Raw genomic sequence first — 121,663 nt, forward strand, 5'->3', positions numbered from 1 at the left:
ATTTGTTTTAATATTATACTTAAAGACCTTAAAATGTTTCGACCCTGTGAAAATAGGCAGGAAAATTTGACAAATGAAGAGGACAGTGTTTGTGCCGGCTTATGGAGACCGTGGGTGCACAAAAAAGACAATAATATTTGTGGTGAAAACAATAAGAGTGATCTGGACAGTGATTTAGACTCATATAGTTCTGATGGTTCATTTTCTTGTGTTGAGGAAGCAGAGGAAAAAGCCAGGGAAGTAAAAGCTATAGGGGAAAATCACGGGGTTTTAAAACGTAATTGTTTAAGTACAGACGCCAAACAAATTTCTTTAAATGTCTATAACAATCTAAGGAATGATCCTTAGATCACAAATGATTGTAGTGCTTTGCAAAAAACAGCGTTTTTAACAGGGGTTTCATATAGTACAATATGCTATTTTGTAAAAAAAGGGATTAAAGACAGAAAAAAAGGAAAGATGCAGGACAATCAAAGGGACTTGACATGGACATTGCCAAATTGCTAAGGGAAGTTATGTATTCTAAATACAAAAACAACGAGGTTCCAACTATAGAGATGGTTAAGGACACCTTATCGGCAAGGGACAAACATTTCACAGTCTCAACCTTACGGAGATACCTAATAAAACTTGGATTTAAATTTAAGATGGTTAACAAAAGGGCTGCTGTAATGAAAAGTACTCGAATTGTCAGGTGGCGTATAGAATATTTGGAAAATATTAAAAAATTTCGGGAGGAAGAAAGATCCATATATTGTTTAGATGAAACCTGGTCGTAAAGCATATGTTGACCTGAATTCAACTCAATTGTTACTTAAACCAGGAGATTTAGTACTAATCACGAATGAAGATCGTCATAAACTAGATCCTTGGTATGATGGCCCTTCGACCATCATAGCTGTACAAGGTCCAAATTGTGTTATAAAGGATAATAAAGGCAAAGAGTCTATAATTCATAAAAATAGGCTTAAGAAATATGTAAACCAAATGTAAAATATAATTTCATTGTAATAATTTTAAGATTAGATTTAAGTTATTGAGCATAAGCAGTGAAAAAAAAGTGAAACAAGTATAAAAGCAAACACAGTGTATTTTGGCATTTTTCTACAAAAGTGATTTGTGCGCGGAAATAGTTCAAATGCGAAAAGCTTTAAAATAATTTTGAAAGGCAGTATAGTTAAACAATAATAATTATTATTAACATGTATAGCATTAATTATTTTAAATAATATAATATTGTAAAATATAAACTGGTATCTAGGTAGCTATTAGGGTAAGCAATTTTATGTTTTTTTTTAAATTTTATTTTGTTTATATAGAGTACAGGTATACACTTTTGTCTTTAGATAATGCCCTTCACAAGTGGCCATAGTGAAGGTCATTCTCTAGGAAAGGGAGGTGTAAAGGATCAATAACCTTCAAAATATTTTATAAGCAAATTATATTATATTCTAGTTATAGGAAATGGTGCAATCTAAATAATATCTGGTATTGTTACCATGGGTACATTAACCTTAAATAGCTTAGTAAGCATTAGGTATTATTCCATATATTATAATATACCAGTCCAATGACATTATGTATTTTGCTGAATAATTAATTAGGAGGTGAATTAAACAATATATGTAATATAATGTGGTATTAATAAAATGTGATTGATAGCAGCAACAAGGGACGTCTTATTTTACATACACATGACATGGAAAAAAAGGGTTGGACTGATAGTTCTAACAAATGTGTCCTAAAAGATGTTCCACCGAACAGAGGATCTCGGATGATCATTATTCATTGTGGTTCAAAAGAAGGTTGGGTGAAAGATGGACTGAAATTGTGTGGCAAAAAATAGAAGAGTGCAATGTGGACTATCATAGAAACATTCATGCAGATATATTTGAAACCTGGTTTGAGGAAACATTAATTCCAAATTTAAAGGAAAACAGTGTCATTGTTATGGATAATGCATCATGCCATTCAAGGCTTTCTGAGAAAATCCCAAACACATCTTCACATAAATTGGAAATTGAGACATTTTTATTAAAACATGATCTCTATTTTCATGAATCTTATACAAAGAAACAATTATTGGAAGTTGTAAATACCAAATCATGGGAAAAGCAGTATGTAGTAGATAACATAGCTAAAAAGTATGGTCATACTGTCCTCAGGCTTCCTCCATATTATTGCGTATTTAATCTATCGAGTTGACTTGGGGACAACTAAAAAGGAGAATTCGCAGGAAAAATAAGCATCCAAAATTTGATAAAAAAGTTATAAATTTGATTAAGGAGGAAGTTATGAATTTAGGAGAGGAAGAGTGGAGAAAGTCTGAGGAAAAAATTATAAGATATGAAGAGGAATATCGTAATTTGCATCAGATTATTTTGAATGGAGGCGACCGTTTCATTATAAATTGGGATAATGATGAATCTGATGCAGAAATTGAAGATCTGTGGCTAAACTAGTTATTGTTGCATATGGTAAGAAAACCCTTTTTTTATTAATTAAACAAGTTTAATTTTTTTTACAGCTTACTGCCTCTGTTTGTCCTTCAGCGATACAATAAAGACTGCTTCTTCCTGCATTCTGTGGGAAAAAGTCCATTTTTTGCCATATTAAAGAAACCCTTTTTTTATTAATTAAACAAGTTTAAATTTTTTTTACAGTTTTTTGTCCATGATTTGTCTTATAGAGACATTATAAAACCAGTTTAATTTTTTTTTTACAGTTACTGCCACACTTGTTCTGTCTCAGAGAGGCAAGACTACTTTTTTCATAATTCACTGGAAGAAAAAAGCCTATTTTACATCTGAGTTGTAATTATTTAAAAAAAAAATTGTAAATTTATTATTAATTTAATTTAAAAATTATTTCTGCTACTCGTGTACACTTTTTAAATCTGTTTTAGTATCCAAATGCTTTATTGCGACTGTGCGAGATGAAGTTGGAATCCTAGCGGCAACAAAGAAACTGGTTCCTTCCTTAATAGAAGAAACTGCTAAAGAAAAAAAGGAAAAATTGAGTTTAGAAAACTGTATTAACTCTTTGGGCCAGATTCAAATGAGTAATTTTAAGATTTTGTATAAGAATTTTAGTTTTTAGTATAAGCATTTTTGTTAATTTTCATCTAATCTCTCCTATTATGCACAATAACTATATATGAGGCAAACAAATTAATAAATATTACATTCAGGATGCAAAGTGTGTTTTTTTATAAGTAAAACTTGTGTCTTTTACACACATAAAATATAGACAGCTAGATGATTTTTAATGTAAAAGTTTATTTTAAAAAATATACTTCCACTTTTCTGACTACATAATTACATTTTTTAAAAAGAAGTTGGTACTAAATATAGAGAAGAGGGTTTTCATGAGTATAGTATTATAATAATATATCATAATATGTTAAAAAAAAACAATAATAAAGAACATTGAATGTGGCATCCCAAATCCTCGTTAAAAATAACCACCAAATAAAAATAAATCTCAATACCCAAAAAAAGGAAATTATAAAATTTGAAGATAAACCAAAACATTTTACCCTTTTGTGTCAAAAAGTAAATCTTTAAAGCCTTAATCCACAGAATAAATGGGTCTAAGTAATTCGTACCACCTATTCTCTCATCACTTGTTATAAACATCCCACTGATGGCGCTAAAAACTAAACTTATTAAATTAAAATTTTTAGACTCATTTTACGTGCTTAAATCTTATATTTAAATAAAATATTATCTTGCTATCAACTTTCCTGAATTTCTAACTTAATAAAACTAAACCGAAAAATCCCCAATAATAAAGTTTTAAATACAAATAAATTTTAAGGCCAGATCTGTGCAACTTTTCACGCTTGACTGTCTGTGATTGAGGTCAGACGTCTAACAAAATAGTACGTGGGCGCATGTAGTCAAATTTTAGGAATCAAATGTATAAATTCTTTAAAAAATGCTTAAAACATTTATTTATTTTATAGAATGATTAAATATCGCTTAGAAGATTCCTTTATGACTCTTTCCACATAAAATTTTGCGATTTAAACATGCATGTCATGTGACAATTCAAGCAACACCGGCACACGTACTATTCGCGGCACATCAAAGATTCTAATAGATCTCTGAACTGAACTATACCTTTTCATTTTGCTGAAAATAAAAAGGATGAACTCGTCAAGTTACCCATAGAAATATTTTGGAAGGAAGTTAGTGAAGCAACGGATTTTGATAAAAAACCTGTATTTAGTAATTTAAGTATTGTCGCTAAATTAATATTGTCTCTGCCGCATTCAAATGCAGAAGCTGAAAGGATTTTTTCTATAGTAACAGATGTGAAAAATAAGAAAAGAAACCTTTTATCCGATGATACCTTAAATGCTGTAACAGTCTTTCGAAGCTCCATGCAATCAAAAAATAATGATTGTACAAATTTACAAGTTACTAAAGCACATTTGAATTTACATAATCAAAGTTTGTACTCTTTTAAAACTAAAAAATAAAATAAAATTTTTCCAGAATTATATTTGTTTGTTTAATGTCCATTTTCACCAAAATTTTTAAGGAGGATTTAAGCCTTTAATTTAATTTAAGTGTTTTAACACTTAACGCTTTTTTAAGCCTTCCTTAAATGTCGGTAAATAAAAATGGCCAGACTACAGACTCTATGGCCGGCTAGTCCCAAAATTCCAAACCCCCTCCCTCTTTTCTGTCTGTATTTTATACCGTTTTCCAATTGCTTGCACTGACTGCACTCAGTATATCTCCATTTTTTAATGCCTTCAATAAAAGAAAAGGATAACAATAAAAATTGCACTCAGTGCAGCCGGTGCAAGCGAATGGAAAATGCTTTAGAATTCGTGGGAAAAAAAGGGAATTTTCGTCAGTCCTTATGGGAAATATTATTTCATAGAGTTGGCAACACTGATGGACACAGATTTTTTAAACTCTGCTAAAAATAAATTCTAACCTAAAAACGTTCAAAATTTGTTTGGGATCTCCTTGTGGTAATGACAGTAATGTGACTCTCTTTGACTTTATTTTAAAATTTTATTTATAAAATGCAAAAATTATTCCTAAGTTTGTTGTTATATTTATCATGTACATCTCGGACAATCTGCGCGTCAAAACTCAACGTTCCCAGAGTACTACTACCAATTTTTAATGACTTCCAAACAAAGTTTGTTTTGGAAGCCACGGAGGGAGGTTGCTACAAATGGTAATCGTTCTTTTTGCGCCATAACGTAAAAACAACTTATAATCAAACAATTTCAGGACTACCACAAGGTCAGACATCATCCAACTGACCCTCTTATCTGAAAACGAAGAGCTGCAATGCTCCTCTAAGGTCATTGTCAGTACAGTAACCAAAGAAGCTGCCAGAAACATTGCAGTGGTACTAGCAGAAGATGTTCACACAAAACAAAATCTAAGATGTGATGTTATTGTGGATGTAATTCATTCTTTGGCAGTAACTACTACGACTAAGGAGCTTTTCATGGAAGAAGCTCCTGAGAATTTTGAGGTTAAGGCATATGATGACCAAGGAAATGAATTTTCTACTCTGGAACTGATTGAATTTGATTGGAATATCATTCCTTTAGGGCCTAATAAGGAGTCTGTGATAAGATATATCACTTATAGGGATTCCCCATATGAAATACCACCTGGTATTCAGCCCCTTGAAGATGAAAACAAAAAGGGATACTCTATATTACTTGAGGGGGTTAAAAGTGGATCAGCTAAGGTATAGTATATATGGCAGTTTAAGTTTTAGTTTATTTATTTTCATTTCATTTATTATAAGTACATTTTATGTGTTTCTTTTTTTTCTTCATTCTGTATTTCAGAGGTAAGACAATTAGATATTTGTTTCACAAAAAAGTAGTACAGGAAGGAAAAAGTCCATTTTGAAGTGGAGTCAATATAATATTAAAAGGTTAGTAGGGGAAGTGTTTTCTCCACAAATAAAATGCAAATCCTCTAATTTCAGGAGTGATGCATTTCCGCAAGTGTTCTTGTAATCATCAGACTTAAGTTACTTAACACATACAAAGATTTCACAAACTAATAAAGTTATTGTTTAGAATTTGTGTATGATATGTAGATTTTTGAATATGTATACTCAAGTCTGATGTTGGCAACAACACTTGCAGAAATGCGTCACTCCTGAAATTAGAGAATTAGCATTTTATTTGTGGAGAAAAGACTTTCCCTACTAACTTTTCAATAAAGTAGTACATGTTTACGAAAGTGAAAAATTCTATCTTTAAAAAAACTGAGATGAGATTCAGTGAGTTCATATTTCTGTAGACCTCAGTACTAATGTTCAATGTGGATATTTTATTTGATATTCTGGATTAAATCGAACCAGAGCACAATACATATGTTTATTTATATGTCAATAATAAACATTTAAAATACAATTTTCATGTTGACCTCCACTTGACTGTTTGTATATTGGATTGTAAAAAGTAACTCTCCATCTTAGCTTACAGAAGACTTAACTACAAGGGGCACTTTACTTAACCTTAACTTTAGAAATGTGGCTAACTTCAATATTTCCTTTCATCACACAACAAAATTTAAAAACTGCTTTCCCTACCATGAGGTGGAATTTCTCAGTGCAAATGTCTTCCAATTAGTGAAGTCATTAGAAAATCTTAAGATAAGAGTCTCAATAAGTAACTCATATGAGAATAATGATGCAGAGATTTAATATAATAACCTACGAAACTTTTATTGCTTTTTGATACCAAATCATTTATACCCTTAATATTCGGATGAGCAAGTCAATGACATACCATCTTTTGATTTTGATAAATCAATTTGTCTGAGCAATTTAACTCTGTCAACGCAGGATGTTTATGAGGTTTTACTTCCTCTAAGAATAAGCTCTGCGCTGGACCAGATGGGATTCCGGCATTCTTTCTAAAGAAATGTGTTTGTGTTCTTACGAAACCAATACTGTTCATTTTTAACAAATCTCTACTGGTTCTTATCCCACTCTCTGGAAGAGAAGTTTTCTAAAACCCTTTTTTAAATCTGGTAGTAGAAATGAAAAATTTCTAATTATCGGCCTATGTGTAACCAATCTGAGTTGCCAAAGCTGCTTGACTGCCTGGAGTTTTAAATCTTTATTTAATCCTGAGCAATTTGGATTTATAAAAGGCAGATCTACTGATGGGTGTGTACTTTGGTGCTGTATGTTAACTACCTCTACCGCTGCTTGGAGAACGGACTTCAGGTTGACTCAATATATACAGATTTTTCCAAGGCTTTTGATAGGGTAAAACCATGGGGTGCTCTTGCAGAAGCTTAGGGCTTTAGGTATTGTGGGCCTCTTCTTCAGTGGATCTCGGGATTCATCAGAGGTAGAACCCAGATTGTTAATCTTGGAGGTACATGTTCCTCTGAAATTTTGGTGCCATCTGGGGTGCCACAGGGCTCTCACTCAGGCCCTGTTTTCTTTCGCCTCTTTTTGATTGATTTAGTTTGGAAACTTGAAAATTGTCGTGTGCTAATGTTTGCTGATGATGTGAAGCTATTTAGGTCTATCACATTCCTTTCCGATGCTGTGCTCCTGCAAAAAGACCTTAATTTGTTCTTTGATTGGTGCCACTTGAATAGAATGTCCCTTAATATCAATAAGTGCCATAAGATTACTTTTTCTAAGCAAAGAAATCCTATTGTTTTTCTTTATAAAATAAATAATGTAGCAATTGGTGTCAAAACAGAGGTTTCTGACTTAGGAATATTTATTGACTCCAGGTTGTCTTTTAAAAGTCACATCAATCAGGTGACTGGTAGGGCAATGAAAATGCTGGGTTTTATCCAACGGTCTACAACTGATTTGTCTTTATTTACTTTTAGATTACTTTATTGCTCTCTTGTTAGGCCCATCTTGGAGTATGGCTCAATTGTGTGGTCCCCGTCATATAACTGCTACATTGAGCAGATTGAAAAAACTCAAAATAAATTTTTAAGGGTGGCTGCTTTTAGATGTGGTTACAGGAGACAGGAGTATTCCTATCAGTGGGTCAGGGATAAACTGAACTTACCCACATTAGAGTCACGAAGAACATTACTCGACTTATGTTTTACGCATAAGGTTTTAAATGCTACTATAGATTGTCCCGAGTTATTGTCTCTTTTTAAACTTAGGGTGCCTTCCAGATTGAATAGACAATCAGAAATATTTTCAGTCCCATTCCACCATACCAATTATGGTATTAATGAGCCAATTACACAAATGGCTCGAAGTGCTAATGGTCTGTCAGGACAGATAAACTTTTCTCTAGGATTACTACTAGGATGACTCTAGGATTACATCTTTTAAGGGGTAGTTAAAGAATATTATTTCATAGGGTCTTTAATTAATTAACTCATCTGCACCTTTCATTAATTTATAGATAGTTTTGTATCTGAATATATATGTTAGTATGGGTATACTATGTAACACTTTTGTAAATGGATTCTGTAAATAAATAAAAATAAATAAATAAATTAACAGTATCATGAGGAATGACTCTTAATAATAATTGCTTGATAATTTTCAATGCTTTGTTTATCTATGACTTTAAATATTGGAGTTATAATAAAGTTTTTAAGTATATCAGGGTAGATGGCCTGTTTTAAGAATTAGATTTATGATAAATATGTAAAAAAGGCTCTAGTAAAGGTCTGTGGTTATCTTTAATGATTGAAGGAGAAATTCCGTCATTCTTATATGAGTCTCTGTTTTAAAAATTTTATTTGCAGAAGCAACTTATTAACAGTGACTTTTGAAAAACTTGTCCAATCACATAGGACATATTTATCAAACATGTAATTGAACCAAAGGGGGGAGAAAGTAAACTCAAAGTCCGAGTCTCATAAATCAAGTGTCTATTAAAGGTTACGCGTTTCGCCGTTCTTCGTTATCTAAATACAAAAGCTACACACTGACTCACACTAATATAAAATAAAATAAATTTACACCATCGTGCATCGTTATTAACTAAACCCCCCCCCCCCCTCCCCCTTCCCCTTTGCTTCATATATTTAAGTCTCTTTGAGAATAATGGATGATTATTTTGAAACATGTAACTATTGAGACTTATTTGGTAGCCAAAACTTGCCAATATTACAGTTATGATCAAGAAACAATCATTCAATTTATAGTTGAATATTTTGGTTTTCTCCCATTTCCCATGTTTTTTCACATCTTTTAATTTTTTTATAGTACATTTTTATAATAATTATAATTTGCTCTTTTAATCAGCTTAGTAAGATCTTCTGTATTGCTTAATTGTCCTAAGATTTGCAAATGTAAAAGATTTCTTAAAAAGCTTTTCTCAATTTATTTTAATTTTTAATAGAATTCATAATTTCTGGTGTAATTGATAGCTTTTTCTTATGTTTAATAGTTACTGTTTTTATAACGGTGGCATTTTTAATCATGGTTGTTATATTTTTTATACATTTATTTATGTAAAAATTCAGATTGTTCGATCTCAAAATATTATTACAATTAGTTATTGAGGTTTTTGGGTTATTGATTTTATTTGGGAATTGTAGGCTCAACAAAAGCGGGAAGTGGTCTGTTCAGCTAGTGTTATTCTAATAATTTGGTGGAATAATTGAATCAGTGCAAGAATTAAGTTTTTTAATAGAATGGAATAATATACTACATAAAAAGCAGATTTTGAAAATATAAATTATATTTTCAAAGCATTCATAATTAATATTAGAATGAATGTTTAACCGATTACTGAATGAGTATTGAGATATGTAAAACAATAAGATTAAGTTAAAGTTTTGAGACTTGGTGCTCTGATTTGTTATTGGAATCTAAGAAGGTATTTTTATTTGCTTATTTGTAAATATGTTTATTTATTTTATGGGTAAATAAAAATATGGTAAACTATGATTGCAAATGATTGTAATGTTATTTCTGGCTAATAAATTTATTATTATTATTATGATTAAATATTGAGAAACTTGTAATATCTATGTAATTTTGTTGGCACCATGTATTTTGTCAGTTGGCAAGTCACTAAAGAACTTGTGGATGTCAGAAAATGTATCAGATCATTGGCAAATATAATGAAATCTGCAATGGAGATTCAAGATTATTTATAAATACACTGAAAAGCAAAGGCCAAAGGTGAATCTTGTAGCAGGCCCTGCAGAAGAAGCAAGTTTTTATGTTGTTTCAACACAGTTCAAAATAAATATGATAAATGAGAAGATATTGATATCACTGGCAAGAAATAGGTTGCGGATCTACAAAAATCTTTCGAAAAATTAATCTAAAATGCCTTTTTTGACACAGTGTTTTAACAGTTTAGAAATAAAATAATTACTTTTTTTTTTGTTTCGCCTATGCTTGGCAGTGTCGGCCAACATTTCTGGTCGTTTACGCCTGACACCAGTTTTCTCATATCCTATCAGTCTACTAAATCCGCTAGTTTTACAACCTCTTAACCAAAGGCAGTTTTTTGTAATTTGCTTTTTTGCATATGATTAAGGAGTTATCAACGGTCTCAAAATCTTTTTATGTCCCAAAGGTTACATGTTTTGCTTAAAATAAAGCATCATCAGACCTTATATACTAGTAGTATCTCTAACGAGATGACCTGCTTTGTACTGACATAAAAATATTTTGAGACCGAGACTTTTATTTTGTCTCTACTTACGTAGGTCTCTTTGAGATAATGGACGAGTTCTTTCAATCATAAGAGGTATGTATTACCGTCTTGGCGACCACTTTGCAGATTTTCTGTTAATGTATTGTATGTATCCATCTTTCAATTTTCTTCGAAGTGTAGTTACTGTTGCTTTATGACATGTGGAATTCCAAGCAAAATCTTCTGTATCTTGCCATCTAAGTTCCCTGATTACTAGATCTTATTTAGGATTCCTGTAAACCTAACATAAAACTACATTTTTTTTGTTTTGGCAAATTGAAGAACAATTACTCTTCAATTCAACTTTCTTTCTACAGGCTCACGGAGGGTTTCTTCATTGACTTCCGTTCTCTTGCCACTATAAATATTCAGCTAATAACCGTAGCCTTGTAAACTAATCACAACTTGCTCATTTTTTAAATTCTTGTTTTACTGGCTCCGTTTTATTGGTGTATATTGTTTGATGGTTTAAATTTCGCCAATGTCGATACTCTGAAATGTTGAGTCATTTCTTGCCTGAGGAAAGTTTTTTTTTATAGTTTTTTATTTGTGAAATGGGCTATATAAAGAAAGAGACCTCTTAGAAAAACGTCAAAAAGCAATCTAATTCAGTACTGTCATGATATAGATCACACTGAATAATAGGTTTTACTTCAGAAAATATAGTGTCTCCTAGGAGTAAAATTTTTATAATTAGTAGACGACATGTATATATATTCTTATCACGCAGCTGTTGGTTTTCCCTATAAATGTTTTCACCTTCTACAGAATTTCCCATGTTATTGTCCTCGTCATTAGAAAAATCACTATTTCTCTTCTGACCCAGATATAAATAATTTCGATCGAAAGAAAATTTCGATCTTGCTGTCGCCACTTCTATATGGTTTGGAATCCTCACTCTTGACTTCATCTTACTTCGGTACATTATATTTTCATCAGTATTCACCCTGTGCTTTTCTACTACTTATGCTGTAAAAAAATTGAAGGTAAAGAATTAGTAGACTACTAATTTCTCACATATAATATATCACATATAAATACCTGTTGAGACAAATATAACATAGGGACAAAACACCCAAAAAAAATTATTGTGGTCTATTTATGTAAATACAAATACAATACTAAAATGTGCACTTGCTAGATTACATGTTATATTGGTCCCTGTTGCCAAGCCATACTTACAAGAATTGGCATACGAAATTTGCTCTTCTGACAATTGTAAAACTAGAGTTGAAAAATTAAAGAGAATCCTAAAGAACAGGATCTGATGGAACAAATAGAGAAATTACATGAAATAATAAAAGATAAAGGTAATGAGATAATTAGAATCAAATGTAATAGTCAAATTTTAGATACTTAGGCTAATAATATGCTGCAAAAATCAAAGATGAATTAGCGCATGAAACATCTGAGGATTTTTAATTTTCATTGAAGAATGAAAGAATCAAAAATCTATGTATGATATTGAAAGACTAAAAACAAATCTCGATAATCTAGAAAATGCATGTAAGAAACATCATACCTCAGTAAATGATCAAATCGGAAATTAACAAAATATGTAGAAAGTTCTGAAAGAGACACTAATTCTGTATTTGTCTCTACTGAAGTTATTCTTAGATACTCTAAAAAGTAGATTCAATAAACTTAATGCCATTGAAAAGAATAATGAAATGCAAAGTATGTTAAGTACCCTCTCTTCCAAAAACATAGGAAACTAAAAATAGTCCACCCACATCAGTCTTACTTGCAATCGCCACACAAATAGGGACATCTAAAATAAAATTGGAGTTGCAAAAAATCTTCCAACCACTGCAAATGTCAAGACGGCTTCTGAAATTGATACAAGGGAATGTGAAGAAGAAGGACAATGGACTGAAGTGTGCAGAAGACAGAATTCGAAGAATAAAGTATAGGAAATGGTAAAGTTTGTACGCCCAAAACCACTAACAAGCAAAAACGAACATTGGTTAAAGCTGTCCTATCTCTTTGTCTCCGGGTCCGTCCTCAAACATTGAAAGTCGAGATATTTTAAAATACTTAGACCTTGATATAAGCTGTGGTTGTGAGAAAATTATATCAGTTAATAAGACAGTGCAAAGCTCATTTAGACTTGATATACTATCTGGACAAAAAAAAAAGATTATATGCCTGTAAGTTTGTGGCCCAAAGGTATACTGGTTAATAATTTTATACAACTTCAGCGCCGAAAATTCGCAGAATCGCACATCTCAAACAAAAAAAAGGTGCAAACAATATTAAAATAACATAAGCTTAATAGGCTTCATATAAATTTGCAATTAAAAAGAAAAAGTAATGAGTTATGGATGGGATATTATTAGAATGAGTTATTTAGACGTCAGTAACAAAATATCTTTGCAGCAGTTACGTTATGTACTTTCAACTTGTCTTTTTTTTATTCTATATTCTATAATTCAATATATATAATTCTTATAAATACAAATTTATCTACAAGGCCAGAATGATACGAAATTTGGGAACATTTAACGAAATCTAACTGAAATTGAAATATTTGTTTCCAAAAACTTTTGAGGACACGCAGAAATAATTTAAAAACCTGAACTGTAATACAAGATAAAAAGCTAATTGAATAAAAGAATTGACCGTACTATGTTGCAAAACATTTGTGTTGTATTGGAAAAGCAGAGCTACAAGGGTTAATACAAAGATTACTCATATCCTTTATAGTCATTTATTTTGACATACATCAATTTTCATTCTTTTTTGCGCATTTTAATACCATTCTTTTTTAGATAACTGTGAAACTCCCCTATCCAGAATATAAACATGTCGAAACGAGTGAGGTCCAACTAATGATAGTGGCCAATTTGTTACTTACACCTGCAGAAGTGTATGTAATGCCAGGAGAGACTGTACCATTTAAAATATTTTATGTAATATATACTTGCCCTGTATCAACATTTTAATTATTTATATTACTTCTAGATTAACGATGGAAGATTAGAAGAAATTACAATTCCAAATAGTCAATACTATTTAGAAGCTGAAGACACGGCAATAGCCTCATCTTTTAAAAAGTCGAGTAACGTCACAGCTTTAAAAGAAGGAAAGACAAGAATTGTACTAAGAGACAGAAATGTGGATAAAAATGATCCTTTACTGAAACTCCCCGCGGCAACTTTCCACGTTGTCCAGCCTGAATATATCGTTCTGAATGTTCTGCCCCATAAAAATTGGGCCATTTTAGTTGGCCAGCATCATGACATTGTCGCGGAGGTCTACGATGGCTCAGATCATAAGCTTTATTTAGGAGATGCCGTTAAAGTACACCTGGAGGTGACTCCAGAATTTTATACGGGTAAACAGACCGTTAATGGAAGTTGGTTGACTGGTTATGGCGTAAGATCTGGAATAGCGACTGTACAAGCCGTCCTCAAAACTAGCGCCGATGGTTTGAATGAGTTCAAGCCGCCGATAGCTGCCAAAGCGGAACTGATGATTTATCCAGCGATAACTATTGAGCCTTCGGATATTATTTTACCCTGGGATCCGGTTACTAGACCTAAATATGATATTGACTTGGTAGCTAAGGGTGGAGATGGAAGGTTTTTGTGGTCTAGCAGTGATAATTCAATTGGTAAGATAATATTGATGTTTTCATATTTTTTCTTTATTTGAATAGTAGTGTTATGAATATTACGTTTTAAAAAAGTTTGCAAACATTTCAAACAATTAATTAGTAGAATAGAGCATGTATGAATTCTCTAGAAACCAAAGTGGCTTTATATACCAAGATGTAATTAATAAAGCGGCAAATCCAATGAAGAATGGCTGAAGAAAGTTTAAACACTAAGTAAAATATACAATAGAATACAAGGGATCAGACCTTTATCACTATTAAGATTGGTTTTTTGAGTTTCGAATATTTCTTAACTTTCGTATGCATTTAATTTTCGACTGTTATTAACTGACTTAAGTAATTTTAAGTTGTCTCTTCCTACAAAATGGCTAGTATTTAAAGCATGTTCAACCAAACTTGACTTTTGAACCCTACCATATTTCACATAAGCTAGATGTTCTTTAAATTTGACATTAATTGATTTTTTTGTTTTCTTTCTGTATTTCTTAACACAATTGTTAAGTATTAATATCATAGCTTCTTGACTTCATCAATCTTCATTTTATTTCTCGGTTTTCTAAAAGATTTTCCAACTTCTTCAAACTTTGTTAGACCGTTCAATTGAATTCAACAACCATTTATTCAACATACCTATAAAAAAAACCTAACACAGACCGATATAACCGTTGTTATAACCGATAGTCGCTATAGAAACACCATTATTCAAAAATAGTTTTTTATTTTAGTACAAGAGAGCGTAAACTACGTTTATACATAGTGTTTCAGGAGGAATGGTGGATATTTTGGTATTGTCAAAATCGCTCTTATCGTGCGGGTGTATCGGATTATCAACGACAAACTTTTGTAGTAACGTTTCATTTCAATTTGCGCAACAACGTTTTTTAACTACAACGCGTCAGATAAACGAAACAGATATATGCAGCGTTAATGTCTCAAAAGAAGATAAAATGATAAATGTTAGTGGTTCTAAAACAATTACTTTCATAACAAACATGCCTGTCTCGTTTCGATTGACGGATGACATTATTTGTCACAAGATAATTTAAATTTCAAATTATGGAAAAGAAAAAGCCTTTTTGTGGATTTCTAAATCCTCAAGCCAAAAAAATGATACTTAATGTTATTAATTACTTCGAGAACGAAAAAGAAAATAAAGGGTTGCCTAAGAATGTACAAGAAGAAGTAGCTAAAACGCTTGGAATTAGTTTAAGAATGGTGCAAAAGGTTGTATATGAAAACAAGAACAATCTTATTCCCAAGAAGGAAAAAAGTGTAAAAGGAAGAAGCCGAAGACTGAAGATTTAAGTGAATGTGTAAAAATGGAAGTAAGGGATAGGATTTATGAACTATATAGGCTAAAAACAAATATAACGCTGCCATTTCTGAGGGATGTTTTAAAGCAACGCGGCACTTTGGAAATTGGACTTTCTGCTTTATCAAAATTAATTAAAAGCATAGGTTTTCGCTATAAAAAAGTCTGCAATAGAAGATATTTGTGTGAACTACCAAATATTGTGAGCCAACGAATAGGATTTTTAAGACAATATACACAAAATGAAAAATCAAAGTTAAGGAAAGTAGTATTCTTAGATGAAACTTGGATATTTTCAAACGGGAGCTTGCAAAATCGCTGAAAAGACCAAAAATATATGCTGTTGACGAAATAGTACGTGAATATGGTCATGAAGTTTTAAGATTGCCACCATACCATTGTCAGTTTAATGCCATTGAGCTTATATGGGCAGGGTCAAAATCTTATTATGAGAAGCATGTGGGACGTGGGTGCTGGGCTTAGATCTGACCAGGTTGAAGCTGTTTGGAATGAGGCATTGAATCACATCACAAAGGAGTATTGGCGGAAATCAGTGGATCACACAGAAAACATTATTAGAACCTGGTGGAAGAGAGAAAAAGTACTCGAAATCCAAGTTGAACCATTGATCATTGCTCCATTTGAAGAAGATTCGGAAAATGACGAAGAGTTTTCCGACTCTGTTAGTGATAATGATAGTTATAATTAGTTTCTTTTTTTAGTCAAATAGGTTACTTCATTTTTACACATTCACTTAAATCTTCAGTCTTCGGCTTCTTCCTTTTACACTTTGTTTCCTGCTTGGAAATAAGATTGTTCTTGTTTTCATATACAACCTTTTGCACCATTCTTAAACTAATTCCAAGCGCTTTAGCTACTTCTTCTTGTACATTCTAAGCAATCCCTTATTTTCTTTTTCGTTATTAAAATAATTAGTTTTCTTTTTGCATTTCGTTTATTATTTAGGTATGATTAAAAAGTACAAAAAATTTTTTTAAACAAAGCTAAGTAAATAAATTGATGAATGCGCTGGGAGATAGAGATGCCCGGCGCATTCTCCATTTTTTTAATAGTTAGTTTCAATCTTTTTTTGCCTTGTAATGTGTAAATGAATAAATATTCATAAGAAAACGACATTTTAAAGAACTGTCGTAGCTCGCCTCGTATTTATCTTTTTAAACAAAGTTAAATAAATGAATTGGTGGATGCGCTGTGAGATAGAAATGCCCGCCGCATTCACCAGTTTTTTTTTTTAGTTATTTTTTATCTTTTTTTGACTTTTAACTGATATAAAAGAAAAGATAACTCTTTTAAAATGATAATCATTTTAAAAGTGAGATTGTAACATGAACTTGCCTTTAAACAAAGAAAGTAGTTTTCTGGTCTCTGACTGCACTGTATCACACACAATACAAATTAATTGTTTGTCATTATACCAAAATGTATAGTTTCCCAATAATTATTACAAAAAAACACAATCACACATAAACAAAGAAGAAGACAAGATCAAATAATCGTTAAAAATTAGACGCTGTACCCTGAAATCGACAAATTAGTATGTTATGCACATACATAGGGTCATGCTAAATCGTATACTAATTTCTCAAAAATTTAGGTAACAACCATTTTTAAATGAAATATGTACAATTTTAATGAAAGGCTAGGGAGGCATTTTTGCTCTCATAAAAAAATATAAAATGCTTAGATTTAGATATTATTGCGTAAAGAAAAATTGTTATTGAGAATTCCGTCTATTTCGGACAATTTTTCAAAAAAGAAAAGTAAATATTATGTCTGGCAACTTAGCAGAATATCGGGGATTCTAGGCATATACCGATGAGGCGTATACCCAACGGGCTATATACTTATGGGCTTTTTCACGTCATGAAAGGAAATAACCAACGTATGTTTTACATGTCGAATCTCGGATACGTAGTATTCCGCAGATATTTTTACGGCGTTAAAGGCATCGTCAGTTAATAATTATGATCTAAGGTGTATACGCGGCTGTAATATGTCACATGACGGCGTTCAATGTCGTTCAACGGCGTCTTGTGTTACATTAAATAGTTACACAAATAACAATCTAATTCTTTCTGAAATAACAGATTTGAAATGATCCACGTCAAGTCATGCCGAACAGATCAACATCCATCCTTAGCTGAACATCATTGAACCAATTGCATGCTCTATATATGGGCTCTTTCTTGGGCAAATTGGTGCCATGTGTCAAGATAAAATACACTGTGTCTTCTTGTTTGGATGTAGGGACTAGCAAAATTCAAAGCTGATAGTAGATCTAAAGCATCAATTTGGTTGTTACATATTTTAAATAAAAACATCAAAATTCCCACAAACAGCAGATTGCCGAAGAGACAGTGCATCAAACCTTGAAAGCAATAACTTCTCACTGAAACTCCTCTCAGGGTATACACCATCCAACTTAAAACTAATGTATGTATTTGTAAAATTTTCGTTGAACTGATTCCAACATGTGAATATGCACTGCATAATTAAAAAACCATACTAGAGAGTATGCCTCTCTAGGGCTGATTTCACTAATGAGTTAAACAAAATTGTCCTGCTTGTATTAGAAAATAGTTCTTTTGATCTTATAATGAAGCCTAGGGCCTTTAAGGAAGATCTTATGATGGTATCTATATGACTATTTAAGTAAGTCTTTTATCAACACAGACCCCCAGGTCACAATTTGGAAGTGTGATATCATTTATTACGTAACCGAAGTCAATCTCATCGTTGAGCAAGGAAATTTACATCTTATTACATTTCTGAAGATTAAGTGGCTGTCTGTTAATTTCTCACCATTCATAAACCCTATCAAGATCAGCCTGAAGCTGCATACAGTCATGACGACTCTTAACAAGATGAAGAATCTTCATGACATCCGCAAACAGTAGAAACTCACTGCCGATATTCGTGGAAATGTCATTAATAAAGATCAAAAACAAAAATGGAGCAAGATTGCTACCCTGCGGCACCACTTAGGCAATTTAATGAAATGATCTAAACTCATTAAAGTCCACAAATTGAGGTCTATCTACTAGGAAATGGAAAGTTTATTAGATGTTCATTAAAACCTATTTTATAAGGCTTTTTCGAAAGAATTCCACGGTCCAATCTATCGAAGGCCTTAGCAAAATCTGTGCAGATTACATCAAGTTGGTATATGCAGTTTTAGTCTCATATGCGTTCCGCAGAAATGATGTTAGATTAGTGACTGTTGATGTACACTGAAAAAAACCATGCTGACTAGGTAAAATAAGATGTTTAATTTGATGAAACAGGTTGCTATCAATGCGTGTCTCAAAGACTTTAGAAAAGTTCGACAAAATAGAGATTGGACGATAGTTCTCCACCATATTTCATATAATTTTATTTTCATATTATTAATTTTTGCTTGTTTCAAGCATTGGGAAAAGTGTTTGTATGTAGTGACAAATTAAAAAGTAAACCCAGAGGTTCAGCGAAAGCAGAAGCACCATCACGTAGGAGAAAGGAAGAAACGCTGTGAAGCCCTGCAGCCTTTATTTTTTAATTTTTTTAAGGATGATAATATATTCACATTTAATTCATAGATATGAATATTTTGAGAAGCAGATTATACATACTTGGCTAAAATCAGCAGATAGAGTGGAGCTGTTAAAGACGCTATCGAATAAATTTACAAAAGCATTTACAATTTGCAGGGGAGAATTATTATTGTAGTTCAAAATATTGGGGATTCTAGATGTGTTTCTTGCTTGTATAAATTTCCAAAAATGGGATCATGATGTATAGAATTTTCGGTATTTACCATATAAACCCTATACTCTACATCAATATAGATAGGACTTTATTGATGCTCGCAAGGCCTTATAAGCATTATACTCAGCTCATGGTTTAGTTCTTTTTCATCTACTATATGTCTCCTTCAGAGCTGCGACAATTTGGGCAGTATACCAGCTGGGATAGTGATACTTATTTTTTCTATGTCTATAACGAGGAACTACTCTGTCAAAGACATCATTGAAACTGAAAACTGCTCCATTAACATCATCAAATTCATAAAGAAAATTCTACTGAACCTTAGAGATAAGCTGATATAGCATGGGAAAGTTAGCCCCTCTAAAATTATAGTTAAAACTTTAAGGGTTTGGTTTAAAGTTATAATTCTTATTGGCTTCTGCTCTAAATGATATAGCAATAGAGGGATATTAACCATCCTATGGGACAAGTGAGACATATCAACAGTGCATGAGAGATTAGCAAGTATTAGACCAAGGATATTACTCTGTATATTACCAATATATTAAATTACAGATATTATAATTATAATATATATTGATATTAAAATCACCCATGATTTAAACTTTCTGGTTTTGTATACAGTTAAGAACAGAGATATAGTCAAACAAGAACCCGTAACCTTCAATTGGAGAATTAGGTGGCACATAAATAGCAAATATAAAAATAAATTTAGAGTGCCCAGCAGTATCTTGCAGCAAACAACATCCGCCTGTGGAATCTGATTCTCCAGGTCTATGAGATCAACTTTGATTGAAGATAGATCATTCAGCACACCAAGCATTCCAAGTTCATGTCCTTACGATATACAGTGTAATCACCCGAGAACAACTCGCTGTCGTAGACCCCATCCTGTAGCCAAGTTTCAGATGCTGCAACCACATCATACTCGCCTTCACATACAGATTATAAAAAACATGAGTTTTACTGTTAAGACATCGAAGATTCTGATACAATACAGAAAGCTTCCTGTTACACAAATTACTCAGTTTAAATGCTGCCCATAACCAGATATAATTTTTGAAGCGCTGTTGCTATAAACAATTTTCAGGTATATTTTTGATCTTCTTGGAACATTTTATCAAGTGGAAACAACATCAGCAGAAGTGCATATCACCTTAATGGGTCTACACTTATTATCAGCTTTTTTGCCTAAAAGCATTAGTGCTCCCAGCATCAAGGGATTGATTGGCACAGCAACTACAGACCACACCACTTAACATTGTTGATATTCTCTACAGATTCTAAGTAAACAGTGAAAAATCATAAAATTCCAATCCAATAGCACTAGTCCCTGCTTGTAGTAGTGTTGATAGACTTGCTTGACTTAAATGTGGCGAGTTCTTTTCAAGCTAAGCCATAGGCTTAGTTAGGAGGGCATTATGACTCTTAAGAAGATCATTTTTATTTTCCACTTCCCTAAGCAGTTTTTTTTAGATAATTATGTTATCTCCACCTGAAATGCTGAAAGAGATTAATATATTGGTTGCTGGGCAATGCATAATCTTAGTTAGTTTCCTATCTTTTTTGGCAACACACTTCGATTCACATACATAGCAAGTCATAATATTAGATTGACTCATGATATTGACCCAATAAAATCGTAAGTGAATACAGAGTGAATGAACTTTAAAATGGCTGTAGAGAAATAATTGTACTAAAAATTGTTCAAATACAACTCATATGAAGAACTACAAAATACCATTCGAAAATAGGCCCAGGAACTTAGCAGAAACACCTGCATACCATATTTATCTGGGCAATCGGATCAACAATGGAAAAGAATTTTAGCGCAATATACACTTTAATCGTCCATCAAGTTTCTTTTGTGAATATTAAAGAGCACAAATGCACAATTTGTTAATCAGCACGTCCATTAGAACTGCCGACTTTCAAAATTTCCAATGATGACACTCAGGCATTAAAATTAACTATGAGCGTATGAAAAGCACAAAATATGGAGAGCAAAATATACGTGTTCTTTACTTTACAATAAATAACCAATAAAAAAATGTTAGTTTATAATAATTTTTATTTAACAACTTACAATACAAATAAATGAAAATTGGCTGTTAATAGTTCAGCGGATTGGTTCGAAAATCCCACCGCCAACTTCATTACACTCAACTCAAGGAATAACTTCGAGTGTAGTTCTTTGGAAGGCATCATGTCATTTCTTAATGCGGGCAGTACAATGCATAATCTTAAGGTTTAACTCGTCTGACGTATTTACTTTTTCTTGAGAAAATTTTCAGCTATCATCACAATTCAACATATATGGGAGTAAGGTCAGACGACCTTGGTGGCCAACTGATAAGATCACCGCGGCCAATTCAACGTCCCGCGAAACTTTGATTCAGGTATTGTGTCACTTGGCGGGTGTAATGTACGGGAGGTCTGTCGTACTGAAAAATCATATTCATTCGTGAATTCAAAGGAATATTGAATGACCTCTATTGACATATTGTTCTGTAGAAATCTGTCAACAATTTCTTACCACGCATTTACGGAGAATAGATGTTGGAAATTCGATTCAGCAGCGGCAATTGGATTTTCATCAGACCACCGATGCCAGTGATAAAGGTTTATGATGAAAGGTCTAGGCAAGTGGTTACGTTTTTTTTCTCGCTTCTTTCTACAACTCCGTGTATTATCAGTTTGTATTTTTTTGATAATCATTCCCGTTGATGTAATTTTGTCTTTAAGCTGATGACCTCTTCTTGAAGATTTTTATTAACTGCCCTAAGCTCATTAACTTCACTTTGGAGCTCCTGTTTCAGATTGCGAATTTCCTCACTCTCACTTAATTCTTCTTTAGTTTGTATAATTTCTTTTGTTATTGCTTGATTGGAGGCGATTAATGATTTCACTTTGCGAGCGGTTCCATTTATTAAAACAAAAAATATTAAATAATTTACGAACTTGCTTAAATCAGTTTGGTATATAGTATGCCAATTTGGAGCAGAAATTCCCACTGAGAAAAGAAAAATTTTAAAATCGGCTGATAAGATTGTAGCCTTTAATGTTATTGTTTATGTCTATTCTAGAGGCCAAACGCTTCTGCGCTGTATTTCATTACACTTCTTATTTAATGGAAAATATGAAATTACAGTAGATATACATATGAATCTTGATATTATCGGGTTCAAATCTTGGCTAATTTAGATCACTTTTTATAACTAAATTACTCATGGAGCACAATTTTCGATGTTGTATTTGTAAAGGTGACCCAATACGAATTAAAAGTTAAAACATGGTTGCATCCTGGTAATTGGAGTACGAAACTCTTATCTAGCTTAAAAAAAACATATTTTAACAGAAAATGATTTCTTAAGCCATAATCATATTTAGGAGCATTAAAATTTCAGAGATTCAATAAATTCGTAGCATCAATCAATTTGCACAGAAACAAAATATCTTGCTGCCTTCATCGTAATGCTAATGAGGGGATTTCCAATAAACTTTGACTGTATACATACCTCTATAGTTTTGTACATTATCTCTATTACCTAATTTAAAAATAGGATATTGCAGACATTGTTCCAAAAGGAGAAAAAAACTCCTTCTTAGAGAACCATAATACCTCAATAAATATGGAGGTATTTTATCAGGTCCATATGAAGCAAAAAGGTCAACAGCTGTTTGCCCATTGGAGGCAGTATCTTTATTTAATTGCATAGTTTCAGGAGTTCACCAAGAAATCTCTTCATATTTGCTATGTGCTTCTAGAAGAGCTCTGGTTGTTTTTTAAGTTCGGACTCCATTTTGTTAATATAGATAAATATAACAACTTTAATAAAGAATTATATGGTATTGTACCCAAAGGTGTATTATTAATAATCCTATCATCATAACCATTGACCCTAACAATTGTTTCTTTCTTTTTTGTTAAATCTGATCTTACTTAGAGGAAATGAAACTTAATAATGTACTAAGAAATGCATATTATGTTGAAAACAATGCTTTGAGTCACTAGTTGTGTATCCAAAAGTAATTGTTTCTCTTCTATAAATTTAAAATAACTAACCTATTATTATTTTTGATAACAAGAGTATTTAAGAATGGAAGTTTGTTATTTGTGTTTTTTTTTCACCCCAGAATTTTAAATGGCAATGGGGAGCAATTGGCACATCGTTTTAAAAGGCGTGTAATTTTATTTTCAGTGCTATCCTATTTTGTTGCTTTTTATCTAGAGACCAATTGAATGACCTCCAAGATGCCCGGATTTAGTACTTTTAGACTTCTTTCATTGGGTACATCTTAAATCCATTGTTTATAAAACACAGCCTGGTGATGTTGCTGATCTTAACAGACAATTTGCAGCAGAATGCCAGTCAATTCCCGGTTTTCTGAAATGTCAGGCAGGAGCTCGAAAACAAGCTTTATTATTGTTTATAGAGAAATGAATACCATTTTAAGATAGTAAAATAATAAATTAAAAGAAAATTAATTCCTTAAACTACAATAAATAAACTACTTCTCTTCCTATTATTCAACGATTTTAAGAGTGTAATCTACTTTTCTAATTATTTGTATTACAGGGAGATCTAATGCCATAGTCATTTCGTAAAGCCGAGGAAGGACGTGGTGATTGCGGTAGGATCGATGATTAATTTGGTTTATACCGCGTGACATAATATCACGTATACAGGGTGTTACTTAAAGGTATGTCATAATTTAAAAGGGACATTCCTGGACCGATTTTAAGTCAAAAAGTTCATATAAACATGGGCCCTAAAATGATTAGTTTTTAAGATACAGGGTGTTAAAGTTTTATTGATTTAAGTTGATAATTAAGATAAAATCATAATTTTTTTCGTAAGTCAATGGCATAGTATTTTTTTTGTAAAATTGTATTAAAAATTCATCATAGCTACGCCACTGGTTGCTAAAAAAAAGTAAGTGAACATCTAAAAAATGTGTTTTTATGCCATAATATCCTGTGCCAAAATTCAGTTCAATCTTTTTAAACCGTATTTGAAAAATTTATTAAAAACGAAAAAAAAAAATAAAACTTTAACTTGCTTAGTTTTTGAGATCCTGTATCTCAAAAACTAAGCAAGTTAAAGTTTTATTTTTTTTTAAGCATTTTAGGACCCATGTTTATATGAAGTTTTCGACTTAAAATCGGTCCAGGAATGTCCCTTTTAAATTTTGACATACCTTTAAGTAACACCCTGTATATGTAACCTTATTTGTCAAATAAGAATGAAACATAATATATTTTATTTTTAAAATAAAATAGCATTCAATATGTTGTTCTTTACTGTACATTTATTAAATTAAGAGTATGCAGCAGCATTTTAAAAGGTGTTCTCCTGTTGCAAAGTAGTATAGCTCTCAGGCAAAAGTTTTGCAATGTTTATCGTGTCTTACGTTGGTCTATACGTAGAAAACTAAACACGGTTTCACAGCAGTCGAAATAAGGGACAATTATTGATTTGTAGATTGTAAGTCTTATAAATAACGAACAAAAATCTTTTTTTTTGTTGCTATTTTTCGTTTTACATATTCATAGTGCACTGACAGATTTAACTCAGGATCTAGAATTTCTTTTAAATACTTGACAGGTTCAACATGCTCTATTATCGTTTGATTCATAAGATTTTTGTATTAAACTGATTTTTGCTCATTAGGTATTGTTAGCCAATCAGGACATGTCCGCACACATTCGAACGGTTTCTTTGAAGTCTCTGCGGTGATGATGCGCAACCACCACAACCGACAATCGGCCAAATTCATGATCCTACCCCCCACCCGGTTGGAAATCGTCGAGTTCGTCATGGAAGCGGAAATCGGTTCCCCCGTTTATCTCCACATCGCCCTATACGCCGAAGACTCGCATCCAGATGGAACCACCACCTTGGTACCGTTCACAAGCTGTCAAGAACTACCATTCCAAGTACGTCAATCAGACGTCAAGTTTAAACAAAATAAGACGGCCGTGTTGCCACCAGTTGGGATCTCGTGTGGCAACATCGCGATGATCGGATTGAACGTCGGTACAACTAAGGTGACCGTGACGTACTTTCAAGATGGTAAAGCATTGGAGGATTCAGTGACGGTGAGCGCGTATCGACCGTTGCAGCTCTTGCAGCCGAGGAAGGACGTGGTGATTGCGGTAGGATCGATGATTAATTTGGTTTATACCGGAGGGCCAAGGCCTTTGGTCGGAAGGAATAGCGAACATCAAAAAGTAGTGGTAAGTTAATTATTTTATTAGGCAAATTTCGGATATTTCGGAATAAGAAATCGGTAATTTGACATGAATTCGGAAAAGCTGGTAATTTTGCGACTACATTTTATAAAGAATGGATGGCGTACTATTTCATTCTTCAGTCTTTTTATAATATATGAACGCTTCAAATAAGTATTGTCCATATTATATTAAGAAGTAATAAATCATTGTAAAAATGCTGACTAAAATATTCATCTCTATTATAAGGAATATTCTCCCTGAATTTAATTTGAAAAAGCCGAGATGATTTGGTGAAAGTCTTAAACAATAGCTTATGAATATTTTATATTGGTATAAGAGTTTGCTAAGATTCAAGGAAAAATCCTGGAAAACGTGTACAATATCAATCAATAAAATCAATAAAAAAATATATCAAGACAAAATTAATCACCAATGAAAGAATGTCGATGTTTTCGGAAGGGATTGGAGAGTCTTAGGTAACATAAAATGATGAGCAGAAGCAGAATGGGAAAGGGAAACCTATTTAACATTTTTCTTTAGAATTGAATTCCAAAACTATGTGGTTATTTTAATTTCAATAACGAAAAGGACCATATGGAAGTTTATTGGATAAATCTATCAGAGCAGGAGATATTAGAGAACAACATGAACAGAAGTGGTCTTCATAGATATGGCAAGGATTAAAAAACAGCGTCGTGAATTTTCAGCAGTTTATTTCAGTTTAATTACGTCATTCTCGTTTAAGAAATCATTCTCGTTATCGTTGAAGAAATAATTGGATAAATCTTATACAACATGGATTTATTATCTTATGAGGAACCAAAAACTAAAAAGGTATTCTTGTTGAAATAAATAAACTTTGCTAGAAACGTAGATAATGAGAACAATAGAAGAAATTTTTTAAATGCTGACGGCCGCAGCTCTTCTGCGGCATTCAACGCCACTTGCACTAAAAATGTGAACATTCCGTCGCATTCTCTTAAGGGTTTTATTTAATATGAACTGTCTGACCAAAAATATTCAAATAAATAAATATCGAAATGATTAATATGCTTTCTAGAACGCCTCCCGAATAGAGAAAAAATATAACATTTCAAGCTCACACTGGTGGCTCCAAAGGAGCATTTTTCTTTAAAGGTAGTGTCATCCAAACTGCCCTCGCTGAAGAATTCGCATTCGGGTAGAACTAACCATGGACCCTCATTCACTCCTTGATTTTTCTGTCTGGATTGGCCGAGGACAAATCAATAATATTTTGACGTATCTTGGCACTTGGGGTTTTCCAAATTGTAAACGGAGCTTACCACATCAAATCATAGAATTAAATAATTTAAGATAGGAACCCTTAGATTATGTCATGGAAACAAACCCAAAGATTTGGTTTAGGGTTCTGGTTGCAAGAAAGTTAAACCTTGTTATACCTTAATATTTAATCTCTACGTTCAAAGGTACATGTATTTGAAGCATTTCTTAAAACTAATCCTGGGCTAGAATCATATGTCTTAATGAGTAATCCGATTTAAAAATTTTGTAGGGCGGCTAGGACGCCTGGGGGAGGGGGGAGGTGCGTCTATTTGCCATGAATTACAAAGCCTATTGTTGTTGCACCTACGGGAGTCGTGTGTGAGTTGGACTTCGATGCTGCTAGGATTAGTTTCTCACATTTTTACCATTTTTTCTCCATCTGGTAACTTTGACAATTTCCTTGAGACAAGTTGGAGGATTGTTTGAACAGTTTAAAGCACGGCGCCCACTGAATCGGAATCGACCGTCTCGGCACGGTGGGTAGGTACAATCGGCCGGATTTGCTTCACCTGTATTTAAATGAGGCCGCGCGCACTGAATCGGTTCGGTACGTTCGGTCGGTCGGTTTTCTCCGGCGACGATCTCATATTGTGGGGAGGGCAACTTTTGCCGATTGCACCGAAAGCCTGCGACTATTTTAGCATTTTTTCGCAAAGAGTGAGGAACTGTTTCAAAGAATTTTAAAAACCGTTGATATGATAAATATGTCAAACGAAATTTTAATCGAAGCTGTTCGCAGTTTTAGAATATTGTATGATAAACAAAACACATATTATCATGATAATTTAAGGAAAGAAAACGCTTGGGAGGAGGTATCCAAATTAACTGGATGTTCTGGTAACTGTCATTTATCATATCTTAAATCGGTGTTTTCGTTACTTACTGTTTATTAAGTTGGCATCATCAGGAGATTTTAAAACTCAGTTTTAATTATCTGAGGATGCCAACTTGGTCGGCGAAATGTGCGAGTGTGAAAGTTCTCGTTTTGGTGTTAAGTGGTGTACAACTCTTGCTTTGAATATAATTTATATTTTTCACAAATACACAAAAAACACGTTGGAATGTTATGTTATCATTTATTTTATTTGACTCTATACAGGGTGTCCCACAACGAATGCCGGCTATCTATATCTCGTAAAGTAGAGTTCAGAAATTTTTAAAATTTGACAGTATACCAACGTTGAGGCGCAGCTCTCTTAATGATACAACCATCCTCTTTAAAAAAATCCAAAATCTCCTACGCTTTTCTACCGCTTCTACTTCAGCATAGGTTACTGCAATTATAACATCCTCTTCAGAATCTGAAGAACTGCTAATTTTTTTTTAAAAACGCTTAAACGGGAGCTTAATCACAATACTTCTATATGCTCGAATAGTCGAACCACTTTTAAACGTCGTCGTGTCTTCGTTCTGCCGATTGTATGAGCGCTAGTTACCGACTGAACGGACCGAACGTGCCGAACCGACCGAGCCGATCCGATTCAGTGGGCGCTCTCCTTAACTATTACTGATTATCATCGGAGATTTTAATGTAAATTTTCTCAATTGGTGTCCACTAGGGGTAAGAATTCCCTAGATAATGTCTTTACAAGTATTCCCGAGTGTCTCTTTATCAGACCACTTGGGAATTTTCTTTAAATTCAACTAGGGCCGCCTTCAGGATGGGTGAAGCTGTACGTATTAGCGTAGACAATAAATGGGGATTATATGTATAGTTTTGATGATGTTAATATTCTTTCTGCATACCCTTATTAAGGTTGAGCTATACTACCTTGTTTCTTTTGAGTTGAAATGCAAATTCTTTTACCACAGCCAGCTCGGAGGCATTAAAGTGGTTTGACGATTCTTGGAGAGAATAATTGAGGAATAAATTTTGTCTTTTAAACCAGAAATATTGCTACCTAGTGTCTCCTGAAACTGTGCGAAATCAGCGCACTAATGCAGTAACATTGAATTGAAAAATAAAATAAGCTAGTATGTCTCCTTAAGGTTTGTGGAATAATAATATTTGACTGGTAATTGTGATCCTGGTTTTTTTTATGCTAAATGTGACTTATACTATTAGTAATTGATTTTAAGAAAAATAATCCAAGTAGGAACCTATTTCAATATCAATACACGCTTCATTACAACTAAAAAAAAATTGATTCTCGTTCCCTAACAAAATTGATTGATAACTGAGTTGAGCTGAATAACGATTTAAATTATTAATTAAAAATTTAAATTAATTTTTTGTTCTAGTAGCCCTAATCTAAATTTTATTCACTACTCCGAAAAATTGTTCGTTTTGAATATTAATAATAATTATCTATTTACCGATATATGTATGATAAATAAAATACGAAATATGTTCCAGACATAATTCTTTTATAATATTATGCGCTGGTATAAATAGCAACTAGGGCCATATTTTATTAGAGTATTTTTTCGTGCCTATATATCTTATTATCCAGTAATATATATTAAACCCAAATAAAGAACCATTAAAATAAATACATTTTAATTGATTACTGTGATTAAATGCTTGGTACAAGAAGTTTTACTACTATAACTTAGAAAGCCTAAAAAAGAGATTTTTCTGTTTAGTCTACTGTTTTATATACATGCTGGGCCAACTCAGTTTTGGGTGCGGAAACCAATGTGCTATTTAACAATTGAAAATCTATGCCACAAGTTAAAAAGAGAACGGTAGCTTATTTTCAGTTTAAGCAGACACAGTCATAAAGGGCATTTTCCCCGGTTGTCTTACAGTTGCAATAGGCATACCCATATGTACATAAAAAAAGTTCTTAAATGGATCCCAAGAATTATTGCCCAATTTTTTAGTCTCAATTTTTGTTTTTGAGACCTTACCGAAGACTCAAACAGAAGATTACTTTGACCAAAATTCATTGCCTTATAATAGGCAACATGGTTTTAGACATCAATAAATTAAAAACACTTGAGGGAAAAAGTAGTCACTAGACCTATGTGACAAGATCCTGGATGGTTTTGAGTGTAGTTTTCACTCTCAGGCAACATTTTACGATTTGTCAAAAGCCTTTGATTGCATTGGGTATAGTATACTTTTTAAAAATCTTGTCTATTATAGATTTGACTATTAATTTACTCCAATCCTACCTATCAAACAGCAGACAATATTTTAATTTTGAGGGTGGCAAGTTCTAAAGTTTGCTGATGACACATGGGGTCGTACGGAGCTCTGTTCCTTCATCATTAAAACAGTTTTAATCTTCTCCTGAAGAATGCCACATAGCTGTGTTAGAGGAGCACGTGCCGAAAAAAAAATGAGTTTTGGTCGGTGGAACACTGTTGTGGTTTTATACTACTATTATTAAGTTATTTATATTCTAAATATTGATATTTTATTGGCTAAAATAAAATGAGATTATCTGCAAAGTCTACACAGTTAACAGGCAGAAACAACTATTGGTGTGTCGAGATTTTTGATTAAAGACATGACCTCAGATGTTTATCCTTAGGGCACTTTTTTTTTTTAATTAATTTATTAGTGTCTTTGATGTATAAACAGAACATAAGTGCAAGACTAGTACTAGACTCAGTACTACAAATTAGCAATCTCATATAACAACAGTTGATGTAAAATGAATACATTAAAGGCATATAGAAAAATTATTATTCTATCCCAACTGTTGAAGCTTTAAGTTTGTAGGTTTTTTTTTCTAATAATAATAATACAGATTAGTAGCCCTGGGCGCTGATGGTGCATTCTGATAATAGTTTTTTAAGCAGAATGCAACACAAGACATGACATAACTAAGTGTACATTTGGAAGAATAATAAGGTTGCTTGACAAACTTAAGCAACATTAAAATGTCGTATGAACTGAAGTGACTTACAAGTGAAGAGTTATAAAACATGCCTTTACTACTGAAAATCATGGCAAAAGTCTGATTTATATCTGCGTTATAGCCGGGAAATGTTAGAATAATAATAATTTTAAATAATATTCTGGAGCTTAGATTTCATGCATTTGTCGTTAGCGAAAGATTAGTAATATATTTATTTACTACAGATGCAATATTATAAGAAAATGATCGCTTAAAAATTTCTTTTCGATATCGTGGAATATCTAAACGCCGTCTATTTCTAACATTAGCCTGATAATGAATATCAGCTCTAAATACCACCCTATCCAAAAGATATTGTGGGCACCTTATCTTAAGAATATTGTAGCAAAATACCACATAATGTAACTCTCTCCTCGATGACATACTATTAAGCCACTCAAGATCTTCTAACTTGTGCGACACTCCATATGGCCTGCGAATACCAAAACATGTAAACCTTATACATGTATTTTGCAACTTTTGTATGCGCTTTTTATCTCTGTTGTCTAAACAAGGGCGATACACAGCATCACAAAAGTCAAAATGAGAAAGAATGAGAGAGTCGCACAGCATTCGCTTAGTATCTACATTCAACTCATGGCGCTGCGGATTTAAAGTTTTCAACATTGAATAGGCTTTCTGCAATTTTGATGTCACATGATATGAGAATCTTAATCCTATATCAATGTACAAACCGAGACTTTTGCAAATATCTTCAAATACGATAGGCTCGTTATTAATTTGTATCTTTAAATTTTCCAATAGGTCCCGCCTTAAATTTTGTTTGGTAAACAACATCGCAACAGATTTCTTAGGGTTTAACTTTAAGCCATGTTTTACAGATAAATTATATAGACTTGACAAGTCTTCATTTAAACAGTCATCAGCATTGCCCGGATTTGACGTATCAAAAGACAACATTAACTGAGTATCATCAGCATAACTATGATGTTTAATATACTTTAAACATTTAAACAAAACGCCCGTATAAATTAAAAAAAGAAGAGGACCAAGAACACTGCCCTGTGAAACTCCCATAACTACAGCCATGTCTTCCGAAAAATTGTTATTTAAAAAAACTCTTTGCTTTCGATGTGTGATAAAGCTTTCCACGAGTTTCATTGCAGCATTAGAAAATCCTGCAAAACCAAGTATCGTACAATAAAAGTTCGTAATTAAGCATATTGAAAGCTTTGCTATAATCTAGCATCACTAGTACAACGGATTCGTTTTCATCTAAAGATCGAATAATATTATCCGTCACATCGCATAGAGCAGTTATAAAAATATGTTTTTATTAAAGTTAATTTATTTTTATCTGTTGCGCCATTTGACGGAAAATAGCAATCTGTAAGGTCTCACAATCGGAAATATATAATTAAAAATCAAAGGAAAATTATTCACTAATTTCTCACTTATGCTTGCCACTGAGACATTCGATATGCCGAACATCTCGATCCTCTCTTTTTTCAATTTTAAGTCAATCAAATGTTATGATATAGTCAATGATTTATTATTGGAAATAAATATATTGATTCAACCCAAGACTTGAGTTAGGCAGACGTGTAATAAACAGTATGAGTCCACGATGTGGTAATCCAAAAGATGGAGAGAATCATTTTGAGTAAAATCCTACAAGTTTTACCAACATAGATCTATTGAATAAATATAACTCTTTACATATCTACCCTAATCTTTATCCAAATTATTATACCATAGGCTGTTGATTCCTTTCTTCTATATACTTGAGCTGCCCGTTACTCCCGCTACCGGCCGGTATTTTCGATAGTCGGCAAGGTTTTACCGGATTAGTTACTTAATTTGAGTACTAGTGAAGTATACATTCAAATGCTTCGAATGCATGAAAATGGTTCCCTTTTAAGTGCTTGTCCACTCCTCTCACGTCTGGTTCCTCGTTCATTTTTAGGAGGGAAATGAGGAATTTTGGTGTTAGCGAGCAGACATATTTTTAGATATAGGGGTCATTTAAAATTTACTTAGAGAAGTGAGATTAATATAAGTATTTAAATAATTACTGCAAGTAATGCTAATGCAATTACTGAACATCAAGTGATTCATATTTCTTATCCGGTATAACTGCAGTTCTCGGAGAACCATCCTGTATAATTTTACAATATAGTCCATTATTCTATCCTGTATATATTTCCATTTTCTTAGGTAAGCGAAGACGAAACCATCGCAACCGGCCAAGACGTAACCCAATTCCACTCCATCCAAGGTGAAGACTTCACAGTCATCCAAGTCCTCTGCCGAAAACTGGGGGAAACCGACATGAAACTAATGATCTCAAACACCCCGAGTTCGACGGGCTGCCAGGGCCAAAAGAGCACCGTCACCACCCGAGTGATCTGCGGTAAACCGCGGAAAATCACTTTGCAACCCGAACTGGAAATCTCCGACAGTCACAATTGTCCAATGGATCTCAGTTCCGGTAACGTCGTAGTACAGAGCACCAAAGTTATCGATATCGACGTGACCGTATGGGACGATTGCGGCAATCGCTTTTTAAACTTTTCTAGTTTGAACTTGGAGTGGCGAGTGACTCCGTTCGAATCCGGTATAGTACTTAGTAAAGACGGGATTTTTGCGAAAAATATCTCGTTGGGGACGGTACCGGTGGCTGATAGAAGCTATCAGTCGTTTATGCCGCATATAGATGTCGGGCCTTTAGAAATTAACGTCACCGTGCAGGGGTACAACAAGGCGATTTTGAGTAAAAACTCTGTGAAGGCTGAATGGCCGGAGTTTTTGTCTCCCGAGGACAAGGACACCGAATTACAGCCGATTAAAGCCTCGCTGTCATTGTATTTGGTACGTAATATTGATAATTTATTAGACTATTAAAAAAATATTTAAAATAATCAGAAGCTGGATGTGCAATGGGACCCACTCGTGTATTTTTTCGAGGTTTCTAGAGAAAAGAGGACATTCATTAAATAATATTTTTGATATTTTGTGGTAAAAGATTTTGAAGAGGAATTAAGAAATTTGGTTTAAAAAAACCTAATATAATTAATTCTAGTTAAATATGTTTGGTGTAATTAAGAGCATCAACAGACCTAAAAATGAAGGGTTATTTTTCATATTTCCATCTCTACAAAACAAAAATCGATTGACTTCTCCTCAATTATCTTTTGACAAATAAAAAAAAGTAATTGCACATTGTAAAACAATAGCAAGTTAACTCCTTTTTAATAGAACACCTTGTGAAAAATTTGTCCAAAAAGAAAGGTGTTTTTATTCCGATTTAAAATATATATCGGGTATCAATTTGCAAACTTTGCAACCCCTAATAACTCTTTCACACGTCAATTTTATTTGTAAAGCGCATACTTTAAAAACCCTTGGAATCACCCTGGTAGATGTCAACCTTAGATGCTTCGCGTGTCAAAGTTGTAGAAACAGTTACAAAATATCAGTTTTTTTTTCTCAAATTCCAATAAGCGGCAACTTCCAGGGTAGCCTTCCCCTGCTTCCTCGCTACGCTCATCGGTGGCAGCGTTTCTAATCTTATTTGGAGATAGGCAAAGGAAGCTTGAAGATGTAGGTCAAACAGTAATCTAATAAAATTGCGATATAATTAGTGTAAATAGTTAATTTGCGTTAATTCGGTATCTTCTCATTGAAATTCCACAAAAAAAGCCTTGCTATTTTATAAACAATACTAAAAATACGTTGTTTTATAACATGGTAAGTAAATTTAAAAGATATAGCGTAAACAGGAATCTTGTTGTTAATTCGCTTTTGCTTGTTGAGCTATTCAGTGATAACTTTTATTAGGTGCCTAAACTGTGATAATGGTTTATTTTCTTCAAGAAAAAACAAAGAAATCAAAATCGTGAAATCCATCACCGATATGTAATGGAAAAAAAGCAATACAAAATAAACTCACGAGTAACAAATGAAGGAACTGAAATTAAGGTTTTGAGATTATTTGATGCAGAGCCCACCTGCTCCTTGCGGACAGTATCAGAATAGATAGGATTATTACACGACACAATAAGGAAGGCACTAAAAATGCATAAACTCAATCCATACAAAAATCAGATACTTCAAGAACTCCTATAACGCTGATTTTGATAACAGAATAGTTTTATGAAATCGTGATTCGTCAAGTAAACGCCATCCCTAATATTATATCAAATAACTGTTTCCTCTTTGAATGTTAATTTTTTCTAAATGGATATGTTAACAAACAATTGTCGATATTGAAGAGACAAAACTCCGAATATTTTTCGAGAAGGATATGCACAGTATCCTCAGGAAGTTAATGTTTGGGTTGGTATTCTTAGAAATGCTATTATTGGTGCTTGTTTTATTGAAGGAAACCTGACAGGTGATCTGTACCTTAATATGCTTGAAGAGACTATTGATCCTCTTATTACCTGTGAGCTAGAAACTCAAATTGGTACAAATGGTAATTCAGTTTTACAGGAGGATTTGTTATTCCAGCAGGACCGGAGCCCCACCTCATTATTTTCTTCTGGTCCTACATTGGTTAAACCATAGCCTGCCAGATAGATGGATCGGCAGAAGGGGACCAATTGAATTGACTCTAAGATTGCCGGATTTAACACCCTTATACTTGTTTCTTTGGGGGCATCTTAAATCAATTAAATCAACTATAGAATTTTGCGAAAACAACAAATTCAGCGCATCGAAAAAATTTAAGCTTTCCCTTCCGTATAGAAGATATATAATAAAATATTTATAAAATTATTCAAAACATGAAAACTAATGCTTGTGGCACAGATAAAATCACGTCATCTATGTTAAAATATTGCAGTACATTTATTGATCCTTGCATAACTAATATTATTAACAGTTGCATAGAATAAAATTATTTTCCTCAAAGTTGGAAATCTGGAATAGGAATACCTTTACCAAGATCAAAAAAACCAGAGACCTTTAATGATTTAATATAATAATTATAGCAATTTTACCTGCCATTTTGAAAATAATGGAGAAAATTTTACACAACCAGATGTACTCATATTTAAATGATAATGGTATGATCTCAGAATTGCAAAACGGGTTTTGTAAGGGGTATTCCGCATCCTCCGCCTTGGCTGTGGTAACTGATAATATAATTAAGGCATTGAATCATGGACTTAAAGGTATTGTTATACTATTAGATTACTCCAAGGCGTTTGACACTATAAATCATCGACTCTTGTTAGCAAAGCTAAGATATTACGGTTTTGACGTCGACGCACTGTCACTCATTGCATCGTATTTCTCTCACAGGTCACAAAAAGTGTTTGTTAATGGTGTGTACTCGGAGTCTAGTGCCATACTATCAGGAGTACCTCAGGGCTCTATTCTTGGTCCTCTTTTCTTTATTATTACACGTCTGAACTTATAAGCTCTCTTCATGTCGGAAGTTACAAGCTTTTGCTGAGGATATCCAGATGTACTATCACTTCTCTTCAAAAGACTTTCTTACTTAAACAACCTAAAAGATGTCTCTAAAAAATACGGTCTTCAACTTAATCCATCAAAATCAAAACTCATGCTGTTTGGCAAAAGAAATCAAAAAGAATACTTAAAAAATAATATTAAAATTAAAATAGATGACCAAATATTACCATTTTGTTATTCTGCTCGTAATCAGGGTGTTATACTTGATTGTCAGCTTAATTTTTCCGATCATGTTATGCAACTTCTACATATATCGCTTAAACAACTATATTCCAACAGAAACCTTTTAAGTACGAAGTTAATGGCAATGTTATGTGAAACGATTGTACTTTCCCACTTTAACTATGCTGATTTTATTTATCGTCCTTGTCTTCGTCAAGCGGAACAATATCGTATTCAAAAGGTGCAGAATACATGTATTCGTCTAATTTTTATTTTAAGAAAATCAGATCACGTATCACATAAAAGTAATGAGTTGAACTGATTAAATATGTCAAACCGTAGAACTCAATATTTGGGTATTTTTATGCATGGTTTAATTACTAAATCAAAATTCATATGTAAATCTCTAAAGAATAAATTTAAAACCAATTTGAGCGTCCATGATATAAATACCAGAAATAAATTTAAATATATTATTCCTCGACATAATACAAGAACATACAAGACATCTTTTTCTTATAATGCAATAGAAACATGTAATTCCTTGCCAAACAATGATTTACTACTTCATAATTTAACTAAGTTTAAGTCAGGATTTAGGTTGTAAAGGGTGTCCCAATAAGAGCGCACGTTTTAATTGGTAGATAAAAGTCATAATTTATTTTAAACTGAGTGTTATTTATATTTTAACGTAAAGCTAATACACTGCAATTAAACGTGAAAAATAATATCTGGCAAATGGCCGCCTCGACTTTCGTGACAGACTTTTATTCGTTTTGAGACATTTTCAATTACATTTTCACATAATTGCGTCCCAATTTCGCTAATAATACGTCTAATTTCGTTTTTCAACTATGGAATTGTTGTTGGGTTATTAGCGTATACGAGGGATTTTAAAAAACCCCAAAGAAAAAAGTCACAAGGCGTTAAATCGCACGATCTTGCGGGCCAGTTCTGGTCTCCATTCCGTGAAATGTCACGACCGGGAAATTTTCTTTGCAACAATTCAATTGCTTTACGTGTAGTGTGACATGCCGCACCATCCTGTTGGTACCACATACCGCCTGTATCCATACCATCCAATTGAGGCCATAAAAACTCAGTGAGCATATTAAGATAGCGTTCGCTGTTCACGGTAACTGCATTTTTAGCCTTGTCCTCTAAGAAGTACGGTCCAATTACTCGACCTGTCCATAGTCCGCACCAAACAGTGACTCTTAATGAATGCATTTTCTTCTCATGAATGACTCTAGGATTTTCTTCGCCCCAAATTCGGCAATTTTGTTTATTAACAAAGCCATTAAGGTGAAGCGGTGCCTCATCGGTAAACAAAATTTTTTTCGAAAAATCGACATCCATTTGTTGTTTTTGCAATACCCAAGAAGAAAATGTACGGCGCGTCGCATGGTCCACTGGCTTTAATTCTTGGGTCAATTGAATCTTATAGGCATGTAAATGAAGATCTTTTGTTAGAATTCGGTGGGTAGTGCTCTTCGAAATGTGCAACTGCTGTGCACGATGACGGATAGATGTTCCCGAATTCTCGCCAACACTTTCACGCACTGCGGCAATATTTTCAACAGAACGGCTAGTACGGTGACGCACTGGTGTTTTTACATCCACGACAGAACCATTTTGTTCAAATTTATCAATTAGTCTTGGGACGGTCGTGTGATTTGGTGCATCGTGTCGACTAAAAATGCCCCGCAATTTACGAACTGTTTCCGCAAAACATTCTCCATGTTTGTAGTGTGTTTTAATAATAATAATTCATCGTTCGACCGTATATCATTCCATGGCTACTAATCTCAAACTGTTTACATTATTCTTTTCAGTTTTTTTTTGACATACTGCGATAAAAAAAGAATGCTGCGCAATTCAAAACGTGCGTTCCTATTGGGACACCCTTTATTTGTTTAGACAACAGTTGAGCTCCTATTTTTTAACTCATTAGGATGGTGTGCTCCAGAGGTAACATGATGATAACATGATGCATATAAAGTTATTTGTTTGTGTACAGTCTTGTTTTGCTGCAGGTGGTAAGTTTTATTTCTCCCCCGCGTTGGGTATAATAAAGGGTATAAGTATTCTTTTTTAGTGGGAACAATTATTTCTTTATAATATGTCATCATATGTATGATTACCTAAATTTATTTATTACTTCACGACATCAGACCAATTAGCATACTCCTCACTCTTTCGAAAATATTTGAAAAAATTTTAGATAAGAAGCTCCAAGATTTTCTCGATGCGACGAAGATTCTGCCCAGGAATCAGACGGGTTATAAAAGGGATCACAATTGTAACACTCTGTTAGCAATTATCTTACTGGCAGGGAACAAGCGGTGGAAAATGTGGGGGTTATGTCATTTTTTTTGAAAATAACAAAAGGCGTGGCTCAAGGTTCTGTTTTGGCACCGAGATTATTTTTAATTTACACCTTTAAGTTTCCATCTACACTAACATCGTGCTTACATCACAGCTTCGCCGATGATACACAAGGGTACTTATCATTTAATTGGAGGGAAAGCGAGCAGGTCGTCGCAGCTATTAACTATGACCTTAGCAGAATCGCAGATTTCTCAAATAAACATTGTTTAAAACTAAATAATAATAAAACAGTACGTATAATATTTGGGAGTAAAGCAAATAGAAAAAAAGTTTCAAACCTATTATTCTCACTTAATAATCATTAGTAATGACCGTGTTGAATTTAAGGCTGAAGTAAAAAATCTTGGGTTGATTATAGATCAAGATTTGAAATTCGTTTCACACATTAATAAGTGTCTACAAAAGGGTTTTATTATATAAAAGCGATTTTTCAAAAAAATAGATTTTTTTTGCCCAAACAATTAAAAATTATCCTCATGTGATTCACTTGTGCTCTCACGCTTTAATTTTTGTGATACCGTATACGGACCATGCATTAGCGCTTTTGAAAGCACACGCATACAGAAAAAGCAGAACTCTTGTCTTCGTCTTATCCACGAAGATTTAAACCAATAACTCATAAAAAAACTGAGACAAAATGGATAAATATGAGAGCTTGACAGTTTGTTCACTACATCACACTGTTCCATGAAATAATACAACTAAATTCACCACCTTATTTGCATAATAGAATAACTTTTAGGACGGATAACCACAATATTAATATAAGGCACAAAAATATTATTTCCATTCCTCGCCACTACACCGCTTTCTTCAAAAAATCTTTTTTTCGAATAACACCGCCTTACTAATTAACAAACCAGTAGATGGTTTAAACTTACCACCAAAAAAATTTAAAGAACACGTCGAAAAATTCTATTATCTACATATTTAAACTAAAAGTTGTTTGTAAAACACCATGTTTAAAATCTGCCCAACCAATCTGTAGCTAAGCGGTATCGGTGCGGGGAACGTGGTTGTAGACTAGACCCGCCTCATTTCATTCATGAAATGGCCAGTGACGTGCGAAATTTTATAAACCGATTACACAGATTTGAATGTATTAAATAATAAAAAATATGGTTTGGTTTTAATTTTAAAATAGGTATTTGTAGGTAAGATATTAATTTGGAAATTAAGGTCTTCTAAAATATTTTATTTGTAAATATGTAATAAAAAAATGACAGACAAGATTAGGGAAGTTTGAGATAAAAGTAAAGTAAAGAAAACACAAAATTTGTAATACACCTACTTAGTTTATTCACTTAAAATAAGAGTGCCGTACACGATGCCTGGATATCGCGAGGGAAAGAGCACGGCAGATAATCCGAATTATGCTGTTTAAACATTGAATTTACTACATAATATGTATAATTTAAATTAGTATTTAAATAAGTATAATCAATTTGTACCTGTTGAAGATATATTGCTAACCACTCCAGTAACAGTCTCACTCTACCAGCATTTTTTAAACGTTAGGTCATTGTCTATCCAAGTTTCATCTAAATAGACAATATTGCGACCTTCGGCTCGGTGTTTTTTTATTTCTCTTAGGTATTTATACCTTAAAGATGTTATTTTTGAAAAAAATTTCTTCTTCTGGCAATTTTTGCAACAGCTTTCTGCTAGTAGGCACAACTTTAAACCCATATAAATTCGATTTATTAGGTGTTTAACTATTTGAAAATGAAAGTTGTCGTCTTGTTCCACCTTCGTCATTCGCGGTCTTTTTTTGCCGGGACTAGAAAGCATTTTGTTGGGGTCCGTCCGCATTCTTTCTTCATCTTCTTTGTGAATTTTTTTCACCATTGAAATGCTTACGCCAGTATATTGAGATACTCTTTCAAGTTTGCGCTTTACTGGTAGATTAACGAAGTTATTAGTAGCTTCTTCATTGCAAACCCTAAAAATTTGTACAAGAAGTATATAATCCTGATATTCGATTTTTTTTTGTCGTCGTTCCAATTCATATTATTTATATTTATAGACATTTTATATTCAAAATAACCAACATTAACTTTAAATCTTTTTGTTTGTAAAGCAATCGAGCTTGGTTTTATTTCATTGAATATGATTTTTATTTATTACAACATTAGGTACATAATTTTTGAAATTTAGTGTCGCATAAATTATGATTTTATTTTAATGTTTTTTTTTCATAACTGTGCTTAGGCTTTATAATTCTCTTATTATCATTTTACTTACCTATAAACATTCGCAATCACTTCCCTTGCCTGGCTATGAATTGTCTTTCTATGAATAAAGTTATTCATTTTAACGTAAATAACACAAAAACTGTTAAAAATTATGAACTTTAACAACAAAGAAACAAATAACACAAAACAGCAACAACAATAATAGCAAATAAACTAAACTATGCTACACTACTCAAATGTCATAGGTCAGAAATTAAGTAGGTACCTAAAAATACAACAATAAAAACAGTTTAATAGCTCAAAAGTATTAACATACGCCGCCGCCACTGAATCCGCAAGAAATCGATATTATTCCGAAAATTACACAAAACCTGGTAGGATGCGATCCAATAAGATAGAGAAAGACAGAGAGCTGCATAAAAATAATAAATTAATGGCCGCGATGTCATCAACCAATCACCTGTCCCCAAACAGCGAGATGCTTCCGCGAAAGCACGACGTTGCCGGCTTTGTAAGTTTTATTAGGAATTTCGGATAAATGTTAGTCAATATTGGATTTTATAATATGCAAAACATTAGCAAATAGAACTAAAAAATATGGTTTAAACTGCATTACATTATTTATTATCTTTTTTATGATTAAATAGCTTAATTTTACCATTATATTTACTTTTTATTCAATACTATTTCATTTTTGCAGTAAGACGTGACAACGCTTCAAAATTTCGCCCGCATTCTTTTCGTAGACACAGATCCGATGGTCAAACTGTAGGTACTATTATAGCATAATTTTTCATATTTGCAATGCGTTTTGTTTTTTTTTTGTTATACATGTCCAGTTAGCAAATAAATTCTAGAGATGAGAAATAGCGAGTTAGCAAAATTCGTATGTTATCCAATTCAATTAAAAATTATTCAGATAGCGTAACTCTAAGCTTTAGTTTTAATTTAGGTTAGCTGAACAGACAGCTGGAGAGTAGTTGCTTGAAAGAGTCTCTCTCTGATCGAATTGAATGTCGCCTAGAGTGGCATATTATTACAAGTGTCTGTAATATTTTTTTTGCTGAATAATGTTTTTTTCCTTTTTTATTTATAATATTTGTCAATCTTTTTTTTTAATAAAATACGATTATTATTATTATTATTATTATTATTATCATTAAATTATATTTAGCAAGCTCTTTAAACTTGATATTTTATAATTTGAGACAATGGTTTTTTTCATCATTATCACTATTCTTTACTGGTGTAATGTGTAATTTTTTAAATTTTATAAAATCTTTCGACTTTGCCATTTCCTCTGCCATTTCAGGACAGTCTGTCTTACAAGGAATATATTCTGGTTGGAAAATTGCTACCTTTTATCTAGGCTTCAGTATTGTAACAATGTCATAATTTTTATCCAGGTGATTTAGTTCAAACGGTTTTTCAATGTTTTTCAGTAAGGGATTTCTAGTCGTTCCCAATAATAAAATAGTATCAGCAGAAAAAATCTGTTTTGAACTTGTAATTATAAGAGGAACACTATTTGAAATTAATGATTCTGTAGAAGTAATTGTTTTTGCAATTTCTTCAAAGAGTCACTGAGAAAATGCTCATAATAGAGTTAGTAATTCCCACTGGTTGCTGATTAAACTGTTAAAGCCAAGATTTTCTTGTTCGGCGCAATAAATGATAATAAACCTTTTCAACTCTTGTTAACTACAATTAAGTCTGATACAGCACTTGGGTTTTAATGCTATCCATTTGCAAAGTATTTATTTGCTTCACACATCTTTTATTACTTATATTGGGTTTATTACAGCCCCTAATCACTTTAGAACCACTATCTCGCAGCATTAAATTCATATTTTCTCTTTGTATTCAATAACGACTTTATGACTATCTGGAATTCAATTACAGTTCAATGTGAAATTTTCTTTATTCCAGTCGTTAGAGATATAGTATCCTGTTAAGCTGATAAAGACTTTTTCTGAGATGATTAAGTGTTCCGTCGGACTTTCGGTGTCTCCATTTCTAAGTAAATCATCTTTTTCTTCTCAAATTCAGATAGATATATAAAGAAAGTCAGTAGCCATCTCTTCAGCACTGCTAAAGTTTTCATTTTGGACGTTTATTAATATTCATTAATTTTTCACAGGTAGAAGATACTGCTCTAAGCGATAGTTCTTTAACCCTGTACAATCACCCCGGGAACAAAAAAACCGTCAAGGTCTTACAAGGCTCAGGATTCTTCGAAATCGCCCTTAGCGCCGACGACGTAGTTGAAGTAACTTACTTGGAAACCACGAAGGAGCTCGAAATAACCCCGATGAAGTCCGGCGAAGTGATCATACAACTGTTAGACTTATGCCTGATGTCCAAACCCGCGTCCCTAAGGGTCACGGTGGTCTCCGTAGGAATAATCCGGGTCGAAATGGCCGATAAAGTTGAAATTGGCAAATGTATACCGTGCACCGTTCGACTCTACGATGAAAACGACAACTTAATGGACATACCCGACCTAAAAATGGTGGATCTGAGACCGGAGTTTCAAGAAACAATTGCGAATATCCAGAGAGCCGATCAAACTGCCAAAGAGCCTTGGGGCGTGGGCGAAATCAGATATGTGATAACGGGAGTGGAATTGGGAGATACCAAATTGATATTCACTGCTGCAAGTAATGATGAGGACGTGAGCAGTGCTCCGATGGACTTGCAAGTGTTCCAACCATTGAAATTGCATCCGAGAAACGGGAGCGTTTTGATTGGGGCCTCGATCCAGTTGGTGGTGAAAGGAGGACCCTTGCCGGATACGGAAATCGTTTTTGCTGTGACCGACGAAAAAACTGCCAGTAAGTTTTTTTTGTTTCTCTTTGTTTATCTTTTTGAATAAAAGTTAACAATAATACTCAGACTCTTCTTTAGAGTGACTTCTAGTTTTTGAATACGCAGACAATTTGCTTATGATTGACCTTCATATATTTTACTGTTATTGAGTAAAATAACGTAAATAAATAAATCTTGCAATTCGCATCTGTGGCAAAGTCGGTGTTGCATGCAGTCTCACATGTCAACTGAAATCGTTCTGGCGAGTCATTTGATTGTAAATATCTTTTTGCATAGCTGTAGTTTATATCTTTAAATAACAGTAAATGCATTTCTTGCATTTTATATAACTATATCTATCGGCAAAGTTAGTCTTGCAGGCATTCAAAGGGCTGACCAAAAAATAGAACGCCTAGTTAACATACACATCACAAAGTTTTCTACTGACTTCAGCATTTGCAAAACAAAAATCAGTTTGGCTTTCAACACCCAAAAAGCAGGGCATCTGCCCTGCTGTATTCCACTTTATGAGGACTCTTCTGAATTCCTTGATTTATCAAAAGCGTTCGATTGTGTCAGTCACAGAATACTGCTGCCTAAGCTTTATAAGTATAGCTTCCAAGGTCCTGAGCTTGCATGGATTAAGTTTTATCCATCAGGCAGGACACGGTCTCTATCAAGGGCAAAGCATCGGGTAGGAACATCATTACTTGTGGTGTTCCTCAGGGGTCTGTGTTGGGCCCAACTCTCTTCCTGATTTACATCAATGAATTGCTAGACATTGATATTTCAGGAGAGGTTGGAGCTTTGCTGATGATTATACAGCACTGTGGTCACTGGACGTGGACAACCCTCTCGATCTGCAAAATATTAGTGCTCTTGACGTTGAAACGATCAAGAATCTAGCTCTTCATCTATCAAAAACCCATGTTGTTAAATTTAGAGAGATGCGTTTGGAAAATATTGCCATTGCGACTCAAATTTTGAAGATTGTTAAAGATTCTAAATACCTGGGTTTGAACATAGAAGCTGGCTTCTGGCTGCTATATTGTGAAGGTAACTGCAAGGGAAGTTGGTCTCGTTATTGCACGGACTAGTTATTTTGCCTTGTTGGAATGCCCAATATCTTTTTCAATCCTCTTTTGTGCTATAAAAAAAAAGCTGTTCGGTCATTATGTCATATACATCCACGTACTCATTGCATACCACAATTCATTGAAAATAAAATCCTTACTCTACCAACTCTTTTTGTTTTGGAATCAGTGTGTATTATTCACAAACATCTTTCTAATTTCTCAAATGCCAGAACTTATCAAACATGCCAGGAACATGGATTTATGTTTGTCTATTCCTCACTTTAGTTAGATAAAGGACTCCATTATTTATATGGGAATTAAAATGTATAACCACTTGCCATTGAGTGTTGCCTTGCCTTGTATGGAGAATTTAAAAATGTTTCGGCATAAGTACAAAAACCTTTTAATTGACAATGCATTTTATTCTTGATGCATATTTTTTGTTTAATCTCGAACAGCATCTAGGTTCTATTAGGGTTTTGAGATTCTGTAATTTGACCAACAATTGTATTAGTATTAAGATTTCTGTCATTGTTGAATATTGCTATCCTTGTGAGTTCTATAAAATGTTATGGTTTTATTGTATATCTTATAGAACTTAATATTGTAGGTATGTCTTTCAGGCTTTGTTAATAACAATTATATATGTTGTAGTTCTTGAACAATAAAGTATGTTATCTATCTATCTACATGCGGGCTCGTAGGAGCCCTAACAACTATATATAGGAACAAGTAGTCATTTTGCGCATAAAATTCGTCTACGTAATTTTTTAATTTTTTTTTAAATTGAAAATATTAAATTGATATCATTTTGTACTTATTAATATTTACTTAATTGTTTGAGAATCAAAAAATTTGGGCAACTAAATATTGGAACATGTGTTGCTTTTCCTCACATTTCTTCAGTTCTATCAGCCTGATGCGAAGATGGCTTTGAAAAAATACGAGTAAGTAGTGCGTTGTCAGCAATAATAATTTTTATGCGTCACTTGACATGTGATCATTAATTACTATCACTTTTATTACGAGCAAAATACAATAATGACTCGTAGAAAACCTACTGATCTAAAAGTGCGAGTTATTATTATCCGGCAGTACCACAAAAGGAAAACAGTGAAAGTGAAATCTTTAAAGATTAAATGTCGCAACAACTATTGTATTCAATATAATTGGAAAATATGGTGAAACTGCCAGTATTGGTGTTTGCGGCAAAAGTTCAGGACGTCCAAAAGTTGTTTCTCAAAGGATTGTAAGGAATTTCATTAAAATTTGTAAATCGGGAAGAAGAAATATTTTACGAGAAATAACTGCAAGGTGAAATAGGGAAAGTGGAATAATGTCCAAATTTTCTTAGTTTTTTCTTAGGTATGTCTAATAGAAAAACTTTTGTTGAAGGACACTTAAAAAAAGAATCGTTACATTTGGGACAAGACAAAACTCTCATGGACCAAAGGAAATTAGAGCAAAGTTATTTATAGCGACAAAAGCAAATTTGATGTATGTGTCGGAGATTATCGAAAGCATGTGATTCGGGACAAAACAGAAGCATTCCATAAGGATTGTATTAAAAGGACTTTTCACAGGGCATCATGGTGTGGTACAACCACAGGACGGCTAAAGGACTGGAAACGTTATATTTTATTGATGGCATAGTAAATGCTGAAAAATGGATGGGAGAACATAACATTTTAGTTTTGTCACATCCCTCTAGCAGCCCGGATCTTAATCCAATCGAAACACTTTGGTATAAAATGAAGTCTAGGAAATAATCCGCAGCATACTTTGCCATATCTACGTGTTAAACTACAGAAAATATGGGATAGTGTCACCCTTGAGATTTGCGAAGGTCTAGTTGGTTTAATGCCTGATAGAGTTCAGGCTGTTATTCAAGCTAAGGACGACGTTACGCCTTACTAATTTTTATTTTCCTTTTTTAAAATTCACTTGTTACAATATTTAGTTGTCAGCATTTTTCGATTATTTACCAAGTAACTAAGTACTAAATGATTTAAAATATATAAATAAATTATAAAAACAATATTAAATATCATAAAAAAGGTTGTTCATTTCATTTTTACAATTAAAAAAAAACTAGAATGAAAGATTTTCGCTAAATTGTCATTTTATTTCAAAATAACTGCTTGTTCTAACTTAAAGTTATTAGGGTTCGTATGCCGTATACGGCCGATATCTCGGTCAAATATTAAAGGAATTAAATATTGGCCAAACCTTTTTGATTCATTCAAGTACGCGCACAGGTATGACAGGTGGCAATTTTCATAATGTAAGTAAATGGTGAAGCAATCAAGTAGTGTATTCATAATAATGAGAGAGGCTGCATAGCCTTCTTCTCCTCTAAAATTTTAATACTGTTGCTGAATATGGCGACGAATTAATTATCACTCAAGTTTCTGGTGAAGCCGGTGATGCATCAGGAAAACCAACGAGCAACGAATAGAAGAACAGTCATAGGACACTTATATGTGCATATTCTGAAGCACGCACCGGCGAACATGAAAAGGTCATCGGCAAAGTTTAAATTTAAAAGAAAAAGCTAAAAACATTAATAATAGTACGTTTATCATGACAGTTGAATATATTGCGGAAAAAATTTATGGTGTATCATACGCACTGTAGAACAATTTTCGAAAATAATGGTAGATTGAGTGTAGGCCATAATGAGGCCTCTGTATTAAAATATCGATGACAATATATCTGTTGGAAAAATTCCAGATGATTCTGATAAGGCGATAATAAGAGCTTCAAAAAAGAAGGCGCACTTTTGACACAGTAACCTATAATCTGACTACGTATCCAAAAAAAATCAATATCGTTGAAAAATGACTGCCTCTTGCAACTGCGGATGTTCACTTGATATTTTAGAAACCAGCAAAAAATTTAACGTGGATGTTGAATTGTGTTTCAAATATTCTGAAAACAGCTATGTGAGCGGGATTTAATAGTTTCATTTTCAACAATAAATCGACACAGTAAACACTCTCGTACTTTACCACTACTAACTCGTCACGTACCAGTACTGCAGTAGTCAAGTACTCGATGTTATGCCTTAAAGTGGCAGATGAATGCAATGAACAAGTAAGTTATGAATTATCGCAAAAGTAGCATTACAGTTGCAGTGTACTGAAAAACAGAAACCCTTTGATCGATTGTTTGTGCATTTAGGCCAATTCCATGTCATGATGTAATATTTGAAATTGATCGGAAAATTAATCGAAAATTGTGGTACAACTAACGTTCTTGTTGATTCAGATATGCTAATGGTTCTCTCTATTATTTTATATATGGCAAACATCTCAACAGATCGAAACGTTCGATGTCATTGGCTCTGCAAATTTTTAATTTTTAACGTTTCATTAATGGCAATACTGTGCAAGTGACCGATGCTATAATTACATCTTTAGTTGCACTTCAAGATCGACCCTCCTCTTGCCGTGTCCCTATACAAGGTCATGACATTATTGAGTTATTAAATGATTACGAAGTATATAAAAATTAAACCTTGAGTGGCAGTCGCGGCAAACGACTTACGTTCGTCTTGTTGAGTATCATCTGAGGTTAAATTCCAGTATCATAGTGCACATTACATGCCTGCAAGACTGACTTTTCGGCTATTTAAAGGTATACCTATACAAAAAGATATTACAATCACTAGAACGATTACAGTAAGCATGGTAGACACTACATACAAGAGAGAGACTGTGCCGACAGATATGCATGCAAGATTTGTTTTTTTTTTCGAAATTTGAAGGCATAAACTATATTTATGCAAAAGGGCATTTATAATCAAATAATTCACCATACAAATGTTATTATGCAACTTTCAATTGGTGTAGTGCAGCGTTGCCACTGGGGTGCCCTACTAAACCGCATTGTGTATGGTTTAGAGGACTCTCAAAGCCTAATATAAAAATTTCATACACAATCAAACTCAGCTCAAAATGGCTATATTATCTGAAGATATGATCGTTTTATTGACAAATGAAATGAAGTGAATATTTTACTTTACTACAATTTTATATTAAACACACAATAGAAATAAAATTTATAAAGAATCAATAAAATTATTATAACTTAAAATCATTTAAAAGAACATCAGAAATTCTGATACCCTATAAAAAAACTTGACCAAAAAATATCGTCACAACAGCTCTAAATCTATCGAGTGATAATTCACAAATTTCTCTGCTTAATCTGGGTATAGGAAGATGCATAGTGGTGTGTTGCATTTCAAGAGGTTCTTAGTCTATGAAAAACACAAAGATCAATTCCTCTTCTAGTGAGATAATCATGGATCTCCTCAACAATCCTATGAAAGTGATATTTCCAGAAATCAACTCATTAGCCAAGGTTTAAAAAAAATACTGTGTATAAAATGTTTATTAAGCTTTTATGTCCCTGTATGATTAACTAAAACGCTTCGTTTCTCTCCGCAGAAGTTTCCGATAAGGGCATCATAACTGGACTGACTCTTGGTAAAACTTATATAAGCGCCAAAGCTATCGGGGTTCATCCAACTACGGGCCAAAGCATGGTGTTTTCGGAGGTAAGAAGAACTTGTTTACAGTAATTATCAGAGATTATGATTATAAGATATAATTTTTTTTATTTTAGGATAAAGTCGAGATTACAGTAATAGCTCTAACAGGTGTGAAAATTGGCGCTCCGTTGACCCGATTCAGGGTTGGGGCCACCGTGCCGTTTTGGTGCTTCGGATTGCCGGACATTTCTCCCGTGATTTTGGGTACCGTCAACGATCCGCCCATAAATTTCAGATGGTTGGTGGACGATAAGCTTTTGGCAGATTTGACCGGGGTTTATCATCCTTTAGGTAAGTTTTCTTAATTTGAAACAAATTAAAATATAGTCGAATTGTCAGTCGAGCAATAAATGGCTTTGGATTAATTTGATATAATTCACAAGGAGGTTTAAGTTCGATACCTGTTTTTATTTAAGTATTTCTAATATTTTGTCGGTTCTGTGGCGTTTGATCCGCTTTCGTGATTGATTACTTTTCGCATCTTAGAAAAATACAAGAAAAAAAACTCGGCAAAAAAAAAAAACAGACATTGGAAAATTAACACCATTTCTTATTCAATTCCACTCAAATCTCCTATTTTACAATCTACATTTTGTGGTTTGTTATTATTGGCTTCCCTCATCAGCTGTTCAGGGTGACGTCCATCTTGGTCGCTATTTCCAGTTTGTTAAATTTGGAGATAACCAGATCGACGATCGAAAAACAAAATGCGAGGTGTGAGTAAAGTATAAGCGAGAAGTAAGGTTTTTTTTAATCTTATACTTATTTATGGGTTTATCCTATTTAGCTATAGGTCCTTGCTCTTATCAATTATGTGAAAGATTAGAATCAATAAGAGAAAGGACTGCAAATAATAAATTGACGTTGCTTTAGTTTGTTTTTGTTGACGTTTGTCCAATCTATATTGCAATTTGTATTAATTTTAATTTGCAAACTAATATTGTAGGTTGCATTAGGAGTAATTTTTAAAAAGTGTGTTCTCATTACATACATGTATATGATAGCGTAAAACAAAAAAAACATTACTATCAAGGTAGTTAGAATAATAAATTAGAATTTTTCAAATGCCTAATTAATATTTTTGATAATTATCTCATCTAGCCAAAGAGTAAAAAAATATATCAAAAGATAATAAATAGTTATCGTTACAGCCAGTATTTGACAAATATCTTTAAAAAATCTCAAAATTTAGTGCCAATGGTGCTAAGGTACTTTTAATTACACTGTGCACATGTACTTCTTTATATACAGGGTGATTGACGACCGATGGTACGTCAGCCGCATATGGAAAACGGAACGTAGTATTTTTCTAAAAAGTTGGTAGCCGTGGTAACAGAAAATACTCTATCCGTCTAAAATGTTTTCGGCACTGCAGCGTTGCCGCTTATGTAGAAAAATGGCAACACCTTTGATTTTAAATGGAACACCCTATATATTTTTAGATATTTTGATTCCCTGATTCGTTTTAAGCCTTTTTTATTTATACTTCTCTATACGTACCTCTATTGCTTTTGGAGGGATAACTAATTGTTTATTTCTCACCTATTTAAGTTCTTAAAAATCAAATTTTAAACATCCTTTTAAGAGACCATCTTAATTAACTTTACATAGCTTTATAACTGATTTAATCAGCATTATACAGGGTCGTCGAAAATTAAATTAATATCTTATATTTACCGAAGTGGCGAGTTGTTGTTGAGGCAAAGTTCATTTTTTTAAATGGAACCCCCTATATTTTATTTTTTATTCTTATAGACAGTTAAAATACCTTTAATTTAATATAATACATTCCTATATCTAAGTAGCAAAGTTTTAAAATAAATACCTATTTTCGTGAAACTTAATAATTTTAAGCTTTTTTAGCTAGCTATTAAAATGTTACAATAGTTTAATAAATGACAGTGATACTTTAAGTTATGACAGCAACAGTTTATTTATAGTATTACCATTATGTGTTGTAATAAACTTAATTAAAAAAAAAAAACATTATAATTAACTACTCAGGTAGTTATGATGTAAGATGGGACTATTTATTTTCCATGGACAATGTGCTCAAATAACAGCAAGAACATAAGAAAATTTAACACATTGTATCTAGATTTACAACCAATAAAAGAAGCTTATTTATACTACAAAATACTTCGTTAGTTATACGTAAAAGCATAAAAAAAAGTATTATTATAGGACATTTTCGAAATTACTACCATTATTCTCTAAACATTTATAAAATCTTTTTCTGGTGGATATATTTGCTGCTCTTCTAATTTCGCATTCATCTAGCTCTTCAAAACCTAATTCGCTGACGTGGCTCTTTTTTACTTTACTTTATATTACCTTACAAATAAAAATCAAGGGCTGTCAGATCTGGCAATCTTGCCGGCTAATAATCCCTTAGTCCCATACGCCTAAACCGCCTATCGTCAAACATGTCGTACAGTTCTCTTGTCACACTGTCTTTACAGTGATGCGGGGCCTCGTCAAGTTGAAACCAACAAGTACGAAAATCTTGTAATGGCAGATTTTCCAAAAAATTACTTACATTTCTTAAAATTTCTAAAAATTTTACAGAATTTCGTGATTCATCAATTAAAAATTTTACTTGCTTTTCTTTTAAAAGCAAAATACATTGAAACTAAATTTTTCTTGAAAACCCATTTCTTTTTTCGCGTGTGGATTTAAATCAGCCTAAACTTGATTATTCCTTTTATTAAAAGTCTTTCGCTGGAAAATTTTGCTTTGTCGGTCCAAATTATTTTTCTTAGAAAGTCAGCGTCTCAAAGCCCGAACTTTGGGGAACTTGTATGGATGAATTTTATTTGGATCTGGATCCATTTTGTTAAATTTTCTATATTTTTTTGCTTTTATTTGATCACATTGTCCATGAAAAAAAAAGCGTCGTCAAAACCTCATTTGAGTAGTTAATATTTTCCATTTTAGACTTTTTAATTAGGTTGATAATAAAATACAATATTAATATCTTAACTTAATATGTCGCTGTTATTTATCAAACCATTGTGACATTTTCATGACTAATTAAGTAATTTATAAAAAATAAACATGTTTAAAATTATTAAGTTTTATGAAAATAGTATTTATTTCTAAAACGCGGCTACTTAGGTAATATGTTACAATAAAGTAGATTAAAAAAAATCAAAATGAAGCAGAAACTCTCAAAATATCTATAAATATATAGCGGGTTCCATTCAAAAAATCAAAGATGTTGCCATTTTTCTATAAAAGCGCCAACGTTGCAGTGCTGAAAATATTTTAGACTGATTGAGCATTGCCTGTTACCTAGGCTATCAAATTTTCGGAAAAAATGCTATGTTTCGTTTTTCGTACACGGCTATATAATCAGTGTATATTTGCTCAGTTACCCATCCCTCTTATTTAAATTCTTTAAAGGAAGAAATAAATGTGTTGTGAATGGCATTTTGGGTTAATTTAACTTGTCTTGCCTTAGTTTAACCTATTTTGTTTCCAAAATATACTCTAGTAGCTTTAAATTAACATTAGAAACATGTCAATTGTTTAAATATGTTTCAAAAACAGATTTTTTGCAATTTTTTCTGAAATTAACATTTCACATATTTAGATCTGTTCTAAGATATTTTTACAATCTACATATCTACTGTAGGGCATTCAAAAATATAAAGGAAATGAAGGTATAAACGAAAAACTTATTAATAGGTACGTTCCATTTTAAGCCAAACAAATGATATTAGGGCATGTAGATTCCTATTTAAACGCGTACTTTTGGGATTTAATATTTTTTTCAAATGCAAACCTAACGGAAACAATTACTTCTTATATATAGATTTTTTGTAAATGTTTTGGTGCAATCTTGTTTAAAATCCCTTTACTTACTTCACAGGGAGAAAATAATTGAGTTAGTTTAAAATAAATCTTAAAAGAGACAGAAATTTAATATATTTATTAGAAGATTTAGAATTTAAATTTCAAAAGGAAGAAGTTTCTTCGGTGTAGCTCTTAACTTATTTGACTTATTTCTAGGATATTTCAAATCTACAGACCTTTTTGTAAAATAGCTTTATAGCTTAATTAATACTTAATACCATTTAATTAAATACGTTAAAATACCTTTAAACAAAAGATATTTAAAAAAAAAGAAAAATATGTGAGATATCACATTAAAAACTGTAAAATCAGCGCATTTTAATTTTAAACCGAAAATGCGAGAAAACAACTGAATGATGAAACAAATGAATTTCAAAAAATGTGCTTTTATCTAACATTACCTACATACCAAACTTTATTTGTTGCTGTTTCCACATTTCCACACCAAATTTCATTTGTTTTGCTTAAGAAGTGAAGAAGTATAGTGTAGGTAACATTAATAAAAATAATTAATAACGGATATTTCCTCCCCTATTTTGAATAACAGCACGGCAGCGATTGTTCATGCTTAAAATTTTGGGCGTTATCTCATTTTGATCCAAATTATTTCATATTTTGTAGTATAACAAACCCAGGTTCGTTCATAAAGAATGGATGAGATACGTTTTTTTTTAATAAATAAGAAAAGATCGAACGAGAAAAAAATAAATAAATAAGAAACCAATACCCTCCCTACGTTGTGTTTTGTAACAGAATCACTCTCTCTTTTACTTATCTCGGATGCGCTTGACAAGACAAAATTAGAGAAATTTGAATTATTAGGATAGTATTAAAGAAAATGCAGTCTTGATAATACACCTACTTAGTTTATTTATGTAAAAAAATAATGCCGTACTCAGCCTGGAATTCACGAGGGGAAAGAGCACGGCAGAGAAACCCTCGATCTCAATTCCCTAAAAATTGAATCATGCTGAGTAATGAGTTCTTCCTTCGGTTACAACAAAAAAAAAAAAAAAAAAGATAATTTATTTACTGTTCCTTTCTAATTCCTCATACATACTATCCATTTAAAACTGAAGAGAGTTGGGTTAGTTATCCAGCCATCACTAGAAGGTACTGAGGTCCCATACGGGAGGCTACCCAGCTATGAGTTGAATAGTTGAGTCAATATTCTAGGTATTATCACAGATAGACTGACAAATTCGCGAAACATATATTTATTTATCTGTGGTATGATTTACGTCTGAATATTCACCCAGTCAGGGTCGAAATGTTAGTTAGATTCAACAAGGCTCTAGAGTACTTTTGAAACACACAAACAATTAAAAAAAAAAACTAATTTCGAAAATATACCTGAAATTCAGTAAATAAATTATCTCAGTCGATCACTTTAAATATTAATTTTCTCTTCAGCATGAAACAATTTAAGATAAATACATGAATAGGGCTGTCGGTATGCAATCAAAAAATTAAAAAGATTTTCAACAAAAAACGACGCGACATGCTGAATCCCAAATCCAAACGAATATAACATACTACGCATATAATTTAAAAGTAGGTGGTTTTCTTCAATTTGGACAATATCGCCAGTAAAAGCCACCATATAAAGTGTTAGGAAGGTTAGAAACTTCTTGAAAACGGCGGTAGATCATGTCACAAACATTCTCAATTGGATTAAGATCCAGGACTATTTGCTGGCCAATCCATAGTTTTAATTCCGACATGATTAAAATAATTTTAAACAATTATATCAATAATCTAAGCCATGCAATTGCATTATCCTTCTGAAAAAAAATTCTCACCAATGTAAGGGCCAAATAGTATCACATGTTCTTGCAGGATCTCCTTATGTACCTATCAGCTGTTAACTGTCATTATTAATAGCCACAAAGTCAGTACGAGCAGTTAAAGAAATAATCTGGCGTTCTGGAAGTTACATTGGGTATATATTTCATTTAGTCTTCGATAAACTCTTATACGCCTATCTCAGTTGTAGAGACAAATTCTGGTTTCATCTGACCAAAGAACTCTTTCCCAGTCTTTATTAGCCCAATCGATGTGTTCATTATATTTATTAAAATCACTTACTTTGGAGAAACGTTCTTGATTTTTAAAATATTATATTTTTTAAATGTTTCACGGCAGCTCTCATTATACAGGGTGCGGCATAATTGTCTCCCTGTTTTTAAGGCTTAATAAAAGAAATGTTATTTGAAATACAAATATTTTATTTATTTATTTTAAAAGTACAACTAAAACATTTTTGTCCTATGTGGTTTTGCAGAGAATAACTGGCAAGTGCCGTCCACCATTATCGAAGCAAGCGACTTCTGAACTTTCGCATAACTCTTGCAAGCATTTCTTGGGGTATTCTGCGAATTTCCAGGCGGATTGCATCCTTTAGTTGTCTAATAGTCGTTGGACGATGTTTGAAGATTTCAGCTTTTAGGTAACCCCACAGAAAGAAGTCGCAGGGCATTAGGTCGGGCGAGCGTGCAGGCCAAGAAGGATATTCTTAGGGAGAACAAACGCCCGGGGAACATTTCTCTCAATACTTGCATTGAAGCTCGAGATGTGTGAGTTGTTGGCCCATCTTGCTGAAACGAGGCATCTTGCACATTGAGTCCTGCAAAGACTGGGGCGAAAAAATTGTGAATCATCAAATCAAAACGCTATATAGCGTTCCGAATTGACAGTAACAGCGTGATTTTCTTCTTCAAAGAAGTAAGGGCCGATTATCCCCATTTCAGACACGGCCCACCAAAGTGTCACTTTCTCACTATGTAGAGGCTTCTCGTGTATCTCTCTCGGATTATCAGCGGCCCAATACCGAAAGTTTTGCTTGTTTACCCAGCCAGACAAGTAAAAATGTGCCTCGTCACTAAAAAAAACTGCGCCCTGAGGTAAATGTTGAAGCATAATTTCACATGCAGCACGTCGATTGTTCCAATCACGTTCTGATAATTCCTGTGGCAGAACCATCTTGTATGGATGAAAACGAAGATCCTTGTAAAGAATTCTTTGCACAGTGCGGTCAGATAAACGAAGGGCAGCTGCGTGTCTCCGTGCAGAACGTATAGGTGACCGTAAAAATGAGCGTCTCACGGTCTCGATGTTTTCGGGTGTCCGAGCTGTCCGTGGTCGTCCACCTCCTTTTTTGATAACAGATCCAGTTTCTCTGAAGTTCTTGACCCACAACACAATTGATTTTCGGTCCGGGACTCCTTCATTTCGCGAAATTTGGAACCTTATCCGGAACGCTCATTGCGCAGCAATAACTGACCGATTTTCGCGGAGGTACACTTCCACGGCGAATGCGCGCTGTGCGTTGGTCCACATGATGCTTCAGACTAAAACATGTTTAAACAAAACTGTTTCCCATACAGCTCTTAGTGGCGATACCCACGCTATTCTGCGACGCCGCACGGCATTACGGGAAGTTTAAAAATAGCAGACAGTTATGCCGCACCCTGTATTTTAAACCAAAAATCAGTCCTCTGTGATTTCAACTTGGAAAGCCGCAAGGCGATGATAAAAATCGTCGGCTAAGTTGAATAGCTCCAATTGGTATATTATTCAATTCTTAGGGAATTCCATCCCTGTGGAATTCTATTCTTATGTTCTCTTTTCGTGCATGAGTGTCACACTGTACAGGGTGTCCCATTTTGGGTACTTTTGCGGGGTATCTCCGTTATTCTTAACATTAGCGTGATGCGATTTTCGCGACAGTGTGCTTCTTTTTCGTGAAAATAACGATGCCGTTAACAAAAATTCCTCTTAGTTTTTAAGATATGGGCCATTTTTGAAACTTCGACATTTTGGGACCCTCCTTGTATTTCGGTTATTCTTTAACTTATCGGATATGTAAAAAAACAGTTTTATAGATGTTTTTCCGTAGAATGCAGTGGCGTAGATTTTTTTTTTTTTAATATTTACTGTTTTTGAGTTATAAGCCAAACTTATGTTTTTTTTAACGGAACACCCTATATATATATGCACTAATAAATTTGTCTTCTTTTTACCTTTTCAAAAATATATAATGGTATGCACTTTTTTTTAAGAAACATAGAAATAAATGACAATTTTCTAAAATTAAGGACATAAAATTATTAGTAGGCCAATACTCATGTTGATAACAAAACAAAAGTCAACTAAATGTCAAATATTTATATTTTACGGTTCCTTAAGTCAAATATTTGTATTGTAAGTATTTGTTTTTTCTTTATTTAATAAATTCTTTGAAAAATGGCAGCATATGAAAATTACGAAAAATATGATATGTTGGTATATTTTATACAAAGTATATAACGAAAATTCTGAAGAAGCTTCGGCGTTATATTTTCAAAGGTAAGTAAGCGATAATGGGTACTAAAATTTAAATTACGATTATAAGATTGTGTTTGTTAGATATCCAGAGAGGCGACAACCCTTTATTGAGATATTTGCTCGCTTAAAAGCAAATTTAGTTGAACACGGAACCTTTGTTCGCCCGCGTCCGAAAACCTATAACTAGGAGAATAGGGAAAGAAAAGAAATAGATGTTTTGGGATATATTGAAGCAACACCTTTGTCCTCATGCAGAAAAATTGAGATAGATATTGGTGTGTCAAAAACTAATGATCAAAGGATCCTAAAAAAATACAAGTATCATTCGTATAAGTTTAGTATTGTACAACAGTAGCATCCTGGCGATGCTGAGCGCCGAGCACTGTTTTTCCGGTGGTATCTACAAGAAATCGAAGCTAATGATTTGTTCGGCAGACTTGTTATTTGGTCAAATGAATGTTTTTTTTCAAGTTTCAAGGGCACAACAGGGACATTTTGGAGTTGGGGTGTCTTGTTTTATTTTGGGCAGAAAAATAGTTTATCGGAATTTTGAAGGAGGTCTTACAGCACGTAGATACCTAGAAATCCTTGAGGAAGTTATTCCTGAACTGCTAGAAAATATTCCGCTAGCACAATATAATGCAGTTTACTTACAACAAGATGGTGCTCCTAGTCATAATTCAAGGCTAGTAAGGAAATTTCTTGAGAATAATTTTCCGCAAAGATGGATAGGTACCAACGGACCTGTAAGTTTTTTTTATGGGGGTATCTACAAAATGAAGTGTATAAAACACGTTATGATGGAATTGCCGAACTTCGAGAGGCAATTAATTTAGCCTTTCAAAATCTGCGAAGAAGACCAATGTTTCTATTTAATGCCATTGAAAGAATCACAATAATGTGCCAATTTTGCATTCGAGAGAATGGTCATTATTTTAAACAGTACCTTTATTTTTTTTTCTTTTTGTTAAATACAGTTGAGTTTTTTGTTTTGTATGTTTTGTTGCTTTATGCTACAAAACAAGCTTATGTTGTAAAAATTGGAGCTATACTGTTGTAGTGTATTTTTTTTAATAATATGCTTTTGTCTCAATAGCTATATTTTGATTGCATCCAATGTATTTGCAATGAATCCAATTCTTTGTTAGTGATTTGTGTAAGTTTTATCTTTGTTATTGTTATTCATGGTCTACTAATAAATTTATGTCCTTAATTTTAGAAAATTGTCATTTATTTGTATGTTTCTTAAAAAAAAGTGCATACCATTATATATTTTTGAAAAGGTAAAAAGAAGACAAATTTAGTGCATATATATACAGGGTGTTCCATTTAAAAAAACATAAGTTTCGCTTATAACTCAAAAACAGTAAATATTAAAAAAAAAACTGAAAAACTAAAAACCGCATCACGCTAACGTTAAAAATAACGGAGATACCCCGCAAAAGTACCCAAAATTGGACACCCTGTACATACAGTGTCGTCTGGTTTATCTTGGGAAACCTTTTCCTTAACGTCTAAAGGGGAATACACAGTCTACTACAAACCCTTTCTTTGTCATGTCCCCAAAGAAAATATTCCAGAGGTGTTCAAATTCAAATTCAAATATATTACTTAAAATTGTACAGTATTGTTACAAAGTTAGTGTTTGTGCCCTAAGTCACAAGTGACTTGTCGGGACACAGTATTTCAGAATACAATAATAATTTAATAATAAATTTGAGAGCTTGTTATAAAAACCAAATTAAATTAACTTAGATTAAATTTGTAAAAGTAATATTTAAATTAATTCATTCTTTTATTCTATCATTAAATAATATTTGCAAATATACCTGTAATTATAACATTTTTTTACATTAGAAAAGGTAGCTTTAATAAAATATTTTCATAGTTACACCTGATCCATTCGGTTATGCGTATATTAAATAGTTTTTTTCTTATAGCCTTAAAAGCGTGTGGTATGAAATTAAAGATTCTTGGCCCCACATAAGATATATGACGTTGACAAATTGTAAAATCTACTTTAGTCAAATAAACATGTTCTCTCGTGACAGATCTAGTAATATTAAGGCGTTGGGGTAGAATCTTATAAATGTTTTTATTCTTCATAAAGTTAAGGGTGCTCTTCAGGTAAAGTTCTCTTACAGTAAGAGCACCACTTTCCAAAAACAAATTAACTGTTGGGTATCTTTTTGGTTTTTTATTTATTATTTTTAGTATATATTTTTGAGTGATAACCAGGTTTGTTAACATTGTGCTACACGCACTACCCCAAATTCTTATACCATAATTTAGAATGGATTCAACCAGAGCCTGATAGACCATCTCCAATAACTCACGAGGCATAAATTCGCGTAGTTGATATAACTTATAAATTGTTTTTCTTATCTTTTTAGTTATGTAATCAATGTGCATATTGTATCTTAAATTTCTATCAATATAGACGCCGAGGTATTTTGTGTACGAAACTGAAGAAATCCTAGAGTCGCAAGTACAATTTTCCATCTGATTTGCAAAACAAGGATAAGTATGTATAGTTAGTTCCACAGGTTCTTCTTGTTGATTAGTGTTATAAATCGAGAAATTTATAAAGTGGGTTTTATTACTATTTAGAGTTAGAAGATGCTGATCCGTCCAAAGTTTAATTAATGTGATATATTTTTCAGCTAGCTTTTGCACTTCTGACCATGATTTTGCTTTTACTAGAATTACTGTATCATCAGCGTAACAAATAATAGAACAATTTATTTCAGGTAAAATTCTTGTAAGGTTGTTTATATAGATCAAAAATAAGAGTGGCCCCAGGACTGTACTGTGTTAAATCAGGAGATCTAGTTGGCTATGCAATAGCACCTCGTCGACCAATCCAATGATGTGAAAACATGAGATAAAAATATCTGCGATCATTTCAAATATCTGCGCTACTTGCCAACGGCGATCTTCTATGAAATGAACTATTTAAAAATATTATGTTAGTTTGGAAGTCTATTATATCCGCCGGCTACGCCGCCTTAAGAATAAACTATTAAAGACGGAGTACAAAACTAAAATGTAATAAATCTTTAAACAAAATCGGTGTAAGCAGAGTTGAATAAAAATTAATTTGACTAATTCTCGATCCATTCTGATTGAGCTTTTTTTGATCTACCATTTGAAAAGTAATCAATGATGAAAACGGATTAGGCGCCAGAGACCAAGAAAGCGCCACACTCAAAATCATATACAGGGTGATTTTCAACCTATGCGCATAAACTTGGGAAATGATAGCTGATGAGTAATAATGAGTAATAATGAAAAAAAAAATTAGTAAAATATTTTTAGTTTTGGAGATATCCATATTTTTTTAAATAAAAATGTGTATTTTTTAACGTGTTTAATTTAAAGCAACTGTTCGAAGTTGTTTCCATTATTTTCGATACAGACTTGAGCTCGTCATGAAGACGTACATGCACGGGCCAAACCAGGCTGTAGGCGAATTGCGTCACTGGCAGCGCGTATGCGATGTCGTAGCTCAGTATCAACTTCGTTTACATACACCATTGTTTTCATATGACCCCACAAGTAAAAGTCTAATGGATTAAGGTCAGGCGAGCGAGGTGGCCACCCAACTGGACCATCACGGCAATTTTCAAGGAGCACTCGTAAATTGTTGCGCAAAAATTCTAAATACCGAGTAGCAGTCAAACGATTTTCCAGAATAAAAGGTCCGATGAGCACCCCGTTCAGAATTCCAGTCCATACATTTACAGAAAAACGTTGTTGAAAGTATGTTCTCAGTGTAATATGTGGATTTTCCAAAGCCCAGTAATGAATGTTATGAAAGTTGAAAATTCCATTTTCCGCGTAAAATTTGCCTCATCCGTAACTAAAATATTCATGCTAAAGCTTAACTGCTGGTGATGTAACAACCACTCACAAAAGTGTACTCGAAGCGGCAAATCTCTTGGAAGCAGGGCTTGTACCCTCTTCACATGAAACGGGTACAGCAACTCGTGCCTTAAAATTAGACAACTTGTGGATTGCGATATTCCAAATCGCGCTGCAATTGTCCTAGTGCTAATTTCAGGTTGTTCTTTGATAACTTCTAAAATATCCGCCTCCAGATTGAGAATGTACCTAGGTCTAATAGCTCCTTCATCTTGTCCAGGCCGCGGCCGCAAATTGCCAATTTCTCTACCCCGCTAAATAACACGTAAGAAAGCCCCACGTCTCGGGTGATATCTTCGGGGAAATCTTTGGGCATAGAGATCAGCTGCTGCCACTGCATTCTGATGCGTTTCTCCGTAAACCAAATCCATGTTGACAAGTTCTTCGTTTGTAAAAATGTGCGCCATTACATTTGACGATTTTATTTTGTTCGTGTGAAAATAACGATCGAAAACGATCACAGCCACCAACAAACTAAGTACTGCTAAAGATTCCAAACTACAAATTCCAAACATTATGACTTGTTTACTATCAGTTATTAATAAACAAAATAAGTTCGTCTGATACACGTTCTGTTGACATTTGTTTTACTTTATTTCGGAAACCAAAAATATTTTACTAAATTTTTTTCTCATTATTGATCTTCCTCTACCATTTCCCAAGTTTATGCGCATAGGTTGAAAATCACCCTGTATAAATATGGTTCGAATATAAATTGTAATTTTTCCAGGTATAAACATTGGACGTCCCGACCGAGTAGTTTTAAAATTAACCGGCCTGCAAGCTGGTTCGACCAGAGTATTCGTAAACGTGACGATTCCAGGGACCGTTGCTAACAAACCGAACGTCCACACCCTCGTGTACTCGGCCCACGTTGACATCGAGATAGTTTCCCAATTTTTACTTACCCAACCGAGTCAGGTCCATGGTTCTGCCTTGCTTATGGCCCCGTTTTCACACGTGCAACTTAAGACCAACATGGACTCTGTTACCAGTATATCTTACTCGTAAGTTTTACAAAAGATTCATAGTGAAATATTATTTTCGTTTAAACCACTCTTAGTAGATTCCAGTTGGAATAAATAGTAAATTTAGTTATAAATTTACAAAGTAGATGATGAAGAATTCAGAAGGCTCCTTATCAAAAATAGATCCACCGCTGATTTTTTACTGTAATGAAATGTATCTACACATGTAGATTCAGTGACCACCTAAAGTTCCGCATAAATTCGATAAAAATGAGAGACAAGATTTTTTGAGAAAACGCTCGGACCCGTCGATTTTTATTTTAAGTTGCGCATTATTTCACATAAATTTTTCTATACAGGGTGGAACAAAAAAATGATATGACGTCATCGGTCATTTTTTTAAACGGAATGCTATATTTTTTATTGCATTTATGAAATATAGGCAACATTCCAAGCAAGTTTCGTATAACACACCTTATCTCAAAACTCAACTGTTTCAGAAATATTTACATTTAACCAACAAGAAAGCAAGTACGTCTATTTACAAATTAATATAAAATGGAGGATAAAATGTTATAAACTGTGAAAACTCTTATTAATGTATCAAGTGTTTAAACTGATCCCCATTTACTTCTTGGCAGAACGCAAGACGGTTTACAGACTGATGTAAAACACTATCAATTATTTCGGGTGATATATGTCTAATTTCATATCTAATTCTATTTTTCAAATCTTCTACGTTATTTGGCTTCTGAATATAAACTTTACTTTTCAGGTACTCCCATAGAAAATAGTCGCAGGGATTTAGGTCTGGTGACCTGGCCGGCCACTCTATTGGCCCTCTAAGTTAAGTTAAGTTTTCTTCGAAAAAGTATGGCCCTATTACTTTATTTTCCACGATACCAGCCCAAACATTAATAGATTTACGGTACTGTGTATGAGCCTCAGTTGCCCAGTGTGGATTTGACACTGACCAGTACCGACAATTTTGCCGATTTACGACACCGTTTAAACAAAAAGTTGCTTCATCCGAAAACAAAACTCGTAACACAAACTGACGGTTATTATTGCAAATATTCATCATTTGCTCGCAAAATTGGTTTCTTCGATCAGGATCGTCCTCATTTAATTCGTGTATTAGTCTAATTTTATAAGGGTGGTATTCATTTACTTTTAAGATGCGTCTTACTGTCGTTCCGGCTATATTATTATCAACTGAAATTTGTGAAGTTGCATTATTTGGATTTTCTTCGACGGAGAGCAGAACGTTTAATTTTGCTTCTTCAGAAATTTTTGGACGACTTGATCTTGGCAAATCCCTAACATGACCTGAAGTTATGAATTTGTGCTCTATTCTACTAACTGTTGACTGAGAAATAGAATGGTTTGGGTATTTGACATAAAACAGTTCACTTACTTCTTTTTGCGTGCGCACTTGATCCCCGTACCCTAGCATCATCAAAATTTCAATTCATTGGGTTTCCGTTAAATTAGCCATAATTTATTCTGATAAAAACTATTAATTTTCGAACTGACAGTGACATTCGAAAATGGAGATTCTTTACAAGTGCAAGCATGGAAATAGAAACAATTGGGCAGTGTTTATAATATTATTTTTATCCTCGATTTTACGTTAATTTGTAAATAGCCGTACTTATTTGTTTTCTTGTTATTTAAATGTAAATATTTCTGAAACAGTTAAGTTTTCAGATAAGGTGTGTTATACGAAACTTGCTTGAAATTTTGCCTATATTTCATAAATGCAATAAAAAATATAGCATTTCATTTAAAAAAATGACCGATGACGTCATATATTTTTTTTGTTCCACCCTGTATAAAAAATGTATGTGAAATGATGCGCAACTTAAAATAAAAATCGACGGGTCCGAGCGTTTTCTCAAAAAATCATGTCTCTCATTTTTATCGAATTTATGCGGAACTTTAGGCGGTCACTGTACGTTTTGTTTTATGTTTTTTCCTACTTTTAATTTTTTTTTTTTATATTTCATGCACCATGATGCTGTGTTAAAAAAGATGTTGAGACAGTATATATTTTTCTTTTAATTAGGTAGTTTATAAGCATTTTTCGTTTTTGATAAATTACATCCCGTCCGAAATTTCCAATATTATCAGAGTCAATTTCGTTTTTTTTAGTCCGATTTTACCATTAAAATCGCCACTTATTTATTGTATATACAGATACAGATACAGACAAATACGGCGATGAACCCAAACAAAAAACTATAGAATATCAAAAAGTACTGAAAAGTAAATTACTACCAACTGATAATCTAGATAAAAAGAATATCAACTAACTCAATTACAAAATCACAAATGATATCTGTACCGCGGTTAAGATGACTTCAAAGATGACGCAAAATCAAGAACCAAAAAGGACTAAAAATACATGTATCCGGGATAAACGGGAACTTATGGAGAAAAGTAGATGAATACTCAGAGATGCACCAGCATATCAGGCACTGAGCAAAAGATCCATAAAGAAGTGATGAAAGACATTCCAGCGTATAACACCAAATACATGAAAAATGTAATAGAGGACAATTTTAACGTCGAAATTATCCTCAGGAAAACCAATATGGAAGACTAGCAGAATAACCTAATCTTAGAGAGCAGAAATATTATCGACCATATTCAGGAATTTTACATCCATCTCTACAGCTCTTATCAGGCATAAACCAAAAACTCCTCAAGTGACTATATGCAACGTGGGCTCTGAAGACATCCCAGAGATATCCAGACTGGAAATGCAGGCCGTCCCAGGAAATGAAAACCAGAAAGGGCCTTGGTGAAGATAGAATTACATGCGAAATGCTAAAAGTAGGAGGACTTATCATTGACAACCTCTGCAAATTCTTTAAAACAAATGTGCAAGGAGATAAAATTAAGTGACAAAACACAGAAGTTGTTCTGCTGTTTAAGGGCCGGTAATATAAAAATTAACGTCAACTCCAGGTTGGCCAACCAACGGTTAAAATCTAACCGGCGCGGCGGTTCAGAACTGTTTCTTATTATAAACGGATTTTACGCTTACGTTGGCTAACCTTCGGTTGTACTTTTTTGAAAAGTGTTGCCAGATTTATGCAATAATTTAAGCCAATAGCAGTAGTTTATTATTGACATTGAAAAATATAACAATTATATTATTTCGCGGCTATTTTGGATTTTATTGATATAAAATATTTGCGTGGTTTATAAGTAAATAATTTATATGAGTAGTAAAGAAAAAAAAAACGTTTATAGCGATTCGGACTGCCATACTTTAGTAGATTTGGTGTAAAGGATTGGAATAATTACATAGACACATGTATTTAAATTAATTTAAGTTTCTGCTTGGGAAAAAATTACTGAGTTATATAATCTATCTTCAATGGAGCCTAGAACACAAGAGCAACTAAGGTGCAAGTTTGATAATTTAAAAAAAAAAGGTGTTCGTAAATATGAAAGTCGAAGAAGCAAAGCCCTGTGAAGACAGGTGGTTCTACTCAAGAAACAGAAATTAAGGCTATTTTAAAATTGCTATATGAAAAAATCATTAGCATTATAGGTTTGTCGGTTAAGGGTTTGGATGTATCTGAATCAGCCGAAACCTTATTTTAAATTCTTCGTCACTCCACCGGGTGAAATAACCCAGACGTACTCTAAAGGTTCGTGGGACTCTTACAGCTTGATTTTGGTTTCCATCACTACTACTAGATAATTCGTCCTCATCACTGCTGAAATCTCCTTTTTTGAGGTGAAGATAAAGATGATATTTTTACATAGAAGCAAAATTAATTTTACTAGTTTCCTTTATAGAAAAATAAAGAAGAATTTTAATTTATCCATCTCTTACCTTGCACCTAAATAAACAAAAAGCATTTGTAAAATACTTCACTTAACTGTCGGTTCATAATTGCAAACGGTGGTTCGGGATACGATTAAGTGAACCGCAGCTTAACCGACAGTTCGACCTTCTGTTGAGCTGCGATGTTTATAATACGTTTGACGACTAGTTGAAACTTAACCGGTGGTTAACCGGACATTATAATACCGGCCCTAAGAGAGCAATAGGAGATCTATCATCTAGAAAATTATCGTTCAATAAGCATTATGTGTCATCTGTATATACTATGTATTAACCAGTGGAGCAAGCGGGGTTTCGCAAGAGGTTCAGTTCTATCGTCCATAAGAACATTAATAGTAAAAACAACAGAATACAACGTACCTATCCATCTGGCATTTACATATTTTTATAACGCATTTGATTTATTTGCGATGTAGGCATTAATTCAAGCAATGGATAATGCAAGAATAGATTCTCGTTATGCAAACCTATTGAAAAGCATATACAAAAATGCTACCATGCATGTCAAAATTAAGGAGGATTTAAAAACAGATAAAATCAAAATAAATAGAGGAGTACGTCAAGGCGATACCATGTCCCCAAAAACTTTTTAACCTTAGCGCTAACAAATGCCTTTAAATCACTTTAATGGGAAACTAAAGGCATATATAGGCGATTGCGTTTTAAACCATCTTCGATTTGCCGATGACATCGTTCGAATAAGGAGCAATATTTAAGAACGGTGGGCTATGCTGGAAGAAAACATCTTGTCGGACTTGCATTGTCTTATTTATTTAATGTAACACGACGTTTCGGTTGGTAAGTATCTCCAACCGTTATCAAGTGTAAACTGACTGTTAATAATAAACTGAACCATGTCACTTTGAACATGTTATTTAAAAATTTTATTATTATTAAACTGGGCAGGAGTTTAGTTTTTATTTTGTAGTAATGATAGTTAGGTAGGTTTATTTTTAAATGATTATTTTGTTCTAATAATAGTTAAGTCGATTCTTATTGTTACTTTAAAATTAATTTTGATAATCTGTCAGATTGCTAAAAATATCAGCAGAACTTTTAAACTTGAGAAATAGAATTAGAATAGAAAGACCTTTAAAATAAGGTGCTACTCGAGCCCTATTTCTGTTTAAGATTTTTGGATTGATATGCACTTCCGCGTAGGGGATGAAGTTAAAGAGCATTGAAAATTATAAATTTATTGGTCCTCCTCGAATCAAAAATTGTGTAAACAATTTTTATTGAAAAAACGTGTAAGTATAGGGCCACTTGTAAGCAGCTTTAGTTTTAAAGCCTCCCGAAGATGCTAACATCGTTACATGTGTCAGCAATAAATTAAAGAATTTTGGTTAGTGGTAAAACTGTTTTGTGATGTGAGTGTCACACCAAAGATTACCACTATAGGAGCACGTTTATACTGTTTTGTTGAGCCTCTCGGAAAAAAAAATAATGTAATAGGAATGTTAAATAAAACTCACATCGTCCAGAATGAGTGACATTTCTTGTCTTTCTTCAGCATATTAGCAGCGTTTTTCACTTTTTTTTCACATTTATACCATCTAAACAGTTTATTTCTCTTACCACCTAGTAATTTTGCAGGTTTTTTTCAGACATTATTATTAACAATAAAATTTGTAGATTACCTGGCGAACAAGTACCATCAACGGAACTCTTAGTCGATAAAGCAGTGTACAACGCGGCCGACCAGATCGTCACGTTAACTGCATCCGGTTTGTTGACGTCTTATGGTGTCTTGGGGCACGCGCTGCTCATTATAACCTCCGTTGACGCTAATGGACTCAAACAAAGAATAAATCTCGTGGTAGAAGTAAAACCGATTCAGTACATGAGCTTGAACATCCACGCGGCATGGAGAATCAGTTTTAATCATCCGATTGCCACCCTGCCTTTGGGAACTGATTTCATGTTGGTGGCCTCATACCATGACAATGTGGGTAATCGTTTCCATGCTGGACCGACTGACTTGAAAGTTCGAACTAGCAGGTAAGTGTTTAAAGTAAAGCTAAATGCTAAAAGTACTCTAACTTAACTAAGTATAGATTTCAAGAAAAATAATTGCGGCTAATTCACATTTTAACCCATTAAACAAAACACAAAGAAAATCCTTAAAACTCCAAAATTACCTTAAAAAGAAAAAAAAACATCGTTTGACAGCAGATTCGCAGATTGTTTTTTGCTATGTTGCCTTGTATAACAATGAATATATTAACAATATTTTTTAATTTAAAAATAGTATATTGTATACCTAGTAGGAAAAGCTTAACATTCCCGGGCGATCGTAAAAATTGCCAGTCGAGGCGCAAGCCGAGACTGGCAATACGGAGTCCGGGAATGTGGCTTTTCCTACGAGGTCTACATACTATTTTTTCCGAAAATCGGGAATCATTAAAATTACGGTAAATTATTACTAATCATGTTAAAAATTTTAAATCAACATTATTATTTTTCCCTTAAATAAAAGAAGCCATGAAACATTGTTTTGTAACTACGGAAACGAAGTACATAATTTTAAATTGTCAAACTTGACGAGTGAAAAGTTTATTTGTGGCGTCTTTCCAAAGTGTTGATTTTTTAACGTTTTAAAAAGCCAAAGTAACGTGTAAAATGATGAGTGATGATGACTGTTCCATTTCTGAAACCCTCCCAGAACTCACGGAGGCAATGAATGCTGCATCATTGGAATTGTTACCAATAAAATCTAGAAATAAGTATAACTATGCATACAACCGCTTCATGGACTACCGTACGAATAAAAATGTAACTTCTTTCTCGGAAAATGTTGTAATGGCATACTTCTTGGAGCTTGGTTCCAAGATGAATTCTTCAACTTTATGGGCCAATTATTCAATGCTGAAGGCAACCCTTGCAATTACAGATGATGTGGATATATCTGAATATTCAAAACTTCGGGCATTCCTGAAACAACAAGCACATGCCTATAAGCCAAAAAAATCCAAGATTTTAACTAAAGAAGAAATAAACAAGTTTATTCAGGAAGCTCCAGACAAGGAATATTTAATGATTAAGGTAACTTACAAAACTTCAAATTATATTTGGATTCTTTACATGCTTATTTATTGTTGTAGGTAGCTGTAATATTTGGAATTTCCGGAGCTTGCAGAATGGACGAGCTGGTTAAAATGACTGTACAAGATATACAAGACCTACTATCTAAACTTTTAGTTACCATACCGGATTCAAAAACCAATACATCAAGATCATTTATAGTAATAGTTATTGTCATACAAATAAAATTATTAGTTTGGAAAATATTCAACAAAATAATGCTATTAGTTCCCAAGTTCTCCCAGTTTTCAATACTTGTACTAATTGTCAAATAACAGTAAATATAACAAATAATAAGTAATAATTTTAAAATATAATGTTAACCTTGTTTGTGCTGAAAGTTTTAAAAATAAAATTGTTTAGGAAAAAGCCTGTTCGCATTTATGTTCTAAAGTTTACTGTATGGCAATAACATTTCCTTACAGTACAGAAATGAATATTTCCTTACTGTTATTTTCGGTCGCCAGACAACAATCAAGTTGGAGGAAATATTGACTTTTTCTTTCAAATATGTTGTCAAAAATGTTATTATTTCTTATCGATTTTCGGAAAAAACATTTTTTTTATATGCAAATCCCGACAAGAAACTTAACTGTCTTTGAGATAACCAAGAAAAGATAAGAAGGTGGTTTGAGTATTTTTATTGATCTTTTGTGTTTTTTGGTGTTTAGATATTACTACATATTACAACAAATTCGAGCCTCATCATTGGAATCTCAAATCTTAACATTTTTAATTTGTTAGTGTTTCGGCAGGATTAATAAATTTTTGTATTTTATAATTCAACTCTAGAGTAAATTATCAAATAACTTTCCTCAGTTTTCTATTCATTTTGTATTTCGCCTGTTGGCGTCCCTTGAATTATATTCCTTCTCGCTACTAGGCTCGCTATTTCGGCAATAAAGTTTTGCTTCAATATGTTAATGTCTTATGGAATATTTTTAAATAAACGATTTTTGAAATATCTCTACAAAAATAATCCAGCGGCGACAAATCTGGGCTTCTGGCGGGCCAGCACACAAAAAAACCTCGTTCCAAATCCACTGATTGGGAACGTTTTCGTTTAAACTGAGTTAGTACCCTTCCAATATAGGGTGGTGTCCCATCTTGTTGTCACCACGACTGTCGCAACATATTTAACGCCTGATCTTCTAGTCCTTCCAATATAGCGTTATTCAATATCTGTGGTAGCGTTTTGCATTTAAATTTTTCTCGTAAAAAATTGGTCTTAATATTTTATTTTAATATTCGACCCATATATTGAATGATCTTCCTTGTCTTTGGACTTGATGGGTTTGATGTGGGTTTTTAACCGCCTAATAATGTTTATTAGATCAGTTAAAAAGACCGCATTGCATAAAAATTGCATTAATTCGTCCAGATAATCTAGTTTACAAATTTTTCCAATTTGTCATCTGTCAATGATAAAAATTTAATCTTCTATCGAAGGCTTTTTAAGAATCCTAAATCCCTTTAATCTTAATAAACCTCTAGGATTTTGCGTAACCTTTAATCAAATATTTCAAAAATTTATTATTAAAATATTAGGTATAGAATAAATTAAGCTAAGCATAATCATAGACCATTTTGCAACCGGAAGGTCCTCTATATGAAAGGAAATTAAAAAACATTGTTTTTTTTATGTGTCAATACTTACAGTATATAAAACAGCTTCTCCGCGTCCGCCATACGTTCATCGGGGTTTTTTAAAAATTACAGCTTCCCTTAAATTTTGATTTTTTAAGTATTAACAAATGTATCTAGGGATATTGTGCCAAGTATAATAAATTCGAATTTTTAATTAGTTTAAAAATTATCACATTGACAATCAAACAATGTAATCATTGCTAATGGCTACAAAATATCACAGCCACCTATTCTTTTTTCCATTAATGTATAGCAAGAATAATAGATCCAAATTGACCGAGGTCAATATTAATTTCTTGTTTTTTTTTACTATAAGGTAAAACATATTTGTGTTTATTATGGTATATTTTTTTAGTCTAATTTGGTATTTTAAAAACAAAAATCAATTATCATGATATTAAGATTATAATATTGCAAAAATAAATGTATTTTCTTCAAAAGATATATACCGGGTGACACAGGAAAAGGGAACACTTAATAACTTTTTTACTTTTTAAGATAACCAAATGAATTTTGGTATATTAATAGAATAGTCATAAAAGCATCTTCTGACATATTCTATTATTTTTTGTGACTTCCGGTTTAACAGGAAGTGATACTAACTTTTTTATTTTAAATGGGACAATTGGTATATTATTACGTATTTTGATAGAAAATAATATTCTGAGAATAATGATACCGCATTTGCCACTTTTTGTTTTATGCTCATAGAAAAAATAATTTTTTTAAATTTTAGAATAAGGTGTCAAAAATGCATTGAAATTCTTTCAAAAACTTTTAAATAACGATTAATACTTGACAAGATGTCATGTCAATTATAAAATAACTCAAGAAAGCGTCGAAACAAAGCCTCCTAGTTAAGAAATCAAAGCCTTCTATGCTAGTTCTATTAATTAAACGCGTTTATATACAGTGTGTCCAAGATAAGGATGTCTATCATGGGGATCTCGGCAGCTGTAGGAGATACGAGGTTGATTAAATTAGAGAAAAGTTGCGCATTTTAACATTTAATTTGAGCCTAACAATACGCCGGTTAGAAAGTTTTAAAATTTTGAGTAGTTTCGGAGATATTCGAGAAAAACCGAAATTTCCCCCATTTCTTTTTTATTTCTTTCTGGCTTTATTTAAAGAGATATGGAAAAACAAAAGACACTTTCTCATGGCCGATTTTTAAGCTCTAAAAAATAACATTACAAGATTTTTCGTACGACGTTTCGTTTCGAAGAAACCATCATCAACTTAATTTTTTTATATGGCGCGTAAAAAAAGTACACCCTGTATAAAATAGCATATTTTATTACGATTATAACGATGTATGACACAATATGTTCCTACAATATTTAAATGTTAAAAATTGGACTTTTATTAAATTCCGATGGTTTTGATGTAGTAGGCGGTGAAATGATATCGCTGAGTATGGTGTAGTAGGCTAATAGCAGCCAACTCATGTTTTGAAATACTAAATAAAAATCACGTTATTGACAACTTAAAAACTTTATTCATATACCGTCACGCAGCTAGGTCACGTGATTATTTTAAAGAATGAAACACATTATTAAATTAAAAAACTACCTACTAGAAACCCAAAAATACTAATTTAAATCATACAATCATGTAATAAATGTTCAAACAAATTACCATTATTCTCCAAACACAGATAACATCTTTTAACAGTCGAGTTTAAAACACTTCTTAACACATCATTTTGCAATAGCCCCAGAGAAAAAAGTCGAGCAAAGTTATGTCTGGGGAACGAGGAGGCCACGGAACTGTTAAATGGTTCCTATCCATTTTTCCGGAAATCTGTTCGATAGATAGGTACTCTCGCACGATTAGGGCATTGTGTGCAAGCGCACCATCCTGCTGAAACCAACAGTTTCTATCATTGGCAAGCGGTAAGTTGTCTAAGGATTCTTCCAAATCGCATTCCAATAAGTTGCGATACCGCTCCGAGGTAAGGGAATTGTTGTAAAAAAAGGGGCCTATTAAATCTGTTCCAAAAATGCCAACCCACATATTAAAACCGAAACGGTGCTGATGTCTAGCCATTCGGTGTACTCAGGGATTATCTCTTGACCAATAATGGATGTTCTTCCGGTTAAAAATTCCATTATTTGTAACCATGCTCTCGTCGGACCAGATAATCTTATGGGAAAATGTTTCATCCTTGTGACACCTCCTGGTGTACCATTCATAAAATGTTCTGCGTCTTTCTTCGTCACCAGGTCTGAGGCCTTGACAAATTCTGAATTTAAACGGGTGGTATATTTTAATAGTGGTATGTTTTTTTAAAATGAAATGGGCAGTAGATTTTGGTATCCCAGTGGTATTTTTAATTTTTCTGACAGATATTTCCGGATTTTCAGTTACAGCTAATACCACATCATTTTCTTTTTCTTCATTGCAAGGCTTATTTCTTGACAATACTGGCTTCCTAAACGCACCATACTGCTTGCGTACAGAGTTCAAAAACACAATGTAAACTAAATTTATCAAATAATTAAAACTATTTACTTCACTTAAGATAAAAAGAATAAAAAATAATAGTTATAATAAAAGCTACTATGACATTTAATTTTTATTTAATTTTGACATTTTCTCAACGTCATTATTTCACAGCCTACTACATCAAAACTATCGGAATTTAATAAAAAATCATTTTTTACAATTTAAATATTGTAGAAACATATTGTATCATACATCGTTGTAATCGTAAAAAAATATGCTATTTTATACAGGGTGTACTTTTTTTACGCGCCATATAAAAAAAATAAGTTGATGATGGTTTCTTCGAAACGAAACGTCGTACGAAAAATCTCGCAATGTTATTTTTTAGAGCTTAAAAAGTGGCCACAAGAAAGTGTCTTTTTTTTTCATATCTCTTTAAATAACGCCAGAAAAAAATAAAAACGAAATCGGCAAATTTCGGTTTTTCTCGAATGTTTCCGGATCTACTCAAAATTTTAAAACTTTCTAAACGGCGTATTGTTAGGCTCTAAAATGCGCAACTTTTTTCTAATTTGATCAACCTCGTATCTCCTATAGCTGCCGAGATCTCCATGATAGACATCCTTATCTTGGACACACTGTATATGACTTAATTTTTTTTTATTCTTATGGGCTTATTTATCAACCTATTTAAAAAAATTAAGTAAATGCCAAAATTGATGTTTTTTTTTAATTGTTAATTTGTTTAATGATTTTAAATAGACGTGTAAAAGATTTAAATCATAAAATGTAACGAAAACTATTTTTCCATGATTAAAAATTGAAACTTGATGACTTGAAAAATGATTTTTTTTATAAGTATAAAACAAAAAGTAGCAAATGCAGTATTATTATTCTCAGAATATTATTTTCTATCGAAATACGTAATAATATATACGTAGTAAGTGTCCCATTTAAAATAAGAAAGTTAGTTTCAGTTCCGGTTAAACTGGAAGTGACGGAAAACAACTGAAAATGTCAAAAGATGCTCTTATAATAATTCTATCGATATACTAAATTTTATTTGTTTATCTTGAATAGTAAAATAGTAATTAAGTGTTCCCTTTTTTCTGTGTCACCCGGTATATTATTGTTATATATTGTTATTATTTGCAGATATATTGTAATTCTATTTATTTTCAACAAATCTTCCTGTAATTTCTCAATCATATATATACATACATGTATTTATTTAATTACGTTGGTATTTGGTTTATTTTTCTGGACAAACAAAATTGAGTGATCACTAATTTTTGCTGTCGAATGTACATTTAACTAAATTGCTGGTTACAATATAGTCAATCAGTGTCTGACTTCTAGAAGTTATTCTGGTTGAAGTTTAACGATTTGGCTAAAACTATAGGAGCTTATAATGCTTTTTATTTTGTCAGCATAAAAGGAATCTTTAAGCAGATCAAAGTTGAGGTCACCCATGACATTATTTGTGGCGTTAAAGTCACAGAGCACAAAAATTGCATCAATCAAGGATATTTGCAAAGATACTAGCCACAAATAGTTATCAATACTCCGCACATTTTTAACTTTATATTTAATATCATTTCTTATAAGAGCTAATACTCCTCCGGTTCTATTATTATTTGTAGTGCATTTCTCTATCCTATACCCATCAATTCTAAGTTAACATAGTTCGATTTCCTCTGACACATAGGTCTCGCTTAATAACAATATCCTAGGTTTCCAATCTTTAAGTAATATAATAATACTATCCTTATTGTTCACGTAGCCCTGGCAGTTTAAATAGATCATATCCGAGCTTAAAACAATATTTAAATCTAATTGCTACTTATTCTGACTTAACTCTGCTACTTAAATCTATATACCTTCTACTTTGAATTTCCTCAATTCTCTTGTATGACTCACATTTTTTAACATCCCATGCAACGTGATTAACATCTAAATTGAAACCAAACTTTTTGTTTGACACTACAATTTCCACATTTAACTACTTCAACATTACACTTCTTTACATCGTGGCTTCCGCTACATTTAGCACACACTTTATTTTGCTTACACTCTTTAGCTATATGATACACCATTATTGGTTTTTTCCATTTCAGATTATTGGATGTTTGGGGTAGCGAGGCTCTACTGTATTAATTTATTCCTGCAGCTTTAAAATTATAAATTATTAAATTCCATTTAATCTTGGTTAAATCATGCCTTATTCATAATAACTTATTATCTATTTCAGATGCGACCTGATAAAAGTGACTTCATTCCCAGAAAACGGCACAATCTGGATTAGCACCCGGAAAGAAGGCCACACCATGCTCAAAGTGTGGGCGGACGGGATTCAAAAAACCACAGACTATGTTAAAGTCCACGTGGAACAATCCGTCAAACCGATATTGGACCATCTAACTATGGGTGACACGGTGTGTCTTTGGTCTCCGGTGGTATCGGAATTCAATACCCCCGGAGTGTGGAAGAGCAGCGACTCGAAACTGGTCGAAATTAATCCGGCATTGGACATTGCGTTTGTGGGCAACAAAGTGGGAACTGTCACGTTGACCCACTCGTTGTTAATGTCCGCCCCGATACATTTACCGATTATACCAGTGTACGCGATCGAGTTCTTGACAACGCCGAATTTTGTGCTCACCAACGGTGATGAGAGCGATACCAGGTTTGTTTTGGTGTTACAAAGCCAGAAGAGTATGGGGATTAAGACGAATAACTTGGTAAGTATAATTATAGAATATTAATAATAAAAATTCTTTATTTAACAAAAAAGAGTACATCATTTAAAAAAATCAAAATATTTTAGCAAATAAAAGATCAACAGAATCAGATTTATGCACAAAGGTAGTATCTGGCCTTCCACTGTTGCCTTAAAAAAATTCAAACTGCCTAAATATACGCATATTAAAATATATTATCGTATATACCTAAGCTGCACACAAAAATATAAGTACTAAATGTCTTACATACGAATGCCTAGAGTAAAGATTCTAAAGAAATACTGTAGAAGTTTCTACTTAACTAAAAACAAAAAAAAACAGTTGATTTAATAAACTTATACAAAGAAAAGAATAACTTCAAGAAAATTCAAAATATGCCAATGACAACTCAATTATGCATTATACCCAGCTCAACCCAAATAGATCAGAAATAAGCGAGTTACAGAAAAATGTTTGAGACCAAAGTCATTCAGGGAATGACTAGGAATCTCAATTTGTTTCTATCGGATTTAAAAGGAGCGGGAAATTTTAGGTTTTTAAAGATCTTTCAAACTTTGTTATTGTAACCCTGAGGTCAAATTACAAAGCTGTTTATTATGTTTATGTTTTAATTAACCATTTGAAAAATACGTCAACAGGTGAATCAAGTAGAAATGTTTAAATAACCTTAACTATCTTGACCTTAAGGCCAATATCATTTTAGGTTGGAGTAATTTCATTCATTCGAAAACAACGACGTGGACCTAGTAAATTCTATTGCATTTGGAATGCTTGGTTAGCGTGAAGGGGATTCACGCCTCTCACGAATGTAACTATGTAGCAAATGTTCGAAGTTGCCTCCATTTGCCTGAAAATACAACGATAAACGTCTATGAGATTCGCGTATGGTGCTTAACAAATTTCGTACGGGAATTTCAGCGCATGCCTCGCAAATCCGATCTTGCATGGTGTCTCTCGTTGTCGAGAAAAACATTCTCCAAATAAGCCCACAATTAAAAATCCGGAGAGGCCAACTGCGAGAAAAAAAAGGGAAAAAAATAGGGAAAGAGAGATTACCTTAAATACCTGTTAAAAGTGTCGCTATTTTCAAGGCATTTCAAGCCTTTAGTTACTTTTTCAACAAATTTGCTTTCAATAATTAGAAACAAAAATTAAGCTTGCTGGAAGAAATAGAAAATTACTATAAATCCTTGGCGAAGAACCGGCAACACTGTACTCTGCGCTTACCAAAATATTTTAGACACATAACAATATATATGTTAGGCGTCGTTGGCAAATCTGAAATCAATTGGCGTTACCATTTAATGTACCAACCACCTAGAATTACCCTGCACTTGTGTAGTAAACGCAATTTAACACTATTTTTAAATTTTGATATGTTATAAAACGTTATTCAGATACTTATTATATATTCTTCTTTTAATAAAATTACAGTCTTACGGATTAAATAGTACATTTTCTCCACATATTTTGATCAATTTAGACCATTACACTCTTTTATATAAAAAGTATTAATATTGATTTTAATATTAACCTATTGAATGAATAAATATTAGTTGAAAAGTGCCTAGATTTTCTTACGCTCTAATGACGCACTATACTGAGCAAAATACGTGTAGTAATACTATTAAAGGAGATAGATAGGTGGAAAGTTCTTATTAGATGATTTTTCATCCCAAAGAATTAAGTAAAGAAAACACTCAAATAGAAAAGCAATAATTAATTATTTTACACTTTGTTTTAAGATATTTACTCAAAAATAACTACATTTTTATTATCTTAGATACAAGGTTGGAGATGCAGAGCCGATGTGAGAAAACTCGTACGGCCTCAGGGCTTCACTTGCTTTATGAAATTTTCGAATACATCTTCCATCATCCAGGCCGAAGACTTATACAACATCACCAACAGCTGGGTGCCTGAAACAGGTTAGTAACAGTGTATTTTAATTCAATTTTCAAAAATTAAAGAAAAAAGTTGATTCTAAAATATCTAATAAAATTTTTTAGTTTGATCTTCAGGCCTAGCTAAACGTACATCCAAAATATAGAATTTTTAAGTTAAATATAGTGTTTGCTTCTCTTCATTTACTGCCCTTTAAATGTTTTTCTTTAAAAGGTCAATACGCATGCAAACTGGTGAACAACATGTACAACAACTCGGACGTGGCCCTCCTGCAAACCAACTTGACTTTATGGGCGGTGACTGATGATGGCGGCGTTTCTTCCGATATGCAAACGATCAAATTTTTACCGGGAGTATATGTTGAGCAGATTTTGTTCTTAGACGAGATCAGAAATTCCGCGGAATTAAGCGTGAAGGGACTTCCCGAGGTTTTGGATCAAATGACGGTTACGCCGTCTGATACCACCATTCTGTTTGTAACCCCATTAAAATCTAACGAAGCATTTTTAAAGAAATATAAAGTACAATTGATTGACTACCATTGGAGGTTGGCTGATATGGAAGATGCCATGGGGATAGCCATCATTTCGCCTATTACCAAGCAGAACTTGAGGGTATGGATATTATTAAAAGAGGATTAAGAGGAGTCTCATTAACGAACGTTATTTTAGGTGATGGTGAAAGTTTCCGGAGACTTCAAAGGGGCCCAACAATGCGGACTGGCGCGGTCTCCTCTATATACCTTTTTGCAAAATTACAAGTATGCCATTGTAATGGCAATTGCTATGATTGGGATCTTCTTGCTGACATTCTACTGTAAGTATTTTGTCATTTCAAATATGCGCTTATAGATTTTTAATTATTACTTGTAGTTATAATTATTTTATAAATTTAAAAGATAAAATTAATTCATTCGTCATAAAATATTGCAAAATAAAGAAGTTAGTTTTATATCATTTCTAGAAATTGTTGAAATATGACAATTTCACATAAATCTTGTTGACCATAAACTTTGTTTAGATTAGAATATCTGTTACATCATTAAGATTGAAATAGATCTTTTAAATATTCCCTTCCTGAAGGGGGAGTACATGACTGCAGAAAAACAAGAGAAGGTACAATTTGATTTTATATACCGGGTGGATACTTGGCATCGCCAAGCTGGCCATAGGAAGTCCCATATAAATTATGATACTTTCAAATATTTTACAGGTGAACTGTATTAGACTTTTAAATGTTCGAGTAAGACAAACCATAATACCAAATTTCATTACTTTCTAATAAACAAAAATAAAGCAGAAGGCATTTTATTATTATAAACGGAAAAAGTGTAGTGAAGAACGAGATCTAGATGTTGGTATTATATTGGCCTCTCTTGAGCATCTCTCATAGCTAAGAAGTCCGTCATCAAAATTTAAATTTCTGCTGATCAAATCAAAAATTAATTAACTAGAATTAACTAGAAAGAGCTATTATTGATGACCTGTGAAAATACTTTGAATGGTTGTGTTATAACACATTTAATATAAATTTTAATCAATGTACGTGATCTATACTCAAAAAAAAAATTGGAACAACAGAGATCCGGAAATTAAACTGAATAATATCCCTCTGAAAAGAGTGAATTAAGTTAGTTAAGTTATCAGTAAAATAACACTTTTTATATGGGCGTTAAGAAGATCCTCATATCGATCTGTTCATTCAATAGGTAAATATATGCTATTTAAAAGTTTTATTGAACCTCATCTACGACACCTAATTTTATGTTGGGGTAACAGAAGTATATGTATATGTTACGGTTAGAACCCGAAATTGGATAAACCTAGTTTTATCCGGTTAGATTGCGTATTATCCAATTTAGCTTGGTAAAACGCGAATAAGTTTAATGACTTCGTGTCTTATCCGGATAATTCTAGATCTATCCAGTGGCCATTGGATAAACCGGTACAATTCAAATGTAGATACAAAAACACTATAATTATTATTTGTGCTCATCAACAACATTCCGTTTAACGTTAAAATATGCTAAAAAACCACCACATTATCGGCGTTATCTGAAAAAAATTTTTTCGACAATTTTAATACCCTCTCTCACTGGTTGGCTGGGAAAGTAAAAATATTTTAGGCTAAAATATTTGACTGAACCCGTCTTAAAGCAAACTTAAGCAAATATATTTAATTAAATTCTAATAATTACACAACTATATTTAATATTATTTATTCCAATATTAACGTTTTACCTCTTGAGGTAGCGTGGAAGACTTAAGTCTAACTTTAATTTCAGATTTCAACATTGCCTTATCCCACGAAATTTTAATTCCTTCATAATATGCCCGATTTTTCATTATTTGAACGAATCTTAGTCCTTCTGACCAGCTAGTACTTTTTTGGTGACTCATCCAAGTCATAATCATATTTTGGACGACCTGGTTCGCTCGCTCCTTGAGATTGACTGTGTCTAAGCTAACCATGAACAATCTTCGGATCATCCCACACTAAGCACAACTCCTCAATAATGCGCTTAGCAAATTCTCGACCTAATAAAGAAAATAACATTTAGGATGACTGATGATTAGTGACGAATTTATCCAGAACGATACATGAAACAGTAATTAAATACGATAAATGGTTAAAACTAAACTTTTTATTAGATTTCTGTTTTTTTGACATGCCACACACAATTTGAGGTATATCGTGATTATTTCCTGCGTTATATTTTTATCCTTTTTTTTATTTACTTTTTTTAACATACGGTCATGTCCGATAAGCACGTGAGTCTCATGTAGAATATCATAAATACTTTCGGATTTAACAAAATACCTTATACTTGTTTCACCCTGCGCAATAGGTCTTTCAATTCCATCAATTACACAAACGTCAAATCTTTTCAATCGACGGTGCCGATACTGTAAAGCCGATTTACATTTCGCTTCCTTCGCCACTTCTACAGACTCCAAAAACTCACTATACTGCATAAAATTTATACAAGATGTATTTAAGTCTTTATGTGACATCAATTCAAGAAGCATGTCATTGGATCGCGTTTTAAAATGCTAAGATACCTTAAGGTCACTCATTTTCTTGCGCTATTTGGAACCGAAATTGCATCATGCAGTTTTATCCAAGACACACTGGGAAATATTAGTAATAACCAGATAAATCTAGAATACAATGATATTTCGGACTTGGTCACAGGTGCCACAATTCCCTTTAAGGAATAAAATGCTCACTGGGTAGGCTGGGTAAACCTTAATAAAACCTACCTTTATTTACGATGAAGAATCCAAAAATCAAATAATATATAGGATGTTTCATTTAAAAAAATAAATAAATTTTATATGTTTGTACACTTTAAAACACCCTCTATGTCATAAAAATAATTTAAAAAAATACCTCTGGAATGCGACTTATAATCTCACTTTTTAAATTTTTTTTAACCCTGTAGTTTATCCATAATATTCCAAGTGGTATGTCGTGAATAACCCTGTATCATAAGGAGTTCTCCTCCAGTTCCCTCCCCTATTTCAACCGAGTAGAAAAATTTTTTATTTAAAAAATACTTAACAAAAAATAAGAATCGACGTATTCGAGATTTTTTGCGAACACGCCCTTATTTGTTTATTGTTGAATTTATGCAAAATTATAGACCCTTATTGTATAAAGTATTATTTGAAACTTAAGCGTTTTTTTTTCAGTTTACTCTACATACATGCAACCAGTAGTAAACGTTAACGTGAACCCACAAAGATCGGCCACGACGAGCACAACCTGCGCAGCGAACAGATACATGGCGCAGCAACAAAGATACGGAGCGAATTTATCGCCGGTGCTGCGCACTTCTCCGAACACTTCTGGACAAAGCACCAGCCAGACTCCCTGTAAATTCAACTGTTCTTGCCGGAGACACGGCGGCGCCCGGGAGCCGGTCTATGGGGATCCCAGCTCGTTCTATAATAGCAGTTCGGCGTCGCCGTCTTGTCGCAGCAGACGATTTTAAATTATCCATCAATTTCAATAACTGCCATATAAGTCTGACTTTGTCTCGAGAGTGTGTATAATTTTTGTTGTAAATTTTGGATGTGTTTTTATTCTCAGGGAATGTACCTTTTATTTTGATAATAAAAGTTTTTTGTACATACATTATGGAGAATGATAGTTATGAAAACAATCTTAATAAACTAAATGTAGGAACAAGCAAAGTGTCTTACGTAGAACTGGTACTTAATAGACCAGGGTTAAATCCTTTGAGAATGGTAAAAGGTGATAAATTAATGAATGAAATGAAATAATAGCATGAAGGTCAGTCGAAAAGGAAGGAAATATAAAATAAATAATTTATTGGCGATCTGAGCTCGGGAAGTGGAAGTGGGTGAGTTTTTAAGATTAAAAAATCGTTTATCTTGATTTCTCGCAAATCTACAAGTTCTATGGAAAAAAGTTTCATTGCAAAGTTGTAGGTAATAAAAGATCTACGTTTCTATATACGAACTTTTGTATACAGTGCTTCATTTCAAAACGATCCACCCTTAATAACTTTCTTAAAAAAAAAAAAAAAAAAAAAACACGTCAAATTAGATATACAGGGGGACGTTTAATTATGCATTTACTGAAGTTCTGTCAATCACCTCCTCACCTCCAGCTAACCTCACTTTAATATGTCAAATGGGAACCCCCATCGTGTGATACTTCATAGTAAGGAGTGTAAAATTCTTTATTCAACAGTACCAAAAAAAATGAAATCGGTAAATGTGTAAGCAAATAGTTAGCGAAAATGTCTAGAAATAATGAATATTTTATTTACGCCAAACTTTGGTATTTTAAATGAATACTTTTAGTGTGGTACCTACATCATTAAAATACTGTATACAATTTTTTACACATCCTCAATTATGTATATAAAAAATACAACCAACCAAGTTTTTAGTTTTTTTTATTTTTATCTTTTACAAAATTTTTTTTGAAATTTGGTGAAAACTTACGCTTTTATGTCCCGAACACACTAAATTTTTTTTAAATATTTATTTTTTACCTCATTTTGACTTAATATCAAAAAGGTAACCTCAAATAAAGCACCGTAAACCTCTCATCTGTGATTTTCATAAAAGTAATTTTTTCAACGCATTGTACTCTATATGTGCTAAAATTATCCCCAGTATGACATAGCGAACGAGTTAAAGCCAAGTGCTCACCATCCTTATATTTTAATATACCGGGTGATACGGGAAAAAGGGAACACTTAATAACTATTTTACTCTGATTATTTATTTTATTTTTTTTATGATTATTTATTTATTTCATCTATTTTCATTATAAACAAATGAAATGTGGCATTGTGGCATATCGATGGCATTGTTATACGAGCATCTTTTGACATTCAGTTGTTTTCCGTCACCTGTTTAACCGGAAGTGACATATATTTAAGATAGAAAATAATATTCTGAGAACAATGATACTATGCATTTGTTAGTTTTTGTTATTATTATGACTTAAATCTTTTACACGCCTATTTAAAATATCCAAAACCAGTAATTTTGGCATTTACTTTTTTTTTTTTAATTGGACGTTATTGGAAACAACCACGTTTGAAATGAGTTTTTTTCCCCATAATTTGAATAAAAAGAAAAAAACTAAGTACATTTAATTAATAAAAAGAGCATGGAAGGCTTTGATTTTTTGAATAGGAGGCTGCGTTTTGACGAATTTTTCAATTGACATAATACATGACATCTTGTCTTGTTTTTTGTTATTTAAATGAATTTGCAGCAGTTTTTTGAAAGAACTTTATTGTGAATGAAGAGCTGGAACTAAATGTTTTACTTAACATTAATATCAACCCCACAGTTTCTGTATTAGAATTGGCAATGGAATTAAATACCAGTAGATATATTTTAAGTACAACCTTTATCAAGACCTTTATAAAAGGGACGTTGAAAGAAGATTATAATTCTGCAATTGGCTTCTAAACAAATATTAAGGAAATAATAACCGTTAATTGAATATTTGGGACGATACGCAATCCTGTGTTAAAAAGTGTACCCGGTCGACTATCGGATTGCCGTTCAGTTTCGTGCACCGTGTGGTGCTGCCGCGAGGCGTCAAATCTAGAAACGATTTATTTTAGCTGCGTGGACTTGGCTTTTGGCTTCTTTGAGTCAGGTTTTTAACGACGCTGGAATCTCCAGTTACGCGGCCGTGTTGGATATTTTTTTAAGATATGGAATGATGCTGCCAACTATGTTTTTATTATTTTTTTTTAACATACAACAAACACAGTGGTGTCATTTAGGTGGTCAAGTGATGAGTGATCTACTTAAGGGTGGAGACATTGAAATTTCTTAAAAGTTCAATTTTATAAACAAATAATTACTTACTTAAATAAGTTTTTGAGACAAAAATTAATACAAAAATATATATAAGAAGCTATTTTTATAAAATTAAGTTTAATACAAGTTATAATTCCAACAACAAACAATATGTTTTCTCCATTTTGTGTTCAAGAGGATCAAGTTTTGAAATAAAAAGCCTGTTGCACTTAATTAACTAAAAACTAATATTCAAAAAATTGTGGAGCAAAGTTTAAGGTATAAGTAGGTTTCACGTAAATATTATAAAGACTAATTGAAATAATTCATAAGACTTAATACCTATGGTAATATAACTTCTTGATCAATAATTTTTCGTAAAAAGTAACCCATTTTGTCATGTGATTCAATATCTGAAAAATTGTGCAGCGTAGTGAGATCTGTGAAGTAAGGGGTTTTGAATGAGGATATTAATAGAAATAGAAAATAGGCCACATCTTAAGTTTTAAGCGACACAGGCAAATTCTCAATTACTATTTGCTACAACTATACTTAAAACTATAAAAAGATACCTAGTAATAAAAAAAACAAACATTTTGTGTAAAGACCCCGCATCACGGTTATACAGAACGTCAATAGAGGTGGCATAATTAGAGGAAAGTTGAGCAATATAGTTTCCTTTTATAATAAAATCCAAATACTTAAATACTAAATTTTGACAAAATCATTTTAATTTTTTTCTGGCGTTATCAAAAAATTTATAACAAAAGTATTTATTGAATAAATAAATTATTGTGACCACTTTTTCTCGCCTATACGATGACACCATTAAATTTAAAATACGACGTTCTGTCTTTGAAGAGCCATCATCAACTTTGTTTTTCTTTGTCGTCATTTATAAATAATTTGAAATAGCTCAAAGGGGACATGATTTCATACTCAAAAATACTATGATTTACATCGCATTGGTTATTACTTTCACTTATGTTCTTCTTTTTCCATATGGGCTTAGACTTTTTTTTACACCATTGTTCTTTGTTTGGAAAGAGAATAGTACAGCCAATGGTATGTCATCTTCTTCATCGAATAGTTCTTCATGTGTATGCTCATCAGGGTCTCGTTCGGGGTCTTCTAATTCAAAATGACTATCATTTTCTGACGTCTGTGGGGTTGGCGGTTCTTTATCTGGGTCGAGAATTCGTTGCAACCTGCAAACTTCATTAATTTCATTGTCATCAAGGTCATCGTTGTCACTTATTAAGTCCGCGTCTGATTCATCACCTTCCAGTAACAGCAGTAACCTCTTTTCATCTTCCTCTGTCAAACCAGTTCTGGACATCATAAAAATACATAATTACCCTTGAAGCCCACTGACGCCAAATGGAATCATGAGAAAAAAAAATCACTAAGACTTACAAAAAAGTAATTATAAGCTTTGTAAGTGTTTGTAATTCATGATCGCAATGTTTTTGTGGGTTCTTCTGCAGTCTATCCCTGTACGTGTTTAATTGAGGCAATCAGTTCTTTTGTTATCCATTTCTTCACTCTCTTTTTAGTGATTTTAAACACTTCTATTCTCTCAGATGCCTTCATAATTTTTGAAGTTTTTTAAAAAAAATAATGGTAGCGTCTTCAGAGTCCTGAATTTCTGTAACTTCCAATCATAGTTTGTGAAGTTTAATGTTAATAATTCCAAGTCATTAATTTTTCTTTTGGTATATTTATCTTGTTTATTCGTGAAAAGAGAATTTTGAGTGTCATGTTACAATATATTGACTATAATTGGATAGTGATCTATGACACAAATAATATATAGCAATTTATTTGTTTTGTTGTTGTGCTGGTGTTGATAAAAAATGGATGTAAGCAGGAGTCTGAGTCATATCTAGTTGTTAGTTTAATATAGAGCAGAAAACCACAATTTGACATGGGACTGAGATATTCATTTTCTGTACTGCTATTTACGTCCTTTCAGTCAATATCTATATCCTCGGTAAAGATTTCGATATTATTGTGCAATTTGTCATCAAAAAACATTATCAGCGCATCATTACTATTAAATCCCCTCTAACCCCCTATAACCTTCAATATTAAAATATTCAGAAGATGTTAATTGATTATACAACATGCATTCGACAATAACCATAGAATAAACTGGAATGCTTCCTCAATTTTAGCAAAGGAACCAATTTCAAAATTACGTAAACTAAAGGAAAGTGCATTTGTAATGTTAGGCGAAGATAAATGCTTAGCTACTTGTTCGGTTGATTTTAATAATACATGGATTCCTTTGTTAAAAAGAGACATAACAGGGCATTCTCAAAATTAATTCATAATTTAAAATATATGATATTCATATATTTTCTATCATTAAATTACATTAAAATCACACCCCTTTAATTTTAAAAAAGTAATCTTTTAATTTTTTGTTATCTTTCAAAACAGTTTGTCAAGCTATTAATCAACCGTGAAATTATATAAAAAAATTAAAATGTTTTTTACAAATAAGTCTATTTTTTAGTAAAACCTCATCCATAACATATATTTCCTGGTTTCCACAATTATTTATCCACTCAGCGAGTATTTCTGGCTTTTTTAAAGGGAACTTAATATAAATAATATTATAAAAAACTTATAATATTGTTTGTCCTTTTCTTCACGTTACTACATCCATGATAAACGCAAATATTCATTTTAAGTGACGACCGATTAACAAGTTTTATTTAAAAACAAGCAAAATAAATCTACTCAATTAAAAGTATTAAAAAATAATAAAGGAAATTCAAATTTAATAATCTAGGTGTGTGCGAAAAGTCCTAAGCCTGTTCGTCCGCTCTCCAGACAATGAAATGAGACACGAGATCGGGGCGCGCTTCTTGTTGCGCCATCTATCCACCGGCCGCTTTTAGTAGTACAATTTTGCCCGTAAAGTTGCGCATCTTCCCATATTCTCAGTCAACGTAATAACTTTGTTTTATTCATGACTACAAAGTTAACGACTCAAGCAAATCCACTATAACGACTGATTTCATCTCTTTTGAGGAATAGTTTATTAAATCAATAGCAGTCTATGAAGGATTATAGGTTCAATTTGATTAAATGATTAATTTTTGACTGAACCATACAAAAAAAAATTACAGCATTTAGCATATACCTTATATCGCGGTTACGAACTTCCAGTAATAACTACATTTAATATTTGCAATTATTCAGCAAAAATGCGCGCTACATTCGAAATAAAAACCAGCAGGAGTAAATCAAAATTAGGCCAACTGCTTCCACAATCAATCTTCAAGTTCTTCCAGCATTAGGGCTATAGCCTAGCACAACATGCATCTTGTAACTGTATGGTTTATAATTTGAACAAGAGCGGTCATGCTATTAATAAATTCTAAAATGCAAATTTTAGAATTTATTAATAGAGTAAGGAGTGTTTGAATAAATCTATCATAACTATGAATTGTCAATAGCTTATCAGAAAAAGTGAGATGGTTATAGAAACTTTCAAAATCCCTGTCCTGTCTGATCAAAAAACGTTTATTTTAAATTGAAAAGTTGCTTTAATAAAAATTTTGTTTTACTGTTAAATAGTCTATTTCGTCAACAACCGCAGCTTCTATGCGAGCAAGACTATAGGTTTTGGTCACTTTGTTTCCAGTTAAAGAGTTGTTATGTTATATTTATTTTAGTTAAGAAATATTCAGTAAAACACAATCCATTTATAAACATGTTTATTAATATCCTCAAAGAAAGAAATCATTATTAACTGATTGTTCCATCTCAAACAGTACGTTGTACAACCTCTTCCTCACCTCGTCGTCGGGCATCTTTCTCACTTTCCCGCTCACTCCTTCAGGATTAGCACATTGCCTCAAAATCGACGCTAATTCCGAAGGAGTTTGCTGAGACATTAACAACCCAGGCACTATAACAGTGTTGGACATTCTCCAACCAAGAAAGATTTTTTCGCACACGATCTGCAAATTATTATTACCGATTTCCTGTTTGCATTTGTTCGTGGTCGAGTTACACGTGGAACGACAATCTAAAAATTCACAGTCGTCATCTGAGTTACATTTACTCAGCTTAAAGAGAGAGTTAATAACGGTCCGCGGAAACGCCTCGTCCAGATCCAGGTATTTAAGTTTTTTCATGTTTTTCACGTAACCGAAATGGCTCAGTTTGACGTCACACAAGTGGAATGGTTCGCGAAAGCTCGTGTCGAGTTCGTCGAGCAGCTCGAGGATCTGTAGGGCGAATTTTAATCTTTGACCCCAGTCTTCGCTTATGGCAAACACTGCAAAAAAAAATATTTTAAACAGAGTTTCGTTTACTGCGTTTTTGATGAAAATATCCGATGTTTTTATGCGTATACTAAATAAAAAAAGGTGTACAACAAGGAGAAAAAAATCCACTAACCTTAGGCTTTTAATAATTCTTTCTTAGGCTATATTTAGTGTTTAACGTTACTCGCATCAAGACAAACATCGTCGTTCTCCGGCACAACATTAACTACCTATAATCAGTAACATAACTAGTTGCTGAGACTAGAACAGACCTAAGACAGCTCTTCACTAGAAAAATTAAAACGCTGCAAAAAAGATAATAGCCTCAAGATCGGTAATTGGTGGTCATTTAGAGACAACTTTTCTTCGAAATGTAATCTTCTGAATCCCAAAAATCTATCCTATCTTTTTCTAGGTTGTAGGTGCGTCTGCTATGCTGTTTTTATTTATATGAAGGCAGACCTGTTATCCTAGCAGATATGTTATTCTCTGGAATCGCCACACCTACCAAGTGCGTTACCACAAATCGTCAGACTTCGGGTAACGCACGGATTCAACGTGGGGCTTAAAATGTCTCCGACTCGCGTTCCGCGATTTTCGTCCAGCACCATTGACCATATGTTTCTTCAAATTATCCAGAACATATTGCAAACTGCATTATTGTGAGTTCAGGTATATCAGGCCATGACGCAGTTATTAAGGAAATTAGTGAAGATGGGAAATTCCTCAAGTCCGATGCATTTTCTTATGGTCAAATTTTCAACATGAAGAATTACAACAAATCTATTAGTCATGTGTTGCAGCTGTATAGGACTGTGATGGATTCGTCTGACCCATTGTCAGGCTTTTACTGGAGATTGGTGAACCTCTTTTCCGATGGTAAGGCTCAAATAACAGCGTAAGAAGCCCTCATTTACTAAAGGACTCAACACTTTATATAGACACCTGAGATCTGTTCACTCATTAAGAAAATTACCCTGCTTTTCATCAATAATTCAACTCGTATAAGTCCTTGGCTAATACGAATCTCTTAAAGAACTTTCTATTGAAATTGGTTAAATAAAACCCCGAACAAGTCTAGAGAAAGTAGGAGGATTGTGAATGATATCCGCCAACCGTACAGCAACCACTTGAACCACTCCCAGTCAGCCCCTGATATCTCTGCTGATGACTTGACCGAGTTGAAAGACATTACTTTAAATAAAAAATAACAATTCAGCTGGTGGTCTATCTGATATTTCTATACATTCAAATTCAAAATAAATTTATTTATCAATAAAATTACAAACTTAATTATCAATTTACAATAAAGAAACCATTATGATAAATAGGACCATGCCTCGATTATGAAACCGTTAATTCAGGTAGAAACCTGTGTAGCACAGCCCTTTTTTTTTAAAGAATAATAAATAAAAAAGAATAATAATAACTATTAACCTGGCCAATATAAGTACTTTTCTTAATACAAATTTATTTTTTCATTCTTTTTTTAGCAGTAAAAGAAATACCAGAGGGAGGTAGGTAGACGCGCAAGGGGTGCAAAGAAAACCGTGACGTAACAAATGCTACTTGTAAAGAAATTTCAGATGTTCAATTATCGCTCTAAATTTCCTTGTTGGTACTGTAAATGCAAGATGGATATACTTGAAACTTTAAACGGATAATTCGCGCCCGCAGAAGCGCGCCCCGATTTCGTTTAAAAATCTCGTGTCTCATTTCATTGTCTGGAGAGCGGACGAACAGGCTTAGGACTTTTCGCACACACCTAGATTATTAAACGGTTAACGCTGTCAAGAATTATAATCAAATGTTTCATATCAAATGTTTTTTTAATCCAAAAATATTTTAGGTGGATCTCAGTTTGGCTTTCAAGAAACTAAAAACACTAATAATTCTTTACGGTCAGATTAATAGTGATGAGGTTTCCGCTGCAGCGTTTTGTAATTTCTATAAAGCATTCGACTGCGTTAGTCACGAGATTCTGCCGCGTATCTCTTCCACTACGCCTTTAGAGGAGTAGCAGCAATCGGCATCATATCGCGGACTGTTCTGAATATCGCCCTGTTGACTGGGGAGTACCCCAGTGGCAGGAAATTTACATTATTGACGAAAGCACCATTCTTTGCCATAGGTGTGATAGGTCTCCCTGGTCGATATTCAGCACATATATCAGTTGTTCCAGGTGAACTTTCTATCGTTAACCCCATAGAAGACTAAGGTAATCAATTTCACGAATAACCATGGCCTTAATATTCTTGTTGGTGATTGTTCCATTCAATTTTGTTCTGAAAATAAGTTGCTCGCTCTGGTTGTTAACAGGGATCTTACATTTGAGAATCATATACTGAGCCTTAGCAATAGGGTTTATGCAGGTTATTTTGTTGTTAGAGTGACTTCTCAGGAGCTTGGCATGGTGATCGGGTGATTAAATTCCATCTCAGGTACGGTAATTGCTTTTTGTAAAGTTTCTGCAATGTTGTTTGTTGTCCATAAGCGCGCTTGCAATATTTATGTGGGCTGGAACCTAGAGCATCCTGTCGATCATCTTAAATTAAAGGCTTACAATCTACTGTCTCTCTATACAGGAAGTTGTGTGCCTGATTTTCTTAAAACACGATTAGCTTGTTATATTAAACCCAACATATGCACATGCCAGCAAAATAATTTACTGTTTCCAATCTGAGCATTTGCCTTAGTAAAAAAATCTATTTTCTATAAAGGTATAAAAATCCTTTACCACCTGTCAAGGGGCATTAGAGAGGCGAAGTCTATTTAAAAGATTTAAATTACTTTTAAAGAGATTCTTATTTGGTTGGGCTTATTACTTAGCATTTGAATAATATGTCAATGACAATAATAACTTGGCGAATTAAAGGAAAGCACAGTTCCTTTTTTATGTAGCACTTGTTAGTTCTTGCAGATCTTCAAATTTGTCAAAGCCAGACTGCATGGGTAGGCCCTTTAAATTGGGAATATCTAATAGGGCCCGTTGGTAAGAAATACAAACTCAGCGGTTGGTACAGTCTGATATACTTTAATGATCAGCAAATAGCCTGCACTAACATGCAGGTTTTTTTCTTAGGAGAAATGTAACTATTTTTAAAATAAAGGTTAAAATAAAACATTCTAATAATAGCAAGGAGAGACCGGTAAAAAGGAGCTCTGAAAATTAATTAAATATATACCCCTGCCAGTCAAGTCGTAAGAACTTGAATCAAATGCGTAGGGAAGAGCAGAGATGCGCTAGACGAGTCAGGGCGCCAGGATACAGTGAAGTGGAGGGTAACGAGAAAGTGGTTCGCAAGTCTTGGATTAGGTCTTTATCTCACAAAACCTAAATCCTTCTTCGAACCCCGAGGAAGTGAGTAATAAACATATGGGGAGAAATTAGGGTAGATTGTACAATAATTGTATAAGACCCCTCTAGAGCTAAGGTCAGGTCTCGGCATAAATGAGTTGTAAGTATATGATGGAGTGATAACAGGTAAATCATGACATCATGATAGATAGATTTAGCTAGCACACTTGTTGGTAAAGTCGCAATTCTGCCGCGCCAGAGGAAGGTTATAGGTGAGTGCTGAAGGTGTGCTAAGCCGAGGGGTGACATTTTGTGTATATCCGTTTCTAGCAGAGGAATTGGGAATATTATCCAGGAGGGCTTGCCTTCTTGTAATAAAAAGGCCTAGAATGGATGTATGAAAAAAAAATTACCACCCTGTTACTGGTATCGTGTGGGTTACCGGCGTTGACGGAAAGTAAGTTTTAGGCTATTTACTGGATGCTGCTTTCTCCGCCCTTCCGTTCGCTATTACACTTACTACAAAATCACTAACCAAAACTCCTTATTTTTCTCTCGACACGTGTATCGCTAACAATGTTAGTAACTTCGGGAGAAGATTAAAACTTCCAAGTTTTAACACACCAAAGGTTTCACCATAGGACTTCACAATGTAGTAGACATTAACTAGCCCCAAAAAGTTTTCAAGGGAAAACAGAACTACACTCCACAAAATCCAAGAGGTCGTCCTCTTCCTGGAAGCACATTCATATACAAGCGTGAAATATCATGTGTCATATAAAAATTTAATTAGTTCATGTGCCACTAATATGATATGATTAAAATTTGTAAAAATTACCTGCTGAGGTAAAAGGCACTGGGTCCAAATATTCCACAGCAAAATAAGGTCCACAGGTACCAATCAATTGCGGGAAAATATCCTTGTCTGTAAAAATCGTCGATAAAAGATATTCGTTATCTTGCAACAAGTACCATAAGCTATCCATCTCCTGCCTCCTCTTCACCAAATCCTTCTCCTCATAAGAGGGTTTTAACCTAGCCAACCTCGAAGCGGTATCATAAGCCAAGGTCAAATTTAATTTTCTCTTAACGATGGTGCGTATCGTAGACAAAAATTCTTTCTCCGTCGGGTACCTTAGTAGACCATTGTCGTACCAGTGGATAGGTTGGACATCGGTGTCGACAGATTTGAATACCAGCTTGATGTTGTGCCATTCTGCACTGAAGACCGCCTCTTTCGCCGCTTGGAAGGAGTGACATGTGAGTGAGTGGATGTCTTTAGAGACGCAGAGGGGGGCGCAGAGCGATCCGATTGCTAATCCTTGCTCGTAGAGGGTGCACTGGAAACAGAGAATATTAAAATAACTACCAGGTTAAACAAAAAGTATTTTAATTATATTTGCCGGAGAGATACGAAATTTTCTTTACTGACAAGGTCGAGAAAATTCTTAAAAATATTATAACCGTATATACATTTATACATCTAGTTTCATCAGTTTGACTAACTTCAAGTTCTAGAAATATTGTATTTGCTTAAGAGGTCTTTGAGTGAAGTGCAACGAAAATTTCGTTTTAACAGTAGACTAATGCCTTATCGATTTAATTGTTATTTGTAAACCGAATAAACATTTTAAATCGGTAGTTGTATGGTTGGAACCTTACTTAGTAGTGGCCTTATAAACTAAAGATGTAACCAATAGAGCGTAACATTGACTATAAGGGATTGGACCTTTATCCCTATTAAGAATAGTCTTTTGTTGTTTGAAAGTTTTGAAACAAGTTTGTAATTCCCCAGAGTTGTGTAAGATATTCCAGATTCAATGAAGGCATGACAAATAGGCAAAAGACCAGTCTCGCAAACTAAATCTCTAGAATCAAATCATCAGAATCAATCTTCAGCATGGAGTACAAAACATCGATATGTACTCCAAGGAAACGTGCAGTTTCACATAATAAAATCGTCCATTTCTCTTAGTAAGAAAAACATTAAGCTCTGATTTTGTCTCCGTGATTAAAAATTGGATGGTCTATGTACTAGGTTACTTTTATACATGCCAATTATCGCTTTAAACTTTTTTATTGGGGCTGTAAATGCAAGATGGGTATGCTTGATCAATCATCCAACTTTAAATCGATAACCCTTCTGTTTCAAAAAATCCCGTCAAAAATTATTGAAAAGATAATTAAAAATTGTGAAATGTCTGTTTTTAAATCCTAAAACATTTTAGGTGGATCTCAGTTTGGCTTTCAAGAAAGTAAAAACTAATGACGCCCATGTACAACCTTCTGAACGTTCTTTACAGTCAGATTCATAGAGATGAGGTTTCTGCTGCATTGGTTTGTGATTTGTTCATAGCATTCGACTACGTTAGTCCCGAGATTCTGCTGCGATAGCTCTTCCACTTCGCCTCGAAAGTAGTAGCGAAACCTGATTTGCATCATTTCGTGGAGTGTTCCCTAGTCAACAGGGCCATATTTAATCGCTTCCTATTCAACAGGGCGATTAAATATCGCCCTGTTGAATAGGATATGGTATAGGATATAGTATATATTTAATAGGATTGAATAGTACCATAATGGTCGGTGTGGGCACCATTATTCTTTATATATACGGTTAAATTTATATTTTTTACATCGTCGACAAGAGCACCATTCTTTGGCATAGGTCTGATACTGACTCCCTGATTGATCTTCAGCACATATATTAGTTGTTTAAGGTGAACTTCCTATCGAACATTAATTCGAAACGAACATATAATATTGAACAATTTTGACTAAGCCATTCTTATAAGAGCCATATATTTCTTGGATTCTCTGGCACTGTGATGTCATCCGCAAAAATTATGTGGTCAGCACTAGGATCAAAAATCATCGCTCTATGAATTTATAAGTAAGTTGTCTTTATTTGTAATATTGGAAGTTTAGCCACTTTAAATAACTCTCGTAGTCACACTTTAATAGTGCAAAACTTATAGTACACTCCACTTATATCAAACTCAATTGTTAGGTGATATCGAGGGTAATATATACACCGTGCACTGTGTTTAATAGATACATATACTGTCCATCTCAGTCATATCAAACTCAGTTATTAACTAGCATACTTCTGATGAAGTTTCCATGTCATTGTAATTGTCTGGACTACGGAGAATAGTAGTTAAAGCACTCAATGATGAGCAGGAATTGCAACAGTACGCCACTAGCATCAAAACTTCTATTATAAGATCATACCCATTGAGGCGATTCCAGAACTCTATTAAAACCTTGGTTTGGTGGTGCCAAGAACTGGAAAACCTGAGAGCAGAATTAAGAACAGCTTTCAATAAAGCAAAAAATATCAGAATAGCGGAGGACTGGCACATTTATCGAAGCCACCTCAATCAATATAAAAAGATTGTAAGACAAAGCATGCAGAACATACAGCTGCGAAATACAGAACTACACCAACACTGCGAGATTTTAGAATAAAGACCTTAATAAATGTCGCGAAAACGACAATCAACGCTGGGAGTTCGAAAATAAAATTTTAGAAGCATTTGTTTGTTCGTTCGGATGAGTCCAGCTCCCTTTAGGATGTCATGAAAAGAATGCGGTGCAAAATGAAAGAAAAAATGTGTTGGAAAAAGAAACCTTGCTCAGACTTTCTGATCTATTTAAATTTCTCCGTCTAATAAAATTTAAATTTGGCGCCCGATTTAAACTATATACCCTCATTACAGATGCCAAACATTGATTGAATTACCTCCTTTAAATAAAATACTACTTTTAAATTGAAAGGCGTATTTCTTACCATTTTTTTGACGTGTTGCCACGCTTGCAGATTTACACAAAAAACGTTCCATTTAAATAGCAAATAAACAAAAGTCGAAACAATAATCCCTATGGCATAAGCGGTGTATCTGTGGGTATAAATCAGCCCTGGTAGACGTCTGGTCGCTATCATTTTGTAGAATTTTAAGTGGCTTAAACGGGGTTTGGTGGATGGATAGGAAACTTGATAGGGCGTGGCAGTGTCATCTTAACCTAAAAATTTGCGTTTATTCAGTTGCGTAAAACTCCCTATAACATTTATATATTTGCATATACATTTTTTTAGAAGTGGGCGTGGCTTAAGCCTTTTTTAACGATCCAGCCGGTTTTTAAATAGCAGCATCAGAATTGAGAAAATTGGACACGAAAACTAGAAAATAAATGAACATGCACGGGGCACTATATCTAACATCAGATGTTCACTGGCTATATATTTCCCGAATGGACGGTGGACAGGGCATGATGAGCATTGAAGCAACTAAATGGAGGAAAATACATTTATCTCGGCATTGTACGCAGGCACAACTAAAGGAAATCTAGAAAACAGGAGCAGGCGAGGAAATTCTTGGAACAAATAGAACCAACTCAGCAGAGCCCGAAACAAGAAAAAAAGATAATAAAAACCATAATAGAAAAACAATTAAAGAAGAGCTAAATTGGAAATGGTGGACGACCGCGAACATAAAAGCGAAAGAGAGAAGCTACAGAGGCTCTCTTCACTGCTTGTTAAGAACAAGCGCTTGCCATAAACTATCAAGTCAAAATAATGAAAGCCGAAAAAGATTCAAATGTAGAGTCATTTTTGTTAGGCTTTCAAATCTAGACTAGCAAAAATGGTTAACCAGGAGCGACGCAATTTTGTAGCAGCTCACCTCCATTACAAAATATGCAAATTGTGGTACATCGTAGTCGGAAGAAAGTGATACGAACATGACCTAGAATCAGTCGTGAATACCCAAGACGTTACCATCATCTGGGACACAGAGGTTCCAACTGAACAATCTATCAATGCAAATAAGCTTGACATAATCATAGAAAAAGAAGCGGAAAGTATCTGAAATATAAAGACCTTCAAATTGAAGCACAAAAAATGTGTAACATAAAGACCATTATTGATTTACCATAGTGATCGGAGCTACACGATGTTACATTTACTACAGATTTTACTACAGTTTCAGGTAACACAACTGATAATAATAATAATAATAATAATAATAAGCCTTTATTTCCAACAGGCAACTTGCCCAATAACAGGAAACAATTGCAAAACAATGAAAAATATAGTTAAAAAAAACACACACAAACAAACCTAAAAGAATGAAAAGAAAAGAAAAAGAGTAAAGTAAAGTCACATTCTCAAAAGTTATCCAAAAAATTAGAACAAATAACTATTAATATGATATAAAAACCCAATTATAAAAGTATAACAAGATAATCACATATTCAACAAAATTAAATTAAATTAACGGCAATATACCTACTAACTATAACTTAAACACATGGGCCCTAATCCCAAGAGTAATGATCCACCAAGATATCGATAATCACATGAACCAGACAGAAATTTATATCGCACATGTGACAGATCCGATTAAATATAGCGCATATTGTATATAGTGGCGATTTCAACAGGATGTTAGTATGAGGCCTTGGCAGAAAGAATGTTAGGGGATGTCTAGCATTAAGCCTAGGCACCATGAAACGTACACCAGAAAGAAGTACAGGACTATCAATGAATCCATTCAGTAACCCATGCAGGAATTTTACAGAAACTGATGCCATCAAACAACTATCCGGCCCTCGTAATCTAATATTCGTTAAGAAAACAATATCGTTTCAAACAATGCGCATCATACGCAAAGTGTTATAAGAAGAGAAGGATCAACCTAGCTACATGGTGTGCACTCCAATCCTACTACAGAACCACCATGGCTGTATGATGACCTCTATCTCTATCACACGCAGTTAAAATATCGCTGCTAGAAGTCAGGGAAGTCCTTGCAAGAGTTTGAACCTGATATAGCATGTTTGGTTCGACTGGTATATCCAGATGTCTCGGAAAGTATCATAGAACGATGGATTTCGCGGTAGTAAAATGAAGCAAGCCTTACTACTAACACATCCACCTAAGTAAGTAGATACACTAACACGGGGGCGATCGTCCACCTGTATTCAGCAAGCTGTATCAAGAATACCCTATCCGAAGGATTGCAAGCATTGCCAATCGGAAGAGAAGAAAGATGCTCAATTATTAAGAGCCACCATCTTCAATCATATTTGGCAAAATGGGATCTTATAAAAAACCAAGAGAGATAACTCGATATCCAGATAGACTCCATAAAGGAAAAGAAGAAGCCAACTTGAGAAGAAGTTGCTAAGTATTCTCCCAGCGTTAACCAAATTAGGCAAAATAGGACTCCCTAATTTTGGAAGATTGACTCTTGCGGCAGAAAATGGTTTTTGCCACGACGGCAAAGAGGAAAGAAGACAAATCGCAAATGCCTCAATGTCGGATTTCGGAGTTGTTAGTGCAAAACCATGCCGGTGTATGAGGAGCACATGTTAGAGTAACAAAAATCCTGGGAAAAAGGAGGAAAAGATTTTACTGGGTCGGCGTAAGTCATAAATGATATTTCTTTAGCCGACTTTGCTCCATATTATGAAGCCCACGAATAAGGTGAGCTGCACGGACCACATTTATTTATTAAATTTATATTTATTTGATCAATTCTATTAGCATTTTCCGTTATGACTTTTACTTTTTGACCTATGGTGGCCATATTAAATGAGAAAGGAAATGATTAGTTATCTTATTTGTCGTGTAGAACTCACAACAACACTTAAATACTCGGGAATATCTACAAAATTGATATTGTTTAAATTGATGCCATTTAGGAAAGACCTCAGTTTCTTAGAATTATTTTTATAATTCTAAAAAATAATTAGTTAAAATTAACTAAATAAGTATATACTAATTATTTAGTTTATTTTCCCTTAATATATCGAGTCATATATATGATTTTTCTCCTTAGATGAATGCATTGTAGAGTACTATTGCGAAGAGCTCAATGAGACCAATGTTTAACAGCTTTTGAAGCTTTTTATTAAGTGTAACCTTTATATCTCCCCTTTATCAAAGTTTCAGCTTTTTCAGTCAATGACAGCAATCGCTTGCTTAATTTCTATAATTTTTTATAGTTTGATACCTCAGCAAATGAGAACTCAGATTGTCTCAAAAATATTAAAACCGGGGAACTACTCAGAAGGAGGGGAATGGACCTGCTGAACAAGCTGGTCCACGTTCAGCTGCATACTCAAAACACTGAAAACAATTATTCAGAATCGCATCACACTTTAGACCCCTACAAGATGGGTTTCAGGAAAGGTAAGAGGACTATGGAATGCATCATAATTGGATCTGAAATTGAGACAATGTTGGCAGAGATCCAAGTATCAATACTGGTACTTGGATTTAGTCCAGCATATACGACAAACAGGACCTAGCAGTTCTCTTCAGGAAGATCCATGAGCTTCAGCTGCCCAAGACCTAGTAATCTTGATTTTCAATCTAATTTCCAACAAATGCATCTTCTTCAAAGACCTCACCACAGGAACGCTGATTGTCCTACGAAAAATCAACACAGGTTTACAAAGGGAGGTAAAACCCTTAAATTATCCCAATTATAAGAGGTTACTGATGATAGGAGGAAATCCAAAGTCCAGATCAGAAAGCTCTACGTATCTCTTAGTAGAATCAGCATGTGGCTCAGGAAATACCACATGGAACTTTTAGTAACCAAATTGGCAGCAATTCTCGTCAGATCTATAAGAAGATATACTATACAAGGAAAAAGTCCATTCTGAAGTGGAGTCAATATAATATTGAAAAGTTAGTAGAGAAAGTCTTTTCTCAACAAATAAAATGTTAACGATTCAATTTAATATTTAATTAACGTAACAATTCTAAACAATAACAAACAATACTTGAATGGTACATTGCAGGACATCTAGTGAACAGTTAAAATTATAACAAAATTGAGCAATATGAGATTAGCAGATTTCTACTGAGTACTGGGAGCGAGTAAGAGAGACCATCGGACTGTAGTGTTATAGGGTGTGAATAAATAAACAAATAAATGTGTGTTAATAAGTCAGATGTCTGATGATGTGACATTTGATTTGATCTGACCTTTCAAGTATTGTTTGTTATTGTTTAGAATTTGTGTGTGTTAAGTGACTCAGTAAGTATTTTACAATTTCATAATTTTATCTGTATTTTTTTATGTCACCTGTCAAGAAAAAATGTTCGTATGTGTTTTTGAACTGTTTGTAATATATTTTAGAGTCTGATGATGGCAAGAACACTTGCCGAAATGCATCACTCCTGAAATTAGAGGATTAGCATTTTATTTGTGGAGAAAAGACTTTCCCTACTAACTTTTCAATATATACTAATCAAATAGAATGGCATCTAAAGGATAAAATGCCTTGCAAAAACTTGGTCGGGCTCAGATTCTAGGACCATGATTGGTCTTGTAAAGCACAATTGTCAAGTTTAGCGTACCCGACCTTGCTTGGGAATGCTCAGAAGAGAACCTAAAAAGAGTGGATCTATTAAGAATCTCCTTGGGAATGATGAAGTCAACATCTAATAATATATTACTCAGCGAAGCAGCGGAGATGCTAAAGATCACACCTAATTTCGTATAAGAACCCAGTGGCCACAATTATCATTGCTCTATAAACATCATTCAGTAAAATACCACAGTTTTGGCAAAAATATCCTCCATTAGTGCAAGCTTTCGACTAATAAGTAGGTCTCTATCCAACATGCGAACGATACTCGACTATTACCACGCTTTCTTCACAGACCACAAATCGAGGTAAAAGATCTCTAGTTTCTAATTCTGAATCTTAACAAAGACTCCAAGAATAATAGAGAGTTAGATGAAATAAAAAAAGATAGATGAGACCAGGATGTCACTTTTTTTTACGGTGGGAGCCGATGGATAGGGAGGACTGAGAATTTTTTGTGATATATATGTATAGAGGGTATTCAGTTAGGAGTGTACACTATCTATATCTCAAAAACTCTTGATCTTCCCCAATTACGACAAATTCATAATAAAAATGGTAATGGGAAATCGTCCAAAAATTTTCGCCAAAATGTATATTTTATAATTTGTGAGGTAAAGCATACCGATCTATTTGAAATGTTAGGAAAATTTAAGGAAAACTCAACAGCGAACAGCGCCACCTAATTTCTTTTTTCAAAACCAACTTACGTGCAATCCAACAAAAGTTCAACAAGAGAGATGAAAATTATTTTTCATATGACATCTTATTCATTAACATTGATTTAGAAATATACAAGATATAACGATTTAAATATGACAATATTCGTTTGTTTCTCCCGCTCTTATTATTGATTCAATCAACATTTGACTGATTTCATAGAAAATGTACTCAGCTTTCCAATGGCGTTATCAAAATTTTATCTAAGTTTAGTAATTTTGGTCAAATTAAATATGTATTTTTATTTTTATTTTGTGGTAAGTTAAAAATATTTTTGGATGATTTCTTGTTACTACTTTTGTTAGGAATTTTTTTTTCTAATTGGCTGAGGTCAGAGTTTTTGAGCTATAGATACAGACTTAACTGAAAACCCTGTATAATAAAGGAAAATTCTATTTAAAGTTAATGAAATATTTGCCCGTTTTCCTATATCATCATTTTAATGCCTGCATTTTTACGAGTTTGTGTCATACAGCTATAAAACACCGCACACGTATATCAATCACTCTCCCAGAAGAATATGTATACCCTTCAGAGCAGACTATTAATTGAGAAAGCAGACACAATACTATCTAGGGTCAGACTATCTACTAGCAGAGACAAATCAGGACCGGAAGAGCCTAAAAGCTTAGACTCTATGGTCCACCTAGGAAAGGTGGTTACCATAACTAACGAACGACTTAACTCGTTGCTATAGCCCTAATTAAAAAAAAAGTAAATCAAATGCAGATTTTAAAAATAATTAAACATTTACCTCAATAAGTTATACCTATTTTTGCTGTTATTACAACCTTAACTTATTCGTGCAATAAGTAGGTACATTTATTGCATCAAAACAGGCATACTGGATCAATAAAAGCTGAATTGAATAAGCTTTAGGTACAAATTATAGAAAGTTCACCAAAATATTCACTACATAAGTAGGACTAACCTTTAAAGAAATATTCCAGGAACAGCTGGTTTACCTTAAAAATTCCCGAAAAACCTGAGTGTAACTAGGGAAAACATTGCGGAGGCTCGCGTATATTGAGGGTGAAAGTAAATCTGATCCAAAGGGGTGCGCATTAGAAGCGACGTTGCCAATAGAACTCAGTTTTCCTGAATAAAGCCAACCCATATGCAGTGAATTTTGGCAAATATAAATGGAATATATTTTTAAGCTTAATATGCGGCGCAACCATGATCACATGCCGGCCGCATGCAATTTATTCGCAATTCACGTTCGAATTCGGGTTGACTGGGTCACGAAGTTTCGATTCTGAAATAAATTATTTATGGATCCATGTGAGAATAATTAAATTAATTGGTAAACAAGTTTCGAATTAAACTTGGTCATTTTGGCTGTGCATATATAAATAAACTATAACGTAAATAAATCCGTAAAATTGTTTTTTCATTGTTATATAGTTGTTTTATTATTTTATTAAAAAATAGATCGTGTTTGTCAAACGACAATAATAAGAATATTATTATTAACAATAATAATAATAACTTTTTAATTTGAAACCAGTGGGCACTGAACGAACTAGAGAAACTAAAATGACTTTTTTACTTTTCGACTTAATATTTACTAATTTTGAACGAATTTTCAATAATAGAATTATAACCTGATTTTTCTGATCATTTTTGGAAATATGATAAAGCACAAATTTCTCGACTTAGTTACAAGCCCAAGACTACTACATATAGGAATTTTAAAGAAATAAACTATAAACTCTTTCAACATGATCTTGAATCAATTCCGATTAATAACATTTATAACTTGACTGATCGATTAAAAAATTATATTATATAAGAGACAAACCTTTTAGCGAATTAAACGTACCAATTCTCCGGCAAAATGGGATTATTATAAATCGCTACCTAACTTGCTAACATCGTCTATATGAATAGAACGCCAGCATACAAAACATAAATGTAGAAAAAGTGGCAAGAACTTATTAAACTTTCACCATCGAAAATAAAAACGATTTCTGAGCAGTTTAAGGATATAGAAAAATTAAACAATTTTTTTATAGATTCTACCAAATTAAATTATTGATTAGATCAACAACTCTTAAGCTGTTACACCTAGAATACAATATGTAATATAAATTCACTAGTAGAATTCCAACCAGTGGAAATTTATAAAGTACGTCAAATATAAGCTGAGAAGTAAAGCATTATTTGGTTCGGACGGTGTTAATAAAACTCTAATTAAACTTTGTTGTCCTTATATCAGTGTATACCATATACAGGGTATTTATTTGAAAACTACTTCACCCTCTGCCCCCCAGGGTCATACTCTTAAAAATTTTTAATGGCAAGGGCTATCGAGTAATAGCTTGACGTTTGATTTTTTTAAATCGGTCGATTCGTTTTCGAGAAAATTAGAAAAATCTTTGTTTATCTTAATTTGTTCAGATAGAAAACAAAAATATGAAAATATCAGTTTTTATTTCAATAAGTGTCCAAAATGTTGCCCGTTAGGGTTTTCCAAATCTACAATTCGTTTATAATTTAAACCGGAAACTACTATTGCTGTTTATGTTGCAGCAATTCCAAAGATTAGACGTGGAAAAAACTAAATAACAACCTGAATTTTTTTCCGCATTCTTTTCATCAACACAGATATCCTGGGCGAACTGTATTTATTGTTATACCTGCTTAGTTATTTATAGTTGCTAAGGAAAATAAAGAATTTATTTTGCCGTCAGTTACATTGTGACAGTTTTGGAATAGTGAAAATTAAAGTATTTGTTGAATTAAAGATTTTACTTCCAAAATGGTTTACACACTAGCCGAAAGAGTGGAAATTATTCTAATTTATGGTGCCCAAAATCAATGTGCTCGGCAAACTGCCGTCACGTTTAACGCCAGACATCAGGAGAAGATAACTTCGCATAGATATGTTTAGGACCTTGCTACTAAGTATACTGAAACTGGATTTGCTGCAAATAAAAAACGTGATCATTGGCGAATTTTGGATGAAGCCGCTCAAGTTAAAGTTTTTGGTCATTTTGGAATAAATCCTAATACTTCACTACGCAAAATTGTTGCTGCCACTGGTATTTCATTAGGCTCTGTTCACACAGTTACCAAACTTCATAAATTTGATCCATTCAAAATGAAAATATTGCAAGAGTTAACTGAAGACGATTTCGATAGGCGAGTTGAGTTTTGTGAAAAAATTACTGAGGCGATTAATGATAATACTATTCATGTAAAGAATATCTGCTTCAGCGATGAATGCACATTTTATCTAAATGGATTTGTTAATAACCATAACTGTAGATATTGGAGCAATGAAAATTCTCATGCATTTGTAGAAGGGCATGCCCAGTACCCTCAAAAAATTTATGTATTGGCAGGCACTTAGGAAATAAAGTGATTGGGCCATTATTTATTAACGAAAATTTAAATGGAGATATTTATTTGGATATGTTGGAAAATGTTAATGTTAGATATCTGAACCTATTAACACCATCTACTGATAGTTTGAGTAAAGTGCCGTATTCAGTATGTCGTGTTGCCTAACCGCTTGTAATAAAAACTGTCAGTATTAAAAAATAAAGTAGTAGTTGTCACGATCTTATCTGAACCGCGTGTCGTTTCATTTCAATCCCCAATTATCCACTGATAATTCAATAGAAAATACCATCAATCCGCTTATCACTGAATCCATTGAAAACCAAATCGATGATGATGGAAACCCTATACTTGATGAGGCTGAAATATATTTCCACCAAGACGGCGCTCCTGCTCACTATGTTCTTCCCGTTCGGCAATGGCTAGACCACGAGTTTCTAGATAAATGGATAGGGCGAAGGGGGTCTATAGAATGACCTGCTAGATCTCCTGATATAACGCCGTTAGACTTTTTTCTATGGGGTCATTTGAAATCTATTGTGTTTACTCCCCAATCTGAAAGTTTGGATGAACTTCGTCAACGCATCATCGACAGCTGCCATGATATCCCACAACATATTTTTGAAAATGTCCGTCAGGAATTTGAACATCGCCTATATCATTTTAAATAAGCTATTACTCGATACCCCTTACCATTTAAAATTTGTAAGGGGTTGACCCTGGGGGGCAGAGGGTGAAAGGCGGTGAAGTAATTTTAGGTTAGAAAGTTGTCCCCCTTGACAAACCTTTTGACGTATTTCGGCGTTTTTTTTTAAACAGTGGTTTTCAATAAATCCGTGGTGGGATGTTTTTAAATGAACACTCTGTATATGGCACATATGATGAATGTATAAATCAAAGCTGCTTTTCTGAGCACTGGCAGCAGGGAATTCCTAAAATACATAACTTCCAACCTTCTCAAAAGTATTAGCAAGTCATTGCCAAATTCGTTAGCCTATTACAGATTTCGTAATTTTACCCCAAAAATAGTCAGAATTTAGAGGCTGATATAGTTGCGAAATGAGATATGAGAGATATGATGTGAAAAAAATAAGAATAAAATGACCGCACCGATACTGTTGGCCTTTACAAAGGCTTTAGATTTTCCAAATCATAAGATCTTATTAGCTCTTTTGCACTATGTGGGCTTGGTAACACCACAACTACGATCTTTTTTAGAAGGTAGGGGTCACTGAAGGGCCACAAGCCAGTATATTGGGACCATTGCCACTTCTACAGTATCTATACATCTCATTTTCCTCAATATATTCAAAACTGTAAGTAATCTTTATGAAGATGAGACCTAAATTTATTATTTGTTTTTACCTTCTGAATATCAAGTAGCTATTAATAAAATAAATGCTCCTTTAAACGCAAATCAACGACATCTTCAATTAACATATATTAGAGTTATTGTGTTTCACAATAAAAATAACATAAATATCTGCTTACAATTATTATATGCATTGATAATCAAGTACTTGATGTTGGAAACACTAAAAGCTTACGTTTAGCTCTAGACTCACAATTAAAATTTTGCAGTTATATATCAAATGTACCTAAGAAATCTTACAGCTGCCTAAAATCTATTTATCCTCACAGGCACTACCTGGATCAGCACATTAAACAGGAACTGTATCACTTCCTTGTTTTATTACATTTCAATCACTGTGATGGTGTATATGGGCCTGAACAGTCATGATACTCAAAGAGTTCTAAAGATGCAAAACTCCTGCATTCAATTTGTTTTTGGAATTAGGATAAATAATCGAGTATCTCATAAGCTTAAAGAAATAAAGCGGCTAAATATGTTTAATATAAAAAAATACATTCTTTATTGTTATTTTTTAAAATTATCAAATATCGCTCAACTCCATCTTTATTTCATAAAATCACATTCAGAACTAATGCATATAAGATACATTTGACACAAAACCCAACTATTAAAAAAATTATTTTCTTACAATATTTGCCGTTATATTCAGGACTTGCAAAATATAGAATTTAGGGTTTTTCAAACTTTTTTTATTATTGAACTAATTATTTATTTATTTTAGTTTTTGGTATACAAACAGAACATTCCATTCCATTTCCAAATTCTAATATTATTATATTACAATTTTTATTGTATTATAAATTAACAATGTTAATTATACAGAGTGTTATTTAAGTCCATTTAACTCCAACTTCTGGAGTTTGGCTACGTACGGAAGTGATTCTATGGGTAAGTTCAAGATGAAAAATTCACATAAACATAGGTCCAGAAATGCTTCATTTCTAAGATACAGGGTGTCAAACTTTTTTTAAAAATCGGTTTTACCTAAATATCTTAATAAGCTTTCAGTCGATTTTGTTCAATTTTAACAGTGATATTAAGGGCAGTAAGAGGCTAATTTAGTCCTAATTAGATTACAATGATTATGTCCAGTGGCGTCCCGGAAGACACCCTAACCAATATTTTTGACAAAAAAAATTATGCGCCACAGACATTTTTTTAAATGTTTTTATTTATTTCGAATTAAGCAGCTAAAAATAAAACTTTTTTATCTCCTGAGTTTCTCACATATCTGTCTTCGTTTACGAGATAAAAATTTTAAACCACTTTATTGCATGTTCCTGGGAAAATACCTAAACCTCTAAATATATAAATATTAGAACCACCAAACTAATTAAGCAATAAAAATTAGACGAAAGTCGTGGCTTGAATGTTTTCGCACAGATTAAAACTAATTTCGATAAGACAAATTAACAGAAAATAACCGCATAACGTAATAATTTATAACAGCAATGTTTTAAAAGTAACGAAAAATAAGAGTGCCATGGAAGGAAAAACAATTACTATTCAAACAAATCTGACTTTGACATAACTTACTTAAAACAGTGCGTACTTGTAAACTATTGCGTAACGATTGCAATTAGTTGAAGTGTTTCGAAGAATATTAAGCTAATTAAATTACTAATATTGGAAAATGGTTCAATTTACAAACACAGAAATGACCGATATGCATTTTGTTTATGGAATGGCTGAAGGCAATTCTAGAGCAGGCGCATTTATCAAGGGAGATACCCTCATCGCATTATACCAAATACCACATACAGCGTGTTCAGGCGTTATTACCTGCCGATTTTCCCCAACGAGTTGTTTATTGTACTTGGCTTTTGCAACAGCAGGTAGCGTTTCCAAGATTTCCATCCCGTATTTTATTTATTTACCGATGAAGCGTGTTTTTCCCGAAATTCAATTATGAACTTTCACAATAATCATTCCTGGGCTGAAGAAAATCCCCATACGGTTACAGAAGTTAATTTTCAGCAACAGTTTTCCGCGAATGTTTGGGTTGGTATTGTAGATGATTATCTTATTGGACCTCATTTTTTATACCCGATATTAAATGGTCAAGAATATCGTAATTTTTTTGAATTTTTTTTACCTGGACTATTAGCAAATGTCCCGCTGGAAGTAAGAGAAGCAATGTGGCTCATGCATGATGGGGCTCCACCTCACTTCAGCATAGTATCTCGCCAATTTTTGGATGCAATTTTTGGAGAAAACTGAATCGGGCGTGCAGGTTCACAGTCACGGCCACCCAGGTCACCGGATTTAAATCCATTAGATTTTTTTCTTTGGGGGATTTTAATTTTAATTTTCAAATTATATTTTTTATATATCTGCCAATTTAGGAAACTACATCAGATTGCAGTCAGCTGGTGTTCTTCTTGGTTAAAATGGATTTGTATAAGGGAAATTTGTTTCTTTTGATGCACATTTTTTTATGTTATAAAAAATATAAAAAGTAAATGTGTTGGAAAGAACAAGTAGTGTTGTAATCAAGGGTGACAATCTGTTTTAATCGAGTGGAGTACCCATAGGTCGTAAAATTTAGTAGTTTTTAGAATTTCCGCGGTTTATTGAATTCAAATTTGGTGCCGGATTTAACCACGCCTTCTTTTAAATCTGATTGGTTAGACGCGCTGCCAATAGTTATAACTTACAAATGTCAAAATTAGTTCGAATTATTGCACCTTCAGTAGAGGGCTAAAATTTCTTCGCGTTAGAAAGCAACCCGCATTTCTCTATATTTGAGGAATTCAGGTGCAAAACCGGATCCGTTTTTGGTTTTTTGTTATCATTTCTATGGGTTCATATATTTGTTTAGAAGCAAAATCGAATAAATCCCATTTAAAACGTTAAGTGAATTTCGAGATTTGTAGCTAAATCGGATATTATCCAAATTTTGATAACAAAAGCGTTGTGCGTATTCTGTTGCATTTTTCATTGTCTATTCTAGTAGTTGTTATTTGGATATTGAGTTTTGATTCCACGCGCTTTTAATTCCTGTAAGACCAGTCAAATAAAAGTGTTCTTTTAGTGTTTTAAGTTGAATTTTGTGTATCATGGATGAGAAAATAAGTGTAAAGAAAGGAAGTGATGGAAGTAAAAAAAAATGTCGCGAAAGCAAAAGAGAAGTGTAAAAAGCAGAAATAAAGTTAGTTTTTTCTTAAGAGTATATGAATTAACTAGAATTTTTATGTAATTTAGGTATTTAGATCGCGATCCCAAATTGGAAGGTTTTACACATCCTTGTGGTCATGATGGTAAGACAAACGAATGCGGCAAAGTAAGTATGGAGGATATATTAGAACACAGAAAACAGTTCTATAATAATGAAGAAAAAGACGGCCAGAATATGTTTTTATGTAATTGTATAGCTGTTGTGCCACCTAAACGACGCAGATAAAATAGAGAAATAAAAGAAAGGAACGCAACCGTTTTTTATATGTTAAAGTTTAATAGAAAAATGGTTAGGGTTTGTCAAATATTTTTCTCTACTGTTTTTGGCGTAACTAAACATAGACTAATCACCATCATAATAGTTTTGAAGCAAGGAGGTGTTCCAAGGGAGAAAATGGGAGGTGATAGAGTATCTAAATAAACTACTTTAAAAAAAGAAAAAGTACAGTACTTTTTCCAGTAAAGAGAATCTGAAATAGCATCAATTTATACGGTCAATAGCGACATCTTTTATTGAATAGCAATACCACGAAAAACGTTCTAGCTGGAAAGGAAAGGCAGTGATAGCAAGTATGAGACAAGGACGGAAATATAGTCGAGAGTCGAGTATTTTTTACGTATTTCGGGAGCAGGAATATTTGAATATATAAGCGGGATCCTGAGGCAAAGGAAGGCAATTTCAGTTCAAAGTTTAATATGAGCGAATATTTCATACACCATAGTGGCTTATATTTTAGTTGCGGCGACACGAGATTTAATTTACGTTTACTGCGCAACAATTGGAGACTGGAAACATTACTCTGTCAAATTCTTTGAAAGAGGTGAGTCAAAACAAAACAAAACCTAATGTGATTATTTGTTCTCTTTGTTCAAACCACAAAGTTAACGAATTTTAAATATCGCAATTTTACTTTTGCTGATAGGTCCGAACTAAATGATGTGTGAATGTGATGTTATTATAGGTATCTTGATTTTTATTTTCCGTATTTTCGTCCTATGCCTAAACACCGTAAGAGTAATTTTGTGTATCCATTTTTTAGGAACAACACGCAAAAATGAAAAAAAGATCGGGAAAGTACTCATGTAATGCCAAGATCATTGCATGCTAACATTGGACAAACGTCACATTCTCTAGCAGAACCTGAAATATATATGTTGCCGACTATTCTTCTCCATCGACGCCCAACAAATTTATGACATCAACGTTGATCCTGAAATTATAGTGGACGATGGCTATCATGAAAATGATCTGGGTCGTTATGTTGGGTTGGCTACCCAGCTATCGACAGAAAAGAAGAGGGAGTTGTTACAAAATCCTTGGATTCCGCCCAGAAATTATGATTGTGAAAGTGATGCAAGCCATTTGAAAAGAAAACTTAATCATGCTTGGTTGCACCTCCGCTAGGATATTCCAAACGACTAGAAGGTGCTCTTTGTAAGCATTGTGTATTGTTCCCTCTGGCCATCAGCACTGTGCGAGGAATTTTGGGATCATTTATGGTCAGGCCATATATAAAGTTCAAAAACATGCATGAAGACTTTCTTGAAAATGTTCTTGTAGACATCCAACTGCAAAGTGGACACCAAAAAGCAATTGATGAAAACAGACAAATATTGTCATCAATTATTTCTTGTATAGTATTTTGCGGTACACATGATATGCCTCTTAGGGGAAAACAAACAGATGAGGATGTTTTATTAGATTTATTGAAGTTGAGAATCAATTCAGGGGACGACAAATTAAAGAGTCACCTAGAAAAGTGCCGTCGCAATGCAGTTTACAGATCGCCAAAACTACAAAACGAATTGATAAATTTATGTGCGGCGAAATTATTAAGGAAAATATAATAAGTGAGGTTCAGAAGACCATGGCTTACGCAGTCTTGGCTGATAAAACAGCAGACGTAGCTGGAAAAGAACAGCTGTCAATAGGCGTGCGATTGAACGACGAAAGCAAAAGTAAAATCAGAGAAGAATTTGTAGGGTTCGTTGAACTAAAAGCACAAAATGCTTCAGCTATTGCCGAAGCAATTGACAATTTCTTGATTAGTTCTAACCTCAACCCAACCGAAGATTGAAAAATATTCTCGTGCTTTATATTTTCATTGTTCAAGTTACAAACTTAACCTTGTTGTTTGTGAATGATGCGAACGCAGTGCCAGAAATTAGAAATACTGTCGCCACTGTAAAGGATCTTATAATGCTTGTCAGGGAATCGACTACACGTCGAAACTACGCTCCAAACCTATCACGATTGTGTGAGACGAGATGGTCCGGAAAATATAAATCAGAAAGTTTTCTCAGAATTTCCCAGAGCTTGTGAAATCTCTAGAAACGTTATCCGTAGAGGGAAATTATGCCACCAGAAAATCTGCATATCAGTTACATTCAGCGGTTACAAAAGCGGTGTTTATTATTGCTCTACAAACAATAGCCAAATATTCACCATACAGTTATGTCTTTTAGTGCAACAGGAATATACATACCGCCCTTTATAATTTTCCCCCGAAAAAACATACAAATGGAGATTATGAATGGCACTCCTCCAGGATCAAAATGCGTGCCATATATCTGGCTGGATCCAACAAGAAATATTTGTGGAATGGCTTCGCCATCTTATTAATCTGACAAAACCTAGTTCTGATGATCCAGTGGTTTTAATACTTGACGGCCATTATTCCCACACAAAAAATGTTGAGGTCATAACTGTGGCGCGAGAAAATTATGTTGACATAATATGCCTTCCACCATATTCAGCTCATCGGATGCAACCATTGGACGTTGCTTTTATGTCTCCATTTAAAACGTACTACACACAGGAAATTACAAACTGGCTAAGGTTGAATCCCGGACGTGTAGTAATCAGATAGGAGAACTTTTTGGGAAAGCCTACATAAAAGCGGCCACTATGGACACGGCCATCAACGGCTTTAGAAAAACTGGAATGTTCCCTCCTGACAGAAACATATTTAAAGAACATGACTTTGTGGCAGAAGTGCAGGATATGTCTGGTGAAGAACTAGTAGAAGCAGAAACAGTTCAGGAAGAAAATATAGAAATTGAAACAATAGAGGATGAATTAGATAACAACGAACCAAAAGAAAAAAGCCCTGGGAGACGGATTACCCCAGAGAGACAGATTACTGCTTTGAACCAGGTTACTCCTGCAAATTTAATGCCTGTTCCAACTACTTCTAATGATATTAATAAAGAAAAGAGTACAAGAAGTGGTCAAGCTGCGGTTATAACTAGTTACAAAGAAGAAAGTTTGGAAAGCAGCATGGAAGAGTTTGGAAAGCAGCATGGAAAAAAGAAAATTACCTTCAACTTCGGGCACTAAAAGAAAAATTGGTTATTTAAAACCTTTCCAACAGAAAAAAAATAAATTGTCAGTGGCTAAATAAAAACGAAAAAATGGGAAATCAGTATCCTGCTATTCTTCTTCTTCAGACTCGGCTCCTGAACCGGAATATCAAGATTCAGATGACAAGGTAGAAAACTTTGAGGAAGATGCTATTTGTATGTTTTGCAAAAGTCCAGTTTGTTTTGTTTTTTTTGGTTGCATGTAATTTTTAGGTATTTACTTTAATAAATAATACGTATTATTTTTTTAGTTTTTTTTTTAATAAATAATACTTTTATACAAAAAAAAAACAAACATATTTTGGTTATTTTTAATTTCTACATATTAAATTGGGTACCCCATATTAGGATACCATGGCTCCTGCAACTTTTTTTAATGTTGCATGTTTTTTCTTCTGCATTTCATTTTTAACATCTTTTCTTTTATCAAATCCTTAAACAGTGTAAAATAAATCGTAAAATATGGAAGTAGTGTTTAAAATTAACTTCGTTTTTTTATAACAGTGTTTTTAAATAAAGTACCCCATATTAGGAGACTTTCCTCTACCATGGGTAAAGAAAGGCTTACAGGTTTAAGTCTGATAAGCATACATCGCAATTATTTAAAAGAAAGTAGTGAGTTTATTGAAAAGACTGTCATAGACAAATTTTTCCAAGAAGTCCGAGAAGATTACTGTTAAATGAATATACATATATATTATGATTTTTATATATATAATATTTTGTTTTGTGTTAATCGAACTAGTTAATAATACCCGACCGACCATCTTCTCGTAACAGGTGTGACCTGCCCCAACACCCACTCAAAGACAGGTTTGTAGAGGTGTTATTGGCTGCCCCCCCTAGCTGAAATCCTGGGTAGGGGCTTGTTTGGTAAAAACACTGGGCTTTAAATGGCAATTGTATAATGTTAAGGAACTGGAAAAGGTATATTAAAAAAATAAAGGGAATTTCAGAATGCAAAAAAATTCAGTTAAAAAAAAATTGAGAACGAACATAACAAAACCACTGTTAAAATTAAGATGTATCAATTTTATCAGTTTACATCATTGGGTGATACAGCTTCGGAATCACTTCATAAGAAGGGAAAATCAGAAGACAACATACAGCTTAGCATGCTACCAGTGAAGCTGAAAAAAGTTTAAATCATTTGATGAAGGAGCATTTTGGGGAAGATTGGTCAAACAAGGAAGATCTTTTTTGGTACAAAAACCTATTTTATTAAATTTAATTTAATACCGGAGCCAATGTGGATACTTCGGTAAATTTTGTAAACCCAAGAAGAAAATGAGCTATGCGATTGCTTATACGAAGAAAATTCAATACATATTTAATTTTCCTTTTGTTATTTTTGTCAAATACTACTTTATCCAGTTTGTTTAAAGATAAATAAATATATATTTTTGCTTACTATGTCTCATTTGTGTGCAAAAACGGATATATGCAAACTTTTATTGCTAATAACGATGAATTATAATTTTTTTTTTGTTTCTTTTTATGTTATTAAATTGGTCAACCCCGCCTAAATAAAGCTGTCTGCTTAAAATATTACTATTTTTAAATATAAACACACAGGGTAGTTGTTCTAGTAAAAAAAAAACTTTTTCTTTTTTTATTAAAATTGTTATTTATATTTTTATATTTAAGCATAAGGTGGACTTAGATAATTCAGTGAGAGATTTAAAGTGGACTGTATTTTTGGGATTAAAAGTAAATGTGGAAAGGTCGAAAAACCAGCCTTTAAAGTTTCTTACTTTCGTATTATTATTATATTTACGTATTCGGCTTCAGTAGGCCTGCTCTGGACTTCTTGGGTCTTCTAATTCGGGTTTAATCACTAACAGTGGTTGCGGGTTTGATAAGTAAATCACGATATGTGATGCGATAAGATTTATGGCCCGTTTTCACGCTCATGCAATTTGCGCCAATTGACTTGTGCATGCCCAATTTGCGCAAGTAAACTGTTGCATGAAAACCAAAATCGTTCACTTGCACAAGCCAAAAAGCTTGACTTGAGTGAATCTAGCGCGATCAGATATTTTGCATGTGGTTGGCGCAAATGCATGAGCGTGAAAACGGGCCATAAATCTTATCGCATCACATATCGTGATTTACTTATCAAACCCGCAACCACTGTTAGTGATTAAACCCGAATTAGAAGACCCAAGAAGTCCAGAGCAGGCCTACTGAAGCCGAATACGTAAATATAATAATAATACGAAAGTAAGAAACTTTAAAGGCTGGTTTTTCGACCTTTCCACATTTACTTTTAATCCCAAAAATACAGTCCACTTTAAATCTCTCACTGAATTATCTAAGTCCACCTTATGCTTAAATATAAAAATATAAATAACAATTTTAATAAAAAAAGAAAAAGTTTTTTTTTTACTAGAACAACTACCCTGTGTGTTTATATTTAAAAATAGTAATATTTTAAGCAGACAGCTTTATTTAGGCGGGGTTGACCAATTTAATAACATAAAAAGAAACAAAAAAAAAATTATAATTCATCGTTATTAGCAATAAAAGTTTGCATATATCCGTTTTTGCACACAAATGAGACATAGTAAGCAAAAATATATATTTATTTATCTTTAAACAAACTGGATAAAGTAGTATTTGACAAAAATAACAAAAGGAAAATTAAATATGTATTGAATTTTCTTCGTATAAGCAATCGCATAGCTCATTTTCTTCTTGGGTTTACAAAATTTACCGAAGTATCCACATTGGCTCCGGTATTAAATTAAATTTAATAAAATAGGTTTTTGTACCAAAAAAGATCTTCCTTGTTTGACCAATCTTCCCCAAAATGCTCCTTCATCAAATGATTTAAACTTTTTTCAGCTTCACTGGTAGCATGCTAAGCTGTATGTTGTCTTCTGATTTTCCCTTCTTATGAAGTGATTCCGAAGCTGTATCACCCAATGATGTAAACTGATAAAATTGATACATCTTAATTTTAACAGTGGTTTTGTTATGTTCGTTCTCAATTTTTTTTTAACTGAATTTTTTTGCATTCTGAAATTCCCTTTATTTTTTTAATATACCTTTTCCAGTTCCTTAACATTATACAATTGCCATTTAAAGCCCAGTGTTTTTACCAAACAAGCCCCTACCCAGGATTTCAGCTAGGGGGGGCAGCCAATAACACCTCTACAAACCTGTCTTTGAGTGGGTGTTGGGGCAGGTCACACCTGTTACGAGAAGATGGTCGGTCGGGTATTATTAACTAGTTCGATTAACACAAAACAAAATATTATATATATAAAAATCATAATATATATGTATATTCATTTAACAGTAATCTTCTCGGACTTCTTGGAAAAATTTGTCTATGACAGTCTTTTCAATAAACTCACTACTTTCTTTTAAATAATTGCGATGTATGCTTATCAGACTTAAACCTGTAAGCCTTTCTTTACCCATGGTAGAGGAAAGTCTCCTAATATGGGGTACTTTATTTAAAAACACTGTTATAAAAAAACGAAGTTAATTTTAAACACTACTTCCATATTTTACGATTTATTTTACACTGTTTAAGGATTTGATAAAAGAAAAGATGTTAAAAATGAAATGCAGAAGAAAAAACATGCAACATTAAAAAAAGTTGCAGGAGCCATGGTATCCTAATATGGGGTACCCAATTTAATATGTAGAAATTAAAAATAACCAAAATATGTTTGTTTTTTTTTTGTATAAAAGTATTATTTATTAAAAAAAAAAACTAAAAAAATAATACGTATTATTTATTAAAGTAAATACCTAAAAATTACATGCAACCAAAAAAAACAAAACAAACTGGACTTTTGCAAAACATACAAATAGCATCTTCCTCAAAGTTTTCTACCTTGTCATCTGAATCTTGATATTCCGGTTCAGGAGCCGAGTCTGAAGAAGAAGAATAGCAGGATACTGATTTCCCATTTTTTCGTTTTTATTTAGCCACTGACAATTTATTTTTTTTCTGTTGGAAAGGTTTTAAATAACCAATTTTTCTTTTAGTGCCCGAAGTTGAAGGTAATTTTCTTTTTTCCATGCTGCTTTCCAAACTCTTCCATGCTGCTTTCCAAACTTTCTTCTTTGTAACTAGTTATAACCGCAGCTTGACCACTTCTTGTACTCTTTTCTTTATTAATATCATTAGAAGTAGTTGGAACAGGCATTAAATTTGCAGGAGTAACCTGGTTCAAAGCAGTAATCTGTCTCTCTGGGGTAATCCGTCTCCCAGGGCTTTTTTCTTTTGGTTCGTTGTTATCTAATTCATCCTCTATTGTTTCAATTTCTATATTTTCTTCCTGAACTGTTTCTGCTTCTACTAGTTCTTCACCAGACATATCCTGCACTTCTGCCACAAAGTCATGTTCTTTAAATATGTTTCTGTCAGGAGGGAACATTCCAGTTTTTCTAAAGCCGGCTATTCGGCTTCAGTAGGCCTGCTCTGGACTTCTTGGGTCTTCTAATTCGGGTTTAATCACTAACAGTGGTTGCGGGTTTGATAAGTAAATCACGATATGTGATGCGATAAGATTTATGGCCCGTTTTCACGCTCATGCAATTTGCGCCAATTGACTTGTGCATGCCCAATTTGCGCAAGTAAACTGTTGCATGAAAACCAAAATCGTTCACTTGCACAAGCCAAAAAGCTTGACTTGAGTGAATCTAGCGCGATCAGATATTTTGCATGTGGTTGGCGCAAATGCATGAGCGTATAAACGACACTCCAACTTTTTAAACACAGTTTTAGATCGCGCGCATGCACTTGGATGCCGTTTTCTTGTTTTGTCAGGTTTCCGCCGGGTTTAAATTTTCGGTATTGTTTTATTGTTTTTGCTCTGTGTTTTCGCTGAGGTTTTCGGATATTTTGGGTAAATTTATGATGTCAACTAAAGAGAGAGAGTTTATGCGGGAGTTTATTGAGCTTTATAAATCGTTTTCATGTCTTTGGAAAGTAAAATCAAAAGAATACAGTGATAGAAATGCAAAATCACAGGCATATGAAATTCTTGTTGAAATAAAACGGTTGATAGAAAGGCAACCAGGGATATGGTAGTTAAGAAAATGAATTCAATGAGAACCACATATAGAAAAGAACTAAAAAAGCTTCTTGAATCTGAGAGGTCCGGTGCCGGAACAGAAGAAATATTTTTCCACATTTATAGTACTACGAGTTATTGAGCTTTCTACAGGACCTGGAAACTCCAAGAGGCACTTTATCAAATATGGACGAAGAAAATGAAACTCAGGTAAAAACACATTCGTTTATTAACTTTTTTAACCGTTTTTTTTAAGAACATTTACAATTATCTTAAAAAAAATAAAATCTTTTGTAAAATTTATTGTTAGTTATAGTATACTCGTATAAGTATATAGGGCTGTCGTATTTACCTATATAATATGTACTTATACCTATACCTAGTTAATTTGCGTAATTATTTTGATTATATATCATTTTATGTTGCCACGATACACTACCATAACTACTATTAAAATAGTTTTTAAAGCTTGTCCTCACATCTTTTGCTTCGGCACTGTGATGGCGACTGTGACTGCCCGCGAGATTTAATAAATTCTCTGGTTGAATCCGCAGTCTAGGGGTAGTGGTACCAGTTGAAATATCTTCAAAGTCAAATACGTCATTAGGTGTATATGAGTTAGCCGAATTTCTCCTTAAAAAATTGTGAAGAGCACAACATGCCAGAACAACTTTATCGATATTATCCAGTTTCAAATTAATGGATGTATGGAATATTCTAAAACGGTTAGCCAAAATTCCAAAGGTGTTTTCTATAATGCGTCTAGCTCTAGATAAACTGTAGTTGAATATTCTTTTTTCATTGTTAAGCTCTCTTTGATTATATGGCTTCAAAAAGTCGGGTCTCATTGCAAAAGCTTCGTCTCCCACAAAAACATAATTTAAAGGAGGTTGACCTGGTACAACTACTTCTAAAGCCGGTAAATTTAGTTTATTCCCGATTAAAACTTTAATAAATTTAGTATTTTCAATGACTCCTCCGTCAGATACTCTGCCGTTTGTTCCTATATCGCAGTATATGAATTCATAGTTACTATTTGCAATGCCCATGAAAACAATACTAAAAGTTTTTTTATAATTAAAGTAATATGAGCCACTTCCAGGGGGTGCTGTAATTTGTACGTGCTTTCCGTCTACAGCACCTAATCAATGTGGAAATTTCCATTTCTCTTGAAAGTCCAACGCAATATTCCTCCATTCGGCTGTAGTTTTAGGAAACTAAAAAAAAGAGCATAATATTATTTATAATGTTGCGTGCTTCTAACTATAGCGTAATGAAACAAGTTACAAGCTGGTATAATAATTATTATAATATACATATAGGTAATCTGTACTTTTTTTGGTTTTAGGTTTCTAAAATACATGAAACTAATGAAACTCAACAGGACTTTATTGATGATCATCTATCCGAACCACACACGCCCATGCCAGTATCTGAATATTGTGAACCAAGTACACCTCGTCCAGCATCACAAGCGTCATCATCAAGAAGAGCAAAAAGGCGCAACCAAAAATATGATGACGTTTTGGATACCATTCAGAAACGTTTTGCAGTGCCTTCAAATATTGATGATAAGTTCAATCATATTGGATTGGCATGGGCATCAAAATTAAAAGAACTTTCTCATGAGCAACGTATTCACGCTGAGAAATTAATTAATGGTGTTTTTTATGAGGCTCAGTTAACTCTAAATCGCCACTGTGCCATAAATATACAACTGCAACAACAATCACAGGTGTCAAGACAATATTTTCACCAAATGCAACCTGCATCATCATATCAGCCACCTTCACCAGTGACATGGCATCATCAGCAACAAATTCCACAACCAGTGTCTCATCAGATCAAACCCTTATCAACTAGATTATCATCAAAATCAAATTTCTCCACACCCACAAATAGGATCTAATTGTCATCAACCTAAAGAAAATCTGAATTACCTCCTCCTGAACAAGACGAAGACATTGAATCGTAAACTGCTGCACAATTTTTAGTGAATTTTACTAATTCTAGCGTACAGTAGATATAATAATAATATGTTAATAATAAGTTTTACATACCTTTAAATATTCTTGTTTTAATACTGTGTAAATGGCATCGCACGTCTCAGGAATTATCTTGCTGATTTAGAAATACACGTAGAAAACTTGAGATCTTCATAGGTTCAACCAGTTGCCAAAAACCTTAAAGTCGCCGTTAATCTTTCATGTGGCATGATCGAACTTTTCATATTAGTATCAGTTTTTTGTATTATTGGTGTAACTAAATGTAATAAATTTCGATAAGTCGTCTCGTCCATCCGCAGGTAATTACGAAAATCGTCTGACTGATTAACTAATTCTCGAATTAAATTAATATGAGAGTAAGTTGCTCTCTTTTAAATCCAAGATTTATTTGGTCTCCGCTTTTTTTGGCTCTCTCAACTTCTTGATTATTAAAACGGCAGCTACTGCAAGTACATCGTCTTCCCGATTCATAGCTTTACTTTATTTTTATGTTTCTATGCTCACAAACTCACACCCTAATCGCTGGTCACTACACATCAGAATACAACTGTTGTAACTACTTGTGCAATTTAAAATGAACGAAAATGAATACACCAAAGTTTTATTTGCGCAAATTTGCATGTGCAAATCTAGTTTGCGCAAGTGGCATGAACGTGAAAACGGACCATAAGACTGCAGTTGCGGAAATTAACGTATACAGGGTGTTTCTTAACCTATACGCATAAACTTGGGAAATTATTGCTAATGATAAATAATGACTAATAGTGAAAAAAAATTTAAGTAAAATATTTTTAGTTTCTGAGATAATTCTTTTTTTTTCACAAAAATCTAATAACTTTATCAGGTGGAATTTTGTTTTCAATTTAAGAAGTAAACAAGTCCGGATGATGTTTATTATGTTTAGTAGTACCTATTTTGCTATCAGTTGATACAATTGTGGTCGTATTTAGTTTTTTATTAAAATTATGCCGCATAATTTTTCAAATAAGGAACTAATGGACATGTTACTGGCATACGGGGAATCAAGACAAAACAGTGTGGCTGCAGCTATGCACAAAGGTTTCCTCATAGGTATCATCCGTCGCGCGAAGCTTTTTTGCGTGTGGTTCAGCGGGGTAGAGAAACTGGAAATTTGCGGCCGAGGCCAGGGCAACATGGTGGCGCCATTAGACCTAGGCGCATTTTAAATGTGGAGAATTTGATTTTAGGTATCATCGAAGAGCATCCTGACATAGGCACTAGAACAATTGCAACGCAATTTGGATTATCACCAGTCACAGTTTGGCGAATTTTAAGGCATGAATTACTGTATCCATTTCACGTCCAAAGGGTACAAGCTTTACACTACAACGATTTTGAGTAAATGTGTCGGCTGGAATTGTAAACAGAATACTTATTGGCCCTTTCATTTTGGATAATCGTCTAATTGGTGCTCTTTATTTACAATTCTTGCGACAAAATTTGCCGGTACTCCTTGAAGAAGTCCCTCTTCACATTAGGCAGAATTTGTGGTTCCTTCACGATGGTGCTCCATCACATTTTGCGCGACCAGTGCGATGGTATTTGGATCGAATGTGCCCCGAACGATGGATAGGCAGAGGTGGTCCAATTGGATGGCCTCCTCGATCACCCGACCTTAATCCGCTTGACTTTTATTTTTGGGGCCACCTAAAATCTATAGTGTATGTAACCGAAGTTGACAATGAACAAGAATTAAGAAAACGGATATTTGCTGCCGCCGAGGAAATTCGACTACAACCTGGATTAGCTGCTGTCTGCAACTCTTGGATTAGGCGTGCTCAATTATGTATTGAAAGTCATGGGAATAACTTCGAACAGTTACTATAATAGTTAAATAAACATTTATTTTGGAGAATTTACGTTTTTTTTTTAATTTTAATTAATAAGTCGTTTATCTCCGTAACTAAAACTATTTTACTAAATTTTTTTTTCACTATTAGTCATTATTTGCCGTCAGCAATAATTTCCCAAGTTTATGCGTATAGGTTAAGAAACACCCTGTAGATCACGACACTGGAATCAATGTGCGATGCGTAAAAGTGCTAACAAGGAAGTAAATCTTCTCTCTGGTCTCGGTTCAGCACAAACCAAAGGAATTTAGAAATTGAAAGGCTATCGTACACGCGCAGATTTGTTGTTGTTAAGACTTAGAAAATATTAATTTAATTGATTACAATAAAAGGAGAAAATTAAATTAAAATAAA

At 33.3% G+C, this 121,663-nt stretch overlaps 2 protein-coding genes across 4 annotated transcripts; one reads left to right on the forward strand and one right to left on the reverse strand.

Moving 5' to 3' along the window:
* The first annotated feature begins 4,960 nt into the window (after nt 1–4,960).
* Nucleotides 4,961–82,280, forward strand: LOC126750122 (nuclear pore membrane glycoprotein 210). The gene is made up of 16 exons (XM_050459629.1): nt 4,961–5,202; nt 5,259–5,730; nt 13,426–13,566; nt 13,619–14,270; nt 25,026–25,591; nt 32,923–33,576; nt 43,075–43,768; nt 49,273–49,382; nt 49,451–49,667; nt 62,215–62,491; nt 67,953–68,318; nt 75,748–76,237; nt 78,021–78,165; nt 78,356–78,756; nt 78,814–78,958; nt 81,838–82,280. The coding sequence occupies exons 1-16, from the start codon at nt 5,045–5,047 to the stop codon at nt 82,137–82,139; spliced, it is 5,790 nt and encodes a 1,929-aa protein (XP_050315586.1). The 5' UTR covers nt 4,961–5,044; the 3' UTR covers nt 82,140–82,280.
* A 5,878-nt stretch (nt 82,281–88,158) lies between these two features.
* Nucleotides 88,159–102,307, reverse strand: LOC126733484 (divergent protein kinase domain 1C). Of its 3 annotated transcripts, none has more exons than XM_050436792.1 (4): nt 102,065–102,307; nt 95,819–96,051; nt 92,867–93,368; nt 88,159–88,741 (listed from the first exon to the last, which is right to left on the reverse strand). In XM_050436792.1, the coding sequence occupies exons 2-4, from the start codon at nt 95,969–95,971 to the stop codon at nt 88,188–88,190; spliced, it is 1,209 nt and encodes a 402-aa protein (XP_050292749.1). In that variant the 5' UTR covers nt 95,972–96,051; nt 102,065–102,307; the 3' UTR covers nt 88,159–88,187. The 3 variants fall into 3 exon arrangements, with proteins under 3 accessions (XP_050292749.1, XP_050292750.1, XP_050292751.1); XM_050436793.1 differs by having other exon boundaries at nt 102,099–102,174; XM_050436794.1 differs by lacking the exon at nt 102,065–102,307 and adding an exon at nt 101,888–102,010.
* Nucleotides 102,308–121,663: the final 19,356 nt, after the last annotated feature.

Source organism: Anthonomus grandis, chromosome 2 (assembly GCF_022605725.1).
Source record: "Anthonomus grandis grandis chromosome 2, icAntGran1.3, whole genome shotgun sequence".
NCBI lineage: Eukaryota > Metazoa > Arthropoda > Insecta > Coleoptera > Curculionidae > Anthonomus > Anthonomus grandis.

Bases quoted from the DNA above. Each gene is read 5' to 3' on its own strand.
- LOC126750122 (XM_050459629.1), top strand. From the start codon at position 5,045: ATGCAAAAATTATTCCTAAGTTTGTTGTTATATTTATCATGTACATCT. The intron at 33,577-43,074 runs GTACGTAATATT...AATTTTTCACAG, and splicing joins CCTCGCTGTCATTGTATTTG to GTAGAAGATACTGCTCTAAG. The intron at 68,319-75,747 runs GTAAGTGTTTAA...TATCTATTTCAG, and splicing joins TTGAAAGTTCGAACTAGCAG to ATGCGACCTGATAAAAGTGA.
- LOC126733484 (XM_050436792.1), bottom strand. From the start codon at position 95,971: ATGATAGCGACCAGACGTCTACCAGGGCTGATTTATACCCACAGATAC. The intron at 93,369-95,818 runs GTAAGAAATACG...CTCTGTTTCCAG, and splicing joins GGCAACACGTCAAAAAAATG to TGCACCCTCTACGAGCAAGG. The intron at 88,742-92,866 runs GTAATTTTTACA...TTTTTTTTGCAG, and splicing joins AGTGCCTTTTACCTCAGCAG to TGTTTGCCATAAGCGAAGAC.